The 121896-nt window shown below is 44.3% G+C and overlaps 1 protein-coding gene across 1 annotated transcript; it reads left to right on the top strand.

Moving 5' to 3' along the window:
* Positions 1-1961: 1961 nt before the first annotated feature.
* Positions 1962-97854, top strand: LOC133009516 (neural-cadherin-like). Its single transcript, XM_061077035.1, has 33 exons — positions 1962-2973; positions 32770-32967; positions 35819-36044; positions 37936-38140; positions 39268-39379; positions 41365-41614; positions 47534-47676; positions 49297-49469; positions 52477-52645; positions 53876-54046; positions 54343-54515; positions 57583-57750; positions 59677-59926; positions 60359-60486; positions 60919-61105; positions 63970-64113; positions 65530-65813; positions 66200-67808; positions 68578-68671; positions 69472-69656; positions 70532-70761; positions 72081-72358; positions 74826-75040; positions 76750-76877; positions 77037-77164; positions 80238-80361; positions 81734-81917; positions 82201-82367; positions 85987-86251; positions 87014-87197; positions 89544-89794; positions 95061-95215; positions 97294-97854. The coding sequence occupies exons 1-33, from the start codon at positions 1962-1964 to the stop codon at positions 97852-97854; spliced, it is 8751 nt and encodes a 2916-aa protein (XP_060933018.1).
* Positions 97855-121896: the final 24042 nt, after the last annotated feature.

The following is a 121896-nucleotide window of genomic DNA, read 5'->3' as shown; positions in this document are numbered from 1 at the left end:
ATGTAGAGTATACGCTATGTATGAGCAGAGAGGGGAACATCACGTGGGACGGGCGTATCATCGTACCCCCAGTGCATATGAATATTGATCCACGCACATCCAAAGTAAAGGTTGACATGACATGGGAGATGCAGTCAGTGGAGGGAGCAGCCGTGCTCTCCTGCCCATTATTTCCTTATCTTTTGGACTATTCACAGCCCTGCGGCCCATGTAATATTCAGCCGTCTGACTTGTCACATGCAGAGAAGTGAGGGGAATTGAAAGTGTGCAGTCTGCGGGAATTAGCAGGAGCCAACCTATACAGATTGGGTGGAGAGTGCTCTGGGTACAGCTTGGCTCGGCTGCAGAGTGGGAAGGGAGAGGAAGAGCAATCAGGGTGACAATGTTAATTTGAACTCTGCTGTGCATGGAACACGAGCTGCAGAGACATACGGAGCCACTCGGAGCGGCCTGTCTCCAATAATCATGTTTGCACAGTTTAACAGCCCATACGCTGACAACTGCATTTATATTGATGCATTTTATAGCTTTCTCTTCTCTCTCCCGGCTGTAAATGAAACATGATTTGGTGATCACAGGGTCTGTTATGTGATGAGTTCAGAGGGGACTTCTCAGCAGGAGGAGGGTTGTGGGTTCAACTCCTCCTCCGACAGACAGACAGGGAGAGAGAGAGAGAGAGAGACAGTGTGACTCCCTCCCAAGCACAGTCAGACAGCAAATGGTTTCCTCTCCGGGTTTTTAATGAAGTCTTGTTCTCCACATCAAACCGTGAAAACTAGGTTATACACGGTAACACAGACAAATCATACAACGTTAGCTAGTTAGCAAACACAGTATCAATAATTACAATCAAGGTTCAAGTAAATAACAAACAGACAAAACACCTCGTTGGCTGCATGCTCTGAGAAGGAATCTTCTTATCTGCTCGTATACAACTTAACATAAGTCCTTATCACCTTTTAAAGGCATTAATCTTAGCCATGTGTGTGTGACTACCTTTGCTTGCTTCTCTGTGTCTCGCACTCTAACAAGCAGCTCAGCGGAGGCGTCAAAATAAAAGTCTTATTTCTAATTACACAATAATACTATATACAAATACAAAATGTATACATTTGAAAACCTTTACAACATATTAAAGTAATATAGTGGCAACAGTTACAGACTGGGAGAGAGAGAGAGAGAGAGAGAGAGAGAGAGAGAGAGAGAGAGAGAGAGAGAGAGAGAGAGAGAGAGAGAGAGAGAGAGAGAGAGAGGGAGGGAGAGAGAGACAGGAGCGCACAAGTCTCTGTCAACAGCAGCTGCAGAAGTGTTCTTGCGCAAGGCAGCTCTGACACGCAGGGCTGGGAGAGAGAGAGTGTGTTGGATTCCAGACACACACAGAGAGAGAGAGAGAGAGAGAGAGAGAGAGAGAGAGAGAGAGAGAGAGAGAGAGAGAGAGAGAGAGAGAGAGAGAGAGAGAGAGTCTCTCGGATGAAGCAGCACTCGACCTCCTCTGGTCTGGAGCGATTTGCTCTCCATCAACACTTCTTTTAACGCCTGAGAGCGGATTTGGAGCAGCCGGTGTCATCATGCAGCTGCTGGGATAAAGCTCTGGAGGCGGGGACCCTCTGGAGCATCTCAGGGTGGGTTCACCCGGGGAGTTCCGTCAACCCACGCCCCCCCACCCTCCCACCCTCCCTCCCTCCCTCCCTCCTCACCCCCCCCTGCCTGGCGCTGTCCGGTGCTGTGGTGCTGAACGCGTCCAGCTGCCTGCAGCGCGGAGCACTGACTGCGCACCGGAGCTCCGGGTCCGGGTCTCTCAGGATGATCGAGGGGGAAGTTGGCTTGGCTCTCCTGGGAGAATCACACCGTGGATAACTATGAGGGGAAGATTTCTGAAGTGTTTCTCTTTTTCCTTTTTTAAGGATTTTTTTGTACTAACCACCACCGAGTCGCTTGGAGGTGCATAACTTGCCACCATCATGGTTTGGGGGCTCTTGTTGTGGTGCCTTCTCATGGCGGCTGCTGGATACCAAGCCCGGGAGCGACTGCCCTTCTTCCACGGGCACGTTTTCGAGAACTCGCCGGTGGCTTCCAAAGTGAACGGACTGAGCGTTCCAGTGAGGCGGGTTGACGCGCAAAGATGGTGCCCAGGCTCCGGAACGCACTTCAGACTCTACGGGAATGGCAGCGACGATTTCCGCGCCTTCGCCCACCACAGGCGGGGGACCCTCTTACTGAGAACTTCCCGGGTCTTGGACCGAGAGGCCCGGGCAGAGTACCGGCTGAGGGTCGGTGTCTGCTGCCAGACCTGCGCGTCGGGCTCGGTGGTCTCCGAGGTGGCGTCGCTCAAAGTGGATGTTCTGGACACCAACGACCACGCACCCACTTTTCGCAGTGCAGACCCGGTGCAGCTAACTTTAGAGGACACCACCCAGCTCCGGAGGGTGGTGCACCGGCTGGAGGCGGTGGACGCGGACAGCGGAAGGAACGCAGAGTTGACTTATCTCTCCGTGCCCGGGAACGGCAGCTTCTACGTGGTCCCGAAGACAGGCGAAGTTCTGCTGGTGGACTCCATCCTGGGTCTCCCCTCGCAGGTCAGCTTCACAGTGTTCGCCAGGGACCACGGCTGCCCCCCCCTGACCAGTGGGGGTGTGCTGGTGACCATCGCTCCCCAGCGGTGGGCCACCATGCGCCACGCTGGGGCCACGCACCGGGCACGGAGGGCAGGAGGGCGGTCACCGAGGGCTTTGCTTGACCCCGGTTCTCTGGTTCAGCTCAACGTGTCCGAGGACGCCAGCGCGGGCTCGGTCATCACCAGCCTGAGTCCCGGCCGGTTTCAGTCCGCCTCCTTCGAGCTGCTGGTTCCCCCGGAGTCTCAGAGCCTTCCGGTCAGCGTGGGGCGCGACACCGGAGACATCACGATCAGCAGGAGGCTGGACCGGGAGGCCGAGCCCGGCCTGGAGCTCACTGTTAAGATCCAGGATAAACGAGGTGTGTAGAATATTCCCTCTCTCCCTTTAATCCGCACTTAACTTGGTACATGCTCCCCCTCTCCTCTCCCTGGGAATTATTTGCATTGTGGTGATCGTGCCCTATTTAAATGGGAAAAGGCTGCACATTATGCTGTGGCCGCCATCTGGACACCTCAGCCTTCACCAGTGAATCCCCCCCCCCCCCCCTCTCCTCCCCAAACATGGCCTGCCATATCCATCACATCCATACAGAGGCTCATTCCACAGGTGTGACCCATCATGTAACCACCCACACCCCTGATATACAGTGCCTTGCATAAGTATTCACCCCCCTGGACTTTTTCCCATTTTGTACTGTTACAAACTGGAATTCAAATAGACTTCAACAGACTTTTTACCATTTGATCAACACAATATGCATAGTACTTTGAAGGTGCAAAATGCCTTCGATTGTGACACAAACAGTAATGAGAACAAAAAAGTTGACATCTGTTGGGTGCATAAGTATTCACCCCCCTGAGTCAATATTTGGTAGAACCTTCTTTCGCTGTAATTACAGCTGCAAGTCTTTTGGGGTAGGTCTCTACCAGCTTTGCACATCTAGAGATGGAAATGTTTGTCCATTCTTCATGACAAAAACGCTGGTGATCGTGCCCTATTTAAATGGGAAAAGGATGCACATTATGCTGTGGCCGCCATCTAGACACCAGTGAATCCCCCTCCCCCTTCCCAAACATGGCCTAACATATCCATCACATCCATACAGAGCCCAGACTCATTCCACAGGTGTGACCCCATCATGTAACCACCCACACCCCTGATCAAAATCAAAATTAATTAATAACATGAAACCTTATGACAATTTCCATATTACACAAAGCACTGAGATCTGTACTGACAAATAATATAAGGTGTCAATAAAAGTATGCACAGTTTATGGAGCTATGGGCACAAATTACTGTTAAGTTTGACCTAACACAGAAAGAATCCTCTCACTTTGTGAAACATTGAACGTGGTTGTCTTCCTATTTCATCGCCAGTATCATGGACACACACATATGTAACTAAAATGACTCCTCCATGATGTTTCACACTCTCTCATTCCTTTAAATTCATCTGTGAGATGTTTCAATCCTGATCTCACAGGACAGGTTAATCTGGAGCAGGAGGGGGGGGCCACATGAGTTTACATTGAAGTGTCTTCGTGAAGTGTTTGAATTATGTCCTTGATTGACATAGTTTGCCACTGTGAAGTTGTTTTCACAGCTAATCCTTGCAGAGTGGCAATCCACTGTGACCCTCCTCTCTCATCTGCTGGCATTACCCCTCTAATCCTCCTCTCATTCACTCTCTAGTCCCGGGGATTTGAAGTATATAGCACTGCCACATTCAGGCGTCCTCTCCGGATTCTTGGAGGAAAAGGTGATTCTCATCGGTTATTAAAGTCGTGTTTCGCTTCGTCCAAAAGTTATATTCCGAGCGTATCCCTCCCCCCAAAAAACAACAACAAAAACAAGAAACCAAAATGATTTGTCTAGTAATTGAGCCGCCCGGTGCGCAGGAAACAGGACGCCGTGTTTTCGTTCGACGGGCCTGCTGCTGCTACACTGCACAGCATGTTCGAGATTGTAATTGCATGCCTGATTGGGACACGCTCCTGCAAAGGGTGTCAGGAGGTTTCTCACAGGGAGCGAAAATAGTCAGAATTCTGACGGCCCCCCCCACCCTTCCCCACCTTCACAGATACGATCGCAGTAATAAAACAGCTCTGCCCTGACAGATATTCAGATACCTATCCTCCATTTTACCTTGCTCACCTGCAGAACTCCCCTCTCCTGATCAAAGCCATGTTCTCCAGCCGGTGACTTTCCACACTGACTCCTGACAGGAGGCCTTTTCTTCTGCTTGCTACATTCCCAATCCTCCTCTTTTTTTATGTTCAGGGATTCAACCTAATCTTTTATGTAAATTCTGCTTCCCACTGTATATGGGTCTGAACGGGTTTTTCTATAAACGCGAGGTCTGTCTCACAGATAAAGGAGCGAGCTCACAGAGACACGAGAGAAAGCTGCAGGAGGAGCTTTGTCCTTGCTGGTGTTTGTTTGTATGCGAGTGTGAAGCTGCTTGATCACATGAAAATTGACCCCCGGTACGATAACAACAGTTTTAATAAGGCCCGGTGCGTTGCAGCATCTCCACTTATTTCGACAGGGCGAAGCCTCAGCAGCACAGAGCTGTCCACGGCGCTGACAGTCACCTGCTGAATGTCAAACAGAAAACAGCGTCAGGCAGCGAGAGTTCAAAGAATACACAAGTCAGCAGCGTTCAGCGCCCTAACCTTAAAGATGTTTAGCACATCATACGCATACATGGGCAGATACAGATGAGAGGCGCCATCGTTTCCCTCTGAAGAGGAGTGCAAGGTGGACAGTTTGACAAATACAGTTTGGAAACGATGAGTTCTCTTAACTGAAGTGAATCTTGTTGGAAGAGTTTGGTTTCGATTCTTCATCGTAGCTCCGCTGCAGAGGTGTCACAGAAGCTCAAATGGTTTGGAGGTTAGCAATTCAGATCCTTTTCTTACATTTTGGTGCCGCTCTGTTCTAAATGCCTCCTGGAAGAACATCCATCAGACTTTAGATATTCAGAGCTACCCTCCCTACCTCCCTACGCCTGGGGTTCTCGAAGTGGGGTCCAGGGTCCCCACCAGGGTCCTTGAAGGGTTGCAGCGGGGTCCCTGGCCAAAAGGGGAATAGTTTATCTTTATAAGATTTTCATCCATATGTAACACACTGAGGAGACTATTGTGGTCCTGAATCTCAAACACCTCCTGGAATAAAACCTTGAAGAGGAAAAATCTTGTCAAATGGGCGAAAAGGTTTGAGAGCCGCTGTTCTATGTAACATCTGACAAGAGCTATACTTAAAAGGTGTTGACATATTCCCCCAGAATGCACCAGGATACATTTACCAGTGTATGGTCGAGGTGGTTTGACTTTATGCAGCTTCAAGACAAGGTTTTACACTGAGAGATACAGTGGGTGCATAACTTATATTCTACTCGTCCTCCCAGTTGCGTTGTTTTATTTTAATGATGTTCATAGAAAAGGTTGGTACCAGAAATTGACGCCCACCTAGAAAATATCAAACTAGTGAAGTATATTCTGGTGAGCGGAGATGTCGATGTTGTTGAAGTTGATGATGAAGGAAACTTACAAGTATAATAATGTTTATTACACAGAAGTTTCACAGGTCAGGACGAGCTCTAGAACTCGGAATAATCACCCAGGCCAAATGGTTAAAATCTGACCAGCCGTGATCTCACACACATTATATAGAGAGGTTAGTTCTGGCCATGACTTCGGGTAACATGCCATCCCACCTAGGGCCTTCTGCCTAAATAAGGACGTGTTTTGTACATGAAGATGAAAATGCAATGGTCAAGGATCTTCCCTTAACCTCCATCCATTTGCTGGTCAGAGGTCATTCCCTAGGTCAAAGGTCCTTCCAAAGAGGGAGAGACCTACTTGAATAAACATTTGAAGGACTCTCTGGGAATGTCTGAGAATCACAAAAGTATGCATCATAAATATAAGCCTGTCATTATATTTAAACACATGCTAAAATCATTAACTCTAGTGAATACACGACACTAGTTTTGTTGTGATGAATAATTGTCTATTCTAAAACTTATGACTGCCAATAAAAAACACAATACAGGAAACAGGAAGGTTACCACTCGAACACAATCCAGCGCTTCAGGATCACAAAGCAAGGGTTTCGAAAACCAGTGCCTGAGTTTAATTAGTGCTCTGCAGAGACTAAGGTATAAAAAACACTCTGACCTTTGTGAGAGTGCAGGTAGTTGCATTACTGAGGTTCCAATACAGAGCTTCTCAATCTCCTCCTGATCTTCTGCAACACTTGCATCCCTGCTACTATATGGCCATTAGCTTTATTACCATGTAAATGTGTTAGTGGTTGGTTTTGTGCTTAACAGCCTAATGTTTGCTCTCCTGGATAATTACAAGAGCACACACGCTCATTACGGTCTACGTGGGGGAAGAAACATACAAACGGTTATTAACTGGTGAGCGCAGATTTAGCAAATGTGCTGCGAATGTGTTCATTAACTGGTTGATGTGGGCATGAAATGCTAATAAGTGTGCTGTGGGGAGAGCGTTATGATGAGAGCTAATACGTGTGTTGCTCGGGTGGAGATTAGAAAGTGTAGCTTGACACTTAGATATCTTAGATAGGCGATTCCGGCACGATGCAGAGGAGGAGAGAGCAGTTCGGGATTCATCTCAGTGCCGAGTCGAGTACGTCCTCATTGACGTACTTATCTGAAAGAAGACGTGCTTACCCAATACCCCCCCAGCCCCCACGCCCCACCCCCCCGTGGCTCTTAGACATGACATGTTTGATCACTGAGCCGATTCTTGGCGGTTGTATTAATCAAAAAATTATGCTGAAAGGTTTCGTTTGGAATAAATGTTTAACAATACACCAATGTTATAATTATGCCGTCATTTACAATGTGTTATACAATGAGGACGGAGCTAGTGCCACAGTGTTTTTGCACATATTTTACACAATGCATAATAAGATGGTAGGTCTTCATCCAACAGAATGTGGCTGTGTCTCGTAATCCTGAATATGATTAAAATAATTTACAGTAGCTCCTATAGCAGCTCCTGCTGATGTTCCTAGTGAATGGCTGTGCACACGGGTTGTGATCGATCTGAAACCAGCGTGCACTACTTCCCTTCAGTTTCTGGCTCCAACAATAAGTTGAGTCATTGTAAATATTGTTATTTTGCCGATGTGCTCGCGTGTGTCCGTCTCTGAGTCTGAAGTGTTTTCAGTTGTTCTTTCTACCAGTCGAGGGATCAGGGCAGATTATGTGGCACCTTGTTAAAGGGATAGTTCACCCGAAAATAAACATCATTACAACATTCACTGTCTTGTGATATCCTCCTGCCTGGAGTGTGTGGATAACAGCAGATATTTAGACGACATCACACGAGCACCATGGAGGTATTTTATGTTTTTTTTTGTGTTGTTTTTCTACGTTTGAAGTAGTGGTCTCTTTTTACTTTAATTGTATTTGATTTGGCTGAAACACTGTTTGCCCCTGAAAGTCTGAAAGTGTTCTGTGGACTCAAACATTTCACCCACCAATCCAATCGGTACATTGGTGAGTGGATAATGAGGGAATTTTCATTTTTGGGTGAACTATCCCTTTAAGCCCAATGAGGCAAATTGTGATTTGTGAATATGGGCTTTATACAAATTAAGTTTGATTGATGGATTTACTCAAAATGGTTCACAACAGTGTCCAAAGGTTGAGTCACACTTCCCAGGGTTTGGTGGGAGTGTCAGAGGTGAAACCTGATAAGCTTAGATTGGATATACAGTGTGACACAACAGAGTGTCCAGTGTGTCACTAGTCAAGGTAACAGGACGTTTTATTTTGGTCCCCGAGTTAATCCTCTTAACCCGTGACTTTGTCCTTCTCTTAAATAACTTCTGGGGCAAACAACGTATGACGGAGGGAAAACACACTGATACTCAGTTAGCCAGTCAGCTGATCCCCCCCCCTCTCCACTGTTAGAGGATCAACATTAATCATGGTCGTTTGTACTGTATCTTGACTTCACAACATCACCTCATTCGTGATCACAATTTGCATCAGGTAGATTTTTATCAACAACAATGACGAAGATAACAAAATTCCCACGAACCCGCGCTGCATCACAACGTCATCAAACCAGGTGTTTGTTCAGGTTTTGAATCAGGAACCCTTCGTAGCCTAATTAACATGTTTTAATAAATGTTTTATCGTGGGCTGAATTTTCTTCTCGGCAGTAATTGATCAGTTCATGTAATCACACACGTTCTCACACTTGACTGCTAAATGCAAAGACATCACATTGTTGATCCAGTTTGTGCTTTTTTCTTTACCGTAGCTCATTATTTCTGAGGTCATGTTCTTATACAAGCATCTCGCTGCTGTTATTCCTTTCAACTCGCTTTTTTAATTACACCCTTAAAGCTCGGAATCTCCGTCTTGGTTTGCAGAAGCAAAACAAACATCTCACTTAATTTTCTCTTCTTTTAATTTAACTTCACTCAAACGCTTTTTTTTATATATTATATTGTGTATCTCATCATCAGACTGCAGAATGGAGTATTTTCTTTAGATGGTTGTACTTATTCAGAGATAATAACAAGGCATCTTCTGAGGGGGGGGCAGGGATCTAATTATTGTGTGTACATAGAGAGGATTCCTGAGATCTTACACGCTTTGACACAGACGCATCAGATTCAGTCGTATCACCTTGTTTGTCTAAGGAGTCTGTTCTTGCTCAGGGCGCCGCAAAAAAAGTATTCCTCCTCGTCTCTCCGCCTCGATCCCCTTGCCAACGCTGGAGCAATATTTACCGTCTCTAAACTATATTCAGTACACCAACAATCCCCAGAGAAAACAAGGAAGCGATATTTTTCTGACATCGCCTCCGTGTATCAAACCAACAGCGTAAGAAAAGGAAAAGAAAGAAACGGTGAAAAAGCATTGGAAGTAGGCCATGACTCATGACTCCAACAGTTCTGTGGTGTTGTTTTGAGGAGAGGGAGTGAGGGACCTCTGCAGCTCTTCCTGCAAAGCTTCTTTTTTTTTTTTGCTTTCCTGGCTGGCCCACAGAGGATGTCAGTTTAGATTTGTATTGGTGGGGAATTTTTCTCGCGTTTTTAGCTTGTCCTATACCTGAAGAATCCTTTTCTCTGCACCTGAGTATGAATCTGTTAATGGTACTTGACGGGTTTGGAGGAGTATCGAGCAAGTGCTGCTTTGTGAAGCGGAGGGGGGGAGGGGGGGGGGGGTATACAGGAGTGGTTCCTCAGAGGCGTCTGTGGGCAGGGTGGGATTCTGCTTGTGGTAATCACCTCCTCACAACCTGTTTCGTCAGGCAACCTTCCCCTGTTCCAAAAGCCCTATGTTCACACATTTCTAAGGATTTTTTTTTCACTGACAATTTTGAAAATTAGGCCCTATGTTCCCACAGCCCTATGTTCCCACAGACCTATGTTCCCAGATTTATTTTTGAAAAAATAGTCCCGATGTTCCCACAGCCCTATGTTCCCAAATTTCTAGATTTTTCTGAAAATTAGGGTTAGGGTTAGGGTTAGCGGTGTTGAGCTCAAGAGAGGGTTAGGTTTGGAAGCTAGCTAGCTCCTTTAAATCGCCAGCTACGGAATGGTGAACCCTTAACTACCAGGCAGGGGTAGAAATGTGGGAACTGTAGGAACATAGGGCCTAATTTTGTAATGAATATTGGAAATGTGGGAACATAGGGCTGTGGGAATATCGGCACGCTCCCCTCCTGCTCTGTTGTCCTTCCTCCTTCCTCTTCTGTCTCATAGTCAGCATCTGGCCTCACGCTGTCTTTAATCCAATTCCCCTTTTTTTTCAACTTGCCCCCCCCCTCTCCCACGCCGCCCCACGATATTTGCATATACTCCCCTTGTGTAATGAATTGAGAAGAGACCCGATCTCATTTTTTTTGTCTTGTAATTTGCGACTGTGGGGAATGTTTGTTTAAGTAGAAAACAATTTCACAAAAGCCGTCTGAATTTATTCAGTGTAGTAAAACAAAAAAAGAAAGAAAATGCCCATGGTTATTAGGATGTTTCCCCCCCCCCCTCTGTTTCATGTGCATGCACACGAGGGAGCTGTGTAAATGTGTTTGCGTATCACTCACTAGGCATGTGTTAAATGTTGTGATTGTCCTTCCAGTATCCAGACCTCCCCCCCCCCCCCTCCGGGAGCACAGAGTCTCAGATTTGTCACTTGCGACCACGAGCTGCGAAGCTGTGACACGCCCGCAGCATCTGATCTCTGCTTCTCTGTGGTCGCTCCGACGGAATGCGTCTGTGCCACATCGCCGCAGTCCGTTCTCCTTCTCGACAGTCCTAGCGTGTTCCCTGATGCCGTGTAGGAGGGGAAAGGGGGGGGGGTGCACATGTGCCAAGGCTCTTTAAAGACGGGATTAAGCACAGAGAGAACAAGAGCAGGGAAATGAAGGGAAGTGGCTGTCTTGTACATGTAGGAGAGATATTTAAAATGGGTGGGAGACGCTACTATGAGGGTCACAGAAAGGTCAGAGCGAGTTGTAACGCTGGAGGCATGTGTGTGTGGGTGTGTGTGTGTGTGTGTGTGTGTGTGTGTGTGTGTGTGTGTGTGTGTGTGTGTGTGTGTGTGTGTGTGTGTGTGTGTGTGTAAAAGCATGCCAGTTTGGGAGATTGTTTGTTTTTTAAAGGGCAGGGACTTGTACAGTGCTGATGAGTGGTCAGCGTGATGAAATACAATTGTCAGATGGTTAGAGGGCAGCAGTGAGGAGCTGTTGGGGGGGCAGCTGGGGAATGAGGTGTGCATGTACCTGGCCTGTAGTGCAGGGTGGATGGCTACAGGGCACAGGGGAGCTGGGAGGAAATCTACCAGAGTACAGCTGTGAAAAGGGCAGAGTGCGCTAATATTTGTCGGAAGACGGTTGCGGGGCAAACAGAGGGAAGAGGAGAGGAGAAGTATGACCTGGCCTTTGGAAGGAGGGAACAAAAGAAAAGAGAGAAAGACAAATTGTTGTGTGTTGTTTAGCACATGGGGAGAAAACTGACTTTTCTCTCCCAACACTTTCTCTGACACTTTCCTCAGGGTGTCCTCATCCCTAGAAACATATTGTGCATGTGAGGATGAGAATCTGTAGGTGACGTGACCTGGACCTTCTGGTTTTTGGGTTTCTTTAGTTTGACCAATCACACTTGAGCATGGGCTTTGGTGGCCCGCAGGTAAACTGTCCGTGTGGAGAGACACTGAGGTGAAACACATCGACTGAAATGCTTTGGCTATCAGCTTTTTAAATTATCTGCATGCTTGTGATGAAAGCTGTTCACTACTGTGTTTTTTATGAATTATCTCGGTATCTATATAAAGATAAAATGCACTGTAAGCATCGGTAAAGATGTTACTAGGTCAGAGTAAATGAAGACGGAACACAACCTAAATGAAAGATTTCTTGCAGCGAATCTAAGAATGGATATCCACTAATGAAATCATGCTCCAAACCACTTGTGATCTATAGCACAACATCTATTCTATTAAAGTGAAGCAGAGCAAAGTCAGAGACGTAATCTTCAAATGGCCGTCTTGGTAAGATCTGTACCAACTCTTTTATTTTCAATTATATGTCTTATAATAATAGACATCAGCCAAAATGCCGTCTGGATATAAAACACTTTATTTTATGTTTGTGTGACACTTAACGGTTTGATTTGTGTGGATGGGTTGTGTGTCTGTAAACGGTGAACAGAAGACAGAGTCCTGGCCCGAATATCTTCTGTCTCCACTGGAAACCCCCACAATGTAGCCCATTGCCCCCAGAAGCTCTTTGTCAGACATTTATCACTTCAGAGTATCCTGAGTCTTCATTAAGTAGCAGTTATCTCTTTGTCCCGACTTTAAACTGTAAAGAAACAGGGGCCTTTTTTTACGTGAGGTCATTATCCGGTTATTATCCAACAGGTCTGTGGAAGTAGAAAGACACCGGATGAGAGAAGCAGGATTTATCAGAGCCTTCTGAAGTTATTACAAAAATATGTTTGTCACCTCTGCCAGGAAGGAGATTATCACCTCTTTGCATTTGTGATGAATGATGAAATTATATTCAAGTTTTTCCTGTTGGGCGATTCTCCCATTTCCTCCAGAAATCATAAAAAATAAAAGTACATTGAATATCTTTGATGCAGATAAAGCTACGTTAAGAACCATGTGCTCTCCACCACCTCCTGCTGAAAACATAGAGATACATACACATGAGGCTCCACTGAAATAACTAAACACTGAAGAAACATACACCTCCCCTAGGGGTCAAAATTATACAACACATAATCACCCCTGCAGTCATTTAATAAAACATCCACCTCTCGCTCCAGATAAGACCAAGCTGCCGCTGTGTTGATTGTGCGAAAATGCAACAAGTTGAGCCACGTGTCTCCGGCTGACATTTTGACAACTTGTCCCCCCGCCCCCCCGGGCCTCCTCCCTCCGCGGCCTCCCTGGTTCCACCACTGTATCACACAGCTCCTGACTGACAGGACTCATAATTACTACAGCTGCTAGCAGTCCCTCGTCACTGCGACTGTAAACACGTCCTCGTCGGGCACTTGCTGACACGCAGGATGCTGCTGTCTCTGGAGACTTAATGACTAGAACCAACAGCCAGAAACAGCACATTTTTTAAATTTTAAATCATAACGACAATAACAGAAATGTATTGCCATTATCCGATCAGATTGTTTTACCCCACTGCCACTGCAGCAAGAGAAGATATTTATGTGTCTGCGCTCATGTTCGGAGACGGATAAATTGGCTTAAGTTGCCGGCAAACACAGTTATTATTAAGGCCAAAGCTGTGGAATGATTAGGAATGTATGTCTCCGTCGTTCTCGTTCCACTAGGAATGTTTTTCTCATTACGGCAGGAAAACCCTCACCGGCTCATCCCACATTCTGTGAATTATGCAAGTTTGTTGTCGGTGTGCCGCGAGACACGAGCGCCGCACACGCCGCGGTGCTGTGAGGACAGTCGCGGCGGCAGGGAGCTTTTATCCGGCCAAGGGTTCTGCATTATTGATGCCCATTACCACAGACATTGTCAACTCCAGACAGTGCGCGGAGGCAGCGGCTGTCAGGTAAATGTCTCGCTGACCTCCAGCGGCACAGATTCCCAGTGTGCCTCCGCGGAGCTTAGTGTCTACCTGTGTGATAAATGAGCACGACTCGCACATTGTACGAGGAGCTTATCACCAACCGAGGAGGTTTTGCTTTATTAAATCTAATCCATGATGTGCTGACAACAGTTTTGGTGGGAGACAAAGGTTTGAGTTTGAGGGTTTCGAGAGTTTTCGGGCATAATTGGATTTCTCTCGCTCTCACGCTGGCAGCGATTGGCTAAATCTGGAACGATCTGTAGTGGACACATGAACAATTTATATCCCATCTCATTCCGTCTCAAACTTTTTACTCTGGGCTCCACCTTTGCATGCTGGATAGCCTCTCTGTGGCATTTCCCCGGAGAGAGCGGTATTGATTTTGTGCTATTGATTAACCAGGAGCTGTTTTGCTCCCAGTCACAAAACATCACTTTAAACAACAATTTATATGTCGTTGAATAGACTGGGACAGGCTGTTGCTGATATTTTACAAACTCGCAGAGAGGTAGGTGTGTGATTGAGTCCAGGGGCAGATAGAACTGTCCTGAAGCCCTCTAATGAACCAGGCTCTCAGACCAGCCCTCCTATAGGCTGCAGCGAGCGAGGGAAAATTGGAGCGAGTGCGCGGATGCGTCGTGGGAATTCAGTGCGTGCGCTTATTTATCTATTTGGCCTCGAATTTCTCAACCTTTTGTACCCAAAGGTCCAATTAACTGAGCATAACAATGGTTGCGGCAGCACTGTCTGTGGCCAAAGGATGCGCTGATAAACACACAGGACACAGACAACTTTGAAAGCTTTGCCGGGTGAACTGTGAACAAGGAGATTTTTAATGTAGGGAGAAAGATCACATGGCTGGCCAAGTTGCCTTGTGAGATGTTTTGACATGCCCTGAATTTTGCTTTGGAGTAAAAGCGCACAAATTGCCGAAATTGCAGTAATTGTGCGACGGCAATTTGTGAAAGTACGGCTTTTGTTGGAAAGATGAAAATGACTAGCAAGAAAGAAGAGATGGAAGAATGAAGAGAAAGGCTTCTTGATAAATTCTTGTCTTACTGGTGATCAAAAAAATGTAAAAAAGACCATGTAGGGGGCGAGGGGATTTGCGGCTCGGATTTGAAAATGTGTTTGAAGATGATGTCCATCTCATGGTTCAGTTATTTAATCAGTTCCAGGAAACAGAGAAATAGAGTACAACTCCATCACAGCCTGTGCTGGGCTGATTACAGAAGCAGGTGTCTTTGATGCACAGAGGATGCGGTGCTCTCTCCAGGCTGATGAGCATCCAGGAGAGAGAACAGGGTTACATGGGCTTTTAGATGGAACTTGTCACTCGTGCACGTGCATGTGCATGTGGAGGATGTGTGCTTCGTGCGCCCCGGCTTCCAGTGTGTGTCTGTTCTCAGTGGAACTAGTGAAGTATTTGTTTCTTTCTATTTTACTCTCTGCCTCGACAGCGCGGGGCTTAATTCTGCGGACTAATCAGACCATATGGTCTCTGCAGTCTTATGATGTGCTGAGAAGGATGGGAGGATAGAGAAGCTGCTGTGCTGCTTTTAGTGGCGGCCGTGCTGTGGAAACACATTGACACACTCCACTGCTACACATCAGAGATTAGGACCTGGAACTGAGTGCACAGAGTTTGCTGCCTCTCTCACAAACTGTTTTACTCAAAATGAAACAAAGGAAATGTAGGAAAAGAACAGAATGGAAAGCAAAGTTCTGTTTCTTTTCCAGCGTTCACGCCTATCTGCTTTTTCAGACGCTGTCCGCAGCTCTGCATGTCATTTTTTACAAGTTGCCGACTCGTAATTACTGCTGCCCTTTGCGGCCCGACACCACAGCTGCTGTTTAATCATTTCAATTATTGATCGCGTGAATGTGCATTAACGCTGTTTTGATGGATATCTCTCACTGAGAAATGGCTGTGTCTGTCAAACGCTGAATTGATGATCTGTGCAGAAAACGTCGAGTTAATCTCATGAATAATTGCGAGCTCAAAGAGACAAATGAGTCGCTGGGCTCGTCTGATTTGGATTGAGTGCAAGATCACTATATATTTACACTAAACCCGACTTACACAGCTTTACTTTGTAGAAAAAATATTAACATGAGATAATGTTCATCCAATATGAACACGATCACAGATTTAGGGCGTTAAGTTGATTAATATTAGTCTTCGCCACGTATGTTGGGTATAATCATAGATTTCCGTTTGAGTGTCTCTCTGGTAGCAGATGCTGTGAGAAGTCGTGACGAGGTGGGGCCGGCTAACACTTGGTGTGTGCCGCACACAGTGGGTGATAAACATTGATCTTGTTTAATCTTGCTGGCCCGCTGCTAATGACGGGAGATGATGGGCCACACAGGACAGACTGCCCACTGGATTAGATATCTAAATGAGGACTTTATCCTCATCCTCTCTTCCTCTTCACCCATTACCAGTAAGCCAGTCACATGCGGAGTTAAAGTTTAATGCATGTGACTAGCGCGGTGTGTAGCATGTTTTGTGTGCATGTGTGTGTGCGTGTGTGTGTTTGTGTGTGCAATCACGACAAAGGCTGAACCGTGTCCGTGTGAGTTTTGTCAATGTGCATTCATGCAAGCAAGCAGCGGTTTGCTTTGAAGGAACATTGTTACAGCTCAAGTCCGAGCTCCCGCTGCTGCTGCTCCCGACTAATCTGCCGGACTTCCAAAGGAATATATACTCAGCTCATTATTGCACCTTTGCACAATAACAGACAGTGATAGGATGCTCCCAGAATGCTTGGACGCCTGGTGTGCCGAACAAACACAGACCCGGGTTCTGGTTTCAGTGATAGATTATTGCTGTCTCACCCATACACTGTGGCTTGTTTTCCCATTAAACCTGCGCGGCTCCCTCTGTTGCTTCGGTCTGGCCCTGGTCTTGCGGTGAGGACGTGTTTGTGTGCCCGTGCTGGGGCGGTGAGTGTGTGTGTGTGTGTGTGTGTTTGTTTGTACACGCGTTTCTATGGAAAGATATCGAAAGGGCTCCGAGGACAACCCCCATCAATCACCGGCTCAGAAGGAAATGGAGAGAGGGATGGCGAATGGAAAGAGAGATGGAGGTCACCACAGGAAGCAGCATCTGTAGAAAAGAAGAGGGGGAGAAGGGGATGAATGGATGGAGCGGTCCGTGCTGGCTCTGATTGAGCTGGGTAGTGTAGTTTATATCCTTTAGAGATAAGGCCGGGGAGCACTGCTCAGCAGCTTCCTCCCACTGTAGCTCGAACTGAGCGTGATAATAAGAAAGCGTGAATGGGGCAAATTGAATTAATGCCGCAGCACACCATAAAAGCCCTAACTATAATGCATTTTAAAATCCTATAATGAGCACAGAGCTAAAATAATTTCACACTCCAGTGAAGAAGATGGTCCTCTAACAGATTTTGGGGCCTGGCAGACAGTGCCGGGGCTTTTGTCATATAATGTGACTCACGGTGCTCTGTCAAAATGATACTTACTCTTACTTCCTGGGGTTCAGTAGCGGGAGGAAAACTTAGCGAACAAGCCATTCAGATTCCAGCAACACATACAGGTCTTAATCAGAGAGGGAGCGGCCGCTCGCCGGCTGATGTCTCGCTTGGGTCAGTTTTACTGACTCAGAGTAGAGCGGAGTTGCAAAGAGGGCACATCTGCCATGGAAGTGCTCCCTCATTACTCTCCATTAACAGCCCATTCAGTGATGGGGACAGCGGCAGGAGTTGGACCCGATCCTGCTTGTGACCACACGTTCATACGCGTGCACAAACACACACGTACACACACAGCAAAAGCACAGATGTGTTGCTTTTTGTATGTACACACGCACAAAGGCACAAAGTATTTTTCAGTGTTTCTCCCCTTGACGTGTTCTCAGCACTCCCATCCTCATCATTAGAGTCCTGCCATCATAAAGCTGAAATTACCTCTCCATCATCAAACGAGGGGGGGGGGGGGGGGTATAGCTCTCCAACACACCACAACAAATACTAGCTGGTGTTGCACCTCTCTGGCTGAAACCAACATCACCTCCATCTTCAGAACGTATATTCTGTTTATATATATATATATGGAGCTACATCAGGTTTCCTGGAACTTCTCCCTCTTTCCACTTAACCCCTGCAGGCAACTGTGAGCTGAGGTGTACACGGGAGCATCTCACAAATCTAAGTCTTACTGGACACACACAAACACTACTGTTACACATCAGCACACAAACTACACAAACTTAAAATCAAAAGCACAGCACAGCGCAGTGCAGACTTTAAATCCATACCTGCACAATCCATACAGTTTCACCCACGTCGAAGCCCGCTAACACACATGGATGCACAAACAAGACATAACGCCCAAAAGCTTCAATACTCAAACACTGCCAAGCAAATACATGCACACACACACACACGCGGTGTTCACGAGTCATCAAGGCGCACACACCTCGTTCTTTTCGCTCCGAGCAGAAAATGAAAGCCCAGAGCGAGGTGGAGGAACAGGGCAGGGAGAGGCCAAACATAGTTTACTATAAACGTCTCCTCCTCAGATCCCCTTACCACTGAAATATTCCATCTGTCAGGATCATTTAGATCAACTCTGTTTCCACCTTTTTCCAAAGACCAGTCTCTGCCGTGAACCGTGCACGTGTGCCGTCGCACATCCGTGTCATTCAGAGAGTGGTGGTGCTGGTGGGTGTGAGGACGGGTGAGTGTGCCCATAGACTCCACTAGCATCTGCTTGAGTGCATATTATGTTCTGTTTGGATAGCAGCAGCATTGTTTCAGCGCAATGTTTGAGAACAAAAAAGCATACTTCACCGCCAGATCTAATTATGTGTGATATCACTGATAGTTGAGAAGATGCAATACTTGACTACTGATGTAGGGCTTATGCAAATGTAACCAAATACCTGTCTGTACAGTTATTTCTCTCTCCGGTTCCATTTGAGAAGATGCAAGGAATCCCACACGCTATCACTCATCTGGACTCACTGTAATTTACTTTTTTCAAATGTTTCACCTAGAAAATCCTCTACCTGCCCATCAAAATCACCAAGGAGGAATTTATAGGTATTTATAGAGCTGAGAAGAAAGCTGCTGTGGCCAGATGTTCATTTAACTCACTTGTTTACCGTCCAATCAATTCCCAGGCCTCACGCTCTTGTTCTTACACAACAGATTGTTTGTTTACAGCCTCACTTAGGATCGCCTGTTCCTCCCAATCATCTGTAATCTTACAGAAGACCTGCAGCAGATAATTCACTTTCAATCAGGGCCTCAAAAACGTTTAGGCCATCTTCCTTATGAAATGCAATCAGCAACATCTTCTTTCCAGACAAAACTGAAATCCTAATTACGTTGCATTCACCAGTCCGGTTACTGCCCTTGTCGTTCTGCAGTGCTAATACTGATGTGGTGGAAGCACTGGGTCCTGTTGTCTTCTACCCTGTGTTTAGCATTTGCTATACTGGTGAGTGGACTAATGTGTTGGTTGATCTCCTCTGTTGTGTGAGACATGATGGAAAAGGGATGTTCGTTCATCTTGAAACAGTAAATCAATATCTGGAGAAATAAGGAATTCTTGCTGCCCATGCAGAGGAAAATAACAATAATGTGTAATCTAGGATCGCTTGGCTTACATTGTCTTTCACAGCTAATGCAGTGTAAGGCTAAGCTACATATTAATAATATAATTTTGATTTATTCACAAACGTGCACTTGCGCAACTCTTTTCTATAAGAACACACGTGCAAATATGTTTCCAGGGGAACTTAAGATGAACTTGACTGTAGCTTGATGCTTTGTGAAGTTATTGAAGTCTGCTGCACGTCAGCGGCGATAGAAACGTTTCACAAGGTTTTTTACAGTTACTCACGATATCACACTTTTTCCATTCATAGCTGCCGTTAACTATTTGAAGAGATAAGTTGGTGGTCATGAAAAACCAAAGTCAACATGTGCCCTTCATCATTTATAATATTGAAGCCCAGCTTTCCCTTTATGACTGTTTGTTCCCTCACAGTTTGTTGTGATTTCCTTTACACTTTTGAAAGTGTTACATCATAGCCACACTGCGGAGGTGTACAACCGTTCCCTTTTTTTACTCCTCTTCCAAAGGGACACACTTGTATTGTTTGTGCTGATGAGTCGAGTGGGATAATTTCATTCAGCATTAATTTGGAAGAGCAGGATGCCTGAAATAACTCTTGCACTTCACTGCTCTGCATGGTGCGAAGAAACAAAGTACATTTACGTAGGTACTTTGCTCAACTACAAGGTGCTTTTACAAGACATTTTACTTTGAATTTATTTACATTTTACAGTAGTATTTGCTTTTGGCTTCTTCCACTACAAGCACAAGAGATACAGCTTTAATTTGCCCATCTTGTTGTTATCCCAGTACCTACAATTGAGAGTAGTTAAATGTAATTAGATGGTCTTCAAAGTGGTTTTCATTAGCGTATAAAAAACCAATGAACACAGATTTCTATAAGGTGCTGTTTGTATTACTTGTGTAAACCGGATTTTATAAGTGGTCGTGTTTTGAAAGACCTTTGTGAGCTTCCATGGCCGGTCGGACAAAGCTTTGTTCTTCCATCTACATTCAACCTCATAATTCGAATAGAGTTAGAAAAATAAACCTCAATATTTGCTCCGTTGGACTGAGGACTACACACAATCCCAGCAGGGTGCAATAACTGAATATATGCAGTTATTATACATATATTTATATGTATGTAATTTTTATTAGTTTGATCAGATAGAAGATTCTGTCAGTCAGACCTTTGCTTTTAAATGTTTGAATAAAGCTGTGGCCAAGACAAACGTAGGATGATTCAACCAAAGTAAAAAAAAGGAAGAAAAGAAAGACAAAAGTCAAGGAAGTGAAGGGAGCTAGAATCAATTCAAGTCAGTGAGATGAGAGTTACTGTGATGTGTGTAAAGTGAAATGTGTTTAAAGTGTGGGTTTGATCAACGGGCCTTTGTTTGGGAGCTAACGTGAAGGTTTGAAGTGTGATTCCCATGGAAGCAGGTCAGCGCTCAAGTGTTTGTGAGAAACTGTTACTGCCGTCGTAGGCTTACAGTCTTTTTTTTACAAGCCTCGTATTGATAATTTAGAGCCAAAGACAAAAATCAATAAAAACGGTGTTGTCTATGAAGGACATAAGGAGGCAGAGGAAGGATGTTTTATAGTGTTCAAGGTAGTTTTAAATCATTGGCCTCTAAATCATCAGGCTGTTAATGTTTAAGACTATTTCATGATATTTTGACATCAAGAAAAAATGTTCAACTGAGAACAAATGAGGCTGACTTCTTATATTACCAAAGTGGTTACGTCCTTTTTTTGGTTGTTTGATTTGCAAAATCTACCTGAAGGATTTCCACACAACTTAATGGAAGGATGCGTTATGGGTCCGGGAAGAACCCAGTACATCACATACGTTTGGACAAATCGAGTAGTTTTGACATCTCCCTTGATTTCTCAGAAAGTAATCATGGAAAAACCAGGCATGTTTCAGAGGCTGGTATTTTAGATTTGTGCAATTTGGTGCAGATCCAAATAAAAATGAAGATCTTGTGAATTTAGAAGTGGTTTCCTAAGGGGCCTGATGCGCCTCAGCGAAGGAAGGCACTCTCCTGAGTGCCACTCTAGTTATGTTTTATTAAATTCTTTTAAAGTAAAGATGGTGACAAACATCAAGTCTGTTTATTATTTTTGCCAACTTTTAACCTTGAGTGTAACATTTAAACACTTTCATTATAAACATCCACAGAGCTTGTTGACTTTGAGAGATAAAAACAACAACCGACGTCCACCACTCCAAAACAAACAGCCTCGGAAATAACAACACATCAAACCTGAGTAAAGCAGCTTCACGATAAAAATCTCCGACATGTTGTGGTTGCTGTTATTTCAGGATTCCTTCAGTGCTCATCATGACTTGAAAGATTAAAGGAAAATGCAGAAAAACCCAAATCATCCCTAACAAGTGAAGAAGAGTTTGGTGTAACAGTAACTTTTAAACCTCATTATTTGTTTTTCAGTATCTTTGCTGCATCAAGTGTGAGCACAGTTTTTCATTTGTCCCAGGCTGAGTCCAGGTGCTCAAATAGACCTTTACATTCTAAATGTGTATGTCCACAACACACAACTGTTAAATTGATTGAAAACCTTTCACTGACCCTCGCTGTCATTGTAGCTCGACACAAGAGATGTGATGATCAATTTTCCTCATTTCTCTAAACAGCAGTAACTGCTCAGAGGTCTGCAATTATATGGATCGGTTCCAAGCAGGGTTCACTTATGTGTCACACTGGTGTTCCAGTTCAATCGGTGATCATGGTAACTGGTGGTCTTTGTTTACATGTAAGCGTGTTGGAACAAATTTCAGATGTTTACGGGCACAGATTCATCAAAACCATTAAAATTCAGAACTCTAACATATTTCCTCCATGCCAAACCTTGTCCGTTTAGACAAAATAAACCATTAGCAACTAAAAGAAATAATGTAATGCCACGGTATTTGTAATCCGTCCTACATGGTGATATATAAGCGGTGATTAACAGCTATGAATTACAGGATTTAAACATTATTTAAATGTTTCTGATGTTGAGCACTTCGATGATCCTGTTGCCATGACAATGATTTATCTGCTAAGGTGGATTAAGAGCATCCGAATGTCACAGATCAAATCCTGTCCAAACAAATGGGAAATAGGTTGTCGCCACATTACCAAATGCATTTCTTTTGGAATTGCAGAAACCAGGCAGTATTTGAGCGAGGACAATCCATTTAACATGAAATACACAATCCCTGAATAAACGCTAATGGATTAACCACGGTTCGACTGGGGCCTTTCATTGTTTATGTCAAAAGCAAAGCTCACGCAGAGCAATAACAGACTCAACAGGTGGTTCTCCAACACAGCTCTATCTAACACAAGAGTGAAAAACAAACATGCATGGCTGTTCTATAATGAAGACATTAATCAAGTGCCCGAAACTTGCTTCACACGTGTGTCATGTTGACCAAACACCCGACACGGTTCAAATAAATCATCCGATGATTGCAGAGCCTCGTGTTGTTTCCTCCGAAATAAATAGCATTCGCACTGCAGCAACTACTGAAAGCAAATTAGAAAACAAGCAGCTTCCGTGATGAGCTTTTTCAGCTGTTCTCAGATGATGATCCACGGCTCAGCAGAGAGAACATCCACCACCTCCCCCTTTAAAAATCTGGTCTTTAGCAAGAAATGAGTTGGGGTTGCATCATGGAAGCTTAGAGATCCACACAGAAGTCTGACTGCGTTCGTTTAGGGGAGTGATGCTTCCACATGAACAGTGGCATATATCTGGTACGTGTATTGTAAAGCCTACTATGTGCAAAAGTGCGCATGGCAAAGGTTTTTATCATTTTTTTCAGGCTTGGTGAAGTAGACAGCATATCTCCGTAGGAAGTTGTGACTCTCACCAGTTAACGTGGACAATAAATCAATAGCAGGTGTTAAATGGCCGACAGGTACGATTCATGGGTCATTTGAGGCGTCAATCGAGCAGATTGTGCAACAAGGAAGCTGCTTGACTGAGCTACGTGTCCCTGAGGGAATATTTCAGACCCACTATGGCCAGTATGTGATGTACTGTTGTCTGTAAAGCTGCTTTCACATATGCACTGAAGTCCAAACATTTTCCTGAAACTTCCCAGAGGGGCTGCACATCAACCTTAACTTTTTTGCGTCTGTTGGAACATTTTCAGCCCACACTCACATCCCTCCGCCAAGTTCATTATCGTTTTTTTTTTTTTTTTAACATATATGTTTATTAGTTTTCCAACAGGTAATACAACACAAAACAAAACAAAAACAAGACAAACATTTGGCTCACACACATATTCAAATCCATACAGGCGGAAGATTCAGGGGTCACGTCCTATACAAGTAAGAAAAAATTTAAAACAGATAAGTAAAATAAAAGTATACAGAAATAAAAGTAAATCAATTAAATGGTAAAACAGAGTGCCTCTTTTGAGGCAGAGCATTCTGAGCTATGATACAAACTATCTTGTGAGAATGGTGGAAACATTCAGACCAACATATGACAGAAAGGGTTCCCATGTTTTACGAAAGGCATCATCATTGCTGTGACGTTTACATGTCAAATGGTCCAACACAACATATTCAAATACAACCCTTTGCCACTGTGCCTTCGATGGAGCTTTATCTGTGATCCAATTCAAAAGAATACACTTTCTAGCACAAAAAGCAAGTGTCTGATAAAGTCTTCTTTTAAATTTGTCAGTGATGGACATGTCAGATATACCAAGTTTATTATCGTTTTTGTGGAATCCTGCAAACCAAGAGACCAACAAACAAAAGCCACCGAAAAAAATGACCTTCTTGTCAGAGGTGACGTGCACCACGAGCGGCTTTCTCCCAAACATGGTTTTCAGTAACTACCACACAACCTGAACCTCTCCACACACTTCACAACGCCGACTCACAAAGCACACAGCTACCACGGGTGACATGCACTTCTTTGTGGCTGCGGTTACATGCTGACATTTCACTCACACACAGCCAGGGCCTCACTTGCCACAAGGGAGCAGCCAAGTTGGAGTGAGTCACATTTCCACAGGTGCAGTTTCTATTGTTGAACGAGCGACTGGAGGCAGGCAGACTGTCACCGGAAAATAACAAGTCTATAGTAATTCATATAATTATTGTTTGTTCATGTCCATAGACAAGGGGGGGGGGATGCGGAGCTCAGAGAGTGGCAGGTGAGGACAGAGAAGAAAGGCCAGAGGAAAGAATAGAAAATATCTAAATACAGGAAGATTGGCCCAATATTCCATGATTCAAATGGCTAATTTCAAATACGAAGCTGTAAAATACATGAATTCAACTTTTATTATTGAGTCTATTCATCATACAGTAATTACCTCAACCCCCCAGGGTCCCATTGCCCCCACGTCAAACCACTTGATCTACAGGAGTTTTACAGCCGGTAATGTGTTTTCAGTTTACCAGTCGTTGGCAGAGAGACAGAGAAACAACAGTTCTGACCGTGTTACTGAGCAAAATCCTGAAACTGCTCAACACCAGCGAAGGAAAAAAGGTATTTTCTCAGCTACATGACGTGACACCTCTGTGACCTCAGCTGAACAAATTTGTATCCTCGTCATTATGGCCAGCAGGGATTTGTTGAGTCATATTTTTAAATGACTAACGTTACCGTCATGGATGGGTTTTTGTTTTTTTTCATCCTGCTCTCTTCTGTCAGTTCACATCCACTCGAGTTCTGGTCAGCATGTTGCTTCAGCGTGTAGCAGCAACGGCCGCTTGTCCTCATGCGTGTCTTTATTTCATTTTTTTCAATGCAAACGCTGGATTAGTCAAATCACAATATACCCTTTTCTTTATTATATTCTTACAGCAGACACATTTTGACTCGTCACAGTGGGAAAGTGGAAATGGAACCAAAAAAAAAAAAATTGGCGATGGCAGCTTTCCATGTAGGTGAGCCAGTTTCAAGGCTCTGGCTTTGTGCTTGCTTACTCACCGCCATGGTGCACTTAATGGAACAGAGCCACCAATAAGGCTATTATTTACCCTTGTGCTTTTCCTGCTTTGGCAAGTCAGCCGGGGGATTTGGGTTGTGCGGGTACCAGACTTATATCACTCACCAAGAGAGATGATCCACAACAGCTTGCAAAATAATTGAGCAGCTCCCTGAGCGGCTGTAATAGACGTTGTGCATTATTGCGAAGAGTAATTGGGATATTGGATCCATCCACTGATCCACAGCACTGAGGGAGATCACATCTCTCTTCAAAGCCGTCCAAGATCTCCTGCAGGTTATCTGTCCCTCGGGCAGACGTGTGAATTGGCTTTGTAGTATCTGTAGAGCAACACACCCCCCCTGACAACAGAAATGCACAGTTGCTTCACCTGTTCAAAACAACTTTGGAACCCATGCTGGTTGGTATAGGCACCAAATGGAAACAGCAACAACATGGTTTGGCTTAAATGTGCACTTTGTTTGAAATGGTCAGAGTTTTCTACTGTGGATTTCAGAGGCCTCATGTTAATGTCGAAGCTGTGGACAAAGCTACACGTCTTTTGCTTTTTCGCTCGTCGCAAATTGCATTGTCTTCTCTGCTTTCATAGCTCGCCATCGCAAAACCGATGTGGCAGTTGTCTGACACAGTAACCAACTTTAGACCCTACAGTAGAAGTGACATATATATAAGGAATAGTGAAATGTGGAACACAACTGTTCGACGGGACACTTTGGAGATGCATGATAGACACAGGCGTAGACGACATTTTGTCTCGGCGATCCACTTTGGTTTGGATCATGGCATCGCACACACCTCCTGAAAACACTCACAAACACTCCCATGGCTTTAGAAATGTCCTCTTCAACTGGGTGGATACAGGGTATTGGGAGATGGCACAGTTCTGACAAAAGCTACATTCTTTCTTTTTCATTTTTCCACTTTTGCTTGTCACCAATTGTGTTATCTTGTGAATCTCAACAGTTTGTTATCACCTGTACATTTGTCACATCACACAATGTGTACGTTATTGGTGCTGGCCAACCTTTTCCAACATTCATCCTTTTGCAATTTGTTCTTTTGCTCGATGCAAATTAATCTCAACAGTTGGAATTGACCCCCACATATATTTGTTCTGTTTCGCTTTCTGTACGCTTGTGATACAAATCCGACGGTCGTCTGTCATAATAACAAGCTCTTAGACCTTTTAGCAGAAGTCCATTATCCATCCATTATCGAAACCGCTTATCCTCTATGGGTCATGGGGGATGGGGGGGTGGGTGGGACCGATTCCAGCTGACAGTGGGCAAGAGGCAGGGTACACGGGTTGCCAGTGTACTGCAGCGCTAACATATAGAGACAAATGACCATTCACACCTACGGGCAATTAAGTGTCACCTATTAACCTCTGCCTGCACGTCTGTAGTCTGTAAGGAAGCCGGAGAAAACCCACACAGACACGAGGAGAACACACAAAACTCCCCACACACTCCCCAGCCGAACCCAGATCCTTGTTGTGAGGCGACAGCGCACCAGTTTGTTGTTTTAGCCGAAGTGACATTGGAAATATCAACACGTGAGCAGTGTTTGACGGGACACACTTTGGAGATGCGTGACGGGCACAGGTGCAGACGACAGTGTGTCTTCACAATCCTCTCGAGTAATCCATGTGCAAATGCCAGGTGGAAACAGAGCCGAGATGACTGCTGTTGAAAAGGTCTCGTCCAATCCAGAGACAGAGGAGGGAACTCAGAGCTTAGCACACAGAGTCAGAATTCCCCTGCCACTAAATGCAAAGATTAAGTTTGACTTGCTTACTTTCGACTTAACGAGCAAGTGGTGTCATCATTGGCCATGCTCGCTTTAAATGGAATTCAAAATATTGTGAACAAAATTATAATTTATTTACTTTCCCCCCCCGAGGGCTTTACAGTACCAGTGTATCTCCGCTCAGCACTCGCTTCCGCCTAAATCCTCCTTCTATACGAGTGAATAGGCCACATTCTTCTCTTCTCAAAGCAACAAAACAAAAGGGATTGAATGAGTTGTGTCATTCCTTAGGCAGACCTGCAAGAAGAAGAAGAAGAAGAAGAAGAAGAAGAAGAAGAAGAAGAAGAAGAAGAAGAAGAAGAAGACTTTTGACTTTCAAATAACTCTATTTAAGACACATTGTCAAATAGCTCTTAATTACTCAAAATTTTTGGAAAGGACAAAGGGATAAAACCATTATATACACGCACACATCATACACCAGCCCTAAAATTTTAAAACCAGAGACTGGTTCTCCCCCAGTGAGAAGAAGAAGAAGAAGAAGAAGAAGAAGAAGAAGAAGAAGAAGAAGAAGAAGAAGAAGAAGAAGAAGAAGAAGAATAAGAAGAAGAAGAAGAAGAAGAAGAAGAAGAAGAAGAAGAAGAAGAAGAAGAAGAAGAAGAAGAAGAAGAAGAAGAAGAAGAACCCAGGAAGGTTGTAGCTGATGGAGGTCTTAGTGGGAAGGAGAAATCCATCAATCCATCTTGAGATGATTCTTGCATTGAACAGAAACACACATGATACTATAAATACTTGGAGTAAAGTATAGAGTCAAGGTGTCAGATGCACCAGGAGGATAATTGCTGCTGCTGAGCGGACCTTTGTTGTTTCTCTGCTTCCCTGTAGCTAACTATAGGCTTCGCTAGCTGTGCACGTTTATCTGTACATGCGTTTTATCTCCGTGCACTGCACCTGTATTTTTCTTTTCCATTTGTATCTCGCTGCCGTACAACAGTGGATGAGTCATTAGTTCTGTGAGCCGGGTTTGGATTGAAGCGAATGGCACTGCCGGACAAGAAATTAACTACACACAGAATATTTATGTATACAATTCCTTTTTTGGGGGCGGAGAGCTGGAAATTTCTTGTATCTTGCAGGCAACTCTGAAAATAGTTGTTCCATTTTTAAGATATTAACGTTTATAACCGGATATAGCTGAAGGGGCTGCTGAAATGGGAGCGAATAGGGACGTCCTCAGTAATCTGAAGGCAGAGAGTTGCCAGAAGACACAATGTGGGACACGTTATCGAACACCTTTGTGTGTGTTTTCTGCAGACGTGCAGATTCAGAATAAAACCAGTGAATTAATTGCAGATGCTTTTCCCCTTTTGTAATTGTTCTGGGGATGGAAATGCCCGGCACGTGTGTTTACACAATTACTGTGTCAGCCATTCTGAGCCGCAGCAGGGTGGAGGTTGGAGGGTGGAAGGTTGGAGGGTGGAGGGTGGAGGGTGAAGGGTGTGAGGGCCTGGGATCAAATGAGTTAATAGATTTCTTTCCCCCCTGTGCTTTTAGCGTGTTGATCTCCTGCTGACAGGCTCCGTGCTCGGCTCTAAGCACGGAGGTGGAGGGGTGGGCGGCTCAGACTTGAGCCTCCTTAACTCTGCAAACATTTGGTTAATGTAGCTTATTGCCCCCCCACTGAGCTGACTTTCACTTTCCATTCACTCGGCGGTTTAAAAAAAGCACCCCTGAAATCCATGTCTCGCACGGGCCATTGGCGTTTATGCTTGTCGACGCAATTTGTTTAATTACACACAGAAATATTTGTTTCTTAATTTCCTACCTCACTGGATGTAGGAGGAACAAGGGATCCATAAGAGAAGCCCTGTGTTATTAATTAAAACACATGTTCTACCTTAATTTTTTTTCCCCCTCGTGGCGTGTGTGCTCTGCTACTGTACGCTCGCAAACCTGGATACTCCCTGTGTGTGTTGTTGTTGTGCCACGCTGTTTGTTGTGCTTCCCCGGTGCTGTTGTTCCTCTCGTGTGTTTTTTTTTAACATTTGCTGCTAAGCATCGCACAATGCTTCTTCTTCCTCCACGCTGCCTGCCTCTCCCTCCTCTACGTCGCTCTCTCGCTCCCTCTGTAGATATTTGTGTTTCTGTATCTGTGCCTCTCTCCTTCACTCGGTTCCCTCTCATCTCCTTCCCACACACACTCAGTGTCCTTGTACTGTGGGCAGCAGCGTATATGTGCACAGAAGCACTTGAGACAACTTTTCTTTTTTTTTCTCTTTTCTTCATACGGCCAAGCCACTTAGCAGCTTTATATAGAAACTACCCAAGGAGAGGATTAACAGCGGGAAACATCAACAGAATGCCTTGCAGTGTTAGAGAACAGACGCTCACACATGTGAACGCACCACGCTGCTCGAGTCACTAAGCCGTGGCCGTGCACCCGTTCTCTGCACCCCTGTCACCCACCTTTGTGTGATACATTAATACAGTTAGTCCCCCCTCCCCTGCAGATGCTCTTATCCTTATGGGATTGTAGCTACACAGTATGAAGCAGCTTTTCATCACACTGAGAAAGCAGAGAGCATATTTGACTTTGAAAAAATCCAGTGGAGCCTGCGACCCTCCGACTTTATACGATCGCATCGTTTTCTCTCAGTGAGGTGAGGCTGTTTGTGTCGGTTTGAGACTTGGGGGTCATCGCTCAGCGCCACTCTCCACCTGACTCGCCGGATCAGAGAGAAGTCCCACACGTTTGCAGCCTCAGCACACGGGGCTTGCAAATCTCGCTCGCCCATGCACATCATCGGCCTCTCACCTCGCATACACACACACATACACACACACATATGCACCCTCACACTCAGAAAAGTACATTCTTCATTATCATTCCAAAGCTGATAGGCTCTAATTATCTGCCTTGGCTCTGATTAGTCTCTCTGTAACAAGCTAATTAGATGGAGCCTTGTAAAATCATCACCACCATTACCACAGAGACGTGGCTGGGAGAGACACCAACAAGCAGGAGGCAAGGAATGCATCTCACGCTGCTCACAGCAAAAGATTTGACTGTAAAGTACATGTTAAGTGCTGCAGCTCTGATTTCCTTTTGATTAAGTGCCTTTTAAACCCTTCCACTTTGCAATACAATCTTTATCCTTTCTCATTATTCATCACCAAAGGATTGTTCCGTCTTACGGGGCAGGATGATCGGGCTTAAATTGCACAAACTGCCGCTGTTGACATATTAGGAGATAGCATCTGAACATTGATTGGTTTCTGTGGCCCCACGATGCTGTGGCCATTTATCCAAAACCAAGCGGCGTCAGATCCGAGTCAGAACTTCTCCCTCCGCAGAGCAACTTTAAAGCCTGAGCAGAGAGCGAGATTAATTCTCTCCTCTAGCTTCTTCCTGCCTCTGTTATTATCCCTCTAACAATCCTTTTAAGAGCTGTCACACACTTTATAGCTATTGTGTTTCGGTGGTGAACACTCTCTGGAGCTAGCCTGGTGTGCAACACATTGTATTTCCCATCAAAATGCATCTTAACTGTAAGCCAGTTAAAAAAGAGAGAGGAATGGTGATCTCACCATCTGTTTTTCTGCTTTTCAACTCACTCGAGCAAACATGTAGGTGCAGGGGAAGATTTATGATATCAATTCAGACTGTTTGGAGACTTTATACCATTTCCTGTGTGCATGCACCGATCATTACCAACATAAAGTTTTCTCTTATCATATTATAATTGACTTTGGAGAGACATTAGGTTACAGAATATTAGGGAAGGCAGCAAGGTAGAACTGTTTTGTGCAGCCACAGCACATCTGTTGCGTCAGCCCTCAGGAAGTGAGAGGATGCATCGCAAACTCCCGCTGCTTTTGTCTTGGATTAAAAAGTCCATTTAAAGCCTGCGGTCACACACAGGAGACCTTTTACATAATGGGATTTGGAATCCATAGTTACTTTTAGCCCTGAGGTAACTCACCTCTGTGCCTCGGAGTGCGTGGGTGGTTGTTTATGTCTGAGAGCGTGAGAGAGAGACAGGAAGACAGAAAGAGACATGCTAATGTCAGCTCTGTCAAGTGTGCAAACATGTGTCTGGGTGTGACAAGACGACTTGCCAGTATGTCAAACCGTTGTGTTTGTGTTCATATCAGGGACTGTGTGTGTTAGTGTGTGTGTGTGTGTTTGTCCTGGCAGGGGGGTTCACCCTCTCGGGGGTGAGGCAGATGGCCTCTGTGGATCGCAGCCTACTGAACTGGTTGGCAGCTCCTCTGACATTCCTTCATGCCACGCTCACATAGGATCACAGCCAATATTTTGCGGGAAATAGTTTCTTAGCTCACAATTCGGTGACTTGCTCCACTTTGCAGGAATAGATTTTACACAAAAAGTGTCCTAGATCAGGCCTGTGACAGTGTAAGAAGTTCTCTGTGCACAGTTTCCAGGTCGTGTCGTGGTATTTAATGTGGATAACCATCCGCTGCTATCAGATCCAGCGAGCGGCACGCTGCTCTCTTGTCATATAGACTGCAATGCAGTTGTACATCCCTTCTCCTTGAGAGCTGCTGTGCGCTCTTGCTGTCTGCCCCAGCTCAGGGTGAGTGAGTTGGTAATTGGATTCCTGGAATCTTCTTATTTTTCTCCAATGAGCCAGTGTGCAGGTGACAAAATGCATGCAGCCACGAGGCGTCATCCCAAGGCCCCTGCGGGTGGATCAAGGTAGCTTACACACAGACTTGGTGGATGAGACTGCGACTGAGGCTTCCTCCCATGGGAACCTGGGAGTCTGGTGTCCTGGATGGGAGCCGTGATGGAGAGTGGCTGGTTGGCGTTACGTTCACTAACCTCCACCATGGGCCCTAGCAGCTTTCCTGACATCCACCCACAGTGTTCTCACAAGCCAGGCAGCTGTGGTGAAGCAAAAGGAAGTGGAAAGATAGTGGGTACACTGCCATTACAGATAGTGTGATAATTGGCTTTGGCCAAAACTTTGAGCTGAACCGAATTTCCTGGCATCAGTTCCACATTGTACATACAAGTATCAATCAATCAATCAAATTGTATTTGTATAGCCCATATTCACAAATCACAATTTGTCTCATAGGGCTTTAACATGGTGTGACATCCTCTGTCCTAAACCCTCAGCAAGAGTTAGGAAAAACTACAAAAAAACCCTGTTAACAGGTAAAAATATGTAGAAACCTCAGAGAGCCACATGTGAGGGATCCTCTCCCAGGACGGACAGAAGTGCAATAGATGTCAAGTGTAGGAAAACATCATCGGGATTAAAGTTTTTTAGCAGCATTGATGAGGGTAAACATTTTGAAGGATAACTTCAATACTATATGTCAAGCAGTCCTGCTGCAATCATAGTCTATGGTCAGCAACCAGCAAGATCATGATCCACCATCAAGATCAGAGGCCACTTTAGTCCACAGTCATTGTCCACTGCCGCTTATTAGGATCCATCATGGGCTGCCGCCTCGGTCCTGGTCCAACACCATCCGACTATGAATGTGGTTTATTCTGATCCTGTAGAATTATGTTTTGCCATCAACCACAGTCGATGTATATCTCACGTACCTGTACCCTCAGTTGACTCGCTGCTTTACGCTGTTTTCGATTCCCCTGGCTGCTTGTCTCGCCGCTCCACACACAGTTACATGACAGCTGTCACTTTCAGTAACCGCAGCTCCGTCACTATCTCTGCTCTATCCCCCAGGCCCGGATTGGTACCTGAACAAGGTGAAGCTGAAGATCATTGATGTCAATGACAACGTCCCTGTGTGGAATATGAAGCCGTACCCTTACTTGGCTGTAGTCTCCCCCGAGGCCTCTGCTGGGACGTTCGTCTACCAGCTCCAGGCCCAGGACGGGGATGAGGGCAGCAGTGGAGAGGTGGAATACTTCCTGTCGGATGGTAAGCACGCACGCACACACACACACACACACACACACACACACACACACACACACGCACACACACACACACACACACACACACACACACACACACACACACACACACACACACACACACACACAAGACGCATGAGTAGAAAGTTGTATTAAAATAGGTTGTGTTGTTGTTAAAATAGGTTGACAGTCCATACAACCTGGGAAATAAATCCAACTTGTCAGACACCAGCTGAGTCGCACAGACAGCCACAGGCATTCACACATTCATTCATGCATCCATACACTATTTAGGTGTCCATTAGTTTCACTGCTTCCCTTTCACCCTGTCTCTCTCTGCCGCTGTGTCTGAGTTGCTTTACTCTCTTGCACACACACAACCACCCAAACACACCCAAACACACACACACACTTACGCAAGCACACACACACAGCCAGAGGCCGTCACACGTTTGTTTATGCACTTATCATGCACTCTTGTCTATCTGTCTCCTTCTCTCTATTTCATACACACACACAGAGTCAGGCAAACACACGCCCGCACGCACAAAACGCATGCACAGTGGGCTTTTGGAAGTCAGCCAGGGTAGTATACCCCCTGGTGGTTGAGGGGATAGAGGTTTGTTGGCATGTCAAAGATGGGGGGATGCGCTAATCTTGCCAGTGGGGCTTTACAAAACCCTGCCGACTGCCCGTCTGACTCGCATTAGTCCGTCACACAGCACCCTGATGTGAGTTAAACCACGATTACCACGAGGTACCCGTGGTCTGCATGACCATGCTAAGAACTCATGTAAGCATGAGGTTTGCTGCTAAAAGCTTGTACAAGCTAAGTACTTCACCAAAAGTTGTCTAGACCATATTTAAAGACTCCACATGTGTTAAATAACCCTCTTATCCTGTGCTTAACTTTCAAGATCTCAAGAGGATGAGAATAGCTTGGCTTTCTGACGAGTGAGGTCAGCCTGCTTGACCCCATTTTTAGTATTTAGCAGTTCTGGAAATGTTATTTAGATCTTCTCTCTAAAGCTGTGAGCTTTTCCTGTAAATAAGACAACGGGTTGTCACAGTAATGCAGTTTGTGTGTTCTGGACGTCTTCCTCATTAAACATTTGCAAAGCCCAATTTTTAATTATTAAAAAATGCATTGTTTACATCCACCTTCACTAAAGTCGTATTCTTCTCGCAGCCCTTTTTGATGCATTGCTACAAATATTTGCACATGACTGTCACCAGCTATCAATCAGCACTTTCAATGGCCCACTTTCTCTGAATTCATGCACCTGCATTGTTTTGTGCAAACACAGTACAAAAGGAAATGCAGGGCCTGCTCACAAAGGGCCCTGTTCCATAGTGCTACTCATGGTCTCAAATGCTACAGGGTACCTTTGAGTAAAAGAAGAAAATCCTTGATCTAAAAATACATCATCTTGAGTAAAGGTGCTTCAGTCTTGCAGGTACAGAAAGATTCATATAGCAACAGTATTCAGTTTACAGCTTAATCACAACGGTTACTTTAGAAACTGGACTATTACCTTTTACCACAGACAACGAAGCGAGGTTTTTGAGAGAAGGATTTAAAAATTAATGGTTGTGGTGTTTTCATAAATGGAAAATATAGTCAGGGACTAATCTTGTTCTTCGAAGGTAACCTGCAGGGTTTGGAGCAATGTCTCTCTGAGTAGGATCCTGTTTTGTTTAAGTCTCGCTCAGCCTCATGCTTTTGAAAACATGACATTGTGACGATAGTTATTATGGAAAGAAGCTACCAAACATGAATAGGCAGTGTAGGTACCAAATATTCAAAAAGTTAAATCTGCTATTAACACTGATACATTCAACCGGTAGTGTAACAAATAGGTGTTGTGTATTCACCAGAGTAAATGATTTTAGCATGTGTTTAAATATAATGACAGGCTGATATTTATGATGCTTATTTTCGTGACTCTCAAACATTCTCAGAGAGTCCTTCAGCTGTTTATGGGCTTAATGTTCTTAATGTGCAGAACAAGAACAACCACCTTCAGCTCAAACTCACCAAACTTAAACTCCCGGAGAGATCAGCCGGTTCAGTCAGTTCAAATCAAAGATGAATAGATTAAGTATATTGATAAAATAAGAGCCAAAGATTATAAAGAGGTTTCCAACTGTTTTCCTTTTTGTTGGGTTGATAATGATAAAGAAGAATCGTAATTTTATAGTAACAATTTATGGCAACAAGGTTTTTCTAAGTGAAGTAAACGAAATAGTCTTAATATGTAAGAAAGTATTCATGTCACCAACCTGTGTTGAGTCGCTTATTTTCTGAAATGTATTGCAGCTCAGATTTTACCCAATTTGTGAGTTTCTGTGGACGAAAGCTTCTGTGAAATGAATAAGTGCAAAATCTAAATTCAGGTTAAAGTTAAAGCTGAATGTCAAAATGCAAAACAGCAATTAAAGAGTCGTCTTAATGAAGCTGCTTTAAAAATCTAAATCCATTGGGAGGATGTGAATATTGATCATGTCTTTAATAATCTTTAATTATTAAAAACACATGCCCTAAAATCAAAGTCAATTCCCTGTGGCACAAAGATTTTAATTAAACCAACCTCGGATTTGTGTGTTTATTTTCATGTCCAGATCACTGATACTGTTTTCATAAATAAATAAATTTCAGAGAAATGCTGCATTACGATGAATATGAATTACTGCGTATTTTAGAAAAAAGTGTGTTGTGTTCCCTTAACTCAGCAAACCTTAGGCAGACTATTTCAAATTACCATGTGGGTAACATTTCTGAGTTGTTATTCCAGTCAGCACTATTAGATTGGTTTGGATCCAGTCCGAGAGAATAATATTGTATTTCCCTGCAGGTGGTGACGGCTGCTTTGCGGTGGACAAGAACACCGGCCAGGTGGTGACCACGGGGACGCTGCTCCAGAGGGACAGGGAGTACTTGTTAAGCGTGGTGGCCCTTGACGGCCCGGGCAGCCGCAGTGCCCCCGCCATGCTCTCCGTGATGGCAGGAGCCCGAGCACCGCAATTTACCAATATTAGCTACGCCATCTCCATACCGGAGAACACACCTGAAGGACAGCCGTGAGTACCGCATCCGCTCGCACATACACAAGCAGGGAGGAAATGACTAGTGGCTGGATTCCATTTAGCTTTGCTTCAGTTTCAGGGTTGTGGTGTTTTGCATGCTGGCTCCCAGTCACATGGTTTAGGTCAGGGACACGTGAAAAGCCTTGTACAACTACAGAGTCAGAATATGCCATGAAAAAGAATTAAAGAAAAATATTGCACGAGTAATACCTGCCCTGCACATGCAGGCAATGTTGTCAGAACGCCATTTTATAACGGTGTTGTGATTAATTGATTTATACCATATGATTTCAAATTATTGATTTATCCAAATAAGCTGTAATTACCCTGGACGAAGAGGTGATATTTCCATCAGCGTTTGTTTGTTTGTCTATTGATTAGCACAACACAAAAGATGCTGGACTGACACTACAAAACCTGGTGGAAAGATGTGATCGGTGTTGAAGAAGTTCAAAGTTTAGTTCACAGAGAAGAAAATGAAGTTCACATTCATTTGTGCCTTTTTTTTCTATTGGGATGGATATGATTTAGATGACAAACTGACGATCTTGTATTTAGATATTAATTGATGGTGTCTGATCATGAGTCTGGTTCCTCAGGTCACTTTAACACTGAGTCCTGGTTGTGCGCCCCACGTCTGGTGTTGTACTGAACGCGCACATTATGTTGTGTTCTAATTACTTGTGTTGAGTGTTGGTGCTGTTTATTAGTTAAAGTGAGTGCAGGTCAGCAGGAGAGTGGAGGAGGACACAGGAAGTCCCAGCACTGCACACTGCAGTCAGGGGTGTGTGTGTGTGTGTGTGTGTGTGTGTGTGTGTGTGTGTGTTTGTGTGTGTGTAAACTCCAACTCGTTCCCAGTCTCAAACAAACTTGCTTCAGCAGTAGTAGATACTTCTGTACCGTGTCTTAAGTCATTACGTTTGAATCTTGATAAAATGAAGGTGTTAGTATCGAAGAGTGTGTGAAATCTGATTTGGCTCGGTTGAATTTAAAAGGGCTGCTGGCCTTTGGTCATTTTTCCGACTTCATAGTAATGATCATAAATAATGTTGGATCGATACAAGTTTGCCTATTAAAATGGAATTTTTTAAATACGCATGATGCAGGTCACTTATCACATAAGATGGGAAATCACTTTCCGATCAATTTAAGCTTCACATTGTCCCTCTGGTCCTGTTATTTACAGAGACAGGTTGGAAAAGGTGTTAATATTTTTGTTGACTAGGATCTGGAGCTTTGACTGATCAGCTCCAAAAGAGAATCATCTCGAGATTCTCTCCCAAATAATAACCCCTTCTAGTTTGTTGAAAATCAGTTCATGTGTTGTTGAGTTATTTTGTGGACACACACACACACGCATGAAAAAGCAGAGTAAAACACAAAGGTATTGTCATTTTATTCATATCTGGAAAGTGCCAAACTCCAGGGTGAATGCAAACATGAAGTCATATCGCTCACACAAGGAGTTTCACATCTACATATATTAAATAACTGGGGGTAGATACACACTCGTCTCGGTTCGGATCTCCACACTCTACCTGTTAAGGTCGACTGTAAGTTGATGAATATTCATTTGGTCACACCAGCGCACTCGAGCACAAATTGACATGTCATCGTCACACACCATTACAGAACACAGACCCGAAAACAAACATTGATATCTGCATAACAGTATCACATTACTGCACAGAACTGACAAGTACTGATTGAATGTGTTCATGGGACGTAGTCAATGGGCCATATAGTAATTGATTTCATTACAGCGCAGTGCTGATGTAGGAAAAGAGGATTTCGATTTTAATTCACCATGTGCGCAATTGGAATCGAACGGCAAGGACGGCTTTTCGTTTTGTTTTTGAAAATCACACTCTCTTTGTTTCCGCAGCTTCCTGGTGGTGCTCGCCATCTCTTTCCAGAAGCAGCCAATCGGCTACAGCCTGCTGATCAATCCCAGCAGTCTGTTCAGCATCCGGCAGGAGACGGGGGAGATCAGCCTGACCAGGGCGCTGGACTACGAGAGTGACCAGCGCCGCTACCTGCTGATGGTGCGAGCCAGCGAGGAGCCGGGCAGCCTCAGCACGGCCACAGAGGTCAGTTTAGAGAGAGAGGGATAGGGCCAGAGAGCCGGAGTCGTAGGAGTGTTCGAGCAGTGAGCTCCACTAAACCCGTAAGCTGAGGTCAAACTGTGATGTTTTATCATCGCATCTGCTGCACAAGCGTCTGATCTTATTGAAAGAGAAATTTCAAAGACAAGCTGTGTTGTGCTCGCTCTTCCCACTGGACTTCCACAAAGCTCTCAGACAGACCCTGGTTCCACCTGAATGTGACGTGCAGACAGAAGGTGCATTAACAGCAATGATCTGGTCTCAGCTCTGACCTCCTGACACAACACCTCTCGGTGATAACCACAAAGGACCGACAGCCGAGTTTGAACGGCATGGCTGAATGGTTCTGAAAGGTTAACAAATGGAGCGGGGGGGGACCAAATGGTTTCTGCTCTTCTTTTTCTCCTTCTTGCTTCCTGCCCGTGTCTCCCAAAGCGGTTTTTTTTTTGGAGATGAACTGTGTTAAACACACACCGGTGTGCGAAAGCTCCAAATCCGAACACTTCATTCACAGACTAACACCTCGAGATAAACTATTCATGAATTCGGTATCATTTCAATTATTAATTCTGAGATTTTCTTTTTTCACCCAATTCTCGTGTCAGCCGCTCAGCTTGCCGCCACAGACTGAGCAGGCGAAATCTCCCTCTGCTCAACCACATGATGTGGACTCTGCGATGGCGACTGGGAAAACCTATCCCAGCTATTTCAGGACTATTACTCAGCTGTCACTTCACACTTTACACACAGCGATGACAGGGAGCTTGTAGGGCGGAGAGCGGCTAAGGGCCTTTGTCAAAAACACACAGTGAGGCACACACATGCTCGGAACATTTCTATTTTTGACTCAGGGGAGATCATGAAGTGGAAGATAAAGGATTCTGTTGATCTGGCAGCTTGAGAAACTATGAAATGCAATTTGGATTAAGTTTCGGGGGTCAGATTCCTGTACATTGGAACATTTTGTATATGATTGTCTCCTGGATCCGTGGGTTATGGAAGAGGAGCCTAATTTTGCATTCTTCCACTCTGATTGTGTCTGTGTCCTCCTCTTCCTCTTCCTCTTCCTCTTCCACTCCCTCTCCCCTCCTCGTCACACTGGCACTAATCAGGTTCAGGTGTTGATAACGGACGAGAATGATTGTGTCCCGGAGTTCCTCCAATCCATCTACAGCGTGGATGGAGTCCCTGAGACTGTAACCACGGCAACGTCCCTGCTGCAGGGTGAGCCTCCTCTGACCCCGCATTTTCACATCCATCTGTTTCTCTTTGAGTCGCAGAGAGAAACTATCCAAGACTTCGCTTCTGAGACAAGAAAACAACAGATGTATTTGGGGGAGAAAGATGCAGTTCAGACCACGAGTCACTGTTTCAGCATATGGACTCATAACACTTTTACTTCAACGTTCCCAAAGAAACTGAGAGATCTTTTCCATCTGTGATCATATAATCCTAATTATACTCGAGTTAATACGCTGCTACAAAGACGCGAAACACATTTGGTTCGATTTGTTTTTCTTCTGCATGAGTAATGACACGTACATATGGAATTGATCTATTATGGCATGGGGTTACATTATGATTATCAATGTTGGGTATTTAGCGGCATCACACTGTTGAACTTGTTAAAATTCTCTGTGCAAATCTCCATAATGTGCGATAACCTATGTTCCTGTAAAAAGATCACTTCTTCCCATTTCCTGCGTTGAACAAGAATTACACTTCTCCCTGCACCACGAGTGTCAGATGTGTTAAGATATAAGATATCGTACCGTGGAGATTGCAATATTTAGCAGCAGCCTGAGATAGAGAAGGACCTCAGCAGGATTTTACGTTTTTTTTTTCTTCTCCTCTCTCTACGTTATACGTTACCCACAAATCAATGCCGGCTCAGGGCAGAAATACCCTTAAAGACGCACATTTAAGACGAAAACGGCCCCATTATTCACGAGTATTCTTACACCTCGAACAGTGTTGTAGTTTTCCATCAAACACCCGTGCCTGTGGGACTTCTGCCCCTCATGTGCTACCACAGTTGATTCATGGGAGATCTCAGGCTCGGGCGATTGTTTCTTGTGAATTCTGGCTGAGGAAAAAAATTGGAACAGTCTGAAAACCTTCGAATACACAGCCCGGAGCTGCAGGCACTGGTGCCACAGCAGGGAACGGTGGTATAATACAAACCAGGGCACCGAGGAAAAGATAAATCGATAGGGAAGGAAAACGTAGAGAGAGAGTGAAGGAAGGTTATCGTCACTGTGACCAAGTTAGATGAAGGTGATGCACCATGCACACGTATGACTTTTTAATTCCCTCACATTAATTTCCTGACAAGTCAGGGAGAAACACAAATGTTCATCTTGCGGACTGTGCTTCTAAATAATGAAATGTTTTGAGGCACAGAGGGAGCGAGATCTCCATTATCCCATCACCCCGGCTTCTATCGGGCCGAAGACACAGATGAACACTCTACAATGAGGCCATCGCTTTAACTTACACCCACTGAGGCTGATGGTTCAGAAGAGATAAGCCCGGAAGCAGCAGTAACAGGGAGGTTTAGGAGAAATTGACTTCTCTCAGTTCTTTATCATTTAACGAGTCAGTCACATTATACAGACCGTACAAAGCGAGTACAGTAAATTGCCAGTCTTGAGCTTTAATATGTGATATAGAGACAGAAACACGGAGATGCGGCTGCTGATGCTTGACACAGAGGAAATAAACACATCAAAAGAATATGCAAGTGTTATGAGCTAGAGAGGAACAAAGGATTTAAGTAAAATTCACATAACAGGAAACTTAAATTAGCTTTGCGACCCCTGGTCTCGATGTTTACCGCAGCAGCCTTAGAAAAAAAATCTCATTACATATCAAAAACAGATCTATATATATTTTATCTCTGTTATTACACGAGAATAAAAACGTCTCCCCACATCGTTGTGATAAAATACAGCCCGTTCGTTCCGTTTTAACCGTCTTTTAGCAACTTCCTGCAAATGGCGGTAATCACTCCTGGAGGGGCACGCTGCAAATTGTGCACAAGTAATTGTAGCTGTCAGCGCTTATGATCTATGAGATGTTTAGAAAGGCCATGAAGAGATAATGATCGACACAGATGTCAACATTCTCATCAGCTGACGCCACCTAATCAGCCCGTTTCGATTAGCTGTTAATTGATGGTGCTCGTGTGATGTCTTCCCTCCCGCCAGTGCTGGCCACGGACTGTGACTCGGGGTTGAACGCTGAGCTCACATATTACACCCTGAGCCCGGACTTCAGCATCTCGCCCCATGGGACCGTTTTCCCCGCGGGCCGGCTGGACTACGAGAGGCCCAACCATCTCTACGAGTTTGTGGTGATGGCCGTGGACAACGGAGCTGAGCCCCATTCCGGCACCGCCACAGTCCGCGTGAGGATGGCCAACGTCAACGATGAGGCTCCGGAATTCTCCCAGACTGTGTGAGCATCCTCTTTCTTATACTGGCAAAATATCCACCTATTCTTTCTACGGGTTTTCCCTTTTATACTTTGTAGATTGTGCATTTTCTGTTTGTTTTACTTTGTAATCTGGAACAAACAACGGTTTAATAGGATAGAGTATAACATTGAACGCCCACTTTTAGAATAGTTCTAGTACAGGAGGTACATTTGCAATTCATTACAGAAGGTCTTTATAAAAAGGGTTCGAACCACGTCAACCAGCTACGAGATGAATTGTGACCATTAAACATTTGATTGGATAAATATTGGAAAACGGCAAAAAGCTAGATTACAAGATTGTGTACATAGTTTTTTAGTGAGGAACTACGTTTCCCATAAGCCATTGCGAATGACCTTTTCCAACAACTTACAGTGCTTCTTCTTAAATTGAACCTTGTTGTAGTGAGTTTGAACCCTTTGGAAAGAGAAATCATGGTCAACATGATTTTATGCGGTTGTGGTAAATATATCCATGGTAACAGGACGCTCCACCAATCACAGCAATCACTATTACACCTGAGGATTATTGGTAGTGTAGTACCTTTCCTTGACAAAGTGATTAAAACACTTTGTTCATAAAATGCAGTTTAAATCATACAAACACTGCAGACTTATATATGCAGCAGCATATATAAGTCTGCATTGGATGGTTAAAATATTATAACTAATAATCCAGATCACTATTCAGAAAAAGAATGTGATTTTTCCTCTGGAACCATGTTGAGTTCTAAATTCATGTTTAAAACATTCTGCCCTTGAGATAAAATCCCCAATATGTGGAGTTTATGCAGTTATTGATTATAAAACCTGCTTATTGAGGACTACACAAGCCAAGACATGCTACGAGCAAATCAATAAGCAGTAAGAGAAAGAATTCAGTGTGTGTATGTGTTTATGGAGTTTAGATAACAAAGTAAAGCTGTAAGATTATTTAAACAAAATGCAAAACGACCAAGCTGCACCTGTTTTGCTGTTGTACGAATCTTAAAAAGCTAAAATCTGAGCTTTACCCGTGGCCTGAGTTCAGCTTAAAATATCTAACATTGTCCCCAAAATAACAAATTTAGAAAAGTGGTTCCTCCTGCTGGCTCTGCTTCTTCATCCCTGATCCACCAGCTCATCACATTTCATTATATTGGAGGAGCCTTGCTCACCAGGGCAGAGTCGTAGTCGTGGTTTCACCACAGGTACAGTACATGTATTATTACATATAGTACATACAGTGGGTCTGAGACCACTTTTTGAGCCTTCTCAAGGACATTACAACCCACATCACAGCACTGCCCCCCTCCAGGCGGTTCTGTGCAATAACATTCGATTCTGGATGTGCTGCCAGACTTGTGCCATCACAAAAAGTAGTAAAACTCAATATACAGTGGTAACTGCTCAGAGTCATGACTGGGTCAAACGGATCTCAACAAACTGATTATTATTATTATAACAGATTTGTCCTTGTTTCTCTGTAACTGTCGTGCAGTTCACCGTCTACTTGGCAGACTGGGCTTCCTGGAATTAGTAGATAGACAAATAATAATAGACTGTGTCCTGGCCCTCTTCTTCTGTCTGAAGCGATCAGGGTGAAAAGAATTGCTGTGAGGGAACAATGGTTAGATGCTGGAGAAGTCCGACAACTCAAGCAGAGCAGAAAATAACTCATGGAGGAAAACACACACAAATAAAACACAGACACACACACACATCTCTATAGTCTTGAGGCCACTCATTGGCATAATGCATTCCCTAGCCCCTTCCTCTAGCCATAATCATCACAAATCAATGCCTAACCCTCACCCTAACCTAAACCTAATTCTAACCCTAACGATAAGTCTTAACCCTCAAACGGCCCTTTGAATTTGTGAGGACCATCCAAAATGTCCTCACAATGATGGTATTGACTCATAACTACAAAAAGACTGACGAACAGTCACACAAACACAGACACACATATATTTTATATTTGTATGTGAATGTTTTTTGGTCACCAGAATCATTTTCCACTGGTTGTGTTAATCATAGTCATCTGGCATCAAAACGATCTGTTACTCACTTCTCGCACGTTTACACAACTGTGACATTGTTGCTTTCATGCGATGTTGTCAAGGTTTTCTGAAAAAGATCCTCTAGTTCAACGCTGTAATAAAAAGGAGCTTTCAAACAGCTCAGTGCAGGATGTATTTTGGGCCTTCTCTGAAGGGATGGAGTAAACTGACATACGGATGCAATCCTGTGTGTCCTCGGACGCTTTTTAGGCAAAGCTGTGCGAGTGGTTCGGGCAGCAACTGTCACTGTGGCTCTGCTGCAGTTCCCCCCCCCCTAACATGTTAGCCGCTTGTCCTGTCAGTCATGTCCCAGTGACCTTCACAGAGGACTGTTGCCGGCCTCCTTCGCCCGCTCTTGTTGCATTGTCAGGTGTCCGTCTCAGTGGGTGGCCAGACAAAGGGCAAAAACAAACAGGCGGGCAGAGAAGACGAGATGTAGACAGAAAAAACATGAAACCGAGGAGGAAAAACAAAGACTGATGCATGGTTGTGAGGCAAGCAAGTCGAGAATACCAAGAACATATGCCATGCCTAGACAGGAGACAGCCAGTCAGATACTGGGTGCAGATAAACAGAGACGCCTGTCGGCAGCTAGACAAATACTCTTGCCAAACTTGCAAACAGATAGTTAGAAATGCAGGCACTTTGCCAGGCAGGGTGGGATGGCCTCTTCATCACACTGCAGCTCACTGACATGCAGATGAAGGCTGTGAGGGCAGAGGAGGACAGTGTCCAAAGACCCAAAGACACACATGTTGAGGTAGGCTGAAGCATGCTATGTCAGGCCAATGTCAGACGAAATGAGATACTTGGACAATGCGATGGGACAGATTATTATTTCCCGGCATGCCCTCTTAGTTCTCATCTGAATGAGTTGCAGAGAGGCTAAAAGTGATTGAAGTGTGGGGCTGACAGGCGGAGAGCCGACGGAGAGGAAATGCAAATCGCCAGACGTTCAGGCCGAGAGAGAGAGAGAGAGACAGGCGGGCGGCTCGGGCAGGCAGACTCTCGCTGAGTATAACTTCACAGTTCAGTGAGATGTGGGGAGATGCTTCGGGATGAGAAGCAGGGGCGGGCGGGGGGGCGGAAGGGGGGGTGGGGGGTGTATACAGAGTGTCTCATCCAACAGAGCAGTGGAGAGGTGGCCTCGGAGCCGGGTGACAGATTACAGGTCACTCATGTTGCCACGGAGACTGCCGCGGCCTGCGGAGATGAATCACCCATCAGCGATCGTCGGTAAACCATCAATCGCCTCTGACTTTGCGCCGCAGACACTGATCCCTAACCCCCCCCCCCCCTTCCCCCTCTCCCCCCTCCCACCGACACATACTTAAACGCACACACACATTAGAGGAGGGCACATCAGGAGATCTCACAGGGGATGAGTTCTGCTGACGAATCAACTCAAACTCTGCGAACGAACGAGAACGCTCCTCTGTCTTCCGCTCCCACATATCACTTTACCTGCCACTTCGGTGCCAGTCTTCCCTTTTGTCACCTGCCCCCCCCCCCCTCTGCACTCTCTCGCCTCTCGCACGCTTCACCATTCCTCTTCATCGGCGCGATCCTTCCGAGTCACGCACTTCATCTCCACCCGGTTGTGACTCGCGCTCCAGCGGTAGATCAGTCTCCTGAGTCTCGATGGGCATCCTGCTGTCCGGCGCCGCAGAGCGAGCAAATCACCGTTGACATTTTAAAAGGCTCTGGATCAAATGGCCCACAGTGGGCTGGGCGTTTGGAAGCACCATTTGTTCAATGACTTCAACAGCCCACAGCAGACATGATCATTTGTCTGTGGTATTGCCGGCTAAGAGGACAGGTTAAATCATAGAGACAAGCCAGAGAAACAACAATCCGTCCAATCAGGCCGCTGATGCTCCGGAATGTGTAAATGAGACACACATTCTCTATGTGTGCTAGTGATGTGTCGTACGTGAACGATGCGATCATTTTGAACGAAATCCTTACAAGGACTCGGGAGTAACGAGTCCTCTCAAAGAGAGATTCGTTCATTTTCTCGTGGCCGCGCATCGGGACTGTGGCATAGGCTCAGTCAAGGACACAGAAATTATTTGTTCATTTCCTGACTGGGTTTTTGGGTACGGGTCTTTGGATCCTTTTTCACGTGATCTGCATAGGCTCAGTACTGTTAGCTAGAGGAAACAGAAATTATTCTTTCATTTTGACTGGGTTTTCGGGTACGAGTCTTTGGATAATTTTTCACGTGACCTGCATAGGCTCAGTACTGGTAGCTAGAGGAAACAGAAATGATTCGTTCATTACCCGACTGGGTTTTCGGGTACGAGTCTTTGGATCCTTTTTCACGTGTCCTGCATTGGTTTAGTAGAGGAAACAGTTACTTCATTCCCTTTCGCGTGACCGCTGTTTTAGAAAGACGTGAATGATATGGTTCACAAGTCATACTGACTGGTTTGTTATTTTCACTTTACATTTACACTTACAGTTTAGTGCAGTGTGATTGTTTGCCTTGATAATTAAATGCCAGTGTGATCAGTGTTGCCACAGTTACTTTGAAAAAGTAACTTAGTTACTTTACAGATTACTTGATTTTAAAAGTAACTTAGTTACTTTGCAGATTACTTGATTTTATAAGTAACTAAGTCAGATTACAAGTTACTTTATTAGTTACATTCAGCAGCTGCCGACAAGACCCCCGCCGCCTCAACATAAAAATGACAACCGGTTTTGTCAACACTCACTTTATTAGAAGTGCATTTTTAACAGTAATGTACACAACAACAACGTATAATGTACCTACTGACATTTTAAGTTGAACTTAAAAACTATTCCCTGAAAAAATACATGTTTTTATAAAAATAAAATAAAGACAGTCTTTCTTGACTTCACTTAACATAAATACTTGTTTTTATAAAAAATAAAAGAATGACAGTCTTTCTTGACCTGACATATTTAACTGTTAACACTGTAATGGAAAATGATCTACATCGTTTATAAATGTAACTATTAAATTCTTTTCAACATGTTTTATGAACATTGTACCTGTTGTTCACAGCATTAGAGAAGCAAGGAGTGGTTTTACAAAAAGCTGTTCTGTGAGGCAGCCTGGCATTGACAGTAGTAGGGATCTTGTTTATTATGGCAAGAAACGAGGGCGATTCGACTTAATTGTTGTATAGGCTACATGACCTCACTCACAGAGACGCAAGAAGAAAATCAAATATATTGTAACGGACTGGGTTTATGTTTATGTTTGGATTTGACGTATGTTCAGTAAAACACTGTGTTGAAGGAGCGTTCCGATATCTTAAGGGTCAGTGAAGGGGTCAGGGTGGGACATGTGACTGTTTGGACCAATAGGATGGGGTTGTTGGGAATGTCAGGTCCTCATTGGCTGGTTGTGTTGGGGATCGGGGGGCAATGAGGAAGTGAAGGGTTGTTGATGTGTGCGAGTGACGGTGCGAGTGACGGAAGATGATAATAAAAGTAACAAATAGTAGACAAAATAGTAACGCACAGTGACTTGGAGGAGTAACTTTAATCTGATTACTGGTTTGGATTAATGGTAACGCGTTAGATTACTCATTACTGAAAAAAGGGGTCAGATTAGAGTAACGCGTTACTAAGTAGCACGTTACCGGCATCACTGAGTATGATAATAAATGACAATTTAAAACTGTCATGTTGTACTGTATTTAATAGAAATGAACGAATGACTCTAAAAAAGATTCATTCATTTTACTGAACGAGATTCAAAGAACCGAGTCGGAAAATTATCCGAACTTCCCATCACTGCTGCGTGCGTCTGTCCTTGACTTCAATGTGTGTGTTTGTGTTCTCACTTCCTTGCGCCTGTTAAACTTAAGCTCCTCTCTTGCAGATATCGAACCTTTGTTTCCGAGGACGCCGGCCCCAACACCCTCGTCGCCACCGTTCTGGCCAAAGACCCAGATGGCGATGGAATCATCTACTCCATAACAGCAGGCAACGAGGAAGGAAACTTCATCATCGACAGCCAGAAAGGTGATACTTCTTAATTTCCCAGGCTTTCCCATTTTACATCTCTCACTCTAATTGACAGGCCTTCCGTCAAATCACACATTCAATTTTCTCTAATACGTTCCCGCCGCAGTGGCGTGCAATGAACGCGCGCCCTCTGCTTTCAAAGTCAATGTGGGAAGATATTGAAAGCTGATATTAAAGTCTGTAATTTCAATACATGCGGCGCTTTTTCTGTGATTGTGCTCATAAATATAAACGATGATATTATTTAGGAGATTTCCACCCTTGGTTTTTTCTTCTTGTGGATACAGAGTGGAAGGTCCCCCCCCCCCCCCCTGCCCTCCCACCCCACATGTTTCTGTGCTTTCAAGAATTGGCGACTGCACAGTTTATCTTTTTTATTTACCCTTTGATCCGAAACCAGTGGCAATCGCTGTGACATTTGTCACCCAGCCCTTTCAATTCAATTTCACAACAACTGCTCTATCATAGCTCACAATCTCCGGGCCGCGCTCCGCCGGCTCCTCGTTCCTTTGTGTTGTCTTTTCATATATTCCTTTCTACCCTTTCTGTGTTTCCTCAGAGCAGGGAAATGCTAAGGCTGACGTCCTGTGGGTGCAGGGAAACCACTATACAGCTCCCCCCCAACCCACACACACTTACTGTATATATAAGAAGAGTGCTGGCTCATTGAATAGCTGCTAGAGCTCACGTCGCATTTGTAAACAAGGTTGACATTTAAGCCGGTAGAATTACCATGAACATCCCACAGCTCACTTATTTCCCGGTAGTGGTGCGGTGCCGGTCGGTGTCATGCATCGTCATTAGGAGCCGGGACCCTTCTCTCTGTGGGCAGCCGGGACCCTTCTCTTCTTCTCTCGCGAGTAAATTGGCGGAGAGGAAAGTCAGGCTCTCGCATCCGCGTGTGTATCAGCAGGCTGTACTGTCTTTAATCAAGTGCAGTGAAAGAGATGAATAGAAACACAACGAGAGAATAAACTCCTCCCCCAACCCCTCACTTCAATGAGTCCCCCCCCCCCCACATCACAGGCCGACTGCTCGTTCTGCAACCTCTGATGTTTTTTTTGCACTGCTGTTGACGAGAAAGATGTTGACTCAGACGCCGCATCCTTTTATCCCACCTTTTATCTTGACTGTTACATAAAAGCAGACAAAGGGCGAGAGAGGAACAGCTAATAGGCGTCTGCCGAGCCCGGTTAACTTCTAACCCGACTCACTTACGACTTCGTGTTTCTCCGCTCCCGACGTGCTCGAGTCGGACTCGCGTCTTTAGAGGAGAGCGTGCAATTATTAGATTAGAAATGTGACGAGATCACCACTGTGAAATTGGTTTTTGGATTTGGTCTGCATATCAGATTCTTACCTTTCTGTGGACTTCCAACACTCGCTATCTCTCCACCCCCCCCCCCCCCCCCCTATTTCAAACAACAACAACAAGGAGCATGTGTTTTTTCTGCTGTGTTTTTATCGATAGCACATCCTTCACCGACGCAAGGCCACAGCGGCAATAACATCCTGCTTAATGACTAATGGAACAGTTGTACTTATTCTGTTGGGTAGGTTGGGGGGGTGGGGCATGTTTTTATACAGTGTAATTTAATGGGCCTGTGGTCTTTGTAGGGCTGATTCGCCTGCGCTCCACTCCACTTCCCAAGCTTCAGGGGCTGGAGTACGTCCTGAACGCCACGGCCACAGACGACAACGCATCGGGGGGGCCGCACTCCCTCTCGTCCACGGCTCAGGTCATCGTCGGGGTCGATGATGTCAACAACAATAAACCTGTGTTTGAGGAGGTGAGGATCTCGAAGGAAACGTGAATCCATTTATCCGGATTTGTTTGATTGTCAAAGTTGTCTGTCAAGTTCGTAGTAGAGCCCGGGTAAAGAATTTCATACACTGATACAGTGCCTTGCATAAGTATTCACCCCCCTTGGACTTTTCTACATTTTGTCATGGCATAACCACAGATTATAATTTATTTCATTGTGGTTCTATGTCATGGATCATCACAAAATATTCCAATATTTGGAAGTGGGGGGAAATATTACATGGATTTCAAAATTATTTACAAATAAAAATCTGAAAAGCATTGAGTGCATATGTATTCACCCCCTTTCCTGTGAAACCCCTAACAAAGATCTGGTGCGACCGATTGCCTTCACAAGTCACATTTGCAAGTCACATAATTAGTAAATAGGGTCCACTTGTCTATATTTAATCTCAGTATAAATACACCTGTTCTGTGATGGACTCAGAGTTTGTCAGAGATCATTACTGAACAAACATCATCATGAAGACCAAGGAGTTTGCCAAACAGGTCAGGGATAAAGTTGTGGAGAAGTAAGAAGCAGGGTTAGGTTTTAAAAAAATATCCCATGCTTTGAACATCTCACTGAGCACCATAAAATCCATCATCAGAAAATGGAAGGAATATGGCACAACCGCAAACCTACCAAGACAAGGCCGTCCACCCAAACTGACAAGCCAGAAAAGGAGAAGATTAATCAGAGGAGCAACAAAGAGGCCGATGGTTACTCTGGAGGAATACTTATGCATCCAACAGATGTCAACTTTTTTGTTCTCGTTATTGTGTGTTTCCTAATTAAAGGTATCTTGCACCTTCAAAGTACTATGCAGATCAAATGGGAAAAAGTCTGTTTAAGTCTATTTGAATAACAGTTTGTAACAGTACAAAATGGGAAAAAGTCCAAGTGGGGTGAATACTTATGCAAGGCACTGTATATTGCTGTATATTGTCTTTATAGTGAACATGCTGTTGTCATGAGCGACCACATCACTGGCGTTGATCCGTCCCAGCCACTGCTGATACAAAGCTCTGGTCGCCTATTTATTCAAAGTTTATAAATATTGAACAACCAATCACACTGCACTTCCTAGGGCCCTTAACCACACACATGACAAGTGTGAAGGCGAAAAGATGAGCGCCTCTTAAGATATGCATCCCACGTACAGACAGAACTGAAATAAATATAATCACATTTTTTAAATGATCTAGCACTGATTTTGACACGCAGTCTGACCCGGTTGCCAAGCGCTGCTGAAGTTTATCTCAGGACTTAGAAGAAGATTTGTTCAACTCGGTCCAAAGACTGAAGGGACACTGCACCGTCCCCACTGACTGCTACAGCGCATCGGTCACTTGTTTATTCAATTTTTATTAATATTGAGTGAACCACACGACTAAATCGCACCAAGTCAATATGATGAACGGTTCTCAAGAAATGTGATCCACATACAGAGAGATTTCAGGAATCCTCATAGATGTAGGCAAACCAATGGCAGTATAATCTGGGGAAAGGCTTATATCGTTCAACAGATAAATTGTTCAGGCTCCAGTTTTTTTTATAGCTCATCCTATGGACTTCTTTCCATTTTTACTTATTTATTTGGACTCAAATACAATCATTTGAAATCACTGATGTTAAGTTCAGTTCCTTTAGGAAGCTTCTTAATGTGACAGCCTATGTGTTGTTCTGCTGGAGTCGCTTTATTTACAGCAAGAGCAGGAAATCTTGTGAATGAGACACTGGTTAGAAATTTTTTTTGCAAATGACTGTTTTTGGAAAACAGTCATTTGCTCCGAGTTCGGTCGGAGGAGTGATACCAGCTGCTGTGTCAGCTAACTTGGCTTAGCAATCCTGGCTCTCTCCATCGGTAACAAAATCCGTCCTGTTTTGTTGCTAAACCCAGTTGCCAGACAAGAGAGCCTGGCAGAGCAACTGGGCCGATTTGTTACCTTTGTTCCGAGCCAGGATCGCTGCCTCCCCCTGTTTTTAAATCAAAGAATGTGCTCTCATCTGCCTGTCTCATCCTCTCAGTGCACTTCAACTACCCACTCTCCTCCATCCCTCTCCTCATCCAGCTCTTGTATATATTCTTTTTCTCTCGCCCTGGCGTTCTCATTTCCCCGGCCTCCGTCTCTCTCACCGCTCTGTTTTCCCACGAGTTCTGATTAGCCTGCACACCCACTCTATCTTTAGGCACTCCGTCGGGATTTCAATTAATTTATGAAGAAAAAAAAAAAAAAAAGTGCAATATCATCACAATACACTTTACCTGTTTAATTAACTTCCTCCTTAATGAGGGAATGACTTGAACTTCAGCGCAGACTCGCCCGTGCTGAGTCGCAGCTCCCGAGGTCTTTCGGGTGGGCTGCGAGTTTTGGCAGCTTGACGTGTTTAAATATCAAATTGCACCTCGGAACCATCTGGGCTGGCGTGATATTTGTATAAAGAGCTAGCCACGGGCCGTGCACCATGTGCCACCCCTCCGTCTCACATTGTTCGTCTCTCGGTCGCCCGCTCACATGCTTTGATCCGTCTCGCTCCCTCGCTCCTGCTCCCCCTCCTCCTCGCCTATTGTTTTTCCTTTTTTTTTTTTTTCATGGTCATTCTATTGAAAGAGTAGCGAGCATTCATATCTGATTTTTGGTAAAAAAAAGAAACAGACTCCAGAGAGCAGCTCTTTATCTGGGGCATATTTTCATTAGGGGGACTGGAATGAATTCTTTGCTGAGCTCTTCATTGCCGGCTCTTAGGAGAAATCGTTGTTTTTACTTACTGTATCAATAGCTTCCATATTGTGTTAAATTCACATTATCTCACTGACCTTCTACTTAAGAACTTGATTTTCTTTGATTCTTGTTTTGCCATAACATACACTGACAATAGATTCTCATATATGAGGATTGTCTCTTGTATTTGTGTGTCTCCTTTCATTCTTTCTTTCTTTCTTTCTGTCTCTCCCCCCTCCCTCCCTCCCTCCCTCTCTCTATCTCAGTGCCAGCAATATCGTGAGCAGGCTTCAGTGCTGGAGAACCAGCCAACGGGGACTTTTGTGTTGCAAGTGCACGCTGTGGATGCAGATGAGGGAGCAAATGGAAAAGTCAAATATGGCTTAATGCACAGAGACAGCACCATGCCTGCCTTCAGAATTCATCCGGACTCAGGTAGCGTGGTCACGGATTGTCTGGGATGAAATGGGTCTCAATTAGATCATGGAGCGCGGAGTCTAGTGCAGAGAGACAATTCTGCTGTTCTACGGAAATGTACGTCTCTAATGGTAATCGCACTTGAGCTGTGATTTGACAGGAGAAGAAATTCACATAAGTCAAATGTTTATCTAAGAATAATTTGCGGCGCCCATTTTTAACCGGCCTGTTTGGAATGGACCGTTAGCTTAGCCTGTGATAATACTACAGCACCACATCAGAATTACTCCTCAAACAGCCCTACAATATACTCTGAGATGGGGGGAGTGAAGTTAGAAAACTTTGCGTTCATCCTACCTGGTTTACATGATTATCATCTGTGTTTTTCATAATATTAAACTGAATTTGCTGTATTACTCTTTTACGTGTGTGGCTGATATATACATTTTAATGAATTTACTATTTTCTGTAGTTCAGCTCGATATAAAGCATCGCAGCCACAAAACAAACGTCATGCATTTACTTTGAAGCAGTTGCTACATCCCTGAATATCAGTGTCAGTCTGTTATCGTGAAGTTAAAACAATCAAATTATCAAAATGATCTTGCTGTGATTTTGACAGTAGTACAACTGGTCACTTTTTTAATACATCTTTATTAATATTGAGTGCTTGAAACTGCCCTTCCTGGCCAATTTACAATCCACATGCAAAGGGTGAAGTCAATATGCTGAACGGTTGGATGATATGTGTTTCACAAACAGACAGACACACATTTGTGGAATTAGTAGATAGAAGAGTCTAATGCCAACACCGGTCTATCGATCACTCTTTCTCTGGTGAAGCTGTTTTCTGACTCTTCAGTGTATAAAATGACTGAAACAGAGGAGAAGCTTTCCTGCCACCTTAACACGTGGAGTCAGCATGTTATTCTTCTCAAGTCATTTTCTGTCTTTGGCTTAAATTCATCTCCAGATTTAATAACAAATTCATTGCACTTGAAAGGAATGCTCAACTTACTCAGAATAAATACAAAAGTCTTTATTTGTTTGTCTGTGAGTGGATGTTCTGATGATGGGATAGACGGATGAATGGTTATGTGGATTGATGGATGGATGGATGGATGGAGGGATGCTGTACACATGGATGGGTGAATTGCAGAATTGCCGAATGGATGAATGAGTTCATATGAATTCATGTGATTAAATGTTGTGCCGGGAAACGGGCTGATTGTTGCTCTGTATTTACAGGAGCGATCACGACGGCCAGACGCTTCGACAGGGAGCGGCAGCGAGAGTATTCAATTACAGTAACGGCCACTGATTGGGCGGAGGAGCCGCTCATCGGCATCTGTCAGCTCACCGTCCAGATCCTGGACCAGAATGATAATAACCCCAAGTTTGAGAACCTGCGCTACGAGTGTAAGTGTTGCCGGTATTAAATGAAATATAAATATCTCTGAATCACTGAAGCAGCCCATAACCAATTCCTTTAAAAATGCTATAGGAAACAGGGCGGGAGGCGGATGTGGGTGGAAAATAAACATTCTTTCCGCTGTCTAATGAATTTCATGTCTGTGTGAAATGAGCATTAGAACCACCCCAGTGTCCCTGGTGGCGGGAACCAAAATTACTTGCATTGTAACAAATCTCTGTTACCCATTCCTGTCCTTTGCCCTTAGCTGTGACCAGCATAACTATATCTCCATCCTCTGCAGACTTCCTGAGAGAAGACACTCCGGTCGGCACCAGTTTCCTTCGAGTGGCCGCTCACGATGACGACTTTGGCACAAACGCAGCCATCACTTACTCCATGTCCCCGGAGCAGCCCGAGTACCTGCAGGTCAACCCTGTCACCGGATGGGTCTACGTTAACCAGCCCATATCACAGGTCAGTCAGCAGCTATTAGCCGGCTCTCCATCAGCCACCACACACAGACACACACAGACACACACAGACACACAAACTGTCTGAACCACACATGACAGCCTGTGGGTCTGAGTCAACAGAGTTAATGAGTGAGCCACCTCAAAGTGCCTCTGCCTGCGACCCCCAATCAGAGGTGTGTGCTGTGTGTTCTCCCAGAGGTGCTGCACACACAAGGACCACAGAGAAAGAAGATGGAGGGAGACTAATTCGGGTTAAGCTACTTATAAAAAATAGATGTTAACAGCTCTGAATTCCCGTTGTATGTGATGACTGCCGTTCTGTTTATTGGCTTGTTCCAAAAGACTATAAGAAAAAAGAGAAAAGAAGAAGCTTTCAAAAAAAATAATTGAAATGGACAACACAGGTTTTAAGGCAAATTATCACAAACCAAGACACTGTCCAACTTAAAACACCCCCGGCTTTGATATACTGAATTAAAGGTTTTATCATTTTCCTTCATCATCTCATACTGTGATAAGGAGACTGACACCTTAGGACGAGTCACGAATTTTAAAAGGCATTAAGTGAAACATTTTGGAGGCAGGAAAATTACACTCGTGATTGCGCTTACAGAGCATCCACACTTACCTCAGTGCCATTAACACCAAAGCACTGAGCTCCAAAGATAATATCCATCCAGAAGAAATCAAAGAAGACTCCTCAAAAGCTGAATTCTTGTACTGTTGGTATTCAAAGTGAAAGACGAGCAAGTCGACTTCCCCAGTTGACGTTTGTGGACTAATTGATTTACCGTGTCAGAGTTTCAGTGACGCGACACCTCTTTTCACATTCCCCACTTGGCGTGTTGTTGATTTTTTATTTTCATGTTTTCTGCAGCCTATCAACACTGGTCTTCCCATTTCCCCTCTTTCACTTATTCACGTCTTGGCATGTTGTTTGGCTACGAGCTTGCTACAGCACTACAGAGCCGTGTATTATTCAGCACACTTTTTAGCACGCTGGTGTCAGAAGCCTGTTGTAGTTTTGCCACTGACTTCATGCAAAATTGAAGCGTTAAGCCCAAAACCTTGCTTGAACAAAGCTGTTGCATATTTGAGAGTATTTTTTTTCCAGAATCATCCCCACAGTAACTATATGCTGTAGCCAAGATTATAAAAGCACTTCATTAAATGTTAAACGTCGAAGGTCGGTCGGAGACATTGTTCTGCTTTGATTTTCCTCATCACGCTGCCTGATCACAGTGACCAAGTATTAAGGTTTTTATGCAGCACACTTAGCAGCTAAGTGTGCACCACAGTTCCCAATTAACTCACAGAGTTTCAATGGAACATGGAGGAGAAAGGCCATAGAACAACAGCCTCTATCATTCTGCCCTTAGACCATAGAGCCCGAGTCAGACGTCACTACACGGCTCTGTGGAGGATAAAGAGGAGGGAACGTCCACATCCAGATTATTTTATGGGTATTTTCTTGGTCAGATCTGATAACATTACTGCAAAATCTCATTTAAAAAAAACGTGGTTGGATTGTTACCACAAAGTCAGCCAGACATTCACTTATTGCAGAAGCAGCAGCCGCTCGGTCCACACTGGACATCACAGATTGTGATCTTTGTTCTCCGGTTTCAAGCTTTGGGAAAGAATTGCACTTGTTCACAAATACTAATTGGATTGTACCAGGAATAGAAAATGTAATTTCGGAGTTAAGTGAGATTTCCTTTTATCTGGCGACTGCGGCACAATAATAGAGTTGCTAGGCCATGATTTGCATTGATAGAATAATGCAGCTTATGGGTGAAATGTTACTGCTTAACAATGGAACACGTATTTGAGCAATTTTTATTAACAAAGTGGTAGGACTATAACTTGCATTATCTTTTATTGTTAGTGGTTAGAAAGAAGTAAAATTACCACATTTTGGCATGAAGAGGCCCTTCAGGGAGTTTATAGAGGGTTTTTCTTCTTTCCGATGTGAGTTTAATGTTGATGTTACACATCTTCTAATTAAGATAAACCGAATCAAATACTCTAACGACCTCTTAAGGAAATTTACAGCTTTCCCTGCAGTGTCTATTTCGATGAAAAACAGCTCCTCAGTCAAATTCAACCCTTTATTTCCTAGCGGTTCAATTTTGGCACAGGAGCAGAAGTAGAGGAGCTTTTGTGCAACATGAATTATATGTTAATAATTTTTTTTTAATACTCACACCACCGCCTCTGTTGTTCTTGGCCTAATTAAATGATTTCCACAGAGGAGTTCATTGAGCAAGTCCAGGGTCAGGAGGGAATGTGAAGTCATTACCGCCAATCAGCTGATCACGAGCTAATTGCTCAGAGCGTCAAGAACAAACCTATTCACATAACTGAGGTTTATTTAAAAACCCAGCTCGACACATTTAATCATTATTACTGCTCATTGCTGTTGCTGGCCAGTTTCCACCGGCCCACTGCTGCGGCACAGGCTACAGGCACACGCTACTCAAAGATGATTCAAGGGCTATTCATTGATTTCATTACTAGTGCTATGATAAATTATGAATCTAAAAATAATAGTGTAAAGTAGCAGGTTGTGTCAAAGGATGAAGGAATGTCAGGGAGGCTTCTTCTCTGGTTTTACAATTTCCTGGAGAAAATATTTTCTCCAATCGGGTCTAGTTTTTAAAGTTTTTGAATTCAAGATAAGGGATAGCAGATAGCCATCTTGTTTCCTATGGTCTTGCAAGAAAATCCAGTTAAATACTTAATTTCTTCTATCCATGCATCCATCGTAGAGCCAATCCCTGCACAGTCTGAATATCAGAGAGTCGAGACAAAGGACCATTAACAATCACATTCAATTTAAAGTCTCCAATTAACCAAATACAAACCCCATCTTTGGACTGTGGGAGTAAACCCATGCAAACACTGGGAGAAGGTGTAAACCCCACACAGACAGACCCTGCCCTCCGCACCACCATGCTGTTTGTGATTAATGTTCTGTCAATCAACAAATTGACTAATCAATTGATCGTTTTCAGCTCTAAAATACCGTGACGGTGATAATCTGAATCTCTTGCTCCTGCCAACAGAGGCCTTACATCGCCCGGGACATCGTAGCGACCGACGGCGGAGACCGGAACACTTCTGTGGAGCTGGCTGTCACCATCACCAACGTCAAGAACCAGCCTCCGCAGTGGGAGGAGGAGAGCTACAGCGTGGTCATACCCGAGAACACCGCCAGAGACACGCCCATAGTGGTACGTGTGCACGTTACTGCTGTTATGCATCAGTACATACTGTGCTGTTATTATGCTGGTTTCTCCATCTTGCCACTTTGAGATAGAGTAATTGAATCAGCGGAATGTTTGTCTGCTTTCGCACATGGATTACAGCCCAGACACCATGTTCTCTTTGTGCTCCGACTGCACCGCACAAAGATTGGCAGCGCACTGAACAATCTGTGAATGTGTCTTGAAGGAGAAAGCTGACTTTGGATTGGAGCAAGTGTCATGACTGCGGGCTAATTAAATCAATTCAGAATGTCTCGTTTGATGTGAAAATACAAAGCTGTCAATCCCGGGCGCACAAATATCCCTTTTTTTTCCCCCCAAGGTCTTCACAAGGGGATTCACTCTGAGATAAGAGTTTATTGCAGAGCTCCGACAACAGGTGTTTACTCCGATAATCAATCATCACAATAATCAGCATTTGACACAACCTTTACATCTTTAGACGGCGAACAACTAATCGAGAAAAACTTGATAACGCAGCCGTAAACATGTAAACAAGTTTATACCGACTGACCTCAAAGATAATCCTTGTTTTAAGGACTTGTACACGATTTATGGAAATAAGCTCATTTGCTCACTTGTCACGATTCGGAGGAGAATATTGACATCACTCTGATGTTTGGACGCTCAGTGTGGAGCTTTAGCCTGAAGATGGTTAGCTTAGCTCAGCATAAAGACCAGAAGCTGAGAGAAACAGCTAGCCTGGCTCCTGTCTGCATTTTAAAAAGATGCCTGCCAGCAGCTCTGGAGCTCGCTAATTAACATGTTGTATCAGCCAAATTAACCATTTCCCCCCGTTTCTAGACTTCATGTTACACTAAGCTCATTGCCCCCCAGTTCTGGCTCATAATCTAACTCTCTACAAAAAAAAGCCAAAGAGCACATTTTCCCTGAAATAATAAAAACTTGTTTTTTGGTGGCTTAGCAGCACAAAGCTGAGTCTTTACCAAGAGCTACCAGGTGAGAAATAAAAAACATAAGGGAGATCGACTGTTTTTATAAAGCTCTTTTCCAGTCTTATCCAACACTTTGAGCATTTAATAGTTCAAGTTACATTCACCTATTTATACAGCAGTGCTATACACAGCTCTTTTTCCATCACACACCATGTCGGTGCAGCCATCAGGGGCAATTTAGGCTTCAGTATCTCGCCCAGGGATACTCTATAATCGATGTTGATGGACACCCTCTTCCACTTTCTGAGCCACAGCCGCCTTGGCTACCGCATTCTAAAGCCCCTGAACTGGAACGGTAAACTGTACCGTGTGTTCCTGTGCGCATTTTTATCCGCGTTTTGCCATTCCCGTTGCCATGTGGCTCTCGGTGCAAAGAGTAAGCCTCCCGATGCTTTTAAGAAAAGCATTTTCACAGACACACTCACAGGTTCTATTAAAAAAAAAACAAAGCTGCCAACATTATAGCATATGACTCATAGGGTAGTAACTGCTGTCCAGACTCAGGCCACCCACATCGAAAACCTAGACAGTCCTCCACAAACTCGGATGTCTGGTCGTTGTATTTGCCTACTAGCAAGTCTAAAGTTCACAAATTAACATATTTTGTTTATTTGCTCAGTTCTTCGCTGCAATGTGAAAACCAAGTTGAGTTCTGTGCTGTAACTTCCTAACTGGGTGCACTGACCTTGTGTCATAATTAACGGGCAAGTCTCCATAGCTGGTAAACACATTTTTTTTGTTACATTCGGAGAGGGCCAATTATCTCCTGGCTCTGTACTCAAGGGACAGACATGACAAGAAGAGCGGTATTGTTCTCATCTCACTCGAGGAAAGAAGGGAAATGAACGACGCTCAGAGTTTTTTCTCCTTTTCTCGCGTCGGCCCCCAACTCCTCATTTTAATGTAAACAGAAAAACTCGCTTCTCATCCTGTGCAGACTGTCAAGGCGACTTCTCAGCTGGGCGACCCGAGGGTGACCTACAACCTGGAGGACGGGATGGTCCCGGAAACCAACATGCCCGTGCGGTTCTACCTCTCCCCCAACCGCGAAGATGGCTCAGCGTCAATTCTGGTGTCTGAGCCGCTGGATTACGAGACCACCGCCTTTTTCTCTCTGAGGGTCCGAGCGCAGAATGTGGCTGCCGTGCCTCTGGCAGCTTTCACCACCGTTTACATCAACATTACAGGCATGAGTTTTTACTCATCTCATTCGTCTCCATCGATTTTCTGTGGTAGAACATTTAATTGGCAGACGTTATCATTCCATTAGCAGGTTGTATTAATATTCTTTAAATATATGTCCACATTAATTTGTGTTTTGGATTTCACTTTATTTAAAATAGCATTTTAATGAGATGATAGATAATGTAGTGATGACATTATCATAATGTAAGTTTCAGTGCACAGGTACTAAAGGATATGATACATTACAAAATATATCTACAAATAAGAAGTAAAATATACCAATACGTATATGATATGTCTCAGAGATACGTAGTTTAGTTTAATGATGAATTCATGGGCTGCTAAACGTTTAATGGGCACAGCTTCAGATGCTTGAGATTTTATTATTTAAATTAAATCAGGAGGTTAACACATCTCCTCTCTTCTCTCCAAAGATGTTAATGACAACGTGCCATTCTTCACCTCCTCCATCTACGAGGCGTCGGTGACGGAAGGAGCCCAGATCGGGACTTCAGTTCTCCAAGTGTCTGCACACGACAAAGACCTGGGTCTGAATGGAGAGGTTCGTGCTGTTCTGCTCTTGTCTGTCACGTGCAGTTTCAGAAATTTGAAGTGATTTAACAGAGATCTATTCAACCGCATCTGAGAACTGTTTTTTTCCCCCCTTACTAAACTATTCTTGTTATGCTTGAAGGAGCGCACGGTGGCAGGGCGCCACGATCCCTTAAGTGTGGAGGCTTTTCGCTGCAGAGTTGTCAAAGTGTTGCAGAGGCGGCTCTGTGAAGTGTGCAATCGCAGCCGTGTGACTGACTGTGACAATATCAGTGTATCGATCTGGTGTTTGCCTTTAATGAGCAGACGTACTCTGTCTGGGAATATAAGAGCGACCACTTAACATTTTCAGCCTCAAACTCTTACATTTCATGTCACCTCTGCAGGTTACTGCTTGAAAAGACTGTGGCAGATTCATTTTCGAATTCCCTGTGCTCCGCAGATCACTTACTCTCTTCTGAGTGACAGCAGTGGAGACCACCATCTGTTCCGCATTGACCCGACACTGGGGGTCATCTACACAGAAGCCGTGTTTGATCGCGAGGCTCGCAGCTCGTATTTGTTGGAAGTTCAGTCAGAAGACGGGCAGGAGTCGGCGCGACCTGGCAAAAACAAACAGGCCAACTCAGGTTAGAAATGATGAGAATTCTAATAAAGTCGAGAGTTTCTCATTCGGCAGAAAGCTCCTCATGAATTCATATTTTTCTTCATTTTGTTAAATCAAAAGCTCAACATATTGGTTATAAGATTTTTGCTTTGCTTGTGAACAGTTTAATGAGAAGAGTAACACCACTTAATACCCTGATAGCATATGGATGTGTGCCACTTCAGGCTAAATGGATGTGACCTTAAAGTGGCCGATTGTTAAACAACAAGTATCCCAAGACAAATGTGGGTCTTTTTTGGTAAACACATGGTTCTTTAGCTCTATTCTGGAAAGGGACCTATGTGGTAAATGGTGAATAAAACAAAACAAATTTGGGCCTTGCCGAAAAACCATGTTTGGACATTTTCCAGGTTTTTCACATATAAAGAACGCAGCTGGAGATTGTTTAAGTCAGACGTGTTCACAACAACAGGAGAATTGAGGTGAGTGTGTGAGGTGAAGCTCCTGGGCAGAGCAAGCAGGAGGCCGGACATGACTGATGATAAATGTCACTGTGGAAATCACGTGGTTTTGTTTGGAGCACATTGACGTCGGTGTCAACCTGTGACAGAGTGGGTGAGGACGCGACCTGACTCACCATTTGTCCCTGGCATCCTTCGACCACATTACACATTGAACTCATTAGTTTCTACACACGTTGATTTTACTATAATTTACAGATAGTTTTGTAACATTGGTATCACTCACTATACCAGGTTTGTTTGTGTTGGCAAATTACTACAGTTCACATCAAAGTACATGAGAATATTAAAGAAAACACACAAGCCTGCGTTAGTTGAGTTTCCTCTTATTATGTTAGAGGCACAAATATTGTTTAATTGCTCCTTTGTTCTGACTCAGCATGTGGGATAGTTTCTCAGAAGGCACCTCCCGGCATTTCCTGGTCTTTGAATATCCATCAATGGGACAAACCAAGTGAAGGGGTGTTTATTTTCTTCAGGAAAGTTTCTGTGTTTTAAGATTTTAAAGCATTATTAGCTCTTTCTCAGTTAACTTCCTTTTAAAGAGCAGTTTAGCCATGTGATAGGGTTGTAGAGTCAGTGTATAGTTACTTGCTCGTGATGGTTCAGGCTGAAGGTGTGAATTGAACACCCCATGTATTTTGCTTGAGTCGTATAGTGAGATTTTAGTTTTTCCTTTTTTTCAAGTTTTCTAAGAGTTTTCTCAGAGTTTGGGGAGCACTATAAATAAATCTATTCACCCATGAAACAAGAAGAAATCTGCTGGAAAAACAAAAAGAATACAAATCTCATCTCAGGATGAAAATGAGGTGCCATACTCATAAGATGCTGAAGAAGATGTCAACAAGATTCTGGAGATTTTGACGATAAGGGCTGATAGTGTCGATGTGCTGTGAACAAAAACATATGTCGGCAGAAAAATCATCATTGTCCTGTTGTTGTGAACGTGTCTGACTCGGACAATCTACTGCTCTGGTCTTCATGGGTTAAAGGCGAACTACGGAAAATGTCAGGACTCAACTATCCAGACATTTTTGGGGAGTTGAAAGCTTTAATTTTTCTTTAGACTATAAGTCAACATCAACCATCGACTTACTGGTCTGGCTCTATCTCCTGAGCTACAGCCGCCCCTTAAAGTAACAGTCTTCTGTGATTTATTATAATCTGTTTACCAAAACGATGAACTACTAAGACAATTCTCTATAATCTTTCTTCATGCAATCATAAGTAGATGACAGTTTATAAGAGAACCCATGTCCTAAGTAATTATACAAATAGTTGTTTTTCACTGTTGGAAACTGTGTAAGTTGGAAGATTTAACTCTTTTTAAAAAAAAAAATATTTCTATTTTTTCCACGACCAGACGGCCTCACTCTCCTCCATGTGAAAATAGCCCCGAGATTTCTCGGCTCTATTTTGTCTCCACCTCTTTAATTTTCATCGTTCCAAATTCAACCAATATGGCATTTGTTTGCCTACCATGTTTTCTTTGTGACACTTTGGCAGCCGTAACACCACAGTCGGTATCTAGAGTGATGCAATATGACGTTTGTATTCAGAAGTGAGTTTTGCCAGCGCTTGTGAAGGCGGTATTAGGGCTAAAGGGTGATGTTTTGGAGCAGGGTTGCCAGGGCTGCTTAGCATTTGCAATGAGTCTTAGCTGTGTCTTGTGCTGCATATCTCCCACATCCAGAAGGGCTCATTTCCTCTGCAAACATTACCTGTCTCTTTGCGTTACCCCAGGGATACACCGAGAGGAGGTAAATGTAAAAAAGCAAGCTGAGGAAATAAGGCCACCTTCCACCACCATCATCTCTTACTGCAGCAGCTCCAAATTAACATGTCACCCCTGTTTTCAGCCAGCAGATAATTTAGTCTTTTTAACTAAAGAAATAAACAGCGTAATGAGGAGTGCACCGATAAGACACAAACACTTGTCATCTTATAAATATTTAACCTTCCCAGTAGAGTGGTTCTTTATCTACTCTGCAAAAACAGCAGCTTGTTGAAGAGTTTTAGCTCTATCGCTGTTATTCTTCCTGCAGGAAAACAGTTAGCTCCGTTAAAACAATAAACTCTTGACAAAATTAATAATTTATATAATTTACGGCACATCTTTGTGAACACCGTTTTGTGTGATTTCCATGTCAATGAGCCACATGCCGTCAGGTTAAGTGCCTCTTCCGCACTAAACAGTGACAATGAATTGTAAAATCAATAAGCAGATGGAAGGAGAGAACACACATGCAGTGTTCGGCAAACTCTCTGTGACTCCGTGTGTGTGTGTGTGTTTGTCTGTCTGGCGTGTGTGTGTTTGCTTGTGCACTGTGTCGTCTAATCTTCTGCCTTACTGTCATTCTTGCAGACACAGCATATGTGAGGGTTTTCATCAGCGACGTCAACGACAACAAACCGCTCTTTGCTCAGCGGCTGTATGAAGTCGGCGTGGACGAGAATGCAGATGTGGGCCTGACTGTTGTCGCCGTTAGTGCTAATGACGAAGATGAAGGTACGCATGATGAGGCAGCAGACTGAGGAGGTCCCCACCAAGATTTTACTGATGCCGCCTCTCAGAAATAAAGGTTAAAGAATCTAGCCAACCAGAACCAATATTTAAGTTTTTCGTGAGACACTTTGAAACTCCACAGAGGTTTCCACACTGCACTTTCTTTATCTTTCACCAGACTGTCTCTCTCTCTCTCTCTCTCTTGAAATAACAGAATTATTTCAGCCATTTTTCCAGCAGTGACTTGTGTGCCAAGTAGGCACTTTCTTTTTTGTTGTTGCAAGATTGCCTGGGTGTGTAGCAGTATGCATAAAGTGACCCTGTGAGCAGTCCTTCTCAATTTGGCCTGCGCTGTGCTGAAATCATGCTGCTGAAATCTTGCCGTGTGCTGGATTTAGCAGCAGTCATTTAAGTGCTCGGCAATCCACTGCAGCACATATGTTCCAAAAAGAGTGACACGCTCCCACACAGTAGGTGGGCGGGATTTAAGCAATAAAGCAATTGCTCATCCTCCGTACAGCGGCAGCCTAAGATCCCTTTATCAGGCATGTTTAGGTCCGTTAATCAAGTATTTATGGCGAGCGGGGGTGCAGCTTAGGCCGAGCTGCGGCACTAATGATGAATTGCTGTGGAATAACACCAACCCCCAACATTATAGTTACAATACTGTTGCACTTGCGTCTGAGAGGCTACCCTCAATCTGTCTTGTTTAAAAACTCCACCCTGGGCTTGACTGCTGTAAGCCCGGCAGATCCCTGTGGGAGGAAGGGAGCACTTTGTCAGCCAGGGTTGTGTTAATAGTACAGATTAGTGTATTTACATCGGATTGTAGCTACTTTAACCCAACAGCATGATTGAAAGCCAAACACTGTTCATTCTGGGAGATTATTTTATCTATTCCAGTAGATTGGATGGTCTCCATGGAGACACAGTAGATAGGTTGAGATATGAACTTTTCCGCTACTAGACCACATCGCTCTATCCTCTCTCAGGTCCTCCAATCATTCCCTTGTGGGCCCTATCAGAGTGCATTATGCTGCTTTTCACTCCCGAACTCCCTTCTTCTTCTTTTTTAATTAGTATCTGATTAAAGCCGAAGAGACAAGGAACAAAGTTTCTGTTTAATTAAGTGATCAAAACAAGAAAGGGATACATGGAAACCTACTAATTTTGAGGTCTCCGAGGAAATGAGGTGTAATACCCCTGTGGTTATGCCCTTCTGTTGTTGCCAGGATTATAGTACGTACGATATAATTAAGAAAATAGAGACATGCTGAGGTATCCAGCATGTTACTCAACCTATGTGTATTTAAGCTTAACCTTCAGATTTCACTTTTCTTATCCTAAAGAATGTTTCTTTGAGGAATGAGAAGGGTTATTTCACATTCCCAGTCATGCATTTTGTTGTTCTTACCACAGGGGCCAACGCCAAGGTGCGCTACCAGATAACGTCCGGCAACAAAGGCGGCGTTTTTGACATAGAGCCGGAGGTGGGGACGATCTTTATTGCCCAACCACTGGACTATGAGCAGCAGAAGAGATACAAGCTACTTGTCCTAGCGTCCGATGGGAAGTGGGAAGACTATGCGGCCGTGGTGGTCACTGTGGTGAATAAGAATGATGAGGCACCAGTGTTCTCCATGAATGAATACTATGGATCGGTCACAGAGGAGCTTGACGGGTCACCAGTGTTTGTACTACAGGTGAGAGGCTGAGATTATCACTGCTAACAGGATTTACACTTTTGTAGTTTCAGGGGTTTTTAAATCCGCAAACCTCGCAAAATGCTCTTACCATACCAGTAAGTTGGAGATGTCGTGATGAATCTTGTGTGGAATAGAAATTCAGCTTTAAGGCTGTCAGACCCACTTTCGGCCCCGATGCAAGAAAAGGCCCTGATCAGAGCTCACTGCTTTAAATAAGGTGGTCAGGAAAAAAAGTGCACTTAAATGGGCTGTCGAAAACAGAAATCCAAAAGCAAAGAAGACCCAAGCGACAGCTGAAAGGAGATAAGAGGAGAGCTGTAATTTGGGTTTGACTGGATGAATGCATATCCATTTTTCTTAAGAAGTTGTCTTGGTCTCTGCAGGTGACAGCCACTGACCCAGACAAAGATGCCGACCAGGGCGCCATACGGTATTCCATTCATGGCCAAGGGGCAGAGTCGCACTTCATGATCAACGACATCACGGGGGAGATGTATGCCCAGCGCACCATGGACCGAGAAGAGCGCGCCGTCTGGCGCTTTGTCGTCATGGCAACAGACGAAGAGGGCGAGGGACTTACCGGCTTTACGGATGTGATTATAAATGTGTGGGACATCAATGACAATGCCCCCACTTTCTCCTGTGCTCCGGATAATTGCCACAGTAGCGTGGCGGAGAACTCCCCCCCTGGGGCGCTTGTTGTGGAAATGACGGCGGTAGACAGTGACGACGCGGCCGTGGGTCAGAACGCGATCCTCACCTACAGGATTATTGAGAACGCACACAACGAGAACAATGTCGATCTCTTCACTATTGATTCCAGCACTGGCACCATATCTGTTGCAGCTGTGGGTCTGGACCGGGAGGTTACTGAAAACCACCGGCTGGTTGTCGAGGCCCGGGACGGCGGCGGCATGACGGGTACAGCTACTGCCACCGTCATCGTAACAGACATCAATGACCACGTCCCAAAGTTTAAAGAGGACTGGTGCGGTGCTCGTGTGCCAGAGAGCACGAAAGAGGACGCTCCGATTCTGGAGTTGAGCGCCGTGGACCCGGACGCCGGCACGTATGGACAGTTGACCTTTAGCGTGGTGGCTGGAGACCCAGAGCAACAGTTCTACATGGTCAGCCACAGACTGGACCAGACAGGGACAATGAGACTGAAGCAGACGCTGGACTTTGAGAAACCAGGGAAGCAGCGGTTCAACCTCACCATTAAAGTGGAGGACTCTGACTTCTCCAGCCTCATCCACTGTCTGGTACAAGTGGAGGATGAGAATGATAACGTCCCTGTGTTTGACCCGAGTTCCCACCCTCCTGCTCCTCTGCCCGAGGACACCAGTGTAGGAACCAGTGTCATCCAGGTCGTGGCCACTGACTCGGACTCAGGTCTGAACGGGGACATTTTGTACAGCATTCACCCCGACTCGGACCCATATGGACATTTTACCGTCAGTCGAGCAGGGGTGGTCACAGTCGCCAGCCCGTTGGACAGGGAGAAGCTGGCAGGTTATGAACTTGTGATCATGGCGACAGACCAGGGTTCCCCGGCACTGACTGGTAGTGTCACCGTCCACCTGCAGCTGCTAGACACCAATGACAACGGGCCGGAGCTGGAGGCGGAGTACGCTCCAGTGCTGTGGGAGAACAGTCTGCCACCTCAAGTGGTCTGGCTCAACGAGAGCTCGACTCTGCTCCATGTTGTGGACAGGGACTCGCCAGAGCACGGGCCTCCGTTCTCTCTCTCCATACCCACGCTTTTCTCCACCGACTTCCACCTGCAGGATCACGGGAACAGCTCTGCCACTCTCACCGCCCTGCGGCGATTCGACAGGGAGAGGCAGAGCGAGTTCCGCCTGCCGCTGATTATGACAGACAGCGGCGATCCGCCAATGACGGCCACGAGCACGCTCACAATCACCATCGGGGACCAGAATGACAACGCCCATCAGGCTGGAGAGAAAGATGTCTATGCGTACAGCCGCAAGGGTGAGTCGCTTGCTCCCCCTCATTTCATCCTCTCTGCCCCTTGTTTACGCTACAGAGCGTTGCTCAGCAGGCAGAGCGCCAGTGAAGGGGGGGGAACTGAGGATACAGCTGAAGGGAAAAGTTTTCGCTCACCCCCCCACCTGCTCAGCGTAGCCTGGAATTCATAATTGCTCTCTTCCTTTTACATTCTAACAGTGTTTTGTTATGATAATATCCCTGTCAAATCCTCTCTCAAGCCCTCAGCATACTCTCCCCCCCCACCAATCCCATGCCTAAAGCTCATATGAACTTCACATTATGGAATCACTATTCATCTCTTTCTGTTGAGTTTTCTCACCCTGCAGGTAAGTTGGTTTGGTGCGTCGGCTTGTTAGTGTTTTAACCGCGCACTCAGCTAAATGGCTGTTTTGGTAATTGTGGAAAACAGGAGCGCTGTGACTCATCCAGGCTGCCATTGTTTACCCAGCTGCAGTACTCTGGCACTGCAGGTCGATAATAACATAATCCATACTGAGATAGCCCCGCTTCCTTAAGCTCCACGCTCTCTGAAGTGGAGCACTGAGAGACTATTCATTCCAGCAGTGGGGCTCCACAGTCATGAGCATAATAAGTAGAACAGAACACAAGAATGCAAGATAAGGAGAAGAGAGGGAGGTAAAGATAAGTGTTGGCATCAGCAGATTGCGTCCAGACGAAATCAACGTGTGTGTGTGTGTGTGTGTGTGTGTGTGTCTGTGTGCGTGCATGTGGGTGTGTTTACCTTGAACAGGAAGGATGACAAACGCAGCACTGGGGAAGGTGTATGCCCCAGATCCTGATGACTGGGACAACAAGACCTACACTCTGGAGACAAGTGCAGCCAAGTAAGCGCTCACTGCTAAATGCATTGAATTTTTCTCTGAAAACATGCTGATCTCCGAATATACAGCACAAGTACAAGTGCTAGAGCAATACAGTACCAGAAGAACTGCCAACACTGTGGAATTTGAAAAATAAAGAGGATGTGGACTCAGCGTTGTGGCTGTATTTCTCCGACCGGGCCTTTTTCCGTGATATCACTCAGCCTGAAACATGCCTAACAGGTACTTCTCCTAATCTCATATCCAATTCTCTGACCCCCTCATAAGCCTCGCTTTCCGAACAGACTTTAATTGTAGCCGTCTACAGTGATGTCGAATTGCCTATTTTCTAGATAATGCAATTAGACTCAAACAAACTAAGCAATCTCGGTTCACCTATACAATGTTTCCGAGATGGAACAGCATGTACGAGCATGGTCGGTCTCCATCAGGGACCTTGTACAACTATTCAGTATTCAGACCCTTAGATCAGATTTGAAATACAAATTGCATATTTGTTTTATTCATATAATAATTTCGGACAGTTGCCATGGCAACTAAGAAGCTCTTTTATAAGCCTTTTAGGAGCCAAGGACTTCTTTTTTTTGTTTTCTTATTCTTGGTATATTCGGTGTTTTTTGGGGAAATTTATTCCCTTTCACTTCCTGCTGGAAACCACAGCTGACCCGTTGAGCTGCGATCTTTTAGAAATTTAATGATTTGTTTGCCTCTGTGGTAAAAGCTCAGAAACAACAGGAGCCAATCACTCATCTCCCAAAGGAAGCCGTCCTCTCCCACTTAACAGCCCCCTCTGCTTCCCTCAGATACTTCAGCCTGAACCAGAGCACGGGCGAGCTGACCATGCGACAGAACACTCCGGCGGGAAGCTACTGGCTGCGGGTCCGGGTGTCCGACGGGGTGTGGCCGGACGTGGTGTCAGGCGTCCGAGTTCATGTCCGGGAGCTGGTGGAGAAGGCCGTCCAGTCGTCCGCCTCGCTGCGTCTGACAGGTTCGCAGAAACGTTTCTCACCCGGTGGTATAAGAGCATTAATGTTGAATGACTGCAGCTCTACACATGTTTGGGTGTTGCTGGGATTCAGTTTACCTCCCTTCTCTCCTCTTTGTTGCCTCTGCTCTTTTCTTTATCTATCTTTTTTTTGAAGCCGATGTTGAAAGAGACAGGCCACAGGCATGAATAAATTGGTGCTTTTCATTGAATGATTATCAGGTTGTCAATCCAGTTAACGCTGAAATAATAGGCTGTCAAAAGGATTCTTTATACTTGCATTATTTAGCATTTCTAAGCTTTGTATCAAGCGACTGTTCACAGCGCTTGTTGGAAACAGTTTCCTCCTTCTTCTTCTTCTCCAACGCTCTGAAGTTTATGTTAGAGTGTTCATTTTTCTGTCAGTCTCTCAGAGCAAATTGGAGTTATAAAGGTCAATTTGGAAGTGTCAGGTAAAGTCCTTGACATTTAAAAAGCCATTCGGCAAGAGTCGTATTATGGATGCGTCTGACTCCAAGTCATTATCATTTTTGGAGATTAGAATAGAAGACGGCTGCCCCCGTTCTCCAGATATTATTGGAAGGTGGAACCACAAATATGATAGATTTTCCAGTTGTTAAAATATTTTGTGCAAGGCAGACCTTCAAGGACCCCAACTTTATGCTGGAGGAGAAATAAATGACGGCACGAATCACTCACCTGACGGATGATTCAGTGAGGAAACGGATCGATAGAGGGAGATGTCAGGCCACGTCTTGCGCTAATGGAAGCAGGAGCTCAGTAGACTTTGATCAACTCTGCACTTGTCATTGATGAGTCAGTAGTTCTCACTGCATGAATCCCCTCTCACCCCCCCCCCCCCCACTTGTCTCCTGAAGGCATCACGGCTCGAGATTTCATCGGGTCTCGAGTCGAGGGCAAGAGTCGGCTGGAGATGTTCTGGGACTTCCTGTCTGAAAGCCTGTCCGTCAGGTCGGGGAGCATCAACATTTTCAGCATGGCCGACAGAGAGGACCGAACGGTGGACATCCATTTCTACGTGCTAACTGATAATGGCTACCTGCGCCCGGAGAAGCTGCACGCTGTCCTCGCCGCACATAAAAAGAAGGTAAATGTCCCACCGCGTCTGATAGATAGAGATCAATGCTCGTATATCAAGCGATGCACCTGGGAGCTCGGGGGGGGAGGAGATAACGGGGCCTTTTATCTGCCCTCTTATTTCCACACCAACTTTCTGTCTGTTTACTGCTTGGCCCTGTCATGTCTCTTTGTCTCGCCCATTCATTTGTTGTCTTTGTATCTCTCTTTACGTGGCACGCGTTATTTCTTCCATATTTGAATGGCGCTTCATTTTTGAGTTGACTGTCATGCTTGACTTTATGATTTAAAAACAACCAGTTACGGAATATTTAAAGTCAGGAAGGGTGATATGGCCCCAAATCCATATAAGATAGATAGATAGATAGATAGATAGATAGATAGATAGATAGATAGATAGATAGATAGATAGATAGATAGATAGATAGATAGATAGATAGATAGATAGATAGATAGATAGATAGATAGATAGATAGATAGATAGATAGATAGATAGATAGATAGATAGATAGATAGATAGATAGATAGATAGATAGATAGATAGATAGATAGATAGATAGATAGATAGATAGATAGATAGATAGATAGATAGATAGATAGATAGATAGATAGATAGATAGATAGATAGATAGATAGAGTACTTTATTCATCCCCGAAGGGAAATTAAGTTGTCATAGCAGCCGGTACATTTGAATTCAATAAAATACAATACAATAGAATAAAATAAAAAATATTGAGGTAGAAAGAATAAAAAAACAGAAGCACAAGATAAAATAAAATAGGTAGATAAGGTGCAGTGGCAAGATGATGGTAATAATAGTACTGATGGTATGATGGTAATGTTATTGTTAGACAGTATATAAAAATAGTACAGTATATATAGTATATAATATAACATAATATATATTTATATATTGGGACTACCATATTAAAAATAAATGTCACATTCTTTTAGGTTTAAAGACTGATTTTTGCTGTAAACATTTGATAAACAGCAGAACATTTAAAAGTCTGAGGTAGAGCAGTTGTTATACCTCCTGATGTATGTATTTAACTTTTGTTACATTGCTATTGAAGACAATTAGTATATGATAATAGTTTTAGTGCTCATTCCCAATTAAAAGCATTTGTGTAGACCAGGACTCGCCTTCTTTGCTTGCCTGTCCTCTTCTTGAAGTCGTTTTATCCAAACGTGTGTGTCACTGTGTGTACACCCCCTCACCACCAGCACTGGAGACACAAGCCCTTGTGTTCTAAGTGAAAATTATTGTAATTTCCATTCTTGTTCCCTTCCTCTCCTCCCTTCTCCCCCCGTCCCGGCTCCCCTAGCTGCAGTCCCTGCTGCGTGTGAGCGTGAGCCAGGTGCAGGTGGACGAGTGTGTGCGCACAGACTGCAAGAAATCCGGCGGCTGCTCCACACAGCTAAGCATCAGTGACTCGCCCACCCTGGTGGACTCGGGCGCTGTCTCCCTGGTGTCGGTGAAGCTGACGTCCTCGGCCGTGTGTGGCTGCGCTGCCAGGGAGATGACCCACCAGCCCTGCTCCTCCTATCCCGGTAACCCCTGCCTCAATGGGGGGACCTGCATCGACACCCAGAACGGATACAGGTGAGAGGCGCGTCTGCAGCTGTCTGAGATGATTGTATCTGGGAGAGAAAAAAGCTATTAAAGGGCAGAAAACAGAAATAGGATTTTCTCCGTGTGCTGCCGTCTTCTCTCCGGCCCCGTTCCACTTTCTGCAGAAGAGGCATCATGGTAATTGAAACCAGAATTACTAACAGAGTCTCTCGTGAGCAAAATTTAATCCACCTGCAAGTTCACCTAACTTGCTCGAACTGCTCTGCTGGGTTTGCCAGCTGAATATAGATTAGCAGTTTTGGGGTATATCTGCTCTAAAAGCAATAGGCATGTGTGTGCATATCTATCCACTAATGCCTGAAGTCTCGGTCTGTCTGTCTATGACTCGCATATCTGGAGAACGGTTGATAATATCAGTTTTTCAATTAACACGTGTATCGTTAATGGCTAAAGTAAGATGTGTGATACGTTCTATATTAATAGACTTTGAATAAAGAGGTGACAAGTGCTCTGAAGCTCCAGCGGCTATAGGACTCATCAACGCAAGGGACATTGTCAATCAAGACAACCGATTCTCCAGTTCAGGGTTCTGCATTCTGACTTGAGCTTCACTGAACTCTGAATAAACAGGTGAACAGCTCTTTGTTTCTGCAGACCGAGTCCTGAGTCTTCAGAGCTAGTTGCAACCAGCATCACCACAGGCTGGGCAAACAGGCCAAGCTCCTTCTAAACGGGCAAGTTTAGAACGGGCACTTCACCAACTTGTCTTAAAAATCTGAGTGTGCCTTGGCCAATGTTTTTAAATGAGCTCCATAGATTTAAATCTTGATATCGACATCTTCAATGTCTGGCGCACAGTGTTTTTTTGCAGCGCTTATCTGTAAATTAAGAACATATCCTTTGTGTGGAGGTCATTCTCCTGCAGAGTGAGTATTCACTTTAAACGTTGATAAAACGGCTGCCGTCGGTGTAAAGGGCCTTCACCTTCAAGTGGAAAGGTCTCTCCGTGGTCGTCTATCACAGAGGAAACAGCATGCAGTTCACTTCATGCGCACACTAATGCCCAGATTAGATAAATATAGGGCAAGGGGATTAGCACAGCCCTGGCCCCCCTCTGTGCTCACAACTTCTCAAAATCTCATTTAATGCCATTTACATGAACATGCAAGTTTGTTAAAAGCGCAGTCTTCAGAGAGAGAAGCCGACAGGACTCGTGTTGTTTCTGCTTTCATCTCTTAAATTGTCTCTGCTCCAGCTTGTGAGGGAGAAAAGCCCCCCTTGTGAGGAGAATATACCCCCCCTGTATATATATGTGCTATACATGCCCTCATGTGAATGCACCCTGGACACTAAAGAATCCAATTTTTGACTCTGTACCATGTCAAAGGGGTTTTAACAAGCAACCTCAGACAGCGGCCGATCAGATATTGTCAATCAAAGTGAGAAAAAACATGCCCCTTGCCTCTTGATTTGGAATTGGCAGCGTTTTCTCCTGAGTGACATGAAAGAGCAGCGAAGGAGTGAGGTGCTGCGGTTTTTTTCGCACGTGCATATTTATGCGCACACTCGGCCGCCGAAGACGTCCCTTCTTCCCCCCCGCACGGATCAGTATTCCTGACATGTGTAGCCCCTCTGCAGAATAAACAGCGATGGGGAGAAACAGCCTCAGTACACACAGCCCTCCTCAGACACCGCATGAAAATAGATGGCTTTGACATTATCAGCAAAGCCAGCTTGTCTCACATGCCTGCATCGGAGGGGACAGGAGGAGATCAACCAGTCCCCCCCCCATCCCCACCATCGCCGTGATTGAATGGGGGCTGTTTTCATCACTGTGGGTATCTCTGCCTTTATTGTGTTTCTCGTATGATTATTAATATTTACCATTATGCTCTGAGACAGAAACATGTGGAGGAGAGGCGTAGAACACATTTCCTTTTCACTTCTTGTCTCCGCACTTATCCTTTACACTCCACACGCTCTATACAAAATATATAACCAGCACAGCAGGCGAGACAATCTCTTATATATATCGCTAAGATATTTTGACCATATATATTTGAAACCTAGAGAAGGGTGGCAGGTGGGGATAGGTGCGAGAAAAGTCCAGGACATCTTCGGTGTTGAGGCATGAGAAATAAAGTGCGAGAAATAGAATTAATTATCTCCTAACAAAAGAGATGTGATGTGCCGAGCAGGAGCCGTCTCCAGGGGGTTCAGCTCGGGCAGCTCCGTAGACAGAGAATAGAACGAAGTAATGTTTTGTTCGTGGCTAATTGATTTAATGTAGCGCGGAATATTCAGGGTTCCGTGGCTCATGCAAACCCAGTTGACTTTATAAAAGCATTTTCCTTCGAGTGAACGTCTCCCACCGGTGTCTCGCGTGTCTCCAGAACTCTGGACACCGACGGACATAAATAATCAGCGATGTTCTCTGAGAAATCTTACGACTCCTCCTGATTTTTCCCTCACTTTCTTTTTCTCCCCGTCGCTCCAGGTGTCACTGCCCCCCACAGCTGGAGGGGCCAGACTGTCAGCAGACGAGACTCAGTTTCCTAGGTGACGGCCATGCCTGGTTTCCCCCCATAAGGCCATGTTTTGATAGCCATCTTTCACTGGAGTTTATGACGGAGGAGGACGACGGGCTGCTGCTGTATGCCGGGCCGGTCGCCACTCTCCTGCCTGGGGACTCGGAGGACTATATGGCCATAGGTAAAGGAATGAGTCTGGATCATCACGTGTGTGTCTAGAGGCCACTGGGCTGCTGTTGCACTAAAGCTCGGGGTTTAATTTTGTGACTTTTATCACTGGGTGGTAGCTGATCAGATATACGAGGCAAATTTAGTTTGAGAGCCTGCTGCTGGAGAATAGGGAGCACTCACTCTCCTGAGTTAATGTGATGCTGCACGGGAAGTTTACTGTTCAGTGTGTATAATGTTGTGTTTAGTCGCGTGCCAGCGAGGAGTTGTGTAATTGCTCGCCACCTGCTTCAGCTTCAGAGCGGTGCTTCAGCGTTTGACCAGACTCTCTGGCAAGCAGACAGGCAGAGCACAGCAGCGGGTGGGGGGGGGGGTAGTTCTGCCCCGGACGTGACCCCTGCAGGTGACGGACAGCGGTTGCATTTTTTTCATCTCACTGATTGGGCGATAGCTGGTTTTTGCACGAGGCTTCAACATATTTTTATAAATGCAAAGTCAGAGGGATAATTGTTCAGTGCCCCGAAACCAAACTTAATAGAGGCCTCATTACAGTAATGATGTGTCACTTTCTGATGTAGTGGTACAGTGATGTGTTTTTTAATAGCCACATCGTATCACTGGAGCTCTGCATGACCCTAATAAATACCATGAAGTATGATGGAAACCAGTGGGATTTGTGTGTTTTCGATGACAGCGTCTGTCACTTTTGTAAATATCTCCAGATGTGAGATGCACACACTCCCGCATATGTTCGATTTCCATTTACCATTCTTTTCACCCAAGTGACACAATAACAGCTTTCTAAATTACCATTGGTCGTATCTTGCAATGCAAATGGGTTTTCTTTTTTTTTTCATATATATATATATCTGCCTCCACCCCAATATGATAAGGGTGAATTCAATTCCATTTACGAGGCCTCACGTCATTTAAAAATTAGATGTTAAAAAAAAGAGACTGGCACTTGCGACGTCTCATTGAAACGCTGTCATTATTGCTCAGGATCATCCAGAGTTCAGTAATTCTGGTGAACTGATTCTTTTTTTAATTTATTATTCTCTATTTTACAGCCAATTTCCCCATCACCTTTGTTCTGGTGACAATCAGATTCCCCCTGCTGTAATCCTGCTGTGTTATACAGCTTCTTATTGCCGTCTTTATATTGTGTTTGTTTTGAGGTGCGACTCTTTCATATGTCTCCCGGTTTTTTTCTCCTCCCGTTCCTGCACAAACTACATATTTGCATCTTGTTTTTGCAACATATTTCATCATTTTTTTTGATTTATTTTTCTTGACCTCGCCTTTGCATTTTGTATGTGAAAGCAAGTTGAGTCATTTTTATTTTCTACACTGCAAATCTGTAGGAGTTTATACATCTGCTAAGGAGGTTGCGTTTTCACCCTTGCACATGAGCAAGATTACACAAGAACAACTGAGCAGATTTCCATGTAACCTTGTGGAAGGATACGGTATACACAAAGACTGTATATATAAGGGTATACATTAAGAACCCTTTTGATTTGGTCCATCCGGTGTAAGGACAAAAATCTGGCACATTTAGGGAGCTGATATGTGAGTGTGTGGGACTGTTGGGCCTCAGCAGAGGTTTGCTCTCTACTGACGTTCTAGATGGGAACTGCAAACGTTTAATTCATTCTAATACTGATCTTTATTTCGTCTAGAGTTGTCTAGAGTGTTAATTGTGGACTCTTCTCCCCTCAGAGCTGATTAGTGGGACACCCAGTCTGAAAATTAACCACGGCTCTGGGACCCTGGTGCTCCAGTTAACGAATAACGTTGGCGTGGCTGACAGGCGCTGGCATCGCCTTGACGTGAGGAGCAACAGCAAAGTAAGAGGAGTACATTTGTGCTGGCACCTTTACACGTCGCCCTCTCTGTATCGGAAGACGATTAGAATACTGTATCGTGCAGACAGCGCCCGTCTACTGTTTGTACTCACACATCCACACAGCTGCGGTGACCTCTTTCCACTCTCCCCCAATTTAAAGGAAGTGCGCTTCACTCTGGATCGATGTTCCACTGCCATTGTCATGGAGACTGAAGGCGTGGACTCATGGGCGATGACAGAGGACCGCTCGTCCTGTGAAATCCGAGGGGTCACACCCAACAGGGACAAGTAAGATCAATAATTAAATGGAACAAGTCCGACCAGCACTGCACAATAATATAAGAAAACAGTCTCTTCTGAATCCTGAGGAGAAGTCAACAAACACCTCTGGCCGCCAGCGCTAAATCGTTAGATAAATAATAAATGTTATGTTTTACATATAAATATATTTCAATAAAAATGTGGCTCCATTTTCTATAAAGAATTTATGGTTGAAGTAACCAACACAAAGATTTTAGAAACTCTCCAGAGATGCTTCTGGGGTTTGTCTGTGGCTGCAAACCACTAATCTACTGAGGTTTTCTTCTGTTCGCTGTTTTTAAAACTAAAAGCAAGCGAGGCCCAAAGGGACAGTGTCTAAACGACCCGTGTCCCCACAGGGGTAAACACTTCCCCACAGAGCAGAGCATTAGCAGTCACAGCAGAAGCAGCAGCACTTTGTCAGTTGTTAAAAACGTGTAATAGAGTCATTCATTTACATCCAAACTGCTGTATATTAATCTGGTAAATAAATCTGGTAAATTCAATATAGAAACACACTTTGTCAGGACCCACTTCCCTCTGAGGATTCCAAGCAGGAAATGTGCATTAAGGATATGTTTGTTGTCCCATATTAATGATGTTTTATCTGTGTTCATTATGAGCTGGCATGTAGCACTTAGTAACGTTCCTAATTGCAATTGTTGATTTGCCATTTGCATCAACTAATGTCAGCTATTGTTCAAAAGACTCTTTTTCATGTTAATGATGCAGAGTTGACGCAGCTTCATCAACTATGGAGTCGTCGTCCTGCTGTGTCTGTTTGAGATCAGGTTCTGAAGAGATTAACTAAAGTCTCACAGCTGAGGTGGAACTGTAAAAGGAATGTCCGTCCATCCATCCGTCCATCGGTCAAGTCTAGTCAAGTAGCATATTCCAGACGTCCCTCTCCCCAGCAGTGCTGTTCAGCTCTTCCTGTTCAGCTCTTCCAGGCCAGATGGGACAACCAGTTCCTCAAGCGAGTTCTGGATCCACCCAGTTGGGCATGCCCAGTAAACCTCCACCCTGTAGATGTCTCGGATAGACCACCTCAACTGTCCCCTGTTTAACGTGAAGGAGCAGCTGTTGAACTCCGAGATCTGCCCGAACATCATCCGTTATCTATTGAGGGTCTCAGGGGGAGCGGCAGCCAACGCCATCGGACATTGGGCGACCCTTGACCTGTGCCAAAATATAAAAACCATTCAAATTTAACTAGGGCTGGGCAACGATTAAAAGTTTTAATCGCGATTAATCGCATGATTTCCCTGATTAATCACGATTAATCGCATTTGTATACGCAAAATCCAAAAATGAATTCAAAAGTAGTGTATAGCGCAATTTTATTTTCAATGTTCTGCCATATAAACGAACGTGCCATAACTTTTGTTGTGCAAACACTTTTAACATCAGCATTTAATACAGTAGCAGTTAAATAAAATATTCAGTGTAAATCTCAACTTAACAATGTTATCAAAGCAAATACAAAATTAAAGCTCAATGCCACTGCCAGGGCATTAATGTTATCCTCTTCGTTGTGAAAAATGTATACTCCTCCCTGCGTCTAACGTAGTCTGCCGAAGCCTCGCTCCACTCACTGTTTCGTTGAATGATTTGCTGATATCAACTGTGTGTTTTGCATTTAGGTGATATTTTAGACTGGAAGTACTCCGGTGATAAGAAAATTCACCTTGGCAGTGGCTACAAATTACTTTGGTTCTGTTGACTCCGCCGTCTGGAAGAACTTTAAAATGGCCATGTAAAAGCTCCGTACCCTTATCCATGGTTGTTTATCCGCCAATTATTTTCTTTTTTACGGTTCCGCAGCAGTCAGCAACAGACTTTCACAAAATAAAAGCCTGACTTTCACAATAAAACAATAAATAATCAAACCTGAGTTAATGCGAGATAAAATAATTGTCTGAGTTAAATAAGTGATGAGTTAACTCGAAATTAACTAGTTAACTTGCTCAGCCCTAAATGTAACCTTTGCACTCTCTTTGGACTGTGGGAGGAAGCCAGATTACCCATGTGAACTCCACACAGAAAGAACCGGGATTCGATCTGGCAACCCTCTTGCTGTGAGACCACATTTAGAGACGGAACTGTCCTCGATATACAATTTATTTTGCAAACTTTAACAGCCTGTGCTCCCTCAACATAGAGATAGATATATATTACACTAAAAACAATTTGTTCAGTAAATAGTATGTAAAACTGTGTCTATGTACAAGCAGCATCATTTATCAGAATCAAACCGGGCTCTTTCCCGCTCAGCGTTGGATTCCTCAGTGTAGCAGGCAGTCCTCCTCTCGGGGGGGAAGAAGCTGCTGATGAAATCCTCCGGTATAATCCTTAAAAACGCCGGCTAACCTTTTCTGACGACGTCTCTGCAAATAGATGCGTTTTTTGCTTTGCCACAGCTGAGTTTGTTTATCCCCATCGTGAGCCCCGGCCTGCCACTGCGCTCATTGTTCTGTTGTGTAAATAAGTTTAATGAATTTTTCGAAAAACATTTACATAAGAGCTTTATGGCTGCTATTAATTTTAATAACTTATACATTTTAAGAACCTTGAAGAACTTTTTTTAACTGCGTGTCCTCCCCTCAACTTATTAGGTAATAGAGATAGTTGCTGCATTAAATAGGGAATATGCTAGTTAACAGGCTGGAGTGAAAAGTGCTTCCTCTCCTCTTGTGGAGCCGGTCTGAGTTTTTGAAAGTGGCAGAATTGCTTTCGCTGAATCGGTGGATGTTTTGATCGTCTCCGGCAAATGCATATATTTTCAAAATAAGGCGAAAAAAGGAACAAGAATAAGGTGTCATATTTGTTGTCTGGAACCAACAATGGTGATGACAGCCTGAGAAGGAAAAGAAAGAAAACCTGAATCTTTTTACTTTGACAGCTTATATTGTGTTTCGTGCATGTGTCTTTCTTCTCCTCTGCCTGCGTTTCCTGTGTGTCTCTATATTGCGAGTCGTGTTTTGATTTGTAACCATGAGATCTTTCATGGTGGCTGATTCATTTTCCTCTTGTATATTGAGGGTTGCTTTTTCATTTCCAGGTACCTGAATGGGAGCCATGTATTGCAGCTCGGAGGGGTCAGCAGGAACATATCGTATGAATACCCGCAGCTGCAGCACAAACACTACACCGGCTGTATAAGGAACCTGCTCGTGGACACTAAGGTAAAGTCCTGCCTGGCTTGTGGTCTGCAGAGATAACTCCATCACGATATTTCATCCTTGGATGCACGGACCGTATAAGAAATAAACTCACTTTTCACTTTCGCTCAAGTCCCCCTCACCGTGCATCTGCAGCCGACACGTATAGCTACAGGGAGTTTGCCAAGTATAAATGTAAATGTTCCCATCCATTGTTTTTATCGTAGATGTACAGTTTGTTCTTGATCCCGAAAAAGGGTTTGCTGTGGAAGAAGCATCGAGATAATTTGCCTAAGTGACAGCAGTAATAATGTTTTGTTCCACATGATGGATCCTGCATCGAATTGCAGAGTTGTAATTAAAGACGCCCCGTGGAGATTTCTTTGAAACAAAGTTTTCATTTATATTCAGTGTTTTCTCAGAGTGAGGCTTCGTGCAGTTTTCAAACCTGAATTGTTTGCATCCATGTTGGATTTTGTTGTCGAGTTAATGGAGTAAGGGGCACATTGTGCTTCATGCATGTGTTTTAACGCTCTGAATCCACTTAATAGGGGTTTCAAAATTTGTATTAATAAATCATAAGCACTTATGCTTTTTTAGGTAAACTCATTCTGCCAAATAATTGGTAGCTGCAGTTGTTGAATAAAAGGAGTCGTTTAAAACATTCATATATTTCTCCCTGAATTTAATAAAACAAGAGTAGAGAGCAGCATAACTTAGAATTTTTAAAAATGTACTTCAGTTCCTCAGTAAATTTACTTCTCTATTACATGTTCTATGTGTTCTTGAATTGTATATAAGCACATATAAACAAATGTTATAGCAATACATCAATGGAATGTTTTATAAATGCAGTAACTTCATTTTAATGCTTCTAAAGACGTCTGTCTGCAAACACAACTTAACACTCACTGCTCGATACCCTTTCATTGGTGCAATTAATTTCTTTAATCCCTTTTTTTAATTGTCTTGCAGCAGAAATTTTGATTAGTTGTGTTTCATCTGTTTTTCAGGGTGTAAACAGATTTTTTCAGTGCTCTGGTATCTCTAGTTTAAGGTTACATCTTATTTGATGTTTTTCTTTGCTGCTGTCACAGTTAAACCTCCCTGTGGGGGATCAATGAAATTGATTTTGTCCGCTTTTTTAAAAAGCAATGTTGTTATTATAAAAAATATCAACTTTTCAGAAATGTAAAATCAAGATGCAATATATATCCGCAATCACATATCATTTTATTGTATCTTACATTTAATGATAGGATGTGATTATCAATTAGGGATCACTTGTACTTTAATCATCTATGGTTCCAAGGACAGACACATCCTGCCTTTTCATTTCCTGCTGATTTATTCCCCTCTTCATACTTTCTCTCCTCCTCTCCTTCCTTCAATCCAGCTGTACGACCTTGGTTCCCCGGCTGTATCCTCCAACACTGTGCCGGGCTGCTCTCTTATTGATGACCAATGCACCAACATGGAGCCGCCTCCCTCCTGTGGCAAGAGGGGTCGCTGTCTCGGCGAGTGGGGGCCCTTCAGCTGCCTCTGTGAGCCGGGGTTCACCGGGCCGCTCTGCGATCAAGGTGAGCGTGTAGAGTTAATTTTAATTGACTGTGAGGTTTTCCCGTTGAAGGTACAGTGCGATCTCTGTGGAGCAGGAGATTTGAAACTTCAGAGTGTGCGAACGGAATAGGCAGCGTGGGAAATCGTGTGTTCCAGAATGTCACTGTGCTGCCGAGGGAAGATAACCTCTCCTTACAGAAAGTGCTTTGGTGGAACAGCTCGCCCCCCTCGCCGTGATATCCTCGTTCCCACGTGACAGCCGAATTAATTGAACACGTCTCTGCTTTGTTTTTGATTGACAAGTGGCTCCGGAGTTTTCCTTTGACGGCCGCAGCCACATCCAGTTCCAGCTCTCGTGGTCCCTGCCCGCCCGGCAGACCCGGGCCCAGGTCGGGGTTCGGACGCGTGCCGCCGCCGGCGTCATCCTCAGTCTGCTCACCCAGGAGCAGAATGAATACCTCCGTCTAGAGGTGAGTCACGGCCGGTCACTCCCCTCCACCTTGACAGCTCTGATTGTCTTTTTTGTGAGCGTTAAAGTGATGATTAGGACGCGCACAATTATTGCTACCAATGCTTGTCAGGCTGAGAGTGAGTAATATGGGGGTTGGAGACACATGGGTGGATACTGAGGGGGCTGGTGATTGACATATGTATGTTCCCGACAAGGTCTTTTAGTAAATCCACAATATGCTGCTGTTGAGTGACTGCTATTTCAAATGAGGGGCCTCTTTTATTCAAGGTTATTTCTGTCTCTGGTTAATGTTGCAAGCACAATTCGGTCTCGGGAAAAAGGAAAGGAAACGTGTGCACTGTAATCCGAGGGCCGAGTGCTCTCAAGCGGAGGTCTGATCCCCTGCTCTGCACTCGAGGGTTTGGACACAGCTTGCTTCAAGTGGTGGGCTCAAAGTCTTGCTGCTCGTTTTGCCACAGCCGCGGCGGAGAGGTGCTCACACGGTGCCTTTTCTTCAGGAGGAAAGTGTGCTTCACTCTGACAGACCTTCATTCGAGCCCTCCTCTGCTGCCTGAGACGCTCCTGAGTTGATATGAAGCTAGTCCTTCTTCTGTCTCATTGACTGACAGGCTGAAAGTGAACAGCCCCTGGATGGTTAACAGTTCTGCTATAGGCCTCCCACTTGTGGTTCACTCGCAGGTCAGGTGTTGGGGTCTCCGCTGAATAATCCACTGGTTCTGACTTTGAAAACATCTCGTCTTGTGATTGTCATTTGTCAGAGAGCTTTGTTTAAAGTGTTCCGCCCTCGTCTCTTTGTGCCTCTCCGGCTCTTTACATGAGGAAACCCACGGTTGACCTCTCCTCTTGCTGCAGCCTCACATTCTCAGACTGAGGCTTCGTGCAGTTTTCAAAACTGAATTGTTTGCATCCATGTTGCATTGTGTTGGTGCACTGCTTAGTTTTTTGGTCGAGTTAATGGAGTAAGGGGCATATTGTGCTTCATGCATGTGTTTTAATGCTCTGATTCCACTTAATAGGGGTTTCAAAATTTGTATTTATAAATCATAAGCACTTGTGCACTTTTAGGTAAACTCATTCTGCCAAATAATTGGTAGCTGCAGTTGTTGAATAAAAGGAGTCGTGTAAAACATTCATATATTTCCCCCTGAAATTAAAAAAATCAAGAGTCCTCCATTACATGTACTATGTGTTCTTGAAATGTACATAAGCGTATATAAACAAATGGAGTAACAATACAACAATGGAATGTTTTATAAATGCAGTAACTTCATTTTAATGCTGCTGAAGACGTCTGTCTGCAAACACAACACAACTTAACACTTTGTGCTTCTCTGGCTCTTTACATGAGGAAACCCACGGGTGTCCTCTCCCCTTGCTGCAGCCTCACATTGACAGGAGGAGGAAGAGGCTGTAGCCTTCACTGTATGAAGCCTCTCTCTGTGAAAACCTCTGTGGAGCTGAATTGGTGAGCTGGATAAAAAACATCTGATGTCTGTCTGCGACCACCCTGTTGTCTCAGAGCTCTTAAAAACACTTGAGCACCAGCCTGGTGTGTTTGCAGACAGCACGCCTTAAATTAAAGCCCTGTCTCTCTTTTTCCCCATTTTTTTTTTCTTGAGGGTAGATATTGGATAGAGTGCACACTGAATAAATAACAACACTTTCACACAAAGGTTACCAGGGGCCAGCCGGGTATAAAATAGCATTCAGCTCTCGGAGGAGCACGGTGTCTCTGTAAAGAAAACAGTTATCTAATGCAGTCTGTGAAGGACTTCTTCAAGAGCAACTTGCGTGCACTACTTTTTCAGAGACCATCAACCCTTAAGAAAAGAGAGACTCTGAACAATATAGCTTCTCCTTTTATTTTACTTTTTTCGCATTAATGAATTGAGTTGAGAAAGGTTCTTTAGAAATTCAGACTTCAGAAAGTCGCTTGAACTTCTTGCGCTTTAACAGTGATTGCGTAGATCTCTGGAGGCACCGAGGAAAGTTTCTTTGAGAAAAAAAATCTGATTTCTTTTTTTTCCTGAATATTGATTGAGTTCTTTGTCCTTTGTTCATTTTTGTTGTGGACTTCAGGGCAGGATGAGACAGTGGGGGGAGCAGAGTCAGCTTTTGCTCTGTGTGCGTGTGTCGGTGTCGCTGTGTGCCTGCGTGAGTGTGTGTGTGTGTGTGTGTGGGTGTGTGTGTGTGTGTGTCTGCATGTCCAGTGGGGGTGAGGCATTTGAGATGCCCATGCTGAGGGAGCACTAGTTAATGCAGACTGGGCTGAATGTGAATTATCTTGCCCCACTGTTTCCAATTAAGCTTTGGACATGTACAAGCTGCAGTTAAGGGAGCCCCTCATTGGTTGAGTCCATTGTGTTCGCTCATCCTTAACTGCTGAAGATAATTGTTGTTTCTTGTATACCTTCCCTTCGGGAGGACTCTGGCTCCTGCCGTGCAGCGATGTGAGCTCCAGCGCTGCAGAGCCAAGCATCACGGCTGCAAAAATTTCCGGTTTCATTCCGGGACTACTGAAATTTTCAAGCCGCATTTCTGGCAGATGTCTTTTCCTGGTGTAGCTACATTTCACAATGTTTGCCCGGCCCAGTCTCTTTTTCCACACCACGGGATCTGGCCTACTTCCTCTCATGTTGTTCTGCTGCAGGATCTGTGCTTTGCCCCTCCACACCCCCGTGGCAGGCGTCCAGGTGTGCCAGTCAAGAATTTGTGCCAGTCGATTTTTACAATTTCATTCAGACAACGAAACCAAAGCCCTGGAATCCAAACTAATACAATTCTGTTTAAGCAGCTAATGACATAACAGAGCAGCTTGTTTTACAGAACTGCAGACGTCTCTAGTGGGAGAGTTATGGATTCTGGGGGGGCTGATGCCAATACCAATATTTTAGAGTAGAAATCTGCAGATAGCGATATATCGGCTAAAACATACGATGATTCAATGATTCCTAAGATGTTGTTATCGAACCCTAATGATGAAGAAATGTAATTGAAATGTTAGATTTACCTTAAATTGAGCGTAAGAGTGAATGTTAATGTGATGTTAGTGTGAAAGGTTCACCCAAACTTTTTTGATAAATTACAGTAAACTAAACAAGATGAAATAAAAGCATGGATGACCTCTCACTCGAGATCAGAGTGAGAGAGATGAGACCTAACTTTTCCTTGTCTAATGAAAGGTCACCGTCAAACATGACATCCGGGTTTCTGGCTGCAGGCTTGATGTTTGATGACAGGGATCCAATATGTCTCTCTGTATAATGGGGATGGCCTTTGCTGGACCAAAGAGAATTACCTCACTTTTGTTTTCATTGAGTTTACGAAGGTTTTGGGACATCTGGCATTTTTATTTCATAAAGACGAGAAAGAAGGTGATTAAAATTGCCCTCTTCGCCGATTTTTAGTGGTATCACATATATCGAAAACAGTAAAAGGACAGAGCCTTGGGGAACAACACAGGTCAGAAGTGTCCTTGAAAGGCTTGTATCAGCTGATAATATTGGCCAACCCATATTCTGGTCCGGCTTTAGGATTGACACCTCCAATGCGATGCCTGTCCAAAAGATTACAATGGTTTTTCTTCATGCTTTCTCCTCTCTAACCTGTTATCTCAGGTTATTCAGGGTCTCCTGGCCGTTTTCTACAACCTCGGCGATGGCGACTACAACATCACGCTGCCCTTCCATCGCCTCAACGACGGCGAGTGGCACGACGTGGCGCTGGATCGGTACGGCCGGGAGTTCACCCTGCAACTGGATGGAGGCGGAGGACGGCGGGAGGTGACAGTCTCACCCGGGCGGGGTCAGGAAATCATTATCGACCCCTCGGCGGTGATGATTGGAAACTCTTTTCCCTCGGGACACAACCGGAGCTTCCTCGGTGGGTTAAGCTACCAATCAGACGGGATGAACGTCAATAAGACAAATGAGTGAATGGATGAATTGTTGGCTAAGTGGAAAAGTGATATCATTATTATTGAATGGATTAAAATGTGATTTGGAAATGGATTCATTGGAAAAGACAGTTCCTTTGTACAAAACAGTGCCGTTGTACACCTGTTAAATTTAATGGGCATATAAAGGATTCAGTTTTATCTTTCCCACATACTGGTGGTTCTACATTTCACAGCCTGGCCCAAAGGTGTTTTGATCCCATAGTTTCAAGCAGATGAGATAAAGTGAGTCAGTGACTCTGATCTGTATTTAAATGATGTGTTAGACCCGGCACTTCCCACAGAGCGAGCAAACCGACCAGCAGAGGAAATATCCTGCAAAAAAAAAAGAAAAAGAGAAGGCATTGCAAGCTGACAGCTTAGCCTCGGGCTGTTTGTGTGTTTGCGCTCGTGAGAGCGTGCACGGGTCTGCAGGTGTGTCAGCGAATTGGTTTTTGTGTGTATGTGTGTGTGTCTATCTGTGCATTCGAGTTTACACCCCTGCCGTGCTGTAAATGTAAGTTCATAAAAGATTTTGCCTGGGGACTGGTGTTTGAGTGTGTCTTTTGGCATTGTAAACTCTGTAAACTTTCTATTTTTCATTTCCTCCTCTGTTTCTCTCTCTCTCTCTCTCTCTCTCTCTCTCTCTCTCTCTCTCTCTCTCTCTCTCTCTCTCTCTCTCTCTCTCTCTCTCTCTCTCTCTCCACCAGGCTGTTTGCGAGATGTACGATTCAACGGCCGCTCCGTCTCCCTGGACAGAGAGCAGACTTCAGAAGGGCTTCAGGTGGTGACCTCGCAGGGCGTCTCTGTCGGCTGCTCCTCAGACGCCTGCAGGAGACATCAGTGCTCGGCTCCCCTGGTCTGCGTGGACCTTTGGAGGCACCACGAGTGCAGGTGAAGTAAATATATGCAGAGTCAAAAAAAAGCCAGGGTTGAAAACGAGGCTTCTCCGGATGCCGGCACATTATGTAGATATCTGCAGCCATACATCCAGAGGCAAGGATGGCGTAACGCAGCCTTTGCTCATAATAAAATTATCAACGCCAGCGCTCAACTTGCAAATGAGATTAACAAATGAAGTGAAGAAACCACACACACCTGCACTGTGGGGATTTATTACAGGGGGGAGACTGAAACACTGAAGCTGCTACTAGGTGGGTCACATGAGGTTGAAAGCCACACGATCTCATTCGTCAGCTACAAACCAGGCCTGGCAATCAGCGCTTAGATGCACGAGAAGCAACACAAGACGAAAAAAGATCCAATGAAGACAAATCCCCTGTGACCGAAACCGCAGGTGCAGCGGTACAAAAATATCAGCCACAAAAAACAATATCAATCACATATGGATAACCGAGTCATGGTGATGATAATAATAATAACAGACCTAATTACCTCCGCCAATGCTTATTTCCTAGTCAGCAGGATTACACAAAAACTAAGGCTGCAGCATGAACCAAGTTCTGAACATGGCGAGATCGGGTGCTAGCTTTGACGGAGGTATGCGCTCCCTGGGTCTCCTATTATAACACATTTTATTCATAAAATACTGCTCAATGTGTTTATGCTAATAGTAAAAAAACAAACAGATTAAAACAAATACAACAAATAAATTTGAAATTAAATTTGCATGTATCTGAAATTATTTGGGAAGTGAAGAGAATAGTGTCCTGAAGCTAGGATTTCTATTTCTCTAATGAATAATGTACCAGGCCTTGTTTGTGGTGATGATCCTCTTTTGGTCACTTTAATGAAGAAGCTCTAAAACTCGTCCTGCTTTGCACCAAACAACACAAACTGTTGATTAGCTGGTAAATATATTGGAGCATTTAGCGCCAGATATAAAATCTGCGTTTTACATTCACCAGTTGACCAGAATCATGAGTGAACTGGAACTGCTGGGTGTGTAAATGAGCTGTAAACAAACAATTTGGGAACGTGTCAGCCAATAGCAGCTTAGACTGTGTTGCTATGCAAGTGCTGCCCCCATGTGGCAAAGGAAACCGTCAGTTTAAATAAAGTTTTGTACCACTTTCTAACAACGTGCTGTCAATGGACTTCTGAACTTGTTTACAAGGACACAACATCTGGAACAAATTAAATAATAATAACAATAGAAGTTACACTTATTTATATAAAAAGAGAATACAAACATAGGTGATTAAAATTAAGTTACAAAAGAGTTTTTAAAGACACTAAATATGTGGCCTGGCTTATCTCTAGACTGATCCACAGTTTGAGGCTCAATAAGTTCCTGATGTATTTTCGAGCGAGTACATTTATACCTTTAAAAGTATAATTTTAATTGTATGCACCCAGTGGCCAATCAGCAGGTGTGTTACTCCCTATTAGAAAGTCTCAAACATATTATTTATTCATGTAGAACAACGATTTACCAACATTTGAATCTGCAGCCTGGGATCATTCTTATTAATGACCTTTAATTAAGCACTGGTAAAATATGCAATAACCAATAATTCTGCCAATTATTTAGCACTGCTGAGGTGGCACTGAAAGTTGTTTGGGTCCACTCCATATCGTAAAGACACTTTAGTACATGCATAAAAGAGGCTGCACCTTAATAATTAACGAATTAAATAATTAACCCACTCATTAATTTAACATGAAAAAACGTATGCAGATCATAAACTACTTGCATAGCACGTACAGTAAGTGCATCTAGGTGTGAACAATGCCCCGGTGACTTTCTGGCAACACCCCTTGAAATCAAAGTGTCCACCAGATGGCAGCTCGGCCGGAGCTCAGGCCCATGTTGCACTGCGTGTGTCTAATAGTGTGTCAGCCTCAGAGAACAGTGTGTAACTGCAGCCTGTCTGAGTCCCAGCCGGCCCCCCTTTAAACTCTGCAGGACCACTGAGGCTCCCGCCTGCCATTTCAAGTGAGGGACTGCTCACTGCGGCTGAATATCCATATTCTGTGATTGCAGCACAGCCTCGGGACACAAAGCACCGAGAGACGCAGGGGTGAAAGATATTCAGGGGATATTTTGTACAAATATTCAGAGGGACTAGAAGTGCAAAGCCAATCTAAGCTTCTCCGCTTCTCTCTTTTATGTCTCTTCCTATAGTACAGTCGACATTGTATAACCTTCAAAGAGCATATCTCTGAATCCGATATAAGAGGTGCGACTCCCGAGGGTTTTCAGAGTGAAAGTAGAATTCTGTCTTGGTTTCTTCAAGAGCTTTTTTCTCGAGTGCCTCTCGTCTCCTCTCCACACAGGTGCCCTCCAGGCCACCTGACCAAAGAGAGCTCCCTGGGCAAAGCCTGCGTCTACACCCTGTGCGCCGGCCGGCCCTGTCGCCACGGCACCTGCGTGGCTCACTCCCCGGCCCGCTACTCCTGCCACTGCAGCGAGGGCTACAGGGGGCGCCACTGCGAGGTCACGCTCGCCATGTTCCACAACGAGGACGGCAACAGCCTCAGCCTCAGCTCCATGTTCGCCATCAGCATCTGTGTCTTGGCCTTTCTAGGTAGCTATGTCGACTACGTCCTCTTCTACCTGTGGTGACCACCCACCGTCGTCATCTTCTCCTGGCTTTTTTCCATCTTTTTGTTTTCGTCTTCCATCTTCTTCCATTCTTCATCTGTAATAAGCTGATTTCCATCCTGTTGTGTGTTTATTTTTTTGTTTGCTGCCATCCTCATTGTATAATTCTTGCATTATGTTTGCTTGTATCTGTAACATCTGCAGTTTTTCCCCCTGTTTGCCTCTGTGAAATCATTCCCACATATATCTTGTAGCTGTATTGATCTCCTGAGCTGTGCCTAGATGTGATTTCTCCATGGGAGGTTGCTGGAAAACATGAAACAAATATATATCTGGAGTGGAAGAGGAGAGGGCAGGAAAGCATTGTACATCGTAATTTGTGATTCATGGCTGAGGTGTAAAAGTCCCCACAGGACCAGGGAGTTGCTTTGTGTGTGTTTCCCGGTTTCATCACTTCTGTGTCTTCTGTCTCTTCCAGTGATACATTCTGACTTCAGAAGTCAATTTCACTCTCAGCCTTACTTTTTATCTGTCCAACTTATTTTATACCCCCCCGTCCACCCATTTTACCACTGCTATGTCTTGTTCTACCTTTTCATCCCACATGTCTGTACACCCAGAGTTTATTTCACCAAGTCATCCTGCATGTCTCTTTATTCTGCACTTTTTTATGTTATGTACAGGGCTTGGAATTGTAATCGATAAGATAAACAAGATAAGATAAAATGATATGAAAATATGGACTGAAAACATTTCATTTTCCATCTAAGAGCTTTATCTATTTGATGCCTATAATTAATCAAAACCACTTCCACTCGTATAGGTTCGTTATTATCAAGGGATTTTAGGTTAATAAGATGATTCAGATTCTTTAAATCTGACAGTGTTGTGAATTATTGTCTCATACAAACAAAGGCTCGGGCCAAGATTCCTGTGGTCAGACATCTGGCAGCGTGCAGCGTGTATTAAAAAACAGTGAGCGGAGGCAAAAATTTGCTCATTTATAAAAACCACTTTGTGCCAAAAAAACAACAACACACAACACAACTCACAACAGCAGCCATTGTGTCTCCTCTCAGAATGTTCCTTCTCAGAGAAACTGCTTTGTTGATGCAGCGACTCTGAGTGCAGTTCACACTACGTATGTTTATCCATCGTAGCATATAAACACAGAAGGACTGGGTCTTCAAAATAAAAGCCGCCCCCATGTGGAGGCAGTTATGTTGAAGCCAAATAGATGGAACATTTCCTACAATGAAAAGATATATATCTTCCTTTAATACGAACACTTATTTATGATTTCCTTTTTTCCAACAGTGTTTGGTTGTTGATATGTCCTTTTATAAAGTTTCTTTAACTTTTAAGACTAGAAGGACTTGGTCGGGTCGAACCGGTGAAATGTTTGAGATGATCTGGTGACACTCAAAAGGCTTAATGAGCATAAGTGGGACCCATATTAAAGCATCTAATTAGCATATCTCTCTTCGGTTTCTTTAAGTTCCAAGTTAAAAAGTGAGCTCGGAAATAACTTCTGAATGTAATGCAACTATGTATCTATGTGTATATATGAATATATGTATATATACAGTGTTTATAGACTCTTTAATCATTGACAATTCACCTCAAGTCTGGGGCATTATTGTTCCAGACTGCTTCTTAGCTTCACTTAGATATTTATCTCGTTTGTGGGGAAACTTGAAAACCCGAAAGAATGATTTATCCCGTATTTCAGGACTGAACGTTATATTAACACAGCCTCTGCACATTCACAGCTTCAGCGCAGTGTGCAGTCAGCACAAAAGGTGAGAGGATTATTCTATATTTGTGGGTTTAAAAAAAAAAGAAAAGGGAATCTCGCGGTAAACAATTTAAACTGTGATAAATAAGGACACGAATAACGGGGGCGGTGATAATTGTATCAATTCTTCACTCAATTCCTCACATTCCGTGTCTGATGGCTCGGTGGGATAATGATTAATCAGTCATCAGAGCGGCTGCTGATTCATTTCCTTCTGATCGATTAATCAGCTCAGTGTTTCAGCTTCAGACTGGAATCTGTTATTATTGGTCTAATAGGATCAAGACTCAATACAAACCTATGGCGTGTGCAGCCAGCAGAGCCTTTTACAACGTGTATGCATTGATACGGCGACAGGAATCCACCGCTCCCGTGTCCAAACGGATGAGCTACCACTTTAATTCTTAGTCAACGCCCGGGACAGGGACCAGTTAATTGCGTTAAAGGGTAAACTCTGAAGGGAAATGTGATTTTCTCGCATCCTCACAAGGACGAACGTGAGCGTGCATGTTGTCACACTTGCTTCCCTCGGCTGGGCCACACCGCTGTTTATGAGTCTTTCTGTCAGAGCCGGGCTTATAAAACGCTTGAGCAATTCAATACTCTGTCCCTGCCTTTATAACTGACTCAACATTCCCTGCAGGGCATGTGGCCGGTATTGGGACATCAGTTATTCTGACACTTGAGAGTGAAGCGTATAAAGTGGTCTTCAATATTTGATAATGAATTCATAGATGATAAAGTGTGGCCTGGGCCTAATTCATGAGAATCCATGTGTGTAGCCCCATTTGAAGTGGCCCTGCCCGCTGTCGCTGATGAGGCGTTTCTATTCAAGGCTCAAATGTTTCACATTTAAAAAAAGAGTCACTGTTTGACGGCTGCACATTTTCAAGCCTTTTATTAAAATGAAACAGCTAAAATTCATCTTGGTCTTTTTAAATCAGAGCGAAAAAAGTGTTTTACCTCCTCAATCCACTGGTTGGGTTTTTTAATGAACAGCCGGTTATACAACGGTTGTTCAGCGGTGACCCCCCCCCCCCATCAGGAGCTACCACCACAAGCACACGCACGCACACTCCTGGCTGGGTGCGAAATTAAAAAGGGACTCCTGCTCTGCCTCAACATGCATTAAAAGTTAAAGCGATCATCCATTATTAAGTTTTACACGAGCCATCACAGGACGCCGAGCAGAGTGCGAGTTCGCCGTGAAGCTGCAGACGTCTGATCAGGCCTCATTAGTCCAGCGGCAAATCTGAAGAATGGGAGAGATTATTCTCCCATATGGGCGTGTGACTGCCAAGCGATCGTGTAAAGTGCTTGTTCTGTTCTCTCTCTTTTTTGAGTTGGAAGTATTCCCCGAGAGATTTAATAAATAAATGATTTCTCCGACTCGTCCCCATCGTTCACCTGTCTCGTTCTCCACCTGTTGCTTCGTCCCTTCTCCACCGAACCCCTTCACGCTGCAGCCGCCTCATTTCTCCTCCTCCCTGAGCCTGAGTGAAAGGGTTAAGTGGTGTTGATCAGGCTACACTGTGTGTTGTATAGTTGTTTACTCCACACTCATTCATAATGCACCGTCTGGTCCAGGCTAACATCATAATGCCCTGTTGGTTAGAGAGCAAAGAAGCAGCAGCATTACGGATTGATGAATGACTGCGAGCTCTGTTCTCCACCCTGGGTGATATTGATCTCACCGGAATGCAGCTGCACACACACACACACACACACACACACACACACACACACACACACACACACACACACACACATACACACACACACACACACACACACACACACACTCAACCAGCAGAGTGTGTGTGCATGTGTGTGTGTGTTTACCTGTGCCTAATTGTGTGTGTTTGTGATGGAGGGTTCGGTGCTTCACTCCCTCTGCGCTGTGCATCCAACTCCTCCCCCCCACCTTCAGAGATGTGTTTAATACCAGCTCAGGTGATGTTGAGGGCTGAGGTGAGCGCCCGCCTGCAGGCACCACCACCCCCCCGGAGCAGGTTATTCAGGAGGTGAGGAGGAGGAGGCCCCGGCGCCCGGCTGGCGTCTCGCCTCATTGAGATTCCGGTGTTTTCTGCCAGGGAGCTGTGGATGCTGCGGTGAAGGAGCTGGGTCAGCTGATCAATAGCCGCCCTCTCCTCCACCCAGCACTGGCTGAGGAGCAAGTGTGTGTGGGGTGGGGTAGGGGGGGGGATTACAATCTCTTTGTTTCTATCTGATATGCAAGCAGCATAGACAGAGAAAGGTGCAACAGCTGAGGTGTTAAAAGATGTTCCAGGCAGCGAGCAGACAGAGGTGATGGGTTTTAATTGAGGAAGCATTTCTTTAAGCAGGCGGAAGCTCTCGGGAAGTTGTTTTTTTTCCCTCTTTGTTTATGAGTACCTGCCTGTAAGGGCGAGACCCCCGAAGAGCCGCCCGGTGTGTTATTCTCCTTTGGAGCAATTACTTTTTATAAAAAATCCCGACTAATGTGATTACCCCGCATTTCTCCAAAGATTTTCCAATTAAAGCGATATACTTGCTTGGCGCGCCAGCACATAAACTCTTCTAGTTGAAATGGATCCCATCGAGTGTGAGAGATAAAAGCAGAGGCCAGGCAGAGGCCAGAGAGCGACTGAAGGAAGGAGCGGCGAGAGTCTTAATGAGTGAGGAAGACAAAGGGAGAGACGCTTCCACTGTAGAGAGAGAGAGAGAAAAAAAGTTGCGAAGAAATACAAATTAAAAAAAAGAGAAAGAGCCTGAACTTGTAAAAACAGATAGCAAGGAGGAGAGAATGAGAGAGAGAGAGAGAGCGATGGCAGATGGGAGAAAAATACTGGTTGAGATTAATGGACTTTAAAGGTCAGTCCAGCATGTTGTATAATTCAGCACACAATAGCCGTGATTGATGTGTATGCTTTAGGACCTTTTCCTGCTCGGCTCCTGCAGCATTCCTCCCCCGGTTCGGCCCCCGAGCCGCCCAGGCTTTGTGTCTAAGCTGGGAGGAGCACAGATTCGGTTTAATAGGTTTCCGAGGAGCTGTGGCGTTTGATAAGACGCAGAGCATCAAAGGGAAATAGGTGGTGAAAAGGTGGGGGCCTCCGTTTCCACGCGCGTGCCATTAGTATGTCTTAACTGGGCGAGTCAGTGCAACTAATAGGTTCTACAGGACGAATCAATGAGGAGGTGCTCGGTCTGATATTAGTCGGTATTATCTATTTATCCACAATGACGTTGGCTTGTTGGAAACACATGCATATATTCATTTCGAACAGCCGTGTTGTTTCATCGCTTTCCGCTCTCGTTGTCGATTTCATTCACACCCAGAGATATGTTTTTCTGCTCAGCATCTCAATTGTAATTATGTGAGCTGCTCCCTGCCTCCCTCCCCTCCTCCCTCTCTCCTCCCTCCCCTCCGGGCCCCCCTGCTGTGTTTAACCTGCTCTCTGGCACCCCTCAGTGTTGATGCTGGGCCTGTTTCTCTACTCCTGCTGGAGGAGGCACAAGGGCCTGAAGGAGGGCGTGTACCACGTGTCGGCGCACCACGGCGAGTGGGAGGACATCCGGGAGAACGTGCTCAACTACGACGAGGAGGGAGGAGGCGAGCAGGACCAGGTGAACACAGGCAGAGGAGGGGTTTAAGGAGACAGGAGGTGGGAGGGATGCCAGTGGGTTATAGTTAAGGAAATAAAACAACACAAATAACATATAAATCAGTAAAGATTTTCATTCAACAGAGAGTTCATGGTGCAAAATATCAATTCCCCTGAGATTTATATGACTCTGGGGCTGTTAAGTAAAATGTTTTGCCGTTTTTGTCTGCTAATAACAAAAGATTTATAAACCACAACCTTAATTCAGGAGCAAAAATCCGCCTTTAAACAACATTTATCATGATAATTATCAATATCGACGGATATGACATTGGGAAGAACGTGATGAGGAAGGCTAAGAGGAGCAGGACCAGGGAAACATAAAGCAAAGACTTGGTATTTAAATGTCATTGTGATATTTTTCAGAAAATAAAACAAAACAAATAAAGAGTTTAATTGTGCCTTCAAATGAAAACCTAATAGCCAGTTGGCTAAATTTAGCTAAAAGTAAAATGTTTTGCAGTTTATTGCTGCTCATGAAAGAGAGAAAGACCACAATCTTCACTTAAGAGCAGAAATCTGTTTTCTTTCACAAGAAAGAATAAGTGAGATTTATTGCAATAATTAATGTTAATCACCGATGTGACATATGCGAGAATGGAGGAAGTAAGGTGGAGTCCACACCAGGAACAAATATGGCACTTTCTTAATTCTTATGTGTTTTAAGTGTCACTGTGTTATGTTCAAGAAAATAAAAACAACACGAACAATGGCAGAAAGTAACATTGACATTAACAGATAAGTGTTTGTTTGAGTCTTCAAATCAAAACCAAATGGAAATAGATCGACCTGTTGTGTGAAATGGTTTTTTTGTATTTGTCATCCTCTGCTCAATTAAGAGTTTAAAACCACCGACTTCAGTCAGGAGTAAAATTCAGTCCTTTAATTTACAAGAAATAAAAATAATGTGGCATTAATCGACTGACAGAAACTACAATGAGGAGGGTGGAGGATCAGGTAAACACATAGAGAGCAGCTGGTATTTCAACAGGCAGGCAGGAAGTAAACAAGAGATTTCGCCCCAAGAACAAATAAGGCTCCTGTCTAGGTTCTCGTGTCCGTGTGTTTGAAATGTCATCGTGTTATAACGCAAATAATGACAGAAAGTGAATCAGCAATGTGAACATTTACACAGAGCAGCGATAGTTTCTTCCTTCAAACGAAAATCAAATATCATGAGACGGAGTCAGTTCTCTGAAAGGAAGCAAAAGTTAAAAAAAAATTTGCTGCGTCACCGGTGTTCATTTCTGATTTTCATTAAAAAAAAAAAAAAAAAAAAAAGATGAAATCAAAACCTTCACTTTGGAGCAGGAATCAATTTTCAATAATACTGTGACATTAATCGCGATAATTAGCAGCATCGATTGATTTCGGCGTCTGGGAGAACGTGCTCCGCCTCAGTGAGGAACGTGTTTGGTAAACAAAGTGTAGAAGTGGTATTTAGACCGGCAGGGACATAAATAAACAGGAAATAATCAGGAGTCCACCCCAGGAACAAATATGGCACTTGCATAAGTTCTCATTTCCATGTGTGTTAAATGTCATCGAGCTATAACACAAATACTGGGAGAAAGTAAATTAGTAAATAATGCATTAACATTAATCAGAGCTCAGTGTTTGTGCCTTCGAATGAAAAAGCAAATATCAGTTCCCTGGAGATCTATGCTTAGCTGAAATTAAGCAAGTGGACCCCAATAGATGTTAATGCCTCTGTTTTAATAGAGCTGGAAATAAGACGCCCCCCCCCCCCCCCCCCATCCCCACCCCCCTATTCTCTGCAATCAGATAATTAATTACTTGGCTAATCAATGGGGATGTTGTTGCCAACATCTTTTCCTAAATGCTGGATCTTCGTCTTAGTCTGGGGAGCAGGTTCATTTGCCAGCAGAGGCATTAGCTCAGCTACAGCGCTCCGAGCACAGATTGGTGTCATGTGGCAACGTGGTTTTTCATTATCTTTTTAAACAGATTCGAAAGATTACACAGGAACTGAAAAACCAAACCGTATCTCTCTCCTTCTCTTCCGTCCCTGTTCCTCAGAACGCCTTCAACATGGTGGAGCTGCAGCGCTCCCTCCAGCCCAGCCCGGCCCAGTCCCTGAGGTACAGTTACCCCCAGAGCATCGTCTCCTACCCGCAGACCAAGCTCCCGCAGGACAACAACAAGAAGGAGGCGCCCAACGGCAGCGCGGCCATCGCCCTGCGGCTCGCCATCCCCCCCTCGGAGACCCAGACCCTGCCGTCACCTCTGACCTTCCGCCGCTCCCACAAAACCCTCTCCTTCTCCAGCCAGGACTTGGCCCGCTACCTGTGTGAGGTCATCAGGGACATGGAGCACCCGGGGGAGCTGGGCACCATGACCACGCCGCGCCGGCCCTCGGGGAAGGAGCGCGGCGTGGCGTCGGTGCGCTCCCTCAGCTCCCTCAGCGCCTCTGAGGGTTCGGAGGTCCGGCTCCAGGGGGGCCAGGGCGGCCGGCTGGACAGGTTCAAAACCCTCCGAGCTGTGGTGTGCGATTTGAGAGGAGACCCCAAGGCTCCCGAGGGCCAGAGAGACAAAGTGAAGGAGAGCAGAGGGCCGCTGAGCTGTGAGAAGAGCGGCTGAGGCTGCACCGAACTGAGGGTTGCCGAAAAAAACAAACGCTAATCAGAAGGTGATGGTTGGAATTCCAAAGGGAGATCATTAAATGTGAAATACTCTGAGACTGGGAGGTTGCCCAGGGTGTTTGTGAAGTCTGCTATTAATGTACTGTATTGATGAAACTCTGAACACTTACGTTCTTTGATATAAAAGATGTTTACCAATGAATGATCAGATGTGATGTATTGTTTACTTGGCATTGCACTGTACAGTATCTAATTCACCAGGAAGCACTTTTTTGGAGACGCCGTGTGTCCAAACTACTCATGTCATGAAAACTCATAAGAGCGATGTCGGCAAGTGAGAAGGCAAATTGTTTTTGTCCTAATGAGAGAACTCGATTCTTTCTGCTGTTAATGATTCATGAAATCATTTATGTGACAGAAATGATTTGGATTCATTTGTATTATCTATTTCCTTTTAAATAAATGAATATCTTTGATACTATTTAGAGCTTGATCTTGTTCAAACACCAGTTCAGATTAATGCACGTCATATCTGTCTGTTTTTGAAGTTCAAGCCAACTTTTTATCATCAAATGTTGGTCACGCTGTGTGTTTGATTTCTTTCTTTTTTTCTGGTCGGCAGATGAAAGTGATAAGTAGGATTTCTTTCTTACAGCCCACAAGTGAATCATCTGTTTCTACTTATATTATATATTAGGGCTGGGCAATAAAACAATAGAAATTATCAAAATATATTAATATCACAAAGGCTCAATATATCAATATAATGCTATATTCAACATAGTAAATTAGTTTTGGCCTCAGATTTGGCCTGTTTGCCAAATCTAGGCTACAAGTAAGCCACAGGAATATCACATTTCAACCAAAAGGTGGCCAGAATTGTTTTTTTGCTATTGGGGCCATTTACCACATGGGCCACTTTCTGTTCTCATCCAGGTTTCACTGTGCAGAGACAACCACATGTTGCCAAAAAGAGGCTGCACATCTGTTTTGGGATATTTGGAGCAGATTTGCATCTATATGCTATAGAAGTTTTACAATATTGCATGCAAACTAAAGTAAAAATCAGCCTTTCAGCGACAAATGAATAATAATGTGACATTTATCGTGATAGTAATCGACTGAAATTGAAATTTCCTGAATATATTTTGGGGCCGTATCGCCTAGCCCTAGTATGTGGTATAATTTCTGTAATTAATTTGTCTATCTTTATTCCTGGCGATGATTCGGATGCAAACATTCATCCAAGCTGGAGCAGCTGGTCTTGTTTTATTCAGCTAACTATTACCAGGAACCGAGCACTGATAGGGAAGCACTAAGTCAATTTCCAGATTAATCATTCATGTCCAGAGCCTGTAGCCTCCTGACCCGAGCTTCTGGGATCCTCCACCGTGAACTCGGAGCCTGCAGAAGGCCGCACTACACCACACTTAATTGGCCAGTATTACTGGAGTTAAACAGCTGTGACACTGGAGCGAGTCGCCGGGGAAGCGCACGGAGCTGCTGCGTGCGGCTGGGGGTCTTGATGTCTGTATCTGGTTCATCTACACCCACCTACAGCGTGCTGAGAGATGTGAGAGGCAAAGTGGAGGGGCTCGAACCCCCGAGGGTCCCCTGCTCGTACTGTACTCTCTATTCATGAGTCCTGGTGGTGTGTGTACATTAGAAATCTTTGTGAGCCCAAACATCATCACTGCTTTGATGCAACGGTGCACCCACTTCTCTATATGATTACTAATATGATGACTAAATTAGATGTGATTCAAACCTCTTCAGTTTTATACATGGTTGTGTGACTACACTGCCATCCAGTGGCAGGTAGCTGGTACTGCGTTTATGACAAAAGGGAAAAAAAACAATCATTACCTCAGTTTATCTCCTAAGGTCACATGAGGATTTCCCACAATGCAATTGAAGGATACATACGGGATTCACGGTTATCTCAGACATCATGAATTTTAATGTAGCTCTGGTATTATTATATTTATGTTAACTAATCCAAGTGCTGTATATTTATGAATAGCTTCAGGTTTTTTGCCTTTTTTTGAAGGGTGTGAACTCTAACATAATCTAAACTTAAAAACTCAATTTAAATTGTTCTGAGGAATTGCGGTTTCCAGTTCTGCAGGCAGAGAAAGATCTGTATTGTCATTCTACTCAGGGCTTCTCTCTCCAGTCAAAGATATATGTATATAAAAGTGTAAATACATGAAAACAATTTCATTTTAGAACAAGATAGAGAATATACCTTGTAGGCATGTAACAGTAAAAGGGAAATTAATAGCAGCGTGATGAAATGCTGAGAAACGCCCTCCACTGTTCCTGCACAGCGGCTCATTCCTGTCGTCCTTTAGAACAACAGCACCGCTCACAGCCAAACTGCCCTGAACAAACAGAGGATAAGATAAGACACATCCTGTCATTATTCATTCATACATTCATTTTTTTATTTATTTATTTCATATCACGAACTTCACGTCTCCGCCATCAGAGGGCGCTCTAACTTCAGGAACAACACTTGAGGGGAGATTATTGTGTGAGTGAAAAAAAACAGAATAAATAAGTGGAGAAAGATCATGAGATGGTTTGATGAGAATGACAATGAGGTGGAGACCGTGCTGTGACTGCGACCGCCACCAGGGGGCAGTCACACTGGACCGACACCCAGGGGAGAACATGATAAATTGGAGACAAATTTGACTGGAAGTAGAAGTTCCAGTAGAACACAATACATGATCTATTCAGACAATGTTATCAATGAAAAAAACAAATATCCTCTGACTGCAGATATGATCAAATATGATATTATTAGACTATTAGTTACTGTTTTAAACTGGTAATGACTTCAGTTACGCTTTGGTTGTTTTATCCAGTGTTTACTAACCTGAGGGTCAGGAGGCTCCATTCTGATATATATTAAACCACTTTGCCTGTTTGAGCCATGAACTGTAATTGAATGACATTTATGAAGCACAGAGAGGAAAATGACTCTTTCCTGGAACTGCACCTAAAGAAGAGACATGTGGGTTTTAGAAAGAGTCACAAGGCAAAACCATTGAAATCCAGTGGTTTCATCTCTAAAGATTGTTTTGTGCTTTACAAGCTCAATTGAAAATATCACATAGTGGAGTGAAGTAAGAAATATTGGAAATATTCAGGTGATGTAAGTATCGTTCAATTCAATTTTTAAGTTCTCTACCTAACTATGTGAAGTGCCTGGAGATACAGTATATTATGATTTGGTGTTAACAAGTAAAGTTGAATTAAATTGAATAATAATTGTATTTAAACTCTAATTTAAATGTACTAAATTGTCCACCATTGCTAAACACCACATGAGGAAATATTCATCCATTCTGCTTATTCTTTAAAGGTCGGGGGTGGAGGCTCCTCAGAACGACTTCCCAGAGAAACATGACCAGGACCAGGTTTGTTTCAATTTTTATATGTTCCGCTAATGAAATGGATGATCGTAACAAAGAGCGGCAATAAACAACTGCTTTCTCTTGATTCCTTCATATAATTACAGCATTATATTACATCTTATGGGTTTCCTGTTGTAACCCTAGAGTACACATCACATCCGAGACAGGTTTCCAGTGTATCACAGGGTCGACACACAGAGACAAGCAGCCCCTCACGTCATATTTACCCCTAAAGTCAATTAAGAGTCTCCAATTAACCTAAATCTGCATGTTTTGGGATTGTGGGAGGAAGCTAAAGTATTATTACAGACTACATTTCATTTGGCAGACGCCTTTATCCAAAGCGATTTACAGTTCTATGAGTGACCATTTAGGGGTTCAGTATCTTGCCCAAGGACACTTCGGAAGACTGAGGATTGAACCGCCGACCTTCTGATTGGAGGACAAACACCCTAGGGGTAGATTCCCCCCCTAGCTGAGGGATCATCACAGCTCACCTGAAGACAGTTTTAATTCTATAACCCTAAATGTAGAGATGTTGTCAGTTGGACTCAAACTGGAGGCTGGTTCCACAGGAGAAGAGACTGGTAACTTGTTTGTGTTGAGTTTGTCATTCAAGTAGAATTGGAGGATTTATGTCAAAGAGGTCAGCGGAGGTCTGAAGGATTCTTGTGACCTAAGGCCTGACAGAGACATTTAAATACAAATCTGAATCAGATTGTGAAGCTTCCACAAACCCTGGGTTTCCACGAATTTAACCAAGTCTCACAATTTCACCTCTGTGACCAAACCTGCAGCAGACTCAACAGGATGACAACAGAATGAGGCAACACACGCAGGCGACTGGGAGGACGGACCATGTACCCCCACCTCCCCGCACTGAGACCTCATCAGGGTTGTCTCCTGCAGTGAGAGAGGAGGAGGAGGAGGAGGAGGGGAGGAGGAGGAGGTGGTGGGGTTGAGTCTGGAGGAGGAGCGAGTGCAGGAGCAGCGCGTTTGATGTGACAGCTGGAGATCGTAAGAATGAGGGGTGACACAGAGCTGCAGCATCCTCAGAGCCGGGGCCGGTCATCCAGTCGGACTGTCAGTCAGTCACTCTCTGAGAGTCCAGCTCTGTTTACTCTGGTGTTATTAACGTGTGTGTGTGTCTGTGTGTTTGTGTGTGTCCGTGTTTATCCTCAGGCAATAGATATGGGAGAAGTGACAATGTGGCGTGGCCCTCTGTCAGTCGCCCGGCAAAGTGGCATGCGTGTCAGCTCTCCTGACAGACACTCTCATCCTGCTGGCCGGGCGATGGTCGGCTGCAAATGTGGGACATGTCTCGTGACAGAGCGACACAGCCTACACGACAAGTCGGCGTGCAGACAGGACTCACGAGCGAGTGGGGTCACCGCTGAGGGGCCCGGGCTCCGGGAGGGCTGAGTGAAGGCTGCAGAGATCTGTGCACAGCAGGAGGAGCAGGGACTGGGGCTGCACCTCACTTAAAGTCTTTTGTTCCTAAATGGATGGAGGAGAAACCAGTTTTTGGTTTTGTGTCAGAGACAGGCTGACGTGGTTCTTACAGAAGCCATGTGCATTGTGTTAAAGGGGTCGTTCAGCCCCCAAATGACAATTCACTCATCATCTACTCAGCAGTGGGCCGATGGAGGTGGTGGGTGAAGTGGTTGAGTCCACAAAGCACTTTAGGAGGTTTAGGGGTAAACAGTGTTGCAGCAAAAACGAATAAAATTTGAATTTAAACGTATAAAAAAGACCTCCTAAAAAACCATAAGCCCAGAAATGCAAATTTGAGTTAAAATGGAGTAAACATGATGTAAATGAAGCCATGGACTCGAATTTGAATGTCGGGGCTTGTGGACACTTGGATGACACCACAGGAGCAGTATTTTATGTTTGTTTTTTTATTGTTTTCTTACGTTTTGAGAAGGAGTCACCATTTACTTCAATTGTATTTTATTTGGCTGCAACTCTGTTTACCCCTGAAACTACCAAAGTGTTTTATGGACTCAAACCCTTCACCCACCACCTCCATGTCACAGTGGTGAGGAGATAATGAGGGAATTTTCCTTTTTGGGAGAACTATCCCTTTAACGTCAATAAATCATTACTGGACCATTATTGTTAACAAATGAGATTGTCACTGGCAGCTTCTTCCTGCCTCCACACTGTGTTTTGATTCCAAGTTGAGTCTTGGATTTGCTCTTTAGTGTGAGATTAGGAGCTTTGCAAAGGGCCCCTGGTCTCACATGTGACGGAAATTCAAACATTGAGAGATGGTTGTGAGGACAGATGGAGGGGAAATGAAAAATAAATTCCAGTGTTTTCTTTCAAACAGGAATCACAAGTGTTTGTGTTTTATTTTTTGGGACAGGGAACCACTAACTGGTTTGAGACAGAAGGTCTGAATCTCTTTTGAAACGAGTTCTCGTAGAAAACATAAAAAAACAGATTATAAACATAATTAAAACTCATCATGAGCAGGAACAACTAAGCTCTCAGCTTTAAAATAAATGTTTAAATCACACATTTCCTTCCAGATTCTGAATAACAACATCATCAAAATACTAAGATTAAGAGGAAGAGAGAAAATAATTAATAAAACCACAAATGTTGGTACAAGTTTTTAAAGAACATATAAAAGTGTGTCTGCTTCAGGGACGTGTTCTCTCATCACATTAAATCCTTTCCCTGCATTTTATTCCTTCACTTTATTCAAAAACTTAAATGCATCAAGTTGGTCTCTAATAAACAGTCCAGACCATAAGTATCAGTTCAACATTTTGTTTTTGTTTTTCGGACACCGAGTTAATTTAAAATTAAATAATAGATGGGATACTACATTGAAGAACCCAGCCTCAGCTTTTCAATTGATCGGGTCAGTGGTTCCCAACCTGCAGGTCTTGACCCCCAACAGGGTCACTGGATCATTTTCACCAGATGGTTTTTGGTGGAAAAACAATCAAATAACAAATTAGAGATCAACCATATAAATAAAATATTTGTTTCAGACTGGGGGAGGCGGTCTGGTCTTTGTGTTTTTGAGGTTTACCAGTTTGAGGTTTGCACCTTGTGGTGAATCCTCAGGTCATGAAATATTACCATAACATAAAGAATTACATCCTTGACTTTGCCATGTTGGAATTCTTCTTCACCTTTAAAATTGCTCGGATCATTCACCAGACTTGTGCTCCTCATTTGTCATTTCCTATTTTAGGTCCCTTACAGACCTTTCTTTTACGTTTTTGATTCCTGAGCTTCATCATTATCTTCCTCACTTGCTCGGTCACCTTTTCACTCAACAGTCGAATCCATCTCAATCCAAACGGCAGCTCTGAGCCACACGTGAGATATTTTTGTGCGTGAACTAAAATTAAAACCACACGCAGCTGCCACTCAGACAATGAGAAGACAAGTATCAGATTAATTTTGAACGACTACAATTTGTGCCCTGTGTTGTTTTATTTCACCGCACAGTTATTTATGTATGAAGGTAAACGTTGAACAATGTTGAGCTGATGCATTTTAGTGAATCAATTCACATACGAACAAAAAAAATTCCAAATGTCCATATAGGGTTTGGATTAGAATTCAAGTTCAGGTTCTGTTAAACCAGGGTTGTGTCTTATGTTCCTAAACTGCCAGTTTTATTTATAATGTGGACATTGTGGACATTATTACTACAAGGTTTTAATTAGATAAGACCATCTACATTGGGTTTATTAGTTATTAATGTGTCCGTGCTGTGATCTTAGGGGAGAGAGTTTCAGCTTTCATTTTTCTGTCCAGTCAAGGGTTGAAAAAAATATATCGCTATGACACAGACTAACTTAAATGTTATAAGAATTAAACAAACCAAAAATTAAATGAAGTATGAGACTTAAAAACCCTTTCTTGTAATTTCTATCCTGTATCATGTACTAATTTGTCCAATTTTTGTTTCTGAACTGTTTCCAAGGTAAATTAGTGTTTGAACTGAACAGTATTTAAGCCGACATATATATATATTCATGTCAGCTGGGAAACTCACTTTGCTGACTGTGATCATGTGATATGAGGGAAAGCTCCAGAAAAGCTGCTGAACGTCTCCTTGCAGTCTCTGTGCGGATGTGGGGTGTCACCATAGGGTGTCACACAATCCCCCATCATGCAGTTCTTCCCATCCGCCCACAGATGGCCCTCTTCTCCACACCTGAGCTCTGACTCACACCACTGATCTGTGCTCACTGTCTTCAACCTCCTCTGCTTCTCTTCTCAGCCTCAGACAGTCTGGATGCTCCATCCTCTACCCCTGAGCTTCAGAGCTCCTGCTCTCGGCTCTGCAACGATGCACCTCAGCTCCTCCCAGGAAAGTGTCCCGGCCTCAGTTTATCATTGACTGTACTGGGAGCATTTAATGGCACAATCATGATGGATTCTGTGAGCGGTTGATTTATTGATCACCGTCCTCGGCTGAGCTGTGAATACTCAAATAGTTACCAATCACCTCCAGAAATCACCTTCCCTCACGGCCTTTCTTTTCAAAACTTCTAACTGCTTTTTCCCCCCCATGGTGCCACAGGTGACTTTGGGACAATCATTGATTGGATATTTCTGAGTGATTGCATAACAGTAAGCAGACCTGTGAGGAGCTCTGGCGTCGAATGTGGCCGTTTTAGGCTGTCAAGGACTTTGTCCATCCATCACCGAGGAAGAGGAGGGCTGTGCTGAGCAGCAGTGCTGGAGAGGAGGAAGGGCGAGAGCAGAGGGCGCCTGACAGATGGGCTTAGAGAGTGAATCATTGACAGGGGCCTGGTAACGGATGCTGGCTCCATCAATAGCTCAAAGCCTGTGTGATGAATTACTGCAGATAAACAATGCTGAGTAAGCAAATGTGTTTTTAACAAAGCCAGGTGAAAATATTACAGCGTCTGTGTTTCGAGCTACAGACGTCAGAATGCAAGCTGGACTCGTTAGCCGTGCATGTGTCTGTTTGGTTGTTTGGAATAAGACAACACAAGCAGAGCATTTATTCATTTTATGATTTTATACTCTTTAATTCTTGCTTTTCCTCCAGTTCTCTTCATGATTCTTAAGCTGCACACTGTCTGATCTGGCACAGAATCAAAGTTATGCCACCTTGCATTTCACCGTGTGAGCATATGACTAGTAAACCTTTTTATTAGGGAATGTATTTGTGGGCATGGAGGTGGCTGCAGGGAGAGAGCACCTCCACCTGTGCCAGTGAGAGGCTGTTAGCTGATTGGTCCTCAGGTTTAAGAGGCAGCAGCCAGGGGAGGGGCAGAGCTGAGCTGCAGAGCTAGTCAGCAGTAGATATCGCTGGCACTTTAAGTTTAGGTTTTTGTGAGTTTGTGTTTTTACCTTATTTTTTAAAGATGATGAAAAGTGGCTGGTCTCCGGCTGCTGTGTGGAGACCCCCGGTGGCATCGTGGTATGTCACAGTCTTTTCTTTCTTTTTATGCATCGTTCCAGTCTTGAAATATGATGTAGATGCATAACAACATATTTGTAAGTCTTACCACACTAATGCAAGCTCATATTAGAATAAATACACATATTTACACAGAGATACTTTAAGTGACTTGATATTTATGAGGGACATTATTACGTCGGCCAATAACGTTGTGTTTTTGTTCACGTTTACTTGTGTCTTTCTTTGTTTGTTACTTGGCAGCATTTCAGAAATGACAGATGACCACAGCACTTGGTTGGAAGATGTGGTTTGGGTCAAGGATGAAGACTTCAGAATCAGAGCGCCGATCAGGATTTCTTATTCTCTAATATTGCTAATTTTCTTTCTTAGAATGCATGGATCCTGGGAAAAAATTTAATCTGGAATTTTTCAGGGATTGAGATTTATTAGTCTGTGCAATTTGGTGCAGATCCAGAGAAAAAAATCAAGATATAGTAAATTGAAGTCGGGCTGTTAAGTCTCGCCCAATGTATGAACTCTACTGACTGTCAACAGCTTATCTGCACAAGTTAGTTTGCTGTTATGAACAGATTCAACAGTTGTTCCTCTGCAAGTTTTCTTTCGAATCATCACTTTTGTTCTTATTCTTAAGAATAGTAACTTCCATAGAGAAAAAAAACCTTGATTCTGCGCTTTTGAAATCTGGCAAAAGTTCATTTTTCTCCATTGTCCTGCTGCTCAGAAATGCTATCCCAGAAAAAAATCTGAACACCTCCCTCTCCAAAGCAATGCCCTCCCCCCTCTGTGTGTGCAGCCCCCCCCCCCCCCCCCATTAGACGCAGACAGAGCTCCACCAGGTGCTGCTGGAAACAATGGCTGCGCGGCCCATACAGGGATCAATGCCAGGCCACTGATGGGCTCTCATTCCTTCACCAGCAGACGTGATAAATGACATGGCCCATATGCTTCAGCAGCCGAGACTCGAGCCGCCAGCCTCCTTTGTTTCCCCATCCAAAGGGAGTTATGCTGTGAAAAATGTAACGCTCACACACACACATGCAAAGAAAAGATATTAACTGTACTTTGTGTCTATGTTTAGACACGCACTGACAAAGACTCACTAACTGGAGGCAAATCCCTATTGTCTTCAGTGATATACTTTAGCAACTTCGGGGATGTGACTCTTTTATAAAGATTTGTTTATGCTGCCTCTCTTCCCCCTGTTCTCTCTCTCTCTTCTCCTCCTCTCTCCTTGGCAGCAGTAAATCCTGATGTCTATACAGGTAGCAGCGCTCTGGCCCCTGCCTGCCGTGTCCCAGGTGTCTTGTCAGCTGTCAGAGACGTCCACCAGCAGACAGGGATGGCATGACCAGCGGGGCGGGCCGTGTTGGACGGGTCAGCCGTCAGCGTTGTGGACAGACAGGCATGTGGCAGTGATCTCCCTGTGACAGGCTGTCAGAGCCGCCGCAGAGCCACCAACCAGCACTCGCCCCCTGTCATCCCACCTGATTACAGACAGAGGGTGAGCTCTGAATCCTCAACTTGGCACCCGGACTTCACTGCTTCCTCCCCTGACGCCGCGCGGTGCAGCCACTGAGGCTTCTTCCTTATTCTATCTGTGAAATGTTGCCTCTGTGCTGTCCATTAGATATCACATTTGAATGTTTTTACTGAGAGGGGGATTCAGTTGCCGCAGTTCTTCCGGCTTCACCTCTGGAAAAGGTTTTACCTGCAGGGCGGATATAGTGAAGCTGACAAGTCCAACAAGAGGAGGACATGCAAACCTGTCAAGTGACATAACTGGCGTTTTATAACAAGGGACATCTCAACAGGACCCAGTCCTTTACCCCTGATGATAATGATATTGTAGGAATAAGTGTATATATGTGTGTGTGTCTTTGTGTGCAGGTCTTTGTGTGTGTGTGTTTACCCCAAACCACTCTCTGCCCCCCATTCTACGTGATCCCGTCTGACAGGTGACATTTGGAGTGGTTCGGGAGATATATGTGCCATTTGTATCTCGGCAGGGTCAGAGCATGTTACATGACCTGCAAGACAGAGAGCCAGAGAAACGATACTAATCTCGCCCGGCGATCAATACGGGACAGAGAGGCACTGATAATTGACCGCTGTCAATCAATCAGCGCTGTGTTTGTGCAGCCATTAACCATCTCTTTGTGAGAGGGAGGGAGGAATGAAGGGAGGCTGGAGAGAGAAGAAAGCCCTGAAAACAAACATTACATTTTATTTACGGTGTTAAAATCAGAATCAGAATCAGAATTCCTTTATTTGCCAAGTATATTTGCACATACAGGAAATTGCCTTGGTGTCATTGGTGCACTTAACATAAAACAACAATATAAAAAGAACAATATATAACAAAATAGAATAAAATCTGCAGCGATGGAACAAATAATCAGATAATTGCTTTTCTGTCATTCCTTTAAACTCGATAGATAGCTAGAGATATATATGTACTTTATTGATCCCAAATGTGGAAATTGTTGTGCAACAGCAGCTACATTTATCATTTTAAATTTGAAAGCCAGAAGTCAGAAGTGACTTTGCAGATTTCAGATAACTAATGCAAAACACCCAGCAGAATACAAAGTAGTTAAATGTGTCCAATCTTTCCCCGCTTCAACATTAAAGTGGCATGTGCCTTAATGCATCAATAATATGAATCCAAAAATAGAATTCAATTTATTTTGAAATGGACCATTGAAGCATAATGAGTACTTTTCCTATTAAATTTTTCGCTAACATTTTGAATCTATTATTCGAAAAACATTTACTTAAAGTAACAGAAGTAAAAATACACAAGTAATGACATATGTGAGTGTTATAATGTGGTATGCATCTGTGGTGGCTGCTGGGAGAGCACATCCACCTGCACCACAGGATTGATCAGTGCAGGTGGGAGCTGTTGGCTGATTGATCCTCAGGTTTAAGAGGCAGCAGCCGGGGGGGGTGTGGCACATAGACACACATGGGAAGAGACTTCATGAGAGACAGAGGCTGAGCTGCACAGCTGAGGACGTCTAAGTTGAGTTTGATCTTTGTTTTCACCTGTGTCGGCAGAAATAAAATGTTAAAGCCCGGATGGTTCGTCTCTGGCTGTTTGTGGTGAGACCCCGGAGCCAATGTCATGTGCTGCAATGAAATCATAAGATCATTAATTATGATGCATTCATTGGAAAGAGGCTTTATGCTATTGTAGTTGGTCGATGTGGAACTATTTGTACTTACGGGTAGTTTAACCCACAACACTGCATCAAATTTCATGAGGTGATCGTATCTAGTAATTCTTAACATAAGTCAGATAAATGTGGAGGAGGAAATTCTTATTTAAAGCCTAAAATATGTTTTCCTGAATTAATCTCCACTGTAACACATCTATGGCGTGAACAGGTCTTAGGATAGTTTGCTCATTTGTTTTGCCATGGCGTTTGTTGTCGTTGCACCTCAGAGACGTGTGTTGTGAAAGAGTTCCACTGATCGCTGCTACAGTTAAAAACAAACGTTTTAAACGCTTCACGTCAGCGGGGATTTCACAACACAGCTTTTCGAACATTGTTTCACGATTTTATAAACACGGCTCCTCGCTGTTGGCTTTCGGTAGGCATTGTGTAAAGCAGAGCCTCGGTCGGGGGTTTTCATCACTAATTATCTGAGGAAAGATGCTGCATGTACAAGCCGCAATCACGAAGGCATTAGTTACATAAACAACAGTATTTCCATAAACACGCCTGTGACAAGAGTGATGGAACACCAGTCTGCTGCAGCTAGCATGTCTGACTGTGTTAATGGGAGGTGTAGTTAGCTATGTCTGGACGTGTGGCGCACCGCACAGGCACGGGGGATACACACGTATGTGGACTGCACGGGGAAAACACACACACGCACACACACACCCACACACACACACACACACACACACACACACACACACACACACACACACACACACACACACACACACACACACACACACACACACACACACACACACACCAGAGGCGTGGAGTACAAATGCATTTGATGTTCGGAGAGGAGGTGACATCAGAATATGCAAAAAAAGACTTTGCCGCAGGCCAGAGATTTTTAATGATGAATCCATTCATTATAGAATAAGATCATTATGCTTTTGTTGTCATGAAATGTACACATTCATCATCGGTCCACCCAGGCCCGGGTCCATTGTCCCTCCTCTCCGGACGACCTTGGATGGAAAATTTATAAACCGAAAAAAAATAACAAATACACTCGAGCACAAACACAGACGCGCCCAAACATGCACACTTGTGCACACATCAACATCCCCAAGGACAGCAAACATACACACCATGAAATATTTTTCCAAACCACATGCATTTCATCACACCATTTATAATGCAGGAGAGGAAATGTAACAAAATTATGTTTTTGTGTGTGTGTTCGTGTGTGTTTGTGTGTGTGTGTGTGTGTGTGTGTGTGTGTGTGTGTGTGTGTGTGTGTGTGTGTGCTGTTTCATATCCTTAACAGAGACTAAACCAGATATATGAGCCTGTAATGAAACATTTTATGCTAATTGTATTTGTTTATGAGCAAATTAATGGCAGCCGTGCAAAACGGATGATGATGTGAGCACATACACAACATGATAGGATTCCTGAGGAATTCATTAGCTGTTTGCAGGTAATTAGAGGAAATAATTAAGGTGATTAGAGTGCGTCACATACACGTACACACACACACACACACACACACACACACACACACACACACACACTCATGCACGAGTACAGTATACATCAAAAGATCTCCCTTTCCGCCCTCCCTGGTTTTTCTGCAACTCTTTGTGGAAAGTGCTGACAGTGCCGTCTGGAATAACCCAATCACAGCATACGGAGAGATTTTGATCCCTGTTCCTCTGCCTCATCTTCTCTGTGCTCATAGGTCTCCTGTTCGCAGGGTCCCCCTCCAGTCACAAATCCCTCATACCCAGCCCGTCCACAATCTGACACATGCAGAGGTGGCACATTGGTGTGCGCCACAGATACAATCGAGTGGAGAGCAACACAATGCAGGAGTGATAAATCAACAAGCTGGAGCTCCCCAATATAGACAGCACAGCATCACAGACAATAGCCTGCTGTCCATCTGAATAGCAGAGGGGTAATATACACACACACACACACACACACACATATTTATTTTATGTGTATGTAGAAATATAACTGCAGCAGTCCCGCCATGCACATCCGGCAAAAAATCAAATGTTCATGTGTGTAGCAGGAGCTGTAACACGGAGGGTAAAACCCGTTGATTATCTGAGTGTAATAAGCAAGCAGCCTCTTCTTCAGTGTAATTGGTCTGCAGTGGATCTGCAGCCGAAGCTCATTAGTGTCACAGCAGAAATAATCACGCAGTAAAATCCCCTCCTGTGACTGATCACCATATATCATACACATACACACTTACAGATGCATGAATGATTCCCTCACGCACACAAACAGGGAGACACACACACACGGAGATACACACACACACACAAGCTCTTGATAGGTGGGGCTTTAGTGTTATAATGCAGATTTGTGCATTAATGCAGGATGTAGAGAGGAGCTGTAATAGGTTGTCATGTGAATTGGAGGCGGTTTGATTTATTTGGATGAATCTTTGTTGCTATTTTTGTGTCACAAAAATGTGTTATAACGTCTTCGTTGCTTCTGTCGTCTCGAACCGAAAACACAGCAGAAGTGTCTGCAGATGCAATTTCATCTTTCATCTTTTATGAGTCCCCCTGAAACACAGAAGACTTCTCTGAAATCAATGCAGTCAAATATCTTCCGTCATTCAAATCATTCAAGTTCACGACTTTCTGCCAAAGCAAAAGATTAATGCTTTCTATTTATTTTTAAACCTCACTTTCATATTCTCTTTCTCTGTGACTTTGAGTATCACAATAAGCTTCAATATTTATTTTCTTTATTTACTACGTAGTTGTGAAATCTATAATCTATCTGGTTTGACTGTTGCAGAAACAGCTGGATTTAACAGCTGTGTAGCTGCGTCTGCGTTCTGTTCAATATATGCGACCAATAAGAAAACGCTGCTCTGATTCCAGCCCTGGAAACAATAGCAGAAAATATTACTGAAGCCACCGATGCACCTCAGAGGGAAGCAGTTCTACACCACTGCTCCTATGAGGAGAAATACTGAGTAGATGGCATTGGAGCTATTACAGTTAAAAGAGTGTGGACCCTTTCATTGTTTAAGATGAAGGTGAAAGGAGGCGTTTGTGTGTGTGTGTGTCTGTGTGTGTGTTTGTGTGTCTGTGTGTGTGGGCGGTGACTGATGATCCCGTTCCAGAAGGGGGACCGACACACTGTCTGAAACAGAATCAAACCCCTACACCCAGGTACACACCACCTGCACCAGAAGTCATTTAAATGTCCTCCTGGGCCATCGTAACATCAGGAAAATTCAATCACCCTGTCTGCTGTTGGAGGGGGGACAACATTCCCCGAGATTACTTGCAAAGAAACTTAATAGCTAAGAGCATTAAATGCTGGTTGTTGCTAGCACCGCTGCCAATAGTGAATAAATGGTTTTGGCAGTGTGTACAGACAGGGAAATCAATACCAAAGGGTTTTCTGTGGCGTTGGGCTTCTGTATTCATGTAAACATGGGAAGTGGTTTTCTTCACACCTCAGAGCGAGATTACCACTCACCACTGGGGGCCTGCCCGGGTGCAGAGGAAGATACAGCTCTCAGCTTGAGGCTGCCACCAGCAGGAAGATGATATTTAAACATGGCCTTTTCCAATACAACATATGCAAATATAAAGGGGTATTTTTCTTTCCCTGGTTGCCCACGGTACATGTCAATGCAGGGGGAGGAAGAAGAAGAAGAAGAATCTGTGGTTTGAGTGCTCGAGCAGAAGAACTGTTGCACATTCAGTGGCAGCTGCCTCGAAGGCTTGAAATTGTGTGATCGCTGATAAGCCGGAGCAATATTTCATGAAGTGTCTCTGTTGCGCTTAGTCAGAAGCTACTGGCTCTTTTGCTCTTTTTGCCATTGCCGTCCCCTGTTGTGACCCCTCGCGCCGTATCTCCATCCAGACTTCAGTTAGGGGGCAAATGGAGGGACGGAGGCGGGAGGCTGAGGAGGGGAGGATGAGGAGGGAGAGGGGAGGATGAGGAGGGAGAGGGGGAGGCGGCGGTGTGAGGGGCGCTACTGCTCAGCCATAGTGACCGGGTGAAAAGGCAGTGCAGATGTAATTTGTCCTCAATGGCTGTTTGGGAAGAGTAATTGTGGTGACATTGGCGGGTCGATACTATGGATTTTTTGTTTGGAGTGCCCTGTGTGTGTGGTGCTAAGGGGAGGCCAGGAAATATAACACTGCTGCTCAAATACAATAAAAATGGATCGAGGGTGTGGTGGTTGTTTGCAGAGCTGGTAGCCATCGTTTGGCTGTGGATGTCATACTGTAGCCGCTGTGGTTATCAAATACACCCCGGCCGTTCTGCCCTATTAACACCAAATGTTCGAGGCTTCAAACGGGTCTTTGAAACAGGTTTAAACGCTGGAACAAAACCATCCGTTAAGAGCTTTTCCACCAGAGCAAATATGTGTCCGAATAAACTGCACAAAGGGACTCGCAGTGGGCCAAGACAAAGGCTGATTTGTTAAGCCCCTTTTAATGCACTTCCCAATAAACCATGACGTGCTGATAATGATACGTAGCATTTTAAAAAACAGCCTGTAGCAGGTTGTGTTTGGATACAAAGGGTAGAGTGTGATACTAATGCACAGGAAAAATGTGGATGCCTTTAAAAAAAGGGGTCGGTTTGTACCCTGGTTCCAGCGATTGTGCAGTAGCAGTGGGGGGTAAGGAAGAAGCCTCAGGGGGAGGTCAGCGGACGCCAGCTCTGGTGTCCCAGTCAACTCCAACATTCATCAGGCAATGGCGTGTGAGCACAATGTGTTTTGTCCACCCTAAGAAATGTAATGAGGTAGAAGAAAAGGGTTTATGACACACGGGAGAGAAATGTCCGTATGGGGCTGGAAGCAGCTTCATCGGGGAGGGTGAAGGGGGCGGGGGGGTCTATATACTGTGTTTGTTTGCTTTTTAAACCAGGTAAGAGTTTGTTTACTGAGAGGCTCGTGCACGTTAACTCATGCATGCGTGACACAGATTGTACTTTTGCAGAGGAGAGATCTCCCCGGTGTATCTGGGCTAAGACCTCATCTCGAGGTGTCAGAAACACACACGGGCAAAACACAGGCATAATTTCTCTGACATTCGCGGCCGAGTCGGCTCTCCACCACGTTGACAATGAACAGTGTGTGTCCCGTCTTAATAGGACATTTCCCACTGTGCCAGGGCCACCTCGTCCAGCACAGCCAGGCCCGGCCCGGCTGTGTCGGCCCTGTCATCTCACATCGGATCGGGTTTCACTCCCGAGCAGTGCTCTTTGGGTAAAACCATTAACAGAGTCAACGGACACAAACAGGACCACACTTTGACACTCGCTCGCCGCACTGACGTAACCGAGCGCGACACCTGACGTGGGGAAAAGGTCACACGACTCGTCAAAGAGACAGGGGTGCCTCAGATGGAGGACACGAGGACTCAAAAATGGACGCCTCCCGACGGTGATGATGGACACATGGCTGAAGCATGGCCTTCTGGGAGCGGTGGGAGGAGTGCGCGTCCTGCCGGGAACTGTCCCTTCCGGTTCCTCTGTCCCGTTGACGAGTGGTGTCCTCGCTGATCTCACATGATCAAGCTCACGCTAAGTAGGCAAATCAGATGTGGTTAAGTGTGGACAGTCCCACGTGTAATCAGGGAGGACGTGACGGTTGTCGGTGCTTGACTAAGTTCAGTGGATATTCTGGTCATCTTTATAAATGTGCAAAAATGTGAAATTGGTCCTGTCATCAATTAAATGAATGAGGTAACTATATATTGCTATATATAGCACAGTATATATTACTATATACAATATATTGAAGAACCTTAATCAAAGTATATAATACTCAAACTGAAATATGTGTCTGAATATAAATGAGGTAATTTGTCCTGTTTTCTTGGTTTATTTCTGTGGTTAGACTTTCAGTGGCAATGAAGAAATAGCCGGACAAAGGAAACAATTGTGTTAAAGAAATATTTTGACATTTTATGGCTTTTTATTTGCTTGATTGTTGGATGAAAAGATTAAAACAAATCATTCCATTCATCTGTAGGTTATCTAAGAGGGTAGAGAGTTAGTTTAGCACAGAGACAAGGAGAAACAAGGAGACCCTTGCAGACTCTCAGACTTTTCGGTCTGAACCAAAATAACAGGTGAAAGGTGCCTTGGACCATGACTCAGAACAAAAATTAAGTTCGTCCAAAACAGATGGTCTTAGTCTGTATCAAACTCAACCATGGCTCGGATGGTTTGCAGTGTTAAACACTTTTTTGCATTTCAGACCATTTGCGGGAAGTTAAGACAACAATAGAAGATGAAAAATATCTCTAACAGTTACCCAGGCTCACAGGATTGTTTGTAGTCCGCCTTGTTTAAAAGATAGGGGGAGGTTCATTTGACGCATTTGAAATAGTGTCGGGTACTAAGCCTGAAGTTGTTGATGCTTGTACTAACACCTTAGGCTAATGATATTAGAGTGGCATAGAAATTAACAAAATAAACAGCTTAATTAATTTTGTCCATTTAAACAGAAAAACAACTATCTACCCAATTGACAACAGGCCGACGTCAGACACACGTAATCAAATTCAAGAATAGCCAGATGCAGCCAACGTAGGTGATGACGAAAGGACTTACATCATATGTCATAAAAAATTCTTTAGTCTGCTCTATAAATTGCAAACCAACATTGACTAGATTAATGTAGTAAAGACATGAACCTGGGGTTCGGACATTCAGTTGTGTAAACGCCTTTAATCTGTTTGAAAACTACATGGGTAAAAACATCACATTATTAATAGCTTCACTTCCCAGCAGACCCAGCTCTGTACCTCCTTTTTATTTTTTGTTTTAAGCTAAGCTAACCAGCTGCTAGTGGTTGCTATCTGCAAATCTTACTCTCATTAACAACTCAATTCAGTGTATTTCCCGAAATATCAACCTGTTTCTTATTTTGTCCTCCAAGTTACGGCAAAGTCTGACTGTGTTCATGTTAAGTTCACTGAAGTGTTTCCTTCCTGCCTTGACACTGGCTCTGTAAACTTTGCAAAAATCTGAATAGTCTCTGCACTCTCTCTCTGCTGGTGGCTTTTTCGATACAGTACTCTTGTTATTTACACATATAACAGTAGAGCTTAATGGGAGCAGAATGCCAGGGGCGTATAGACACAGAGAGGTTGGCTGTGGAGAGCTCGTGAGGCAGGGAGAGAAAGAGGAAGAAGGTGAAAGAGAGATAGAGCATCCCTGGGGCCCCATTAGAGGCAGTTCTGAGGGCCTGTGACATCTGACTGGATCAGTGTTGTTCAGTCAGAGGCTCTCCTCTTATCCACTCCTCCGCTGGAGTCAATAAACACATCACCTACGCACAAACACAGACGCACACAGTAACAGGGCCTCCAGGGTGAACACCAGATTAGTTCATTTAGAACGGGTTTGATTCTTTCTCCTTTCGGTGCACAGCTTACTGAAGACTTAATGAGAATGTCAGCTGCTGCTGCATACGGGCTCGGACTTGGACGTCTTAAAGGCACGGACATTTTGGAGATTTTAGTTTCTTGAGTATAAATCTGTTTAAATGTGCCACAGTGGATGTAAATGTTTGCAGGAGTCTGAAACTTTTCGGCGTGTTAGGAAGAGGCAGTTAAAGAAGTCGTGGTTTTAACTTGACATGAAAAACCAACGGACACTTCTCGCTCCACGCCGACAGTGCGGTGGCACCGAGCGGGGTGAAACTTTGAAAGTCAAGCGGTCCTTTATCCATCCCGGCTCTGACCTTTCTGCTAGGCTGCCCTGTATTCACTGGCTGTCAGTGTGAGTTTGTCAGGAGCCATCCGTCTCTGTCCACCTCCACCCCCCTCCCCAAATCCCTGCCGACCCATTAGCCGATAGGATCCGGGGGAGCGGCGGCGTGGACAGCCTATGGGGGCCTCTCCTTCCTTCGCTCCCTCCCTCCTCCCCCTCAGCCTCTGGTATCCACGTAGCACACAGCTCATCCAGGTACCCCAGAGAGGCGCAGCTAGCTGGCTATATATATATACAGTATGTAGCAAAAGCATCAACACAGCACTACTGTCTGACGTGCGGCCCATGGGAGCTGCAGAGGGGCTGATAGCTGCTGGGACACAGGGAGAGCCGGTGGCAAAGCTGCTGCTCCACACTGATCTGCGGTGTCTCATCTCTAACAGTCAGCCATGTTTTTTGGACCAGGAGTCAAACACACGTAAGATCAAACTCAGACCAGTTGAAACAAGAGCTTAGTTAAATGACAAAACTAACATATAGCTGATATCTGACGAGTTCAGAGTCAGGAGAAAGGAAGTTATAAAACATGGCTGACTCTTGATCCTAATACTCCTAAAAAATGATGTAACCTAAAAATGTATCAAATTACTATTAAACTAAACCTTTAACTCATTATATCAGACTATGGGACTGAATTAGGTCAACATGTGCATACTAACACTGAAAACACACTATTCTCCATGTATGCAAGCAGTATATAAATAAGATTAAGTCCTTTGGAAAGCATCAGCTGCTATAACACCCCTAAAACTGTATTGGCAGCTACTTGCTTGTTTATGTGGTGTCGGAATAATCGGAAAACCACTCAAAAGTCCAAAAGTCAGCAAAATCTTTGGTACATGAGTCGCAAAGTTGCTGATGTCGTCACTTAAAAAACAATCAACATCATTTTACAATCTAAATAGTAGCTTCCTTTTAGCTACATACTTTTTTGTGATTATCACTTAAGATCTATGCCGGTCACACTTTTCCTTTGCTTTTTGTACTGATGCAGAAAATGAAAAGAGGTGTCAAGGTGTTAGTTAAATTCTCTAAACACATAACTATAACACATTTTGTTTACAGGATCCTTGTAAACACATGAACACACACAAAGGTACTTTCAGAGGAGCGTGTGGATGAACAGGATGTAAAGACATGGGATGCAAAGAGACAGTTTACAAAGTTTTAATTGGACAGTGACACAAACAACCACTAATACATCACTTGAGTTATAGCTACCCTGCAAAATGTATGAAAGATGAAAAATGCTCAGTCACAAATTTACAAAAACCTGCTGTGACAGGGCACAATTCTCTCTTCATGTTGATCCTTTGAAGTTTAATTTAAAGTAGTTTTTTCTTCCCTAACACCACCATGTGTTCTTTAAATCCTGTGGCAAACTGGACTTGATAAGGTGACAGGACCGGCGGCGCGAGGGAGGGAAAGCAAACGAGAGTTTGTAAAAAAAAAAATATATAAAAAAAGTGATGCAATTGTGAACGACGGAGGGATGGATGGATAGCCGGGGCGCTGGAGGAGGGGTGGAAAGGTGGACGGGGGAGAAATAGACAGTGAGAGAGGGAGGGAGGAGGCAGTAACATGTGATTAATGGATGGGTGGTAGTAGGGAGGTTGAGGCAGACTGGGAGAGAGCAGAGTGACAGTAATAAAGTGAACCTGCCTCCCATTCATCTCCCTCAACCCATCTCCCGTCTGACTGGTCGGGCTTTACACACTCTGACTGATGCCACGCTCCGCATGCGGGCACAGACAGGAGTGCCACACACCGCTGCTGGCTGCGATGCGCCGCCGCATAAATGAACACGCACCTTCTTATGGCCTCCCGTCGCCGTCTTCCAGCCCGGCCGCGGCTCAATCATTCATCAGGCGGTGATGGCTGCCTGAGAGATCAACACTACCTCATCGCCTTTTATGGCTTCTAAATCATATTGTGTATCAGACTCATCTGGCGTGAAACAATTGCTATTGCCGCTTTAACAACAGGTCAAACATGGCGGCTGAGTTCGCCAGGGGGACGTTATGTGCACGGGACCCTCCCCAAATTGGACCGTAATATTGCGATGCCTTGCTGGTGTTTTCCTGCTTTTCAAGGATGACTCCCGTAAAGTGGCAGGCTAAGATAAACAGTGGTGTTTGGTGACCTTCCCTCCGGCTGCCGTAATGAGATGCATATCCCAAATGTAGCCTCATTAACCTGTCCTGAGCGGCTTGGGGTCACGTGTTGTACATTGATTCCACACAGGGAGAACCTAACCCCTCCGTAATAGGGTTATGTTGGGGTTGATACCTCTGCTCATAATGCGTTGCCTTCAGTCAGACTTTCTGTAATTATAATAAATTAAACATGGCTCGCGGTGGAGAAGATGAACCTAAATATTCATCTTTGCGGGATTGTGTGTTGCATTTAAAGTGAACCTTTCCTGACCTTGCCCGGTGAGTCACGAGCCTCAACCCTGCATCCCATAAACCTCCATCCCCTCCCAAATGAGTGTATCATCAGAGTCATCCCCTTGTGTATGTGCAGGTGAACGTGATGTTAGAAATAACTTGTAGATGAGCAATCATTCATCTTTCAGCCAACTGCCACCGTGCACCGGTAAATCACAATCCTGAAAACCTCAAGCGAAAATAAAATGTACGACTAAATTGGCTTAAATCACTTTGGCACCGACTTGATAAAGGACCCTCCATGTTATTTCAATCATTAGGGGTTTTAATTGCTCCAAGGTATAATGAACACATTACTAATTGATAAGGAAACCAGTAACAGTAAAAACCGGGCCCCACCTGCATGGGGTAAATCTGTCTTCATATCAGCCACATGACTTTTGCCCGGGCAGACAATAGATTAAACAATGAATGAATGATTTATTAGCTGTCGTTGTCATGCTATTTAGATGGATGGGTGTACACGCGGCATGACCTCACTTCCTTGTTCTCTGCCTTGTATTTGAGGGTATGAAGAGTGGGGGGGGGTGGACGGGGAGATGTTGGCAGGGCGGGGCGGGTCAGGCACACCGCTGGCCACTGACAGGACCCAGCCACTTGATCAATGATCCCTGGATTCGATATTGTGCCGGGGTGTGAGGCAGCTGCGTTCTGTACTTCAAATACATACGGAGGGACAAAAGCCTGTGTGTCTTTAAACGGTATCTGTTTGCGTGAGTGTGTGCGTGTGCGAGTGGGGGGTGCACGAGTGCGTGGATGTGGGATGGAGTGCAAAGCCCCGAAAAGTAACTACCTTTACTCCCTCCAACCTTACCTCCCCTCTCTTCCTCTTTCTTCCTCTCTCAAATGGGTTATTCTGGCGATGGCCCTGACAGGCCATGGTTTGGATTTTGATTTATGTTCCTGTGAAGCTCAAATCAAAGATTCCATCTACTGCTGCTTTATGGCAGCTGGGATGATGAATGGTGCAGTCTCTCGGTCAAACCAAGCCTCTGTGTCTTTGCCCCACATTTTAATTGCTAAAGTAGCCAGTCATCGCTCAGCCCTCCTACCCTCTCCCTGCCTCCTAACCTCATCCTTTCTCTGCTCCTCAGCCCATTGTCTCTCACCCCCGTCTCCCGTTCACGCAAAATAATAAACCCTTATCGCTTCAAATCGTCCGCGCGGCATAACTTCCCCCGATACAACTTCAAATTGGCACCTAAAGAGTAGCCATGTGAAAAAAATAATAATCACTACAAGATATTTAACCGCTGAAGTCTAACAGATATCCCTTAATATTTAGACACAGCATCTGTCTTTTCACCTTGCCTGCATTATTTCACACCTCCAGCGTTAGTACATGATATACAGCAAACAAGTCTGATGAGGGGGAAAATTCATTCCTGCATCAACATAAAAAGCCACTTTATTTGGAGGAAGAATGCGTAGATGTCAAGCTCTGATAGAGTTTATGTTTTCTCACTATTTTTCAAAAGTAAACACATTCTGCGGTACATGACATTACTAAGTAGGTTAAGTATAGCCGGGGGCCATCATCCATCAGTACAGAATGAAGCGAGCATATTCTGCTCGATGAGAGGTGAAAGTTTTCCACTGTGCCACGATGACATTTAATTTTTCACATCTCCTGCGTGTTCCTGGGATGAATTTTGGCAGACCTGGTGCAATTTAGCTGCTTGGCAGTTTGAAATTGGGCGATGAATCACAACGCGGATTCAATGGGAACCAGTCAGTGTACAATATTTTTCTCTGTGTCAGAACGGAAGGGGAGAG

Source organism: Limanda limanda, chromosome 8, assembly GCF_963576545.1.
Source record: "Limanda limanda chromosome 8, fLimLim1.1, whole genome shotgun sequence".
NCBI lineage: Eukaryota > Metazoa > Chordata > Actinopteri > Pleuronectiformes > Pleuronectidae > Limanda > Limanda limanda.
Note: the sequence above shows the minus strand (reverse complement) of the source record. Positions and strands in the feature narration are given on the sequence as shown.

Coding starts and splice junctions, on each gene's coding strand:
- LOC133009516 (XM_061077035.1), top strand. CDS start 1,962: ATGGTTTGGGGGCTCTTGTTGTGGTGCCTTCTCATGGCGGCTGCTGGA. Junction 72,359..74,825: donor GACACCCAGAACGGATACAG/GTGAGAGGCGCG, acceptor CCGTCGCTCCAG/GTGTCACTGCCCCCCACAGC. Junction 76,878..77,036: donor ACGTGAGGAGCAACAGCAAA/GTAAGAGGAGTA, acceptor CCCAATTTAAAG/GAAGTGCGCTTCACTCTGGA.